General features: G+C 39.6%; 2 protein-coding genes across 3 annotated transcripts; one reads left to right on the forward strand and one right to left on the reverse strand.

Moving 5' to 3' along the window:
• Window positions 1-206: 206 nt before the first annotated feature.
• DCLRE1A (DNA cross-link repair 1A) lies at window positions 207-20,897 on the reverse strand. 2 transcript variants are annotated; one of them, XM_010983220.3, is made up of 10 exons: window positions 20,788-20,897; window positions 19,170-20,302; window positions 15,626-17,323; window positions 13,805-13,938; window positions 12,633-12,751; window positions 9,462-9,602; window positions 7,799-7,944; window positions 6,856-7,010; window positions 1,915-2,056; window positions 207-896 (listed from the first exon to the last, which is right to left on the reverse strand). In XM_010983220.3, exons 2-10 carry the CDS (start codon window positions 19,654-19,656, stop codon window positions 736-738), a joined length of 3,183 nt encoding a protein of 1,060 aa, XP_010981522.3. In that variant the 5' UTR covers window positions 19,657-20,302; window positions 20,788-20,897; the 3' UTR covers window positions 207-735. The 2 variants fall into 2 exon arrangements, with proteins under 2 accessions (XP_010981522.3, XP_064344519.1); XM_064488449.1 differs by lacking the exon at window positions 20,788-20,897 and adding an exon at window positions 20,614-20,645.
• A 176-nt stretch (window positions 20,898-21,073) lies between these two features.
• Window positions 21,074-69,964, forward strand: NHLRC2 (NHL repeat containing 2). The gene is made up of 11 exons (XM_010983219.3): window positions 21,074-21,465; window positions 24,340-24,492; window positions 37,400-37,855; window positions 40,431-40,552; window positions 48,108-48,237; window positions 56,610-56,709; window positions 60,095-60,326; window positions 60,887-61,009; window positions 61,964-62,173; window positions 63,188-63,407; window positions 68,072-69,964. Exons 1-11 carry the CDS (start codon window positions 21,288-21,290, stop codon window positions 68,326-68,328), a joined length of 2,181 nt encoding a protein of 726 aa, XP_010981521.1. The 5' UTR covers window positions 21,074-21,287; the 3' UTR covers window positions 68,329-69,964.
• Window positions 69,965-144,179: the final 74,215 nt, after the last annotated feature.

The raw sequence follows: 144,179 nt of genomic DNA on the forward strand, positions 1-144,179 counted from the left end.
ATTTTAACACGCATTTTTCCAAATTTTCATTTTGGACCAGCTACTTGATCTCTGTTGGAGAGATCAAGATTCATAAATAAACCATACGACTTCACTTAAAAAAAACTGCAGTCTAAACCTTTAGTTATCTGACATCTTGAGTAAACAGTTTTAGATAAACATTATTCATCCAATTTTTTTATTGGGTGATTATCCAGGCTCTTTGAATCATCTTCAGAGTCAAATGTTGAATTATTTTCACTGAAATTTTATAAAATTGTATAAACATCACAGTTATAAATCCTAAAAATCAAGTAACACTATAGCAGATTTAAGATTAATTTTTTTATTTAAGTATGCATATCATATAAAAGTTTTATCTCATAAAAATATGCTCTATATTAAATAATTTTAAAGATACATAAGTGCTTACATATAATACTTTCGATCTAGTTTATCCATTATCATGAATCCTTTGGTCCCCGAACCTGCCCATTTCCCCTCCTAAGGTTGGGTGCAGAATACAATGCCCCTACTGGGAGGGGCAAGAGCCAGAGGCGCTAGGCAGACCAGTCTCCGTTATCACTGATGATGCTGACGGGTGCCCTGCACCATGAACATGTTATTCAAGTGTAAACGAGAAAATAAGCTACATGAGCGACCTTCATAATGCATATTTCATAACACTGAAAAGATTTAACTACTAACAAGCTAGGCCTAAGTTACTTAACTACTTCTGAGTCCTCTAAGGTAACATCAATATCCAGCTTCCAATTTCCACTCTTTAAAATATTTCTCCATCGTGCTCCTAGATTTCGAAGTACCAACATTCACGGTAGGTATGATTTTCTGTGGCTTCAGCCACTGCACAAAACGTTTCATTTCTAGGTAGCTGCTGTGTTCACTATAAGGAATCCCTGTAACACAAAAGGTATTTATTGCCTACTAAAAATCAGATTTATAAAGAGAAATGAACAAACCCAAAATAAAATTAAAGAGAAGAAGAAAGCATTCCAGAGTATTTTTGTCAAAAACTCTTCGGTGCTTTTTTTCCTGGTAAGAAAACTAGCTACTATCTTTTACAATTAATAACGATTAAAATATTAAAATGACATAAAATTTTTGAACACTAAAAAAATCTATCACTTTTCTATGTAGATACTTCATATGCATTTCTATAGGTTCTTAATTATAGTTAGACTTGTAAAATTTATAATTAGGCTTGTCATTTTAAATAATTATTCCCTTTAAGCATTTTGCTCAGCTGTTGATTTAAGGAAAATTCTGGAAGAAATATGAGTAAAATTTGAAGAGTAACAAGCAGGAATTCTTGATTTCCAAAGCAAGTAAGTAGATTTCAGTCCCTAAGCTCTGCACACATAAAAAGGAAAAAACATTAAATCCTAAAGATTCCTTTATCTTCTTTACAGAGAAAGGGAGAAAGGGTCTTGTTTTGAGTAAACTAGGGTTCAAAAATGTTTCTATTAGCTATTATTCTAATAATCCAATTTCTGAGGACAATGGTAAATCTCCTCTGAGAGATGAAAAAATTAAAGTCAAGTCTGTAACTCCTGGTATCACCACATCCAATCCCCTGTCTTCCCGTTCTCACTGTTTCAGCATCACCTAAACTCCCAGGGCACAATGGCTCTAACCACCCCTCCCTTCAAGTAGCTCTACAATCTCCCCTCCATATCACTGGTCACACATATGAAATGATCTGTAGTAGTCAATGTCTATTTACTACAGGCATACTCCTTTATGAGTTTGCAAAGGACTAAAGATACAGGTTTAGAGTACATGGAGCGGTTTGAAATTGTTAAATTGCTAAAGATACTTTGGTGCCATTTTTCCTTGGATCTTAATTTTACAGCTTTTTTAAAAAAATATAAAGTAATTACAAACATTAAGAGTAAAAAAATTTAATAATTATACCATATATTGAAATGTTTCCTTTGGTCTGGGGAATAACATCTGCTACGCTAGTTAACTTATTAGAGTGCGTCCATCCTGTAGGTCGAAAAGCCAAAACTTGATTATATTTCCCACCACACGTCTTCAAATGATTCTGCAAACCCTGTAAAGTAAAAATAGGATATTTACTTAATGGTCAGTGAAGACAGGTGACTTGCAATAAAACAGAATGATTAAGATGTTACACTGGCACAGTCATGGGGAGTTCTCACTTGGTAAACATTAACTTGGAAAACCTAGTGCTGTGCTTCCAAAAAAATAAAATAAACTCACAGGAAAAAAATCTTTTCCCCTTTACTTAGCTAAGCAAGCTTAAGTACAGTCTGAAAAAAATAAGATGAAGCAACTTTAAAGATAAGTAATTATGTATTTTAAAATTACAATTCGGATAGCTGCCAAAAAAAGAAACAATACAAACACCTTTCCAAATCCTATTATTAGGATATTAGAGATACAAGTATCTATTAGTACCTTTATTAGAGATACTGTATTAACACTGGTACCATCAGTCCAAACATATGCCCATGCATCTATCACCAATAAAGGATTGACAGATGGATAGAAAGATGGAAATAATTATATAAGAATGGCATTATACTCAACACAGACAGACATTCTAAAATGCTCTGTAGCTCTCCTTCCAAGTGTTTACTCCTTTTCACCCTTTATACATGAACTGGAATAATTTCAAAACTTTTCATGTTGCTATGGAAGTAATATGTTAATAAATCTTGAATGGAATAAAACTTTCCAAACTAAGGTCATCAAAATGATGGCATTAAGTAAGATTCTTAGAAAATCAATGGTCAAAGTTCAGCCTTTAAAAGATAAGAGAAATCCAGATAAAGATAATAATGGCATGAGAGATACAAAAACAAAGTCTAATATTTTTGGTTTAAAGACTAAGCTTAGGGTGTCAAAGGCTTAGTGTAAATTTATTCTAAAATTTCTGCTTTTATTTAAAATAATAAAATTCCTAAACTGCTTAGGGCCACCTTAGATTTCCAAAAGCCCTCTTTTTCTTCTTTATCTATACATACTCTGAACTAATGAATTATTCTAAAAGATGCTGATATGAATTTCTGAAGGAATCACACAGACAAATTCACTCATCCACCCATTCATTCATTCATTCATTCAATAAATATCTGTTCCAGTATTAACGCTGAGTGTTGATGTTAGAGTGGTCAGTGAGACACAGCCTTTACCTTCTGGGAGCTTACAGTCTAAGAAGAAGACATCAGTATACACCACCTCTGGGTCTTCTTTTTTTTTTAAAATGGAAATCATCACCATCTGCCCTTTAACTTTTTAAAACTCTCATCATCTACTCCATCAGTACCTAGGAACCTTATAGCTTGATCTTTTCACAAAGGACTTATTTTTAGTATAAATTCCTAGAAATGGAATTTTTAAGGATTTACCCGTAATTTCTATTACTATTCAAGTGGATGAAGAGTGCCAATTTCTCTGAATCTCAGCATAGGACTGTTACCTTTTTTTAAAAGTAGGCCTATTTGATAGAACACAATACATAACTGCTGTTTTAATTTTTCTTTTTGACTACCTTCAGAGGCTGAACATTTTAGTGTGTTTATCAGGCATTAATATTTCACTGGTGAATTAATGATAACCCTTGGATTTCCCTTTTGTATCAAATAATCATCTTTTATTAATTTGTATTCCTTCCATTAAACAGTCATATGTCTTATCAACTACTGCCCCTCTAAAAAAATTTAAGTTATACATATATAACTAAGTTTTCATTACCATATCACTGGCTCTGCAAATTTTCAGGTTTTTGGCTTGCTTAGTCTAATGTAATATTACTCGCTTAATTACTAATCTTCCTCCCCTGTCCTCACAAAGAAAAGGAAGTTAAGTTTAGAGCAATTACACATGTAATATTACAAACTGAGAGTCCAACTTTCAATACAGGTTATCAAACTCATCCATTCCTATTTGTCTCAGTAAAAACACTTGGAATAATCCAATGAGAAGTAATTCCTGTTTTTCACGAGACAAATTAGTTACCACAAAAGCATCATCAACCTGTGCCACAAACAAAACACAGGATATTATCAATTAATATATCATATCATATAAGCCAAACATACAGAAAAGACTGCCAACAACTACTAGCCATTCATTAACCACAATTGCAGAAATACTACCATGAGGAATTTCATTATGATTTAGTCAACATGAAGTCCCTGATCCATGACTTGTCTCTCTGTTTACTGGTTATCAGTTTGTGATAAAAATGCTTTCAGTATATGCCACTAAATTATTTTTTCAGTGTGCAGATAATTATCTACAACATCGTTCTAATGTTTTACCACATCCGTCAATCAGGTTTAAATCAGAGGTGGTAGTCAACTACGTATTTACACATGTGAACTTGGGATGTTGAACCAGGAAGCACGAATGGTATTCCTTACAGAGCTTCTAAGTCCTTCCTTAGAAACCCTGACAGTTGTATCAGGTTTACATTTTCACTAAAAGTCATTAGCTCTGATGCCATAAAACTATTTTTGGCTGGTAAAAAGTTGGTTTGGAATACTAACTAAACTATAGCCTCATGGGAACCATCTGCTTCTATTCCAATCTGTGTTTTGAAGATAAGAAATCGTCAAAAATGTCATCAATATCTGGTCACTTTTACAGAGGCAGGGGAAGGGCTACTGAACACTACAAACAACACTTGACAAATAATGGAAATAATAAAGACTTAATGATTTCAGATACTTTTTTTTTTTTGTCTTTAAAGTAAGTAACAGCCAGTTTTTTTCAGAGTGTGCAGTTGAGTGGTTGTAGGCATGGTCACAAAGTTGTGTGGCCATCATTACTACCTAATTTTAGAACATTTTCATCAACCCCTCAACCAAAACCCCACCGTACCCATGAGCAGTCACTCCCCATTCCCTCTCCCCTGAGCCCTGGAAACCACCAAGCTCCTCACTCTCTCCACAGATTCACCTATTCTGGACATTTCATACAAGCAGCATCTCACAATAGGTAGCATTTTATGTTTGGCTTCTTTCACTTGGCGTGTTCTCCAGGCTCAGTCACCGAAGTAGCATGTAGTAGAAATTCAGTCCTTTTTACAGCTGAATAATATTTCTGTTTTATGGATACATCACCTTTTGTTTTTCTATCCATCGTTTGACGGACATTTGAGTTGTTCCCAGTTTTTGTGCTACCATGAATAATGCTGCTATGAACATTTGTGTAGAAGGTTTTACGTGGACATGTTTTCAGTTCTCTTGGGCACATCCCTAGGACTGGAATCGCAGATCATATAGTCATTCCATGTTTACCTTTTAAAGAAATGATCAAACTGCTTTCTAAAGCGGCTGCACCACTTAATACTCTCATTAGCAACGAACGGGGGTTCCAGGTTCTCCATATCCTCACCAACAGCTGGCACTGTCCGTCTCAGCCGGCCTAGCGAGTGTGAAGTGGCATCTCGCCGCGGCTGCGATTCACTCTTCCCTGACGGCTTCTCTTTTCATGTGCTTACTGGCCATTTGTACAGCTTCTCACTCATTTGCCTACTTGTATACCTTCTTGCTCATTCCTTCGCCCTCTGCTGCCTCCGGCTTCCTCCAACTTCACTTCACTGAATGGGTTCTTGTGCGGGCCACTGTTTCCTTGAATGCACTCTCTTGCAGCATACGACACTTCTAAACACTCTTTACGCCTGGAAAGGTCCAGTCCGTTCACTTCCACAATATTCTGACTCCCCACTCATACTGTCCCACTAAATGGATAATGTGTTCAAATCAAATTAAGTTAGTAGAAAAAAAGATTGTAAAATAAAAATAACAAAAATATGCTATACCCTCCTCAGGATATCATGTTCATTTGATGATCAGTCAACATTCTCATTAGCCTCCATGCAAACTGGAGCCTCTCGAATTTAAAATATGTTTGCGAAGCCGGCTTAAACACCAATGGTCGGCACTATGATTTGATTAGTCTTGAAAATTTTATGAGTTATATATCCATGAAAATAGGCCATAAAAATTTTACCATAATCTCGTGAACAAAGGAGTAGTTATACCAGTTAGCATTTCCTTACTCAAGGGAGAGAACAAAAATACTCATTTTCTTTACGCAACATAAGTGTTACTATTTATAAGGCATACACAGTAATCAACACCCCTAAGCTATTTCAAAAAGCTCCACAAAAGTTATTTCATAAACATTATAACAGAAGTAAAAATACATTTTTTTTGGTGTACACTATGTTCTGAATTGTTTTAAATACAGTTTTGATGTATTCCATTGCTAAGTGTCAAAATGTTAGTAAATGGAAGGAATCTTAGTATCTGAATAAATCTGACAAACGAGCCCCCACAAATCACAGGAGGGTCACATCATATGTATCTTAATTTATGCCTCAGAACTAACACTAGAACTTCCTCTTAAGATGTATTTCCACTATGTCATTTAATCCTCCCAACAAGTATATTTCCAACATATATCAGCGTTATACTAATATTAATACAGAACAGACCTCAAGAAAAGACATGAAAAAAAGAAAGAACTCTGTAGCATTCTCCACTCATTTCCCAGGAAGAACTAGAAAACAATCTTAATAACAGAAGGTTTGAATGACCAGAGAGCTGCGTACTTTTCTGTTTTTGTTTCTTCCTTTATGACTGTTCTCTAGTTCCTAAACTCCTGGTGGGCATATGAATTACTCTACACAGCTGCACACATACAAAAACTTAAAACATTTAAAATTCCATTTAAAAGATTTCCTACGGCAAAGTTTACCATAGGTGACTCCACTGTAACTGAATTCCTTTAAGTTAAATGTTAAATGAAAGTAAAATGAAAGTAAACTGGCTTTTCTAGTTCAGCCTGAAAAAGACGTATCTTTTGAATGCTTACCTTGAAATTAATTTGCATCATTGGGAGAAGGTGAACCAGTGAATTGCACATGTCTGTAGTGATAAGGGAATTCATTTCCGGTATATTGAGGCACTGTAATGTTTTATATTTTTCTTTGGACATTCCCACTTTTGAACCTAAAACATCAGCAATGGCTACAGACAAAGGAAAAGTTTAAAAATAGTAAAATTACAGCTTAGGAAAAAAAATAAAATTGTAACAATCAACTTTAAAATAAAAATCTATCAAATAATAAGAAATTCAAAACATTCATACTTCTGCCATAATTTCTCAAAAAGGCAGAATAATTTTCTTTGTTAACTACATGAAATAGATTGTGAGAAAGCCAAGAATTTATTTTTAAAGACCTAGTATTTAAAAATTGCAAAAGATGTATGGAAAGGGGTAAAGGGAGGGGGAAAAAACAAATTTAGAGGAGCTAAAACCTTGGCTTTATCATTTTAAATCTTAATGTTTGACATTATGGGACCACAGTTAAGAAAAAGTGGAAAGTATTTTATATAATAGTATGATACTGTCTAGATAAACTACAGTTACATATCCAAAAATCATTTAGGAACAAAAATTAAAACTGTTCTTTAAAATAATTGATGGTTATCATCAAAGAATGCAGTGACACAACTATGTACTAGTCATCTTTTAAAGTTTACTAAAACCCTAATGTAGCATGGACTTTTGCTCTACAATCATCCTGTAGATACAAAGGCTACCATAAACACATTTATCAAATGTTTCCATTAAGCTAAGCCTTTCAAAGTTTCAACAAGTCAAACTCTCAAATTTTTCTTCAACTTCAAAGGTAACATTGAACCATTTCAGGAAATAAATACCAAGTACAAGAACAGAGACTGAAAGGGCTTTATGCAAAAAGATTCTGATCTTTATAATATATTAATGTAAATTAGATACAGCTACCACCCACCTAGAAAGACTTTCTCTTTTCCAATAGAATACGTGCCACAGACAACAAGAGCACGTGGGTTTAGAGTTACAGTCTCAAAGGCAGTGTTGATGGCAAACTGGATAACCTCTTGCTGAGAAGGAAAGGTGTATTCTGGGCTGCAATATCTGTAAGAAATACGGTACTTACTAAAAGAACCACAAGAAAGCCATGGCACGAAGTTGGATGCTATTTTACAAAACAAGCTTTAGCAAAAGTACTTGCAACAGCCGTAAAGATACATGAACACACTACAGTTATCTCACCAGGGCCTGTGGTAAGACATCTGTCACCAGCTAGTGATTATTTATGATGGAATTACACATTTTCAATATACCTTCTTCACTGTATTTCTTTTATCTCCCTCCAGGAAACTGCCTTTTTTTTTCCCCCCTTCAGGAATACTTTCTGGCTAGCTGGCTGTTTTAGCTATGAATTACAAACTTTAAAATCTCTCTTTTTTTTTTTTTTTAACTTTCAATCCCTATCAAAGAAAATATTATGGATGGGGTGAACTTTAGACTCAAGAATTCTTATTTAGTAAAATATATATGTATTTCAAAAGAATGAAACTGAACATTAATTTAGTGAAGTAGTTTTAAATCAGTTAATGTTCACATGTTTGGTATCTTCTCTTAGGAGATACAGAAATATATACAGTATTACAGGAATATAGAAGATTCAGGTAGGTCTACCTCAATACAGTAACACCCAATGAAAAATTAACCCTAAGACTACTGTCACATATATTTGAGATGAAAATTAAGCACTTTTTTACCAAAAAAGTCATAAAGTACAAACATCAAAAAAATACCAATTTTCCCCAATTTTCAAAATTTTTTTTCTGGTCATAGGAAGAGAGGAAAAACTTAGTCCTTTCTCCTATAAAAACTCACCAGGAAATTCAGAATTGCATTTAGAATAGAATTAAATAACAAAAAAAATTTTTTTAAGTATTGTTTTCATAATTCACCTGATATTTTAAGGTACATGTAAAAGAATGGAAAATGAGCTACAGTGTTAGAAAAATGGATGTGAAAAGACATCTTTTACTAAAATATGCCCTCCAAACTCACTTCTTCTTGAAACAGTTTGAAATAGTTAACATAATTTCTGACAAGTTGATGAGGTATTTTAATACATAATAAAAAGAAAATGGCTCATGTGTATAGCACTTGGGAATTTAAAGTTGTCACTTACAGATTATCTTGCGGAGAAAGGAACAAAATAATTGTGAATATTCAGATCAAACACAGAATCTCATTCTGTTTTTTTTTCTTCACAATTATACTGCATAGCTACACAGATACTTTAAACAGATAACTTTAATGAGTATTTTCCTCAAGTTTGCTCCCCAATTTTTCTTTCTTGTTTTAGTAACAAGATTCTCACATACACTATATTTTCAGAAGGATATTACAAAAACATTGAGCTGGAGTCAGTTAAGACATGTAATCTCAAATCTGTTCCTAAGCGAGTATACATTTTTTCATACAGCATTCCTCTGACAAATAAACTTAAATGATAATTGATTGATAAGCCATCATTTTGATTGGTGGAAAGTACAAAAGCTCAAATTATTCATACCATACAGGCAAATGCTGCCAGTGGAAAAAAGGAAGCACACAAACAAAGCTTCTCTTACGTTGTGTCTAAGTACAGCGTGTGGACTCTATGGTCTGCAAGAAGAGAACGTTCCATGGTGGGGTCTGCTCTGAAGTCTCCGGTGTGTAATATGACGTGACCATTAGGCAGACGAAAAAGGACCATGACGGCACCTGGACAGCTGAACACAAACATTTCAAAGGAATATTCTTAATACAGGCAAAGCATCTGAAGGGAGAACACTCACTGCAATATCAACCAATTAACACACGTTACTAGCTGACCACGACAACATTTATGTCACAGACACAGAAAAATGGTGTGCACAAAAGGATTAATCAGCAGGCCAGGGCCGCTCACACTCCACATGCCCCCAGGAAAGGCCTGTCTTTAGGACTCTTCCTTGGCTGGCCCTTGGGAGGTGAGTTCTGAGTCCTTGAAATATTCTGCCTGCTAGGAGTGTTTTGTATGCCCAATGCATTGGGCCACGTGTTACTATTTTGATCAGATAGGTGATGCTAACAGTGTGATCCATGGAGAGTATCTGTTTTTGCTCTAGGGGACTGGAGTCCAAGTAGCCAAGGTCAGTCACATGGGTGCTGCATGTGTACTTGGCTGACCCTCAGTAAAGCCCTGAACACCAAGGCTCAGCTAGTTGGCCACACATCGAATGTGTTGTTACACACTGCTGCTGGGAGAATTAAGCACACTGTGCCATTTCAGTAGAGGAGGACACCTGGAAACTGGTGTCTGGTTTCTCCTAGATTCACTCCCACTAGCCTTTTCCCTTTGCTGCTTTTAATCTCTGTCTGTTCACTCTGATAAAATAAAATCACAAATATTGCAATTTCTCTGTGTCCTGTGAGTCATTCTAGTGAGTCATTGAGCCTCAAGGTGGTACTGGGAATCCCTGACACAACGGGGTTTGAAAATTACTGTCAAAACACAGAGAACTTTCGTTTGGAATTCTAGGAAGACATAAGAAATAATTACAATTGTAATAAAAAATTTCCCTTTACCCGCCTGTCCCCAAAGTTCAGACCCCAATGACTTCACTGGGGAATTCTATCAAACAGTTAGGGAAGAAATAATAACAATTACTGCATGACATCTTTCAGAAACTAGAGGAGGGGGTAATATTTGATGACATCATTGATATCAAAACCAGACAAAAGCATTATTTTAAAAAAAAACCCTATAGGTAAATATCCATTATGAAAAAGACACAAAATTCCTTAACCAAATATTAGCATATCAAATCCAGCTCGGGGTGGGGCGGAGGGTATAGCTCAGTGGTAGAGGGTCTTGGGTTCAATCCCCAGTACCTCTGGTAAATAAATAAGTAAACCTAATTACCCCCCACCAAAAAAAAATTCCTGAAAAAAATCTTTTTTAATCCAGCTACATATTTTTAAAAAGGGTAATATATGAAGACTAAGTGGAATTGACCCTAGTAATGCAAAGCTGGTTTAATATTCAATTAAGTCCATCATTGTCATTTACCACATTAATATCACAGAGAAGAATTGTTTTTTCACCTCGGTAGATGACAAAAAAAAATCTGACAAAATTCAGCATCCATTCATGATTATAAACTCCAAGCAGACTAGGAATAGAGGGGACTTTCCTCAACCTGATAAAAGGCATCTATGAAAAACCCACTAGCATTGTGCTTAACAGAGAAAGACTGAAAGCTTTTCCCTTAAGATCAAGAAAACAGAAGGGCTGGACATAGCTCAGTGGTGAGTGCGTGCCCAGCATGCACAAGGTCCTGGGTTCAACCTCAGTATCTCCATTAAATAAATAAATAAACAAACATAATTACTCCCCCCAAAAAAACAAAACAAAGAAAATGGCAATATGTTTCCAACTCAATTCAATCCTATTCAACATTGTACTGAAGTTCTGACCCAGGACAACACAGAAGAGAAAAAAATAGCATTCTGAATGGAAAGTAGGAAATAAAATGAAATTGTCTTTATTTGTGGATGACATGATTGTAAACGTAGAAAATTTTCAAGAACCTACAAAGCCAACCTACTACAACTAATGAACAAGTTTAGCAAGGTCTCAGGATACAAAGTCAATAAACAAAAACCAGTTGTTCATCAAGAAGTGAACGGATAAAATGACTGTACTGTCTGTTTACGATAGATACTACTCAGCGATGAAGAGGAACACACAACAGCATGGATGAATCTCAGAAGCATGATGCGGGACAGAAGCCAGACACAAAAGAGTGGATACTAATATGATTTCACGTAAATGAATCCTAGGAGAGACAAATCTAACCAGTAGTGACAGAAAACAAACCAGTAACTTCCTAGGTCAGAGTAGGGGTTGGGGACTAACTGGGAGGGGCACAAGGAAGCTTTCTGGGGTGGGGAAAAATTTCTTTATTTTTACTGTGGAAGGAATTGCATGGGTGTGAGCTTTTGTCAAAATTCAGCAAACACTTAAAATGGGTGCATTTTATTTATGCAAATGATACCTCAAATTGACTAAAAAAAAAAAAATCAGAACTTGAGTTGTCATAATTGGTCATTAAAAAAAGAAACAGCAGCAAAGTTAGCAGACAAAAACTTACAGACAACCTGAAGAAACAGCGCTGGCCTGGATTTTAGGAGACCTAGATTTAGTCTTAATTTTAATTCTCTAGGCATCTATGATCTCTAAGGTACATAAGGCTAACATTCTATGAAAAGTGGAAAGAAGCATAGGTGATGGTTACATTCTGGCATCGTGAATACTGACAATACTTTACATTAAAAAAAAATGTGAGGGAAAAAGAAACAATTTCCAAGGAAAAAAATCTTCCCAGTCTTTGGTATCAAACTTCTGAAGGCTTTCTTAAAAGGAAAAAAATAAAATAACCCCTCTAGTATCTGAATGGAGTACAAGCTGTTAATTTATATAAGTGATATTAAAGAAAACGGCACAATGGCAAAAAATAAGATGGGAGTCATATGTCAAGCCCAGTAATTTAAACTGCTTTACAAGTGAGTTAGATAACAAGAAAATCTCTCTACATTTAATCTTTGATTCTGCAATTGGGTACATTATTTTTTTCAAAAGAAGGATGTTTTACTCAATTTTTAAGAAATATGAAGCATAATAGTTTCAATTAAAAAGTTCTTAAATAACTAAGCCAATGTGTTTTCCTTTTGAATATTTAAAAATAGGCTATTAATAAGGGAACTTTAATACTCACTGATTGGCATCTAGCAAAACAATTTTGACACCATTCACTATACATTCAGTATCTATTGGCAATGGATGGATATACTGTTCTTGCACACGAAGTTTGCTCTTCACCAAATTGCCAGTTATCTGCAAAACAGGATGTGCTTATTATGGACACATTAAAACACTAAGTAAGTCTTTTATTTCATATCTAGTTTAGAGCACAAGCATCTTGGTGATCTCCCTGTTCGCCCACTTATATTCATATAAACACTCCAGAATGCCGGGGGGAACTTCTAAAATGTCTGTGTCACAACTCTGCTTAAACACTTGTCTCTGACTGTCACTCACTTGTGAGAAGTCCATCATCCCTGGCACAACACACAAAAGCCTTTGTGATCTGGCCCCTGCCCATTTCTGTGGTTTATCACCTGTTATTCCCTGTCTTGTGTGGAGCCACTCTGAATTACCTGGAGTCCCTGGAAAAGGCGTGCTTCCAAGGTGTGTGTGCTTTACACAAGCTCCTCTCTCAACCTGGAATGGTTCTGGAATCAGACTGACCTGCATTCAAATTCTGGCTCTGGGACTTGGGGCATACCACTCAACTTCTCCCAACTTCAGTTGCTTCATTAATAAAAAGAGGACAATAGAAGAAAGCTTGAGGGTTAAATCAAATTCCAGCCAAAGCCCTCAGTAGTAGGCATTAAAGTACTTACCTTTTAATAATTAATTCAAGGTTATCTCTTTCACCATGAAACTTTCTCTAACCTTAGCCTGGGACAGAGTAAAACCCCTTCTCTCTACTTCTAGGCATTCTGTTCACTTTTCTACTGATCCCATCAGGGTCCTATCTGTGAATGTGTCTCCTTACGGTTGTAAGCTCCTTAAAGTTAGGGATTTTGCCTTGAATAGCTTTTTTAGGCACTCAATAAATGTTTACTGAATGAAACTTAGGGGTTTTAGTACATCGTGATGTAGTTTATCTACTGTTTTCACATAATGAAGCAAACTTCAAAAAATCTGTTGTAACTATTGACAACAACTCATTTAACTTTAGGATCTCAATGTGGAATCAGTTTTGTTGTATCTTTTCTAGGAAGAGTGATGGGTCTGATGATTTTAATTATTCTTTTTATACCAGAATTGCTTAGATATTAGCTGCATTCTCCCAATTCAGAATTTTAGAATACTAAAACTTACCTCACTACAATAAACTGGAAACGTGAAGTTTTTAGACAATCCAGCATAATGGTCAGAATGAAAATGTGTGAGGAAATAGGCTGTGCAACCTTCAACGTGTCCATACTGAAAGGCATCGACTGTAAAGCCGGTTCCTGCAACGAACACATCAGCACAGCCGCTTGAGTGACAGCTGACGCAGTAAGAGCTTTCCAACTTGCTCATACAGCAAACCCTCCAACACCTTTACACCTCATTTCCAACTTAACTTTACAAACTGATTTTAAAATCTACACCACATTTGTAGATGCTGACAGGTTTATATAGAAGAGATAAACAAGTTTATACTGTTTCACAGGGAAATACATACAAGATCTCGTGGTAGCTCATGGTGAAAAAGAATGCGACAATGAATATATGTATGTTCGTGTATGACTGAAAAATTGTGCTCTACACTGGAATTTGACACAACATTGTAAGCTGACTATAACTCAGTAAAATAAAATTCAACAAACAATAAATAAAAATCAAAATCTACACCACATAAATTCAGCAGAAGGTGCTATTAGAGATGAAATCTTGTTAAGTTTCTACTAACTACCCCAGTATAGGCTTTTTTTTTTAAATAAATAACTGTACAAAAAAAAAATACTAAGCTACAAACCAATGACTTCTTTGTTTTGCTGAATATTTTCAAAATACTTATTGGGCACCTAAAATCCTTTACTTCTGCAAAGCAGCAAAAGGAAAATGGTGACTTTTTTTTTAAAAAACATGAATTCTTAATGGGGGCAACAGTGATTTGCTTCTAAGGGGGTAAAAATGGTTGAAGACCCAAGTAATCTTATTGGCCCTCCAAAGGGCCACAGTAGAATAATAATCTGTCGTATATGAATTTCATTGTGGGAGGTGGAGAGAAGGAAGGAAAAATGAAGGAAAAACAAAACATGCCTAAAAAGACTCCCTAGAGGAGCAATAATGAAAATAAAAAAGCTATTCTGAAATTTGTTCACAAGAAAAACACAAGTATGCAGACTGTGACACACAAGCACACCTCTACAGTCCTACTGAGGCTTATAACACATGGCCTACTAGTTTTGGGTTCACTTAAAATACAGAAAACTAATCGAAATAATTATTAAAAGACAGAACTGATGCTATAATGTACAAACAGGCTTTTCTTTACATAAATGTCTTGAACAAATTATAGATCTAGAATATCAAAAAAGCACTTTAAAAATTCTTTCTGAAACCAGTGTATTCTGGCAGTTTTATATTCTTTGCAGAAGAAGAATGACTGGTTTCTTCAATAACAAAATTTATTTTACTATACATGTCTCTACTAACTCATCTATGAAGGCATGAAATTACAAGGATATGAAAAAGTTGAGGAACTAAGTTATGCTATGATTTAAAATGTTTGGTATTTATTATGACTCGTACAACCTGTGCTTTCCTTCTTTGAAGCTATTTAGGACTTTGCGTTTCTCTTAGGTGCTTAGTGACTGCCTTTTATTATAGTTACTTACTGAGAGCCCTTCCTTTTTCCGTATTAAGCTGATCTTTTCCAATCTTTGTCAAATCTGTAATATCTACCCAGCTGGTATAGTATCTTGTACACAGAATGTTTAATAAAAGTTTGCTGAATTGAATGGAACACAAAGATTAAACAGGCAGAAAACAAACAAACAAACTAACAAACTACGTTACAGCTTAATAAAGTATAAAAAGCAGAAGAAAACACAAAAATTGCCTTTCACACACACACAATATGGGCAATGAACATGAAGTCAAAAAAGCTGTGTCTCTGTAGATATACTAAGCATTGATATTTCAACTTACCAGGGATTTTCTTATAGAACGGGCATGTCCTTTTTCTTAATTCTCCTGCATGAGATGATTCCGCGGTTTTCATCCTCTTTCTCTGCAGTCTGCCATGAGTCGATTTGAAGGCTTTGTCTTTACTTAAATTGACTTTTCCAGATTCTGTCTTGTTAATAAGGTGATCTGAGCTCTTCTGATGTACTGATTCCTGTGGTGAATCTGACTTTTTAAGTCTCTTTCTTTGATGCTGTGACTTCTTACTAGAAAGTTCCACAGACGGCCGACTCCCACTTAAATTATTTGCCTCTAATTCTAAATCACCTAAAGATTTTTCTGCTTTCCTCTTGCACTGCCGGGACCTCTTTTCATTAGGACTTACAACTGCATTTAAGTTCATCTCTTCTAATGCATTTTCCTCCAGTGACTTCTCTTCCTTTCTTTTGGGGGGTAGTCCAAAATACACACCTATATCCATTTGCTTCATTACCTTTGTAGAAGGGGGTGTCGCACTACACTTAGGACCAGATGGCAATACTTTCAAAGACTTAGCAGCAGTAGGTGTACTAGGCAATGTCTCTGTATTTAAAGCCGTATCTTTACTGTCTAGCAAACTATCAAATGCCTTCCTGCAGAAACATCCTGAGTTAGTATTGTTCTTGGCATTGAAATTCCTACTTGATAATTCTCTACGTTTACCTTGGGTTGGGTGGAGAGAATCACACCCTCCTCCCTGGCTTTCAAAAGGTTTTGACACTTTACTCTTAAGTAATGGAAGAGAAATCTGATTGCAAACAGCTGATGGCTCAGTTACCTGTTTCTTTTTACTTGACTGAGATGAGTGAAATGCTGACTCATCAGGTTTTGCTTTGGTGGCCTGATAACTAGGAGAGGTAAACACCCCTCCTAACGCAGGTGGAAACAACATAAAATCGTCATCAGTATATGCAGGATTATCACGTGAAAGAATACTCTTGTTTTGGAAAGTAAGTTGAGACGAATCATTCAGAGTATTGCATTTATACAATTCTTTATTGTATTTATCCTGAGTTAGGAAGCTATCCACTTCGGAGCAGTTGTCCTCCTGGTCCTTTAGGAAGGGATCATGGAGTTTTTTCAACAAAGTCGAGCTACTGTCATCTTCTTCTAAGCTGCCATCTTCAGAGCTTTCCATAAAAAATACTTGCTGTTGAGAATCATCCAGGTTTTCATCTATATCACAAGTTTCTTCATCGCTTTGAAGTGGAGAATAGGAGATTTCACAGTTGCTAAAGTCATTTTCTGGCAATGGCAAATTTATGTGTTCTGAGTTGTTCTGGCTGTCTAATTGCTCAGCAAGCGGGAAACCAACTCCTACCAGTTTGTCGTTATTAACAAGTTCTGTAAATTGCGGGGCTTGTTGGGAAGTTTGGATATTTGCTGAGGAGGAAATCTTTTTATCAGTTTCAGTTGGAGACTGAGATTTTCTTAGACACTGCGTCACCAACAAGGGATCAGATGAAACATTTTTTACGTCGTCCATTTGTTTCTGATACAGAGACCATTTTTCCTCAGGGCCACACAGAGAGACTGAATTAGTCTCACTGAAACGCCCACCTGACCCACGTGATGGACTGCTAAAAGGACTATTACTAGCCCTGCTTCGAGCTAGCAGGAGGTGAGTGTATCTCTTATAATGAGAAGGAATCGTTGAGGTACACAGATGACCATCAGGACACTCTGCAAATTTTAATAAAGAATAAAGCATTACAGGATCAAAGCACAGACTAAGCTGAGCACTATAAATTAACAGCATTAGCACTATAAATTAACACTTTAGTGGAAAGTCAGCAGTCCTACTTTGAGGCCACAGGACAATACCTATCTCTATACAATAACAGTAATCCAGTATGGTTTTGCAAGGTGCTAGTTAATATTTTTAAATCAAATACTCAATTTTCAGTTTCTTTTCAAATAATCTCCTCCCCAATTTTAAGACTAACACCCTCTTCTCGCCACTAACAACTTTCACAAATATGAGCTCCTCCAAAATGCAAGTCATGCTTATGCCAGGTGTTTCTCAAACAGGTGCTACAAATTGATACCATCAGTTTCACTAAGTCACTATTGCTCAGGCAATAAAGAGACGACTGGTATGTCTCTCACAGACTAAAGTTCTACCCCAATTTTTATCTTATCAGGCAACATAAATTTATGACAATTGTAGTATTGAATCAGGTTCCATTATTTAATATTCAACTGCAGGTAATAATCTTAATTAGCTACAGCTGCTAATACTCTAAGAAATGCAATTTGACAAGCTGGTTAATAATAAGGCTTTAATAATCTGGAACCATCCTGCCATTATGACTGAGAAAGTCTGCAAGCCACCTTGGCATACCCCCTTGCGTGTTAATTTCCAGGCTTATCAAAAAATGATTTCCTCCACCAATGTTACATTAAGTTGGAAGACTCCATTGCTTAAAACTTAAAACCACTTCATAACAGTATATGCTATAGAATAGAATTCAATTCAAGAAGAATCCACTTGAGATTTTACTCAAAGGAGTTTAATCGGTGAAAAAAAACAACAACAAAAGAAAAATCCCTTTGAAGTGGCTTCATCTATAAGACATTTCACTCTGAAGTTCTCACCATGGGACTCCAACTTCCACTTCTGATTTTTAAGGCACTTAAAAGCAAATTACTAGCATTTGATGAGGCTTCCACTTTTATAAGAAAGGCTAGTGCCAATTTTTTTAAGTTATTTTGCATCTTCATATAGTACTTCAAAATAACTAGAGGTTAATAATAAAATGTCCTCTGAATCATAGTTAACACGAAAGCCATACTTAGTATTATTTTTATTTTACTGAATTTCAATTCTTTGAGATTTAAAAATCTATGTATTGTGTATATAACTTTAAAATACACAAATCACCATAACAACCCATTCTCCACATACTTCAACTAGGATTTTCAACATGTTAAACATGACATGTATTACATATTTTAAAAGATGACAAAAACATAACATTATTTCAGTTATCATTTGGCATATTTTAATTTATTAGGATCATAATAACCTGACACTCATTCCCAGTTCTTTCTGTACATTAGCATGATGACTCCAGCATAACCATATTCAGAAGACTGAACTACATCCATAATTCTCTCAAAGTCTGTTTCATAAAAGATAATACAGTGGGCAAATTATTTAACTTTTAAGAACCCTCATCTATAAAATGCCAATACAACCTACCTTACACAGGTGAAAGTATCTAGCATAGTATGTGTTCAATTAACATTTATGAAAAATAACTGAGGTATCTAGGGACTTTTATAATGAATAAGAAAATGCATTGAAACTGTTTTCAGGTCTGCAACATTCTTTGCAATGAAACCATTTCACAAGAAAGGTAAAAATGCATTACCTTGTTTCCTTCTAGGGTAAGTCATTTATACTTACAGTGTCTCATCTCTCTTTTGGTTTACTGCTTACCGTTGCTTGTTTCACTAGATGCATGTCTGGTCTAATGCAGGTCTTGTCGACTATTGGCAGCCACTATCTTTTCTGTAATCTTACCTGTTTCAGAGACTGGTGGGGAATCCAAACACTCAAAAACATGCCATCGAGGTGTCTGACCCAGCAAAGCGGAGAAAGGCATCTGGCAGTTTGGACAGTATCCATCGTACACTGGCCGGATCTTTGGAGACACGTGTTTGTTTTTCTGAGTCCTGCTGTGCTTTCCTGGAGTGGTCTCCTGGTCTTGGCACTGCTGAACACCATCCCCACCATCAGAGTTCTGACTAGAAGTTAAAGAAGTCTGGCTGGCTGTTTCTCCAAGGCACATTTCAGGGGCTTTCGCCTTCTCGTTAGCTTCTACAGTTCTTTTTTTATTTCTGTTTCGTTTTGACTGGTGTTTTCCATCTGTTGCTTTTTCAACAGATTTTGGGATATTCTCGGAGCAATTATTTGAATGTACTGGTTTTGGTTTTCTTTTGGATTTGTACTCCCAGATGTCTTCTTCCAAAAAAATGTCTTCTAACATGGCAAAATGCTTTATAGTCATCAAAGAAACACTACTCTTAAGTAAATTGAGGGTCTATTTCTTGTTACAAAAATTTCAAATGGACTTATTTTGCTGAGAAAAAAAGTAACAAAAAACCCACTAACTTGACGGGAGTCCAAAGCTCTGGTAATGAATATACTGACAAACTACAAACTCTATACCTAAGAACACTTGCCGTTCCATTTATGCCACGATAACATTAAGACAACCAACCACAGGGGCAGCATCTGATGTTTCCCACTGTGTATACTTCATTCGGGTACCCTGGCTTCTTCAAGGACTTGATTCATAAAAATAAGACTCACTAATACTTAGAAAATTAAACATTAATGGGAACTACAGGTTTAACAATTTAATCTTAGAAGGAGATTTGTAAAATTGTTATAAAGCTCCTGTCAGTTCTCCTTCAACTGAACAATTGTCCAAATAATTCACAAATCCAACCACAGTCCCTGGGCAACTGGCTCAGCAGGTGCTCCAAACACTTAATGGCTACCTCCGTTTGCCAGTAACCCTAGTCATACCATAATCAAATGTGTGTGATTCACAAAAAACATAATTCTCCTTATCCGTGACTCGTGGATATTCAACAACTTCAGTTTTCCGGGTCAGTCCGGTATCTTCTTCTATCAGCAATGAACAAACACTGCACAATGAACAAACAAAATTCAAAGATGTTAAGCTGTGCATGCACTGAGGCCACCCACAATCCTCACTCCAGACCGCAGAGGTGTTCTGCCTGGGGGCGACCAGCCCTCTCTCCACCGCCCTCAAAGCCAAGGTTCACCTGCCTCATGCCTCCCACCGGCTCAACCTCCTCTTTGGACGTTGGAAGTTGCAGCGCCAATGAGGGGTCCCTGCCAGCACACCTCCCCAAAAGCCATCAGCGCCCTCCCCTTCTGAAGACAGAGGCCGGGTCCTCTGGGATCCCCGCCGCCGCCCACCTGCCACCCTCACCCCCCGGGACCAGCTCCAGCTGCTTCCGCTCCCCTCGCGCCCCCTCCTCCCGCTCGGCTGACAGTCTATTCGCGCCCGCACTTTCAGCACTGCGGGGTAACAAAATACTGTATTTCTGTATAAGCCAAAGCGTTTGGCTAATCTCCCCCAACTTAAAAAAGCTTACTCCTTTACCTTTCCTGTCGTGGCGGGAAACAACTTCCCGTTACCAGTGCTGTGTCGAATCGGCTGATCCTGGTCTAAAGGGGGACTTTTTAAAAAGAGGAAAAAACAGATCGTGCCTTTTTACGTCCTACCGATTTATTTTATTTTAGTTCAAAACCCCGCTGATTTCCAAAGTGAAGGTTAGGGGAATGGTTCTCTTAGCGCTTCTGGAACGCTGGCCCGGAGGCCTTTTTCCGTGTTGAATCTGGCGCTCTGAATGTCCAGGCTCGGCTGTGGCGATAGGATTTAGAAGGGCGGGGTGGTTTGGGACGGCGCTTGAATTACGTGCCTGGGAATTGCGTCGACTTGTACTTTAGCGCTTGAAAAAGTGCTGTTAACGTGGAGAGCGGGTGGTGGAGGGTGAGGCGAATGTGCCGTCTTGAAACCGAAGGACAGTAAGCGCTTCCTCTGTCCCTAAACGAGACGGTCCCGCGGCCTCGGCGGCCGCCCCTGGCCCGTCCGGGGGGAACATGGCGGCGCCCGGAGCCCGGAGCTGCAGCCTCTCGGGCCTGCTCCCGGCTCAGACCTCGCTGGAGTACGCCCTGCTCGACGCCGTCACCCAGGAGGAGAAGGACAGGCTGGTCTACCAGTATCTGCAGAAGGTGGACGGCTGGCAGCAGGACTTGTCAGTGCCCGAGTTTCCGGAAGGTGAGGGGCTGGCTTCGGGGTGGGGAGCCTCTCCCGGAACCACCCCCCCCCCTTCCTCGGGGTCGGCGCCGCGCCCTGAAGCGGTGGGCCAGGCGCTTCGCCCAGCCGAGCCTCTGTCCCGAAGCGGCGGCGGACTGCGGGCTTGTGGAGGGCGTGGGCCTGTATCTTCGTCTCGGTATCCTCTATCGGCCCGAGCCTTTTGTTAATTAGTAGACGTTCCCTGAACGTTTAGTGGCCCCGGCTAGCCATGATTCCGGTGTCTTTGCCACCCGGTCCTTTCAGTCTGGGTGCCCAGCATCGATCGTCATCTTAAGGCATCCTCCCAGCTAACATTATTCATCACTTCTTATGTGCCACACGCAGTCCTAAACACTTCAACGGTATTACCTTATTTGATCTTCTCTGAAGGCTATAGAGGTGCTCTTACTGGTCTTATTTTACAGTTGGGAAACTGAGGCACGGGGACAGGGAGTTTAAGTCATTTGACTAGGGCCTCACCGCTGCTAGAGTCGAATTTTACAGAACCCCCCCTAGATCGGCCACATTCCTCCGTTCAAAGTCGGGAAACTTGTCATTTAAAAAATCTGAATCAATTATGGCCTATCTGTAGGGTTTGTTTCCCAGCTCTGTGAATGCTTGGAGCCCGAGGGAACTGATATTGCCAGCAGTGCTATTTGTGAAGCACATCTTGCTATGATAAATGAGACCGAACTTAACCTTCTTTGGTTGGGACTGGCATTGTTTTGCCCGGTGGTGCTGGCGTGTCTCCTGGCATGACACTGAAACCACATGTATAGTTAATTGGTTGGATGTGGCAGGGCTCAGTATCTCATGGGAGGTATACTGGAACCTTGCCTCTGACGAAAGTCACGTGTCTTTCCAAGCCTTTTGCTCCCACCTTCAAAAGTGCTTTTTGTTGTTGTTATTAATTATATGCTGGATTTGAATTACTGTGAAATTCTGTCAAAAGAATTGGGTCCATGAATGCTTATCCCATCAAAGAAACTTTAGAAGTTTATATAAATGTGTGCATTTTTAAAAAAACTTTGTAAGAAGTTAGTTGCGTAGTAGACTCTCATAAATGAGCCGGCCACCAGCTAAGACTGGGGCCAGTGGTTTTATTTTCTTGTTTGTATTTACAGTGAGTGCATTTATTACCATGAGATTTGATCTTTGTGACATACATAATATAACAAAATATTCAGGCTTCACATTTGACACAGTCAAATTTTATGCTGGGCCTGATTAATGAGGACAGAATACTAGATACGAGTTTTTTCTTGGTTTCTTTATTAGTTACTGTAATCAAAAAGTCATAAACATAACTCTGTCTCAAAAACACTGTGCTTTGTTCATTTCTTAAAAGAAATATGTTTTATGGGAAACTGTGGTATAATGGGTGGATTCAGTGGTATAATGGGTGGATTCAGACAGACCTGGAATTAAATCCCAGTTATTTCATTTGTTAGTTGTGTGATTTTTTCAGCAAGTTACTTCTTCAAGCGTTACTTTTCTCTCACTTATTAAATGGAACCAGTATTTATTTACCTTTCAGGTTTGTTACACAGATAGAGGTAATATATCTAAAGTCCTTGCTTCATAGGCAAGCTCAGTAAATGTTAGCAGCTTTAAAAATTATATTCATTCTAATTATTGTTATTATAAGGTTCATTATTATGATTAAGTCTGAAAAGCACCTAGCACAATAACTGACATCTAATACTTTCCCCATCCCCAATCTGTCACGCTTGACTATTTACAGAAAATAAATTTAAAAGACAAATTCATAAATAATTTAAAATTAGGATATGTAATATACATTAAGTAATTTGAGGTTTTATATGGTCACTTGATCTGGCATACCATTAACACTTTATTAAAATGTATGATTAAGACCTAACTATACCCTAAAAGCTCACTCAGTTGGACTAATTTGCCAAAATACTAGTTTGAGGTGCAGATTTCTTTTTAAGTTTTGTTTTGAGTAACTCCAGTTACTGTTATTAGTTATTTGCCCTTATTACTCAGTTGTCCCACCCAACTTTGGCTTTCAGTTTCTGTAAAATATTTCCAAATACTTGCTTTAAGGTATAATTTACAATTTTAGTAGCTGCATTTATTTACTTATAAGCAACAAACTATTATATTTGTTTTCTTAAATTGGTTAAATAGACATGCTGTACTTTTAATCTACTTTTGTTAGTTTAACAAAACCTTTTTCATAGTGCATAGTTAAAATTGTAAATCATGGTAAAGTAATTATAAATTCTGATTTACAAAAGTACAGATTAATGAGATTCTATTTTTCTTTTCTTTGGAGGGAAGGGAACATGCTCTTCATCAATTTTAATGTTGCTTCCATGCAATCTATAATAGTAATAGTGTGTTTTGCTTAACTTTGTATTTAAAATATGTTGTATTTAAGGTCTCATTCAAATCCAGAGCATTTCAGCTCTTTTATTAAATTGGCTTACACATTTTATATGTTTATGCTTATATTTTAACACTGTTCCTTTTTGATATTTAGTTTATTCTTAAGGTTGACCTTCATTCTCAATAGCCCATTTGTACCAAATTGTGTACTTAGGTCCTTTTAATATTTGGTATTTCCACTCATTTTTACCTAAATATGTTGATCTTACTTCCTTTCACACACAGGCTATTGTACTATTTCTGAAAGAATTTAGTGGCTTTTTTTTCCCGCTGTATTTGCAGACTGCCTAATAATAGTAGCTTTTCCGTCTCTTACCTCCCCATCCCCTTCCTGCCCCTCCCTTCCTTAGAAATAATAATGGTTCACATTTTAGTGGTAAGATTTAGATATATTATCTTTATCTTTTCCTTTAATCATAATTTCTTTTGTGTAAATTTCAGGATTAGAATGGCTGAACACAGAAGAATCTATTTCTGTCTACAAGGACCTGTGTGGAAAAGTGGTCATTCTTGATTTCTTCACCTACTGCTGCATAAACTGTATTCACGTGTTACCTGATCTGCACGCATTAGAACACACATACTCTGATAAAGGTATGTGCCCTTTATTTGGTTTCTAACAGACTGTCCTGGCGTAGTCACTGGAAGAGTAGCTGACTCATTTGCTCATAGCATAAACATTTGGCTAGACTTCAGTGATTCTAAAAGTAATTTCTAATCTACGAATTAAGGACTCCATGTACCTTTTCATGAGGAGTTAACCTTAGCGAGAGGTGGTTGCTTTCCTAAAGAACCAGCATTTGGTATATGGTTTTTCTCTCAGGATAAGGACGTAATTTATTTTTTTCATGATCACGTATTTTTTAAAGGTCATTTTGGATAATCTGGACTTACCTAAATTTGTTCTATGAAAAAAAGGAATAATGAATTGTGTGACTAACTTTATACTCTTCTCGCTATGATAAAAAGGTTCAACGTTCTTGTTAGAAAATATGATTAGGCTTCCTTTCTTTTCGAATGACATAAACTACAGTGGAATGCAAAATATTATAACAGATACTTTTTCTTTGACCCTGCTTTATTTAAAAATTACTTGTAAAGGTTAATGTTTTCCAAAGCACACTAGGAATTCCTCTTTTATGGTATTACAAATTCAGAAAATGTAAGAGATTATACTTAGTTTTTTTTTTAGAATGTTGACTTTTTTTCAGATTTTTTTTTCTTGTTTACTTCTTTCTAAAAAGAGAGCATATGGGGTGAATGAAACTAAAAGTTCTACTTAATTATGTTTAAATTTATTGAAACTGTCCTCTTGGAATGACCAAAAAGGTGGGGGGTCACTGATCTTGTGAGAGTGAAGCTGAGAATGGAGTATACATGTACAAAAATGAAGGCTATCCTGAAACTTAGTTTAAAAAAAAAAGGAGTGCTGGAAAAAATCTTCAGTGCAAGTGAAGCTTTGGATGCTTTTAGATTGTAATGGACTTCATCCTGCAATTGCCTATCAATGAGATTTATCAAGAGCTCAAATATTCCCAGTAGCAAAGACATGTTTTCAAAAATTCACCTGTATTTAAGAACTATGAGTATTTCTTAAGCTCCTAGGTTTTGGATGCTTGTGTGTCTTGTTCAAGTCCATGTAAACAAGTATATTTTTTGAGTATATATTATGTGCAGCGTACTCTAACTGCTTAGGAAATACGTAACAAAATTGAATTAATGCATTATGGAACATGGGGAAAGGAGTAACTCATTTTGGCCTGGAAGCTTTGGAAAATATTTCTCAGAGAAGGAGACAGTTAAGCTGGAACTTGAAAAACTGAGCAGGAGTGCAGCTGGAAATGAAAATGGGGCTGGGGGGACACTCCTGGCTGAGGAAGTGACAGGTAAACAAGCAGGGAAGCACAGAAGAGGAGGTTTGGGGAAGGGTGAATAGTTCAGGGTGGCAGGACTGTAGGGACTCCCGGGAAAAGTGTAAGAAGGAGGTAGATGAGGTTCAGTCACGTTGTGAAGGGCTTTGTGTAACATTCTTATAGTGAGGTTAATGGACTTTTTCATGCATTGAGGATACAGAGATGTTTGAGGTTGTTTTTAATTTATTTGCTTAATAGGGTAACAATAAGATTTGTGTTTCAGAAAGGCACTTACAGACTGGGTTAAAAATCTCAAAGTTAATCATTTCCATACTTCAGATCACCCCTAGCAGACTGATTAACTTCATTGGTTAACACCATTACTATGTCATAGTTCTGAATGTGTCTGAAGCAATGCTGTTTACGTTCTTGAAGAGACATTCAGCAGTCTATTGTTTTAATTTATTTTTAATTTTTTAAGTTTTTTCAGCACCCTGTTTTAATTCCATGGAATATTCAGTTCATTTTATCAGTAAGCCAGAAATGCTCAGCTGAGGAAGTGCTTTTTAATTCAAAAACCATCTGAAAGAGGCCCAATTTAATCCTCAGACCTCCCTTGGTAAAACAGTTTTTAAAGTCAGGTTTGTAATGGTGACCAGTATCACGTTCAGAATAGCATAAGAGAAATTATGCCAAATGCCAAAGATCTAAAGCAAAAAGTAAAAAAGATACTTAATAGTAATGAATGGTTCTGATGTTCAGACATTTTTTAAGAATGTGGCTGGGCCCAAAGATGGTTATTAATTCATAATGATTTAACATATATTTGTATTAAACTGACAGATACCTCAATGTTTTTTTTTTTTTTCCTTTTCTACTTGAGGGCTTCTGATTTTAACCTCCTTATGCTGGATGCCTTAACGATGTATTATAGTATAATACCCAAATTTAGCACAACGACTGTTATCTAAGGAAAAGCACTCTTGTTTTATAAGAAAACTCTTACTAGGAAAACTTGACATATTTCTAAATGTGTTGATAGGTGAATGGCAATATATGATTAAATCAGAATTTAAAAAACCTAAATACCATAATACGACGAAGTAAACGCTGGTACTCTCATTGCCTAGTATATGCTATTTTTCTCTTTGAAATTTTATTAAATATTAGAAGAATACATGTCTAATTTTTATAGTGAAACTAAACATTTGAGTGAGTCAATACACGATTTCACTCTGTGTCAGGGTTCCCCAGACTACCCCCAGGTTGATGATTCTTTAGGAGGACTCATGGGATTCAGCATTTAGGTATACTCCTGGCTACAATTTATTACAACAAAATACCACAAAGCAGAATCAGCCAAGGGGAAAGATGCATGGGGCTGAATTGAGGGGAGACAGGAGCAAGCTTCCAGGGTCCTCTCAGTGGAGTCACACAAGTTGTGCTTAATTCCCCTAGCAAGGAGTTGTTTCCGCATGTTTGAGGTGTTACCCACCAGGGAACCTCATTAGAGACAGCACCCAAAGTTTTTATTGGGCGCCGGCCACGTGAGCAGCTTCTGCCTGGTGCCATGTACCGAAATTCCAGACTCCCAGAAGGAAAGCGAGTGTTCAGCATAAATCAGATTATTTGTGCAGACATTGAAGGTGTTGTGAGCTACTCTTCCCAGCCTGGGAACGATGAGAGGAACACCCCTGAAATCCAGGCAAGGCCAGCCCTGTAAGCAGGCCTTTGAAAGAACAGCAGCCAGGCCTTCTATGTTAAAATAACTCTTTTCTGTGCACACTTCGTATTTTCTTTTTACAGCAGTCCATATGTTTATTATTCTTTGTTCTTAAATTTGTTAAAGTAGAATGAAAATATTGGTCGATAAACAGCGTACTTTCAGAGTGTTTAACGTAGATGCAGGGTAATGTCAGTTCTTGAAATTTAAAAAAAAATCAAATTTGCTTTTAGTCTCTGCTTCGATTTCTTGTTCAATGATTTTGATTTTTTTCACTTCGTTTCCATTGCTTTTAGTATCAAACCTAGAGTCCTGTCCCTCCATGCCCTTCTCCGTGCGCTTCTCCTCTTCCAGCCTCCCTGCCTGCCGTCAGGTTCTCCTGTCACTGTTCCTCGTGCTTTAAGGCCCTGACATGTGTTCCCTCCACCAGCAATGAGCCCCGCATTCTTTCTTTCCCAGTAAAGTCCTGCTTGTTGTAGATCTCAGAATGTCTCAGTTTACTATTTTTGTACATCTAAAACTCCTTGGGTGTTTTTAATTATTTCATTGAACTAGGTTATCATACACTGGCTGTGATTGTCCTTCCTGCTCTAGACTGCAGCGTGGATGTGTTATGTATACAACTATGTACAGTTGTATCTGTGTGTGTATACGTCTCTGAAAAATGAGACCTTTGAAGTTTTTAAAATGATTTTTAAAAGTTATTTTATTACTCATATTTTTTATTACTAATATTACTAATATTTTAGAAGCTGTTACTCTTTTTATTTGGTTTCACCTTCCCTCATTCCCTTTCTTCTTCCCCCTTCTCTTTTCTTTCTTCCTTCTTCCTCTTTTCCTTCCATATTTTATTTTAAGTGCAGTAGTTTTGATCCGTGTGTTGGCAAAAGATCAGTAAAGGGAAGAATCTTTTACATCCTACTTTTTCTTGTGTATGATTAACAGAACAAGCGAAATATTTTAAGAAAAATCTCTGTATACTTACTTTAAGGCTGTTGACACTGAAAAAATGGAATGTGTAGTTACTTGGCAGTTGTCCTTGTATGTAGCTCAATATAGATATTCTATTTAGACAATATGATATGGTTTATATATTGTACAAATACATAACTTTCTTCAGTATCTATGTCCTGTTGATTCATTCATTTCATACTGTGTACTAGGCACTGTGCTGGTGAATAATAAAACATGTATGGTCCCTAAATAATTGATGGGAATTACAGTCTAATTGGGGAAACTTATAATCAAATAACCATACAAATATTTTTATAATTTCTGAAGGAAAATTACAGAGTGCTATGAAAACAAATAATGGGGTTTACTCTAATCTGGAAGAATTAAAGAAGGCTTTTTTAAGAGTGAAAATTGAGCTTGAGATCTAAAAGACAGGTCTGACTTTAGTACGTAAGAATATTCCAGGTGGAGAGACAGTATGTGTCAAGACTTTAAAGTAAGAGGAAGAATGACATTCTTGAGGAATTGAAGAAAGGCCTGGTTGCCACAACATCCTGGGTGGGGTGGTGGAGGAGGCAGGGAAGAAGGGTGTAGAAGATGCTGGAGAGACCAGATGTGGTTTTTGTATGTAGAACAATGGAAGGTCTGGGAAGGATTTTCTACCAGAGGGTGACATGATCAGATTTGTGTTTTTTAAAGATCAGTTCCTCTCCTAGGTGGGTAATTAATTAGCGGAGAAGAATGGATCTGTGACAAGGCTGTTGTGCTCCCTGTGAGACATCACAACAGCTTGAAGCTAGTTAGAGATGATAAGACCAATAGGTTGATCGTGGACTAACTGTGTGTGACAAGAGAGGGCTGGTTGGTTATTACAAAGATATGCTAGGTAGGTTTTTGGCTTGAAAAATTGGACCAATGATGGTGCCCTTCAGTGACAGGAAACACTGTAGGAAGAACAGGTTTGGAGGGGAAGTGTGCGAGTTTAGTTTGAAGTATCTTTGAGACTTCAACTTCATTCTCCATCTGACTTCCATTGCTTTTAAGGATAAAGAGCTCAGTCCTTATTATGACTTATGAGACTGACCCTATCTGTATGTTTATTATCATTTTGCCCAAGGCTCCCCTTTTTTCTCTGTGTTCAGTCACTTCTTCAGTCTCAGCCATGCCCCGCACCCCCCACCCCGGCCCCTTTGTCATGTGTTGTTTTCTCTCCCTGGAATCTCCTTCCTTGCTCTCTTCACCTAGTTAGCATCTTCTCATCGTTAAGATCTTGCCTCAGTTATCACTTTTTCAAATAAGTGTTGGGGTATATTGATCACAAGGAAAAAAATTATCTTTTGATGTAATATATGGTGATATCTGTATATATATGATGTGTACATATTACATATATAAAATATATTTGGACTTAACTCATGGATTTTTATTTAATTCGTTGTTATAAATTATCACTGTCATTTTTTATTTTGATTTTCAAATTGTCCCCATTTGACTAATGAGATCCCCCTTGAGCTATCACTTGTGTCCTTTTGACATGTCCTTCTCATTCTCTGACCAATTCTCGCCACTACAAAATGTTTCCAGGTCATCTTCTACTTTCCCAGCCCCATCCCTGAATCAGCCATTTCTCCAAGGAGCTCTGATTCCTTTCAGTATTGAATGTTGGGAATGGTTTTGCAGAACCAAGATCTGAGCAACAGATGTGCTGTTGCTACTGAGGGAGGAGGGTTGGGTCTTTGCTTCCAGTCCCTCTCAACTAATTTAAAAATTACATAAGCTAGTCCATCCCATCCCCCCATCAGGATATGTTATTCATATGAAGTGCAGCTAGATTCATTTGTTTCTGCTTGTATTTTTAGGGCCCCTTTCCCCATTTTTGTTTTATTTGTTTTCAAGTATGCAAAATTATAACATAGTCTGAGAGTCAAAACTATTCAGAAAGCATAGTTTCATCCACCTGTCTCTTCTGCCTCTTCCTACCTTCTCATTTTTTCTGTCCCATTCTTTCTTTTTCTTTTTAAAAAGTTTCTTCTTTTTTTTTTAATGTAAAAAGTGACATGCTATTGACATTTTTGTGTACTTTGCTTTTTTTATTTAACAGTTTTCCAGGCAGTCACTCCATATCAGTTTATAGAGAACTTCTAGATAATTTTAATAGCTGCATAATGCTTCGTGTGTGTGAGTGTGTGTGTACCTTAATTTATTCAGCCACTCTTCTATCCTATGTATTGGCCCTTACCTTGTTTCTGATATTTAGCAGTTACAGTGAATAATCTTGTGGATACATTTTTGTATTGCTGGTAATATATCTTAAGGGTAAATTCCTAGAAGTGGGATGGCTGGGTCAAAGTTAAATGCGTTTGTAATGTAACATGGATATTGCCATGTTACGTACGATTTTGCCTTCTTACTAGCAGTGCATGAGTGTCTCTTTCCCTGTTGCCACTCCAATAAAATGTGTTGACATGCTTTTAAATTTTTACTAATCTAGAATATGAGAAATGGTATCTTGGTGTAGTTTTAAATTGCATTTTAGTGTGGAGTTGAACAGCTCTTTTCATATGTTTATGGTTATTTATTGTAAAAGGGGTTTTGTCTACTATTATATCCTCCAGGTGGTTATTATGTAGGTATATAAAGGCTATTGATTTTGCTATATTGACTTTCTGTTCTACTAGTTCCTGAGTCTTTTATTATTTGGGTTTGTCTTATAATTGATTCTCTGGAGTTTCCCTAACATATTATCCTATTATCTGCAAAGAAAATTTCCAGTTCTTTTGTCTCTAACTGATTTCTCTTGGCTAATTTTGTTGTCTAATAACATCTTTACAACTCATTGCTAAATAGTGGAAACAGTGGGCATTTCTACCTTGTTCCTTATCTTACTGGAAAACTTCTAGTTTTCCTCCATTAAGTAAGAGGCTGGTTTTAAGACTTAGTTATATTTATTTAATCATTTAACAAATTATCAAAGTAAAAAATAAAATTATATCTCAATAAACCCGGTGTTAAAAATAAGAATCTACCTCTGCTACTTCTGGGTTTGGAGGACACTGGTGGCTACCTAATTCTGACTCTCCCAGTTTGTCTTCCCCTTCCCCCTCCCCAGGCATAAAAACAGCAGGGAGAGTAGATAAAACCACACCTGATGCTATGTTCAGCAACAGTAGGAGACAGAGAATATCATGGCCTTCAAATTACCTGTAAGTTGAGAAATAAACTTAACTCCATTAAAGATCCTGCTGCTACTAGCCTGCAGGCGCTGAGAACAGGAATGGGGGAGGCTTAAAGACTCCATGGAAAAAATAAAGTGGTTCAAAGGACTTGGGCAAAACGCAGAGTAACCCCCTTCCCTGCAGAAAGAGAAGCTCCAACACTAAGTGCAAAATACTGAACACATGTTTGGATATACTAGAACATAGTGCCAACTCTTAAAAAAGAGTGTGAGACTGGGAACAGAGGCCTCAGAGAAGCTGGAAACGAATGTGGTTTCCCTTGGAGATAGTCTACTGAAGGGAAAGAGGAAAATAAGATGGAAAGGTTAAGGATGCTGCAGAAACAAAAGAGAAAATACATGTTAACCCCTCCTTCCAACAGTGCTATCTGAAAATGAAACTGCACAGAAAAAGGGAACACTCAAACTAGGAGCTCTGTCCAAAGAATGATTAGGATTATTAAAAAACAGATCACATCTCTATAAAATTGTAAAAAACTGAAAATATGATTCAAAGTTGAAATGCTGGTGAAAATTCTCAGTCAGAAAGTTGAAAAAAAGAAAAAAACTAACACAGTCCTATGTATCGAATTACATATCCTCTAAAAGTATTTAGGAATAATGAAAAAACAGCTTGAATCATAAATTTAAAAACTAAGAACAGAAATGGACCGAGAAAAAAAATGTGTTGATTGAACTCAGAAAAGAAATAGAAGGAAAATGTCAGGATTATATTACAAATGAAGACTAAATTACAAGGTGCCCAAGGAATAATAATTTCACACAAAAATGTTATAAGGAGCATTGAACTAAAGCAGGCGTATAAAAACAGTCTTAGAAACTGAAAAGGAGCTAAAAAAAAAAAAAGTAAAAAGGGTTCGAGAGGAAATGATTGAATTGGAAGACAAGTAGAGGAGGTTCAACATAAGACTACTTGGAGACTAAAAAAGAAAATCAGAAGAACTGACCAGAACTCATACCTAAAATTAGAACCCAAGAAAACATTCCAGAAATAAAAGGAACCTTAAATCTACATATTGAAAGGGCCTACCAGATAAATTGACCCAGAACAGCCTAAGAAATATCCCAGTAAAACTATTACACTTTAAAGATGTTTTAAGAAAAAGTCCTCACGAAAAGATGACTTCCAAAGACACGTAAATTAGACTGGACAGACTTCTCCCACGTAACAGACAAAACAACAGTGGAGCAACATTTCCAAGATTCTTAAAGTACAAACCAAGGATTTTTATATCCAAGCAGCTGCCTTTCAAGAATCAATCAGGGTTATAGGAAGACAGTTTTGAATGTCCAGGAACTCAGAGAACGCTGTGCATGTGTGCCCTTCCTTTCTAGTGAACCTGCCTGAGGAAGATTCTAACCAGATGTGACTAAGGAGACTCCAGATGGATGAATGAAGACAATGAAGGCTTCATACATATATTTGTAGAGCCAAGTCCAACAAGGATGTGGAGTTTTGATGTATCAGTCAGAATTTGATGAGAGAAAAAAAGACCACTAGGAGTAATGAGAAATAATAAGGATTTGTTGAAGTCACTTGATTAATTGATGTTGACTAGTTGATGTAATTTTGGGAGCTGCTTAACTAGTCTATATATGGCTGTTGCTTCTGTGTCTAGTGCTCAACTTGCTGTCAGCAGGTCAGGCAGTTGAAAAGGAAAGATGGATATGAAATAGGGGAGAACATGGGCAAACTACAAGCTGCATGCATGAACTAAAACCATAAGGATGAACTGGAATCCATGTAAGCTTCCAGCTTAAATAATGAAGTGACCAGAAGAATAAGTTGGTTCCCTTCATCATGGAACTAAAACCTCGCTTGGCCCAGGAGTTGGAAAGCTGACAGTGGAGATCTGGCAGGAATTGGTACAGCTACGGGACCCAGCTGCTGCCCTACAACCAGCAAGGTGAGCCAGCAGACAAGCTGTAGGTGTGTGAACTGCTGTAGCAGGTAGGGCCCTGCACCAGCCTGCCCAGCAAGAGAGGACATGGCTGCTCCTTCCTTTTACACCTTCTAGTTCTCTCGCAGAGTAGCTCCTGGTCCAGGATAACCCAGAACTGGGCAGGGAATAGAATAATGGAAAACAGTTCCAACTTAGTTACATTGACAAAATACAAGTCCATCGCCCAAGGGTAAAAGAATAATACGAAGTCAGGTATTCTGACAAAATTAAAAAGAACGTAACTAAAGAGAGATGAAAAGAAAAAGGAGAGGGGAAATAGAAGACTATTGATTATTACATAGGCAATAAGTGGTAGTTAAAGGATACTATTTAAAAATGATAGACCAGATAGTAAAAGATTATGAAAAGATGAGATTAATACTATTATAATACGATAAAAAGTGACAGTCAAGCTGGAACCTGTCACTGCGCACCCCCAACCATGAGGAAACCAGGAGGTTCTCCCTCCACGTGCCCCAAAGATGGAGAGCTAGGTCCATCAGGAAGCAACCCACTGACCAGACAGACTGCCACCCACACCCTCATTTCCCAGGACCCTGCCAGGACCCGGACACCCCAGCACCCCAGAGCCGCCTGGGGTCAGGGCGGGGGTCTTCCTGACAGAGCTGCAAGGACACACAGGTGCAGGAGAGACAGCCCTGCACAGGACTCTGCCAGCACCAGACCCTGGGACCACGCATATGGAACCCACGCTGAGCATGCTGCCCACCAGCCTGGCAGGACTCGCATCTCCCCGGGAGTGTCTGCAGAAGGGCATCGGACTTTGGCAGCAGATGGTTACTGCTCTGACTGTGCATATGGAGGATGACAATTTCAGGCTAAGCACAAGATTCCTGTAATATTGACCTGTTACATCACCATCAACCAATCAAAAGAAGGTCACACACCCTGCAGCACTCCCCCAAATTTTGCCTTTGAAAACTTCTCCCCTAAAACCATGGGTGAGTTCAGGTTTTTCGAGCATAAGCCACCTGTTTTCCTTGCTCAGCCCTGCAATAAACCTTCTCTGCTCCCTCCAGCCAAAAAAGGGAAACTGGGCACCCCAAATAGAGAAACATAGTCAGTGTAATATAATATACACAGTAATTGCAGTATAGAATAATATGAAAGAATTGAGATCAGACATACCAGTTGCATCAATAAATGTGATTAAGCTTAACTTTCCTACTGAAAGAAAACATCCATCAATTCCTGTTTATCTTCTGTTTTCTTTATTTTTTTAAATCAAGAATAAATGTTTAATTTTGTGTTTGTTTTTTTTTATTTTGTACCTCATGAATTCCTGGCTTATCTTTATCATTCACTCTCTTGTGCTTTCTTTTGATTTAGTCTGTTCTTTTCCTAAAAATTTTTTAAGTGGGAAACTTATTCATGTATTTTAATTTTTATTGATAAAAATGTTTAAGGCTATGAATGAAGGATGTAAATTTTCTTCTGTCAATACATGAACTATATCCCATAAATTATGATACACAGTATTTTCATTTTTTTTTTAAGAAATTCTGTAATCTTGACTTTTGTTTCACCTTTTACTCAAGTTGATAAATAGAGGGTTTTTAAATTTTTAAGAAAGGAGGGAAGTAATAGAAAATACATACGTTTGGTCTCTGCCCTGGGTTTCTGGCACAGGACTCCTAAATCCCTTGTCATTTCTCAAGTGGTAAGAGCACTAGGAACATCTTTTGTCCTCATGTTTGGTTTCTGACCCCAGTTCCTGACAGAGTTCCTAGATTCCTCAGAATTTCCTGGGCGGTAGGATTGTCTTTTGTCCCAGAGTGATCCTTGGTGGGCTGCTGGATGGGGCTAGTCACCAGAAAGACCAAGCCGTGATTAGAAACTTGGAATGTTCATCCCTCCCCTCCACCCCCCATTCTCCAGAGAGGGGAAGGGGGTTGGAAATGGAGGTATCGGTCGATCACACCTCCTTGGTGAAGCCTCCATAAAAATCCCAGAGGTAGAGACTTCAAAGCACTTTTATGTTGGTGAGTACATGGAGGTGCTAGGATACTGTAAGGCTTTGAGAGGGCATGGAAGCACTGTTCCCCTTCCCACATACCTTGCCTTGTATTATCTCTACCATCTGGATGTTCATTTGTATATTTTATCATACTCTTACAATAAACTGGTAAACGTAACTGTTTCTCTTGAGTTCTGTGAGCTGTTCTAGCAAATAATCAAGTCCAAGGGAAGGGTCATGGGAATCTCTGATTTGTAGCCAAGGTGGACGGAAGTGTGGGTAGCTTGGGGAGACCTACTGCTTGGTATTGGTGTCTGAAGTGGGAGGGCAGTCTAGTGAGTGACTGCCCTTAACCAGTGACATCTGTGTTAACTGGCTAGTGTCAGAATTGTTGGACACCCACCTGGTGTCACTGTTGCTTAGTGTGGGGAAGAGAACCCACACGTATGGTGTCAGCAGTGTTGTGAGCGTGGTGTTAGTGTAAGAGTGTACACAGTCTTTCCCACTCCTCCCCACCGCCCTGTTACCTAATCTCCAAGTAACCACTCACCACTGTTGTCTTCTTTCTGCAGCTGCTTTCAAGATGTTTGTGGGTTTTTTTCTTTAATCTTTGGTTTTCAGGCCTTTTTGATGTGTGTAGATACGATTTTCTTTCAATTTATCTTACTTGGGGTGTGCTAACCTTCTTGAATTCTGTGGATTTATGTCTTTAACCAAATTTTGGAAGTTTGGGTTTTATTTAGATATTTTTTTCTGCCTCAGTCTGGCTCCTCTCCTTCTAGGACTCCAGTTCCATGTATAGTAGATCTTTTAAAACTGTTCCACTGGTTCCCTGGGCCCATCATCAGTGCAAAGCCATGAAAGAGGAAACAAAACAAAATAAAACTGGAAACTCGCCCTCATGTAATTTGCTTTTCCAAGTTTTGACCCCTGTCTAAAAATCTGCCTCCTTTTGTTTTCTTTTCTCAGTCCTCAGTCCTGTTTGTGTGTATATATGTGTTTTGGCTTAGAGTTAATAGTTGTAACGGAAGGATGGGGTGTAAGGTAATTGCACCTCCCAATTTGTGTGGTTTTATTTTTTCTTCATGCTGGTTTGTATCGTTTTTAATGGGTATGTTGGGAGATTCTGATTTACATAACTATTACTACCTCTGCTACCTTGGCAGTTGATAGTGAGTTTTTTCTCTGAATCTGGCTTAACACTTCTTACTTTTTTTCCTATATTATCTTCTCAACGTACTATATTGATTAACTAAAATAAATATGTTGTTTTTTGTTTTCAGCAGTTCTGCTATCTACAGTAAGATTTGTTCTAAGAACTATATAATAGGAATTTTAAGTAAATCAAAGAACTTATGGAAATATTTTGTTTATTTTCATTCTGTTAATCTGTAATGTAGTTAGGTCAGAAAAATTTAAGACGATAATGTGACAATAAGTAACCACAAAAAGCAGTCATAGTCACTGTGAATTTCAGAGGGGCTTACAACAGGTGGAAAAAAATTTACAAAATTTCAACATCTTTCTAAAAGCTTTATCTAGGTAAAGGGCACGGAGAGTTTTAACCTTGAAATAGCCACCTGATTTTGATCATATGTGTTTTATGCAGTTGTCAAGATTGAACTGAAATTTAAATGTTAGTGTTTTATACATGTGTTTGAATGCAGTTGAAAACATCAATTTAGTTCTATCTTTTCCCTTTTTTTTTTTATCTCTGACTGTTACATTTATTAGTGACCCAAAGCCTAATGTGTGGATGGTGATACTTAAACTTTAATCCTTCGTGGTGTTTAACTTGTAATTTTTTCCATTTAGATGGTCTTCTGATTGTTGGTGTTCACTCAGCTAAGTTTCCAAATGAAAAAGTCGTGGATAACATTAAGAGTGCTGTTCTTCGATACAACATCACCCACCCTGTGGTTAATGATGCAGATGCCAGCCTTTGGCAAGAACTAGAAGTCTCCTGCTGGCCAACTCTGATCATACTTGGACCTCGTGGAAACATGTTATTTTCTTTGATTGGAGAGGGACATAAAGATAAATTATTTTTATATACTTCAATAGCTTTAAAGTATTACAAAGACAGGGGACAGATCAGAGATAATAAAATTGGAATCAAACTCTATAAGGATTCTTTGCCACCTTCACCATTGCTGTTTCCTGGCAAAGTAACAGTAGACCATGTTTCCAATAGATTGGTAATAGCGGACACTGGACATCATAGAATTTTGGTCGTCTGGAAGAATGGACAAATACAGTACAGCATTGGAGGTAAAGTTTACATCTAATTATGATACATAATGTATTTTACAGTAAAAAAAAAAGTCAAGGAAATGAATTAAAATTGAAATTTGTAAGTAAGAACTAATTACAGAAAGGCACTATACATTGGCTTTTAACTTCATCAGAAATTTTGGTAATTAATGTATGGTGTCTGAATTAATCTCTTCTCACTCTCTCAAACACAAATACCCAAAGAGCTTCACTGAGGTCAAAAGGAGAAAATCTTTAGTTTAATTTTCAGTTATACTTATATATCCGATCTTGTTTTTCCAAAAAACTACCACACTTACTGTGTCTTATGGAAGTGTTATATACACTTTAGGTTTCAGGTGTTTTAAATGGAGGGTGTTGTATTTCACTTTCCATCAAATATAGCCATATCTTTTTAATGACTAGGATAATACCCTAGGAACTTGAGACTTAGGTTACAAAGTAAATAACCTAGGATTTCTACACCATTATGCTCTTTTCTCCTTCCACAAGAACCTACACATACTTCTGAATCCATTCCCTTTGATTGTAGCAAAATAAAAGTATCACACACGCATAGATCATTTTCTTCCATATCTCCTTGGTCTTAGATCTAAAAAGGGCTCTTATTGACATCTTACATAATTAATAAAATCTGTTAAGTACATTATTAATCTTGTTCATCCAGGCTGAACTTACATCTAACAACATATTAAAGAGAAAAGTAATTCATCTTCTTGCAGTCTTGTTTTAGTCACACATGCTGTGTTAGTACATGAAGTAGGGATATCTTCATTCCTGATGCAAATAAACTAATCTTATTCCTGAGCTCTGGGGCTATTCTTAACATACCAAGGGATTATTCCCTTCACTCTTGATTGTTTATATTTCATGTTTGTTGTTTTTGTTAGAGAGTATGCGTGTTTTTTTTTATTTTTATTTTTTACTTTGATGGGGAGGTAATTAGTTTTATTTATTTATCTTTTTAGAGGAGGTACTGGGGATTGAACCCAGGACCCCTCGTGCATGCTAAGCATGCACTCTGCCACTTGAGCTATACCCTCCCCCTGTGAGTATGTGTGTGTTTTATGCTGTTTATTTTGCTTTGGCAACTTGATATTTTGGTTTATAACAGGCAGTTGTGAGAATCGTTACTCAAAAAGCATCTGTTGTAGCAAGTTAAATTTAAATGGTAAAAAGAGTTTTTAATAGATCCTAAAATTTTCAGAGTAGTTTAGATGGATATTCTTTGTTGAACAGAGAAAAACCAGCAGCAAGCTACCTTTCTCAAACATGTTTCTAGGAATACTGTTGTGATAAATTAATAGTTATTCTACAATTTAAAAAAAGAATTCTGTGGTCAGATACACTCAGAAAATACTGGTCAGATGTGCTTTAACAGATTCTTGGTGATGGTGGTGTCGCTGTACTCAAATCTTTCACTCTGTTAATGTACCTCATGAAAATATGAGAAGGGTTATAGCATACAGTAGTAAAAAGTATTTTCCAATCTGAAGTGATCACAGTACTTTTTTTTTCCCCAGGGACCTCTCGCCAACAACAACAACAGTATTATTAATAATAGTAAAAATAGCAAACACACACACACATTTATATATTTGGCATTATTCAAGCATTTTACCTGTATTAATTTATTTAGTCCTCACAATGTTATGAGTTATGTTATATGATTAGTTCCATTTTACAGAAGAGGAACTGAGACCTAACAGAACTTGCCCAGATCATCAGCTAGAAATTGCTGGAAAGTCTGTTGTACTCTTGAATTCATGTTCCTGGCCACTACATTATGCTCCCTCTCTTACACCTGGGACGATGGAGTTCTGCAGAGCATCACGTAGGAATGCTAATCTAGAGGCTTTGACTGGCTTGTCCTCTGGTCTCAGAAGTAACAATTATATTTTATTATGCTTTGTACTCTCCACCTGTTAAACTCCACTTGTATTTAAAAGCTGAGAAGTAGGCTATTAAGCTAGAATAACTCTTTGTCTCTCTTAAAGTCTCCATGAGGTATTAGAGAACTTTGTGGCAAAGTGAAATAGGAAATATGAAGGATTTTTAACTTGGGATTCATGGCTATTAAGAAGTGCTTGAATGGTCCTCAGAATCTAGGAACCCACTGAAATTGCCGGTGACATTGTAGGGACATGTGTATTGAAGGGAAGAGTTATAATTGTCATTGTGTTATGGAAGGAGTCTACCTTCCAAAGTTGTTAAAAATCATCAGCCAGAAGCTAAACAATTAAATTATTTTTAATTCTTTTGAGTCTAGGTAATAGGTAATTTAGATGCTTTTTAAAGTAATTTCTTCTGATATAAACTACTAAAATGTACTAATAACCACTATCCAGTAAGCCCTGTCATTAGCAAAATTTACTCTTGAGAAAAACAGGTATCTTGGGAAACATTTTAGTTTTTAGGTGGAAGTATCATGTTAATTTATGTTAAAATCCCAGCTTTAAATACAGGTTTTTTGGGTTGGGTTTTGTTTGGTTGGTTGGTTGGTTGCTTGGTTTTGCTTTGAGATAACTTTTTAAGTGGAAATGTATTGTCTTACATCTCTCTTGTCTTTTAGGACCCAACCCTGGAAGAAAAGATGGAGTATTTTCAGAGTCAACTTTTAACTCACCACAGGGTGTAGCCATAATGAATAATATCATATATGTGGCAGATACTGAAAACCACCTTATAAGAAAGGTAATTTTCCATTTTAAGTAAAGTTTTAATACTTCTAATCAGAAATACTTTTATTTACTTGCTACATAAGTATTTGAAGTGAGAGGGTGTTGCTTAAATACTTCAGATCGTCCTCATTCAACTTCTTTCAGAGGTACTTACTTTATTTTCATTCTTAGGTGTCTTGTTCTGTGTGTTACCCTGTAGTTGTCACAGAAGACAAACCCATCAAGTCCCCTTTTTAATCCTTTATTTCAGAGTCATGTGCCTAATCACCCAAAAGCTCTTCATTTTGAGGTATTGTCCAAACCACTGTTTATGAAGTGATGTTTTGTCCTTTTTCAGTAAAATTTTCTCAAACCTAAAAAAAAAAAAACATACCACTCCTGCCTTCCTTCAGCTCTTATACTTTGCTTGGGAATACTTCTCCATCAGTTAGTCTTAAAATTTCTTTTGTCTCATTGTAAAAGTAATATGTGATCTTATTTTTTAAAAATGGATTAATACCTAAAGGTAAAAAGGTCCCCTAATAATCTATTTAGCTCCCTAATAATCTATTTAGCTCCCCAGGGGTAACAACCATTGTTAAATTAGTATCTTTTCAGAAATTTTCTACTCATATCCAAATAAATTTATATTGAAAAGACTGTCTCTAGAGAATCTTTTTTTTTAACAAATGGTATCATAATGTACATATAAAATTTCTGCATTCTCTTTTTAACTTATTTTTTCTGTATTAGTCATATGAATATGACTGCATAGTATTCCCTTGTAGACATACCTAGTTATTTTAAACATTCCTGACTGATTAATATTTTGGCTATAATCCATTTGTCTTTAAGTTGCCATCTATTTGGGAAATAAGTAAGTTCATCTAACCCATTCTGTCTAAACATGTTTTAGGTGCTTCTTTGCTTTTCTTGCCATTTTCTCTCTCAATATTTTTACCTATTTATATGACAGAATTATCAACTTATATAAATTTTACATATATATACATATAAAATAGGAAAAATATATATAGAACATAAAATGACCACTGTAATGTAAATCTCCACAAGGACACAAAATTTGTTTTTTTTCCTATTGTAATCCTAAGCACCTAGAACAGCACCTGGCCCACAGTGGGTGTTCAATAGATTATTTGTTGACTGAATTTATGAGCAAATAATATCTGTTGAATGAAACATTTTCTAAAGCATTTGTTCCTCTTAACATGAAAAGATGTTACATGAAAAAAGGGTTTTGTGGATGTATAAATTAAAGCACGTTTATTTTTTGAAAGTCTTGGACACTTTTCTTCTTAGAGACTTTAACAGGCTAATATATTTTGAATACGTAAGTGAGGGGATGTGTGTGCAGTATTTCTAAACTTATTGGACCAAAGAGCCCTTTTTAGTAAGAACTTTTCATAGGACTAATGAGTTAATGGTGTATACTTTGGGAAAAAGTGGTTTTATGTTACTAACTACTTAAAGGTCCATATTTTCTTTATCATTATCTTTTTCTGGGTTCTGTGCTTCTAAAATTCATAATAGTGTCTCAGATTTCTAACAGGATATTGAAGTAGTAAGATGTTTAACCCACAACATACAGGGAGTACTTGTTCTTCTTTCATTGTACATTATTTCTCTTGCTTTAGGACTTAGTGAGTTTTGGTCTATTGACTGCATTTCAGATATTTTTTAAGTAGCATAATTATCATAACAAACAGGTTACTTGAAATCATTTTTATATTTTATGACAGTGTCTGCAAAAATAGAAATGAGATAGAATTACTATTTGTTCCCCTCTTTAAAAAATAGAAAAATATTTATTGTATTTTACGTTTGTTTAAGACCTCATCTGCAGAAGATTGATCGTACGCCTACGCTTACAGCTCACGAGCATCAGTGTTCCATGCCGACCTGTCTTGTTAGAATAATTTATTTATTAATTTGTAAATTCCTCTTCATCTCTATTCCCATCTCCCCTGCCATTCCCTGTACATAAATACACCTATAGGTAGCCTTCCTCATATGTTTAATTCACTCTTCTTATTTGTATGTGACCTTATAAAACATGTAGTATTTTGTGTGTGTGTTTTAACAACTTTATTGTGATATATTTTACACAGTGTAAAGTTCACCCATTTCAAGTATATAATTCACGAATTTTAAATTTAACAAGTTGTGCAACCATAACCATAAGTCATTTTTAGAACATTTTTATCCTAGTAAGAACCCCCATGCCCAATTATAGTTAACCCCCATTCCCACCCTTAGTCCTAATCTACTCTATAAATTTGCATTTTTTGAATGTGTCATATAAATAGAATCACACAATATGTGGTCTTCTGTGTCTGGCTTCTTTCATTCTGTGTAATGTTTTTGCGGTTCATCAGTGATGTAACATGTTGGTAGTTTATTCCTTCTGTATCACTGAATAGCATTCCATTGCATGAATAAGCCACATTTTCTCTATCCATTTACCAGTTGATGGACATTTAGGGTGTTTCCAATTTAGGGCTACTATGAATAATTCACATATTTTTGTGTGGACATGTTTTCATTTCTCTTCGGTAGGTGTGTAAGTCCTGGAATTGTTGATTCATATGTTTTATATTTTATGTTTAACGTTTTGAGAACCTGCTAGACTGCTAAATCACAGCCTTTGCACTGTTTTACATTTCTACATGCAGTATATGTGGATTCCAGTTTCTCCATATCTTCACCATTACTTATCAGTTTCCATTTTTAAAATTCTAGGCATTCTACTAGGTGTGAAGTGGCCTATCATTGTGGTTGTGATAGGTATTTCCTTAATGAGGAATGATGTCAAGCATCTTTTCCTATGCATATGGACCACTTGTTTATTTTCCTTTGAAAAGTGTCTAGTCGGATTCTTTGCCAGTTTTTTAGTTGGGTTATTTGTGGTTTTTTATTATTGAGTTATAAGAGCTTTTTATATATTCTATATATGAATTCCTTATCAGATATGTGATTTTCAAATACTTTCTCACATTCTGTGAGTCATCTTTTCACTTTTTTAATCATGTCTTTTGATGCACAAAAGTTTTAAATTTTGACGATTCCCAATTTATCTGTTTCTTTCACTACTTATATTTCTGATGTCATATAAGAATCCATTGCCAAATCCGAAGTCACGAAGGTTAACGCCTATGTTTTCTTCTAAGAGTTTTATATTTATGGCTCTCACAGTTAGGTCTTAGATCCATTTTTAGATGATGTTTATATGGTATGAGGTAAGGTCCAACTTCATTCTTTTGCATATGGATATTCAGTTATCCCAGAACCATTTACAGAAGAGACGATTCTTTCTCCGTTGAGTAGTCTTGGCAGCCTTTAGAAAATCAATTACTCATACATGCATGGGTTTATTTCTGGACTTTCAAGTCTCTTCCATAGATCTATGTATCTGTCCTTATGCCAGTACCACACTGTTGTGATTGCCATAACTTTTAATAAGTTGTGAAATCAGAAAGTATGAGCCCTCCCACTTCTTTCTCAATACTGTTTTGACTGTTCTGAATCCCTTGTAATTCCATATGAATTTTAGGATCAACTTATTCATCTCTGCGAAAACTTTTGTTTGTTTCTCACATAGGTAATTATATTGTCTGAAGAAAACAAATGGCAGTTTTATCTTTTCCCTTTTTTTTATACTTCTTACTTCCTTTTATTATATTGCTTTCAAGCCTTACAGTGATAGTGGGTGTCTTGTCATGATCATAATCTTAAATGGAATGCATATAAACTTTCTCCACACGTTTGGTATTTTCTATAGCTTTGGAAAATAAAATGCTTATGAAGTTAAGAAACTTCTTTTTATTCCTAGCTACTAAGAATTATTATGTGATTTTTTAAATGTGTTTTCTATATTTATCAAAGTAATTATATAGTTTTTCGCCCTTAGCATGCTGATGTGATGAATTGTGTATTAATAGATATTTTTGATGTTGAACCATCTTTTTATTCCTGGGATAAACCTTACCTAATCATGAATTTTTTAAAAAGTCAAATTGGATTTGATTATCCAAAATTACATTTAGTATTTTAAAATTCATGTTCATAAATTAAATGGCTCTATATTTTCTTGTACTGTTCTCACCTGATTTTGGAATCAAGGTCGCACTAACCTCATCAAAGGAGTTAGTTTTCATTCTTTTTCTGTTTTTTGGAATAACTTGTCTCATACAGGAATCAGCGATTTTTGAACATTTATTGAATCTCCCCTGTAACGTCACCTGGGCCCAGGCTTTTTCCAAGAGGAATTTTTTTATTATCCCATCAGTTTCTGTGATGCATTTCTTAAATCAAGATCTGTTTCAAAGGCCCATCCCTAGCTGCCTATTGTATTTTTGGAGATTGTATTTTGCAGGTTTTGAGTTTAGTGAAAATATAGATAAAGTTACATTGATGGATATTCTTTACAATTTCAGGAGATTATAGAGCAGCTACTAAAAATGATGCAAGAGGACATCACCAAAATAAGTCAATGTAATTCACCATAGTAACAGAATAAAAGATAATAACCACATGATTGCTTGACTAGATTCAGAAGAACAGTGGAAAACATTCAATACCTAATCATGATAAAATTAGTAAACTTGAAATGGAAATGAACACCCTTACTATGGTAAAGGGCATCTACAAAAAGCTTACAGCCACACTTAATGCAAAGTATTGAATGCATTTCCTTCAAGATTGGGAACAAGGCAAGGATCCCCACTCACTATGCCTATTAAACATGGTACTGGAAGTACTGGCCATTGTAATAAGACATTAAAGGGATGTAAAAGGCTAATAGGCTGAAAAGGAAGAAAATTACTGTCTTTATTTGCCAGTGACAAGTCAAGTACACCAAAACTTTTTAGAAATCTATACAGTTACTTGAACTAATAAGTGAATTTAGGAAGGTTGCAAAATACAAAGTCAGTATAAAAAGATCAACTATATTTTTATATGTTATTAACAGTCAACTGGAAGTTGGAGTTTTTAAATTTTATTTACTTAGCAACCAGAACAAAATACTTAGAATAAATTTTAAGAAATACGTACAAGTCCTGAGTTCTTCAAATTATAAAACTATCATTTTGCTGAGGAAAAATTAATTCAATATTGGATTGCAAAACTCAAAATTAAGATTCAGTTCTCTGTAAATTGATCTATGGTTTCGGTTCAATTCCAATTAAAATACCATCAGTCTTTTTTTGTAGATATTGACAAATGGAGTCCAAAAATTTATGTGGAAGTGCAAACAAAGGATTATTATATCTAAATATTTGAAAAAGAACGAAGTTGAGACTTATACAACCTGATCTCAAGACTTACCACAATGCTATACCATATACTAATGCTATACTGTATACCAATCAAGACAGTGTTATACTTCCAAGGACAGATACATAGATCAGTAAAAAAGAAGACCAAGAAGTAACCCCACACCTGTGCAGTTGTTTGATTTTCTAAAAAGCATGAAAGTAATCGAGAGAAAGCAAAGTCATTTCTGCAAATTGTGCTTGAGCAATTAGATACCTACATGACCCCTACTTCACGCACCATATATGAACATCAATTCAAGATACATCATAGACCCAGAAGTAAATGCTAAAATCCTAAAGCTTTTAGAAGAAAACATATGAGAATATCTTTGTGACTTGCATGGAGGCAAAGGCTTCTCAAAGGCAGGACACAAACAATAATCACAAAAGAAAACTATAAATTCAAATTTATCTAAATTTGAAACTTCTACTTATTAAGGTTTACTGTTAAAGTGAAAAGACAAGCCACAGGCGGTCAGAAAATAGTCACAAAAATTCAGAAAAACATCTGTGAAGGGATTAATATCCATGAAATATAAAAGCTTCTGCAACTGAAAAATGAGAAGATAATGTAATAAAAATGAGTGAAAGATTTGAACATGTTTCAAAAGAAGATATAAGAATGACCAAAAGCACATGGAAAAGTGATCAACATCATGAGTTGAAAAGGAAATGTAAGTTCAAAGGACAATGAAATACCACTGTGTATCTACTATAATAGTTAAAATTAAAAAGACTGACAGTACCATAGGGTAGCAAGGATGTGGAGCAGTTTGAACTCTCATGCATTGTTGGTGCAAATAGAAAATGATGGACCACTGGAGAAAACCTTCTGGCAGTTTTCAGTCAAACCAATCACATACTTACCCTGTAACACAGCGATTACAGTCCTGTGTATGTACCCAAGAGAACTGAAAGCATGTCCACAAAAAGGCTTACACAAGAATATTAATAGCAACTCTATTTAAAGGCCCCAACCTGGAAACAGCCCAGGGTCTGTCAGTAACAAAATATATAAATGAACTGTGGTATACTCCATTGATGGAATACTACTCAGCAATAAAAATGAAGAAGCTACCAAAACATGAATAAATCTCAGAAACATTTTAAATGAAAGAAACCACACACAAAAGAGATAATTACTGTATGATTCCGTTTATCTGGAATCCTAGGAAAGTTACAAATAACGTATGATGGTTAAAAAAAAAATTTATACTGTTTGCCACTAGAGTCAGGAATGACTGGAAAGAAGTGTGAGGGAATTTTCTGGAATGAAGGTAACATTCTATGGCTTTAAATTGGGCTACACAGGTTTGTGCATTTCTGAGAATTCATCAAATGATACGCTCAAGATTTGCGTACTTTGTTGTAAGTTTTGCTTCAAGAAAGGAAAAAGCTCTGAAAAAATATGAAACTCTAGTTAATGGTAAACATACTGAAATATTTAGGGCCAGTGTACTGATGTTTATGATTTACTTTGAAATGCATCAAAAAATGTAAATGGATTGAGGGATTGATAATTGGATATGATATGTGATAAAGCAAGTCAGTGAACTGTTGATAGTAGGTGGTAGATATATGGATGTTTAGTGCCAGATTCTTTTAGATTTTCTCTGTGTTTGAAATTTTTCATGATAAAATGTTCGAAGAGTCTCAGGAGATGAAACCAGAGTATCCTTTTTCAGTAGAATGCATTAATTTCTTGGTTTATGAAGTTGAGGCAATATAGTGTAGTAGACCTAGCACTGATTCAAATCCAAGATCCTTGACTTACTAGCTGTGGGATCTTGGGATCTTACTTAATGATCTGTGCCTCAGTTACCTCTACAATAATCAAAATCACAGTCAGTTATTATGAGGATGGATGGATGATTCTTGGATCAGTGCCTAGCACATATTAAGCTCTATATGTGTCAGTTACTTGCCAAGCATAATTAAAATACATTTTAAGAAAAGTGTGTTTCTCAATTTTGCTTTAAATTTTCAAATTTCACCTTTTAAAATATTTTTTGGTTGAGATCAACACCAATTCTGTAGAGGCATGATGAGGGAGAGGGGTAAGAGGAAAGTTGGGGAGTGGATGGGTAGGGAAATGGAAAGGACTGAGCATTTCAATAACAAGGACACCTTGTACTTGATTAGCCTTTTTTTTTTTTAAAGCTTTTTCTCCTTAATGTTTTTGTGTTGCATATATTTTCTGTATGTTCTATTGGAAATAGATGCACTGCATAAAACAAATACTAATTTCTGTAGATTGACCTAGAAGCTGAGATGGTGAGCACTGTGGCTGGCATTGGAATTCAAGGTACAGATAAAGAAGGTGGAGCTCAAGGAGAAGAACAGCCCATTAGTTCCCCTTGGGATGTAGTTTCTGGAAAGTCAGGTATGTAAACTTTTGATACTAAATGTAAGTAAATTTTGTTAAGTAAAAGTCAGATTTTTAAAATATTATGGGAACATTCATTTGGATTATTTCTGTTGCTGTTTATTTTCTGTTTTTATAGCTATGACTTGGGATTTGTTAGTTGCATAACAACAAAGCCAGCAGTAATATATAGAAGATAGAGGATATATATCATTATATATAACATATAACATTACATACATATTATATTTTATACACAAGGTAGAGTATATATTACTCTATTGTTAAAGAATTTCACCTTAGTTGCCACTTTCAATTAAGGTAGTCTGAATATTTTTGAATTGGAAGGATTTATAGTTCCAGCATTTCAGAAGATTTTCACGAACTCTACCTTTCAACAATGTCCTTTTTATTTGCTGTGGTGTGAAAAACAAATCAAGAAATGGCAGCTTTTTTGGATTATTAAAAATTGTATTAAAGAATGATAGCTTCTTTTGAACAATTAAAAAAATTTTACATATGTACAATGAAATACTGCTCAGCCATAAAAAGGAATAAAATCTTGTCATTTGTGACAACATGGATGGACCTAGATGGTATTATGCTAACTGAAGTAAGTCAGAGAAAGACGAATATTGTATGATTTCACCTATATATGGAATATGAAAAACAAAACAAGTGAACAAATATAACAAGACAGAAACAGAGTCGTAGATACAGAGAAGAAACAGGTGGTTGCCAGAAGGAATGAGGCAGAGGGATGAGTGAAATAGGTGAGGGAGATTAAGAGGTACAGACATCCAGTTACAAAATAAATGAGTCACAGGAATGAAATGTGCAGCATGAGGAATATTGTTAATAATAATATAATATCTTTGGTGACAGGTGGTAACTAAACTTATCATGGTGATCATTTTGTAATGTATAGAGATACCGAATCACTATGTTGTGTACCAGGAACTAACATAGTGTTGTAGGTCAGTTATAATTAAAAAAACAAACTAACAAACTTACAGAAAAAGGCAAGAGGCAGGGGGACTGGGACAGGAATTGGATGAAGGTGGTCAAAAGGTACAAAATTCCAGTTATAAGATACATACGTAGGAGGGCTCTACTGTGCAATATAATTAATATAATGAACACTGCTGTATGTTATATGTGAAAGTTAAGGTGGTTAAGTCCTGAGAGTTCTCATAACAAGAAAAAAATTTGTTATTTCTTTTTATTTTGTATCTTGCCAAATACCGGGAGCGAAGCTATTTTAAGCTGTAAGTTAAATGCAGAGCCATGTGCTTTTAATGATCTGTTGAGCTTGCTGGGAGTTATATGCCCAAGGCATTCGTAGTTAGGCTTTGTGAAGTACTTATTATTTCCCAGGAATTCTATTTAAGGTTTGGGAAAATTGGTCAGATTCTTATCAGAGTTTCAAAGTAGTATATTATCCAAAAACACTTTAAGAGCTTCTGCTTTAAATCACTGTGAAATCTAATGCTGGATTAATGTGTATTGTCAGAGTGTGGGGAACTTGGATGATAGAATACATGCTCTCCTTACAGTTGTTTGTAGTCAACTATATTTTGTCATCACGTCGTCATTCACTGAAAAAATACATCATCACATATACATTCTATATTCACTTACATTCATATGTGTGTATGTTTCACATTATATATTTCATCAAAACACAGTTAACTGTTTTTCCTATAAGGCGTTGTTGCTAATTTCAGTTATTATCTTATAAATAACCTGATTATCTACTGGAGAATTTTTTTCCATGATCTCTGTGTTGTAGGTAATTATACTTTTTCCTAAGGATCAAGTTTGTTTGAATATCATAACTGATTGTGTTTACATTGCTATACTGATTGCTAGGAAACTTAGAGACAAATTTATCTTTAGCAGAGTTTAATGGAAACATGACAGTGATTTTTTTAGTATTAGTATGACTGAATCTTTCTTTTCTGCCCTATTTATCTATTGCTTCAACTTTCTTATTTTAAATTTATCTTACTAGGGTTTGTTTCTTTGTAAGCTACCTGAATACTTTGTGAAATAAAAATAGAAGTAAATAAATCCAGTAGAATATTTTACTGAAGTGGTTGGCTATGATAATTGATCAATATAGAAAAAAAATCTGTTAAATCTGGGAATCATAAAACTAAAAATGCTTTAAGAACTATAAATGTACATTTTTAACCAATCTTTTGAGTAGGACCAAAGTCTTTTCTTCTTGTGTCCCCTGACAGTCTTACACTACTCAAAATGTATTGTTTTGGTTTCCTTTAAAGTGTGATGAGAATTTTAAAACACCTGCAAAGAAATCTGAGGGCTGAAATTTTTAAACCTAGTCTTTCCAGTTGTCTTCCCACATCTAAATAATTTGACTTAGCTATTTGCCTTTATAAAGCCTTTCCAAAATATTCAACTTTGTGAGAGACAGTTTCCTTTTTGCATTCATATTGAATAGGTTCGTATATATTTAAATTATGTAATTGTACAACTGGTTTAAACAGATGTGTGATTAAATGCAACTTGAAGGGGACTGTGGTTGAGAAAAATTGTTCTTGTAAATGTTTACGTTTTTTACTACTTTAAGAATTACATAGGATATTTCTGAAATTCTACTCTAGTTAGGAATATGAGAGAAGATGGAGCTGTCAGGCAGAAAACATGAAAAATAGATTAGGTATTGTGGTATCATATAAGGCTGTTGTATAGTGCAAATAGTGGACCACAGCTACGCCTAGGAGCATGGACAAGTATCAGGAAATCTGTTGAGTGGATAAAGTAAGTTACAGAAGAGACCTATAATATGACTCCTTTAATAGAATGTTTAGTAACAAACAAGACCAATCATACATTAAGAGACCCATTCAGATATGATAAAATTTTAAAAATCAAAGAAGAAAGTGAAAAACACATTTTTAGACTGTTAGTTCCTTCTAGGAAGAGGGGAAGATATGCTCATAGAAGGGTGCTGGAGGTTTTCAAACAATGTTCCCTTTTTTCATCTAGGTTGTGTGTACATGGTTGTTTAGTCATTAAACTTTATATGGAACATTTATCCATTTAAATGCATGTTTAATTAAAAATTAAACCTTAAAAAATAAAGAAAACAGATCAGGTAAAGGGAGTGAAAAATAACAAAGACAAACCCTACCATGAGACTCAGTTCAACATACTTCAAGAAGATATTAGGGAAAGGGACTTGAAATACCTCTGTTTATTTTAAATATATATACCATGTAAATGTATGTATGTTTGTACTTTAAATAGTACCTGAATATTTAACCTGATTGTGCCATTACAGTGATAAAAGCATGAAAGTAATTGACATAAAGTGATTTTTACAAAAGTTATTTTCATCCTTGTTCATTTTTGATTATCAGTCTAAATATGGTCAGGACTTTATAATGCACTAAAAATAATCAAGAATAACTCCGATAAATTCATTTTTTCAGCAGAAACATTGCCATGTTTCTAAAATGCATATCAGGTCTGTGCTCACTCTGCTTTGTTCAAGAGGCCCCATTTAATTCTTTTCCTAGTTCCTTTGTGTAAAAAGTGTGTTTTTTCTCTGGATTCCTTCAAGATTTTCTCTTTGGTTTTCAGCAGTTTGACTGATAAGTTACCCTGTGTAGGATTCTTGAATCTGTGGTTTGATATCCTTCATTATTTGGGAAAATTCTCAACTGTGACCTTTTCAAATGTTTTTTTCCGCTCCTTCCTTTTTTCCCTGGGATTTCAGTTGCTCATATGTTAGACTCTGATATTATATCCAACAGCTCTTACATATGATGGTGTTGGTTTTTTTAGTTTCTCCTTCTTTTCTCTTTGTGTTTCAGTGTGTGTGATTTCTGTCAATTTTTCTTTAGGGTCATTGATTGTTTCCTCAGCTGTGTCTAGTCAATTGATAAGCCTATTGAAGGAATTTTCCATTTCTGATATTCTTTTTTTTAAATAGTATTTCCATTGTGCTGTTTCTTAGAGATTTTTATCTATCTGCTGAAATTCCTCATCTATTTAGGTATTTCAGCCACCTTTTTCTCTAGATTCTTTACCGTAGTAAGCACAGTAATTTCGAAGTCCGTATCAGATCCAAATTTCATGTCATCTCTAAGTCTGTTTCTGTTGATTGGTTTGTCTCTTAAAAATGGGGTATTTTTTGTTTTGTTTTGTTTTTCTGTTTGTTTTTGTTTTCCTTAGTTTTATGTGTGTCTTCTCATCTTTTGTTATGTCCCAGTCATCTTGTGTGGAACCATATATAGAGGAGGTTGAGACAATTTAGTTTGAAGCTGAGCTGGATTTGGATTTTATCATTGCTGTGAGTTCTGTCTGTTCTGTTTGAGATTTGAAAGTCCTCTCGCAGGTGGCCATTGCCTAAGCGTGGGGGCCTGGATGCTAGAGGGTTTTTCTCAGTGTTAGTCCTCCACCCTCAGCTTCAGTGACCCCCCACAGCTGAGCCACAGAGTGGTTCTCTCGAGGGATAGACTGCTGCCATCTTCTGTACTAGGCTGTGTCCGGGCTGAGCGAGTGTTCTTTCATTCTGGTCACCCTCATCTCAGGGAGGTCCCGTGTGCCTGGGCCTCCATGAAACAAGGTGGGGGAGATTTTTCATCCATCCTGTTCCTTCTCTCTGGCAGCTAAACTCTGCCTTGTATCTGTGAGTGGTTTTGAAGAGTTTCCTGCTTTCCCCCAGCAGTGGGAAATCTCTGCTTGGTATCACTGTGGGGTCTTTGGCCAGAGACAGTTCCTTGCCCCTCCCCCAGAGGGAGAGAGATTTTTTTCTTCTCTTTCTCCAGTCATAGTTGGGCTTTTCCTGTGCCGTGGCAGTGATAGACTTTGTTGCTTTATCCCAGTGGCTTAAGGCTTTGTTTCATAGGAAGTTTAGAAACTGTAGAAAAATCAGTTTACCCTAATAGACGATTTCACAGATGCCATAAAGAGGGTTCTAGTCAGTGGGATCTATTTCGATCATAGTTGCTTAAAATAACAGAAAATTTTTATAAGCAGGATTGCAGGTAATTTTCTTTTCATTTTCATTCTTCAGTTGCTGATATTATTCCTGTTTTCAGAAACTGTTTCACTAGTCCTTATGATAATTATGAAGGGTTTTGCCTTTAAAAATACTTACTTAACTCCCAAAGCCTTTTTATCTTATGACATTGTCCTTTTAGTTTGTGACTATCCAAAGTCCGTGATACTAACTGCACTCTTAATTTAAAGTTGTAAGCTCTATGATTGTTAAATACTTGTTAGAAGGAACAAAATACCCATACTTGGTGATACAGGTATATACTTTACATTTCAAAATCCAGGATGAACAGTGTAAATTATTAATATGACTCTTATCAGTTTGATAGATATTATAAATGCCATACCACACCCCCCGCTTTTTTTTAAACTCTCATTTTATTTCCAAGAACACTCTTTTCAGCCCTCAGTGAAATGATTAGGCAGGATAAAAACTTCTTAAGTGGCAGCATAGCATGGAACTGATGAGCCTGGACTCTGGGGCCAGACCACTTGGATTCTAATTATTTTCACATCTTAATAGTTGTGTGACTCTGTGGACAAGTTACTCGGTCTCTTAATGCCTCAATTTCCTCATCTAAATTGGATACTGAAAGTACCTACCTCAAAGACTTTCTATGAAATTATGAGAATTAATACATGGAAAGTACTCAGAATAGATCCTGGCACATAGAAAGTACTATGTAAGTGTTATTATCATTGTTTTTTTGTAAGGTTCTTGTGCTCAAGGTCACAAAGAGATGTTGATAAGCTGAACCAAACCAAAAATGGAAAGGCAAGGGACCGGGGCAAATACCTGTAAGAGAGTACTTGGCCATGGGTTGTGTGAGAGGCTGCAGGGAGGGAAGGGCAGGAGTGAACCTAGCCACACATCCTGGGGTCGGAAGCCGTGGTTATGTTTGACCAGATCCCTATTTCTGGTCACACATTAAAATGCACTTGGGTACTTAAAGCCAAAGCGAAATCCATGGGGGCAGAGGCAGAAGGGAGGGAAAAGAGACCAGGCCAAGCAGAGTACTGGCCAGAAGAGCACAGGCTCACTTCTGCAGTTCCTTCACTCTGATCAGAACACTCATAATCTGGAATTTGACTCACTAATGGATTATTCCAGGTTTAGCTGTGTGAATACCAACAAATTATTTAACCCCTTTGAATTTCAATTTCTTTGTAAAGTGGAGATGATAATAATAGGACTTGGTAACATTAAATTAGAGGACATAATCCATATAAAGTGCTTATTAGCTCAGGGCCTTAAAGATAGGAAGTGCTCTGAATGGTTACCATTTTCACCACCACGCCCCCATCATCATCGTCCTCATCGATCCAGGTATAGAATCCTAAACACCTGAATCCTGACCTGACACAGCCTCTGCTTTCGCACTTCTTCTCATACGTCCAGCTTTTAAGGAAATAGTACACAGAGACCAAGATCAAACAGATGCTCACGCTGTTATCACTACGAAGCGCTGGCCTTTGTGTAGGAGACCCTGGGTGAACTAGATGGCCTGTTGGAAGAAGTAGCTAATGGAGACCTGATTTGGTCTTTCACTCCTGTATATGCCAGTACAGCTCTCCTTGGGCAGAGCAGAGAGGCTTTAAACCCATGTCATCTTCTGATGATTACAGTTGTATTTCTAATCTTTATGCTTTTTGCTTCTTTTTCTTCCCTGTACAAATTAGGACCTTCATATGATGCTAAATAAGTGTTGATAGCAGATCTCCTTGTCTCATTTCTGTTCTCAGGGGGAATGTCTTAGCTCTGGCTGCCATAACAAAATGCCACAGACTGGGTGGCCTAAACAACAGAATTTTATTTTCTCACAGTTCTGGAGGCTAGAAGTCCAAGGTCAAGGTGCCAGCATGATTGGTTTCTGGTGAGAGCTCTCTTCTGGCTTATGGAAGGTCACCTTCAAGCTTTGTCTTTACATGGAAGGGGCAAAACAAAATAAAAGGCTATAATTATGAAGAGCTTTTGATCCAGCTTTAAAGAGGTTAAGCAGAGACTGAGTCCCCCAGAATATATGGATGCCGTTGTTACTTTTAATACAATTTATGTTTATAAAAATATTAGAACATGAAAAATTAAATTGAAGTAAGCTACTTTCCTTTAGATTTCACAATGACAGCAATTAACACAGAGAAAGAGGCAACATGAAAAACAGATTTTTCAAGGATGGGTGTAGCACAGTGGTAGAGTGCGTGCCTAGCATGCACAAGGTCCTGGGTTTAATCCCCAGTACCTCCAGTAAAAATAAATAAATAAACCTAAGTACCGCCCCCCCCCCAAAAGAAATAGATTTTTCTGCTGGACTGCCTGGATTCAGATTCCAGTTTCTTCATTTAGTAGCTCTGTGATCCTGGCAAGTTACCTCTGTAGCCTCAGTGTCCTTTGTAAAAAGGGCCTAGTAACAATACCTGTCTTCTGGGGCTTTTGAGAAAATTTAAGTGATAATCTCTGTAAAGTGCTTGGCACATGGCAACTATAATTTATTGACCATAGAGAATTATTTTTGTTGCTGTTAAATTGAAAGAGACTTGAAAGTAATACAAGTTAAGGAAGAAAAATTCCTATGGACACAACTATTTGAAGTTAATGAAAGTACAAATAAAATAGACTTACCAAGACATTCCTTTTAGCATAAGATATGTCTGTCTAAATTATTTTAGTTAAAATGTCTCAATTACATGTAAACCTCAGAATACAGCTTAAATTAAAAGAATTAAATATTTTAACAATAGAATTAATTTGAGAAATAGAGCCTTGTCACATTATAGTAGGTTGTGTATCAGTCTTTAAAAAAGAAAATTATTTATTAATTTTAGAAACAGAGCTGTATATTGTACTTTTAGTTTTATTGCATATCAACGGCATGTTGCTGAAAAAGTTTCACAATTAAGCAGTAGATTTTTTTAATACCACTAGTGATGTGAGTCTAAGTCTAAAAGCTAGTACTGTGGTGGAAATATACATTTCTTAAACTATTAAAAGATACAGTTCTTTCATGAGAAATTGTTCGAAGAACTGTTCCTAAAGCATGTAATTTAGGTACTTGACTGCCAGAGTTTCTTTGGAGAGTATGTGTCAACTCATTTCTTGTATCACATACAATAAGAAATCAAATATTTTAAAACATTGTGCCCAGAGATTAAGAATACTTTGGATTTCTGTGAATTTTCAGGTAAATTTGTTAAGTCTAAAGAAGTCCTTTCACAAGGAAAATGGAAAATTTTCAACAACAACTTAAAACATTGCAAATATTTTAATTTTCTTCTATCAATGATTTATAAACATACTACTGTCTTCCCTTAATTTAAATTTCTGAAATAATTGGGAGTGTTTGTTTATTTTTATAAAGGTCCTGAAATCCAAACCGATGACATTCTGTGGATAGCCATGGCAGGGACTCATCAGATATGGGCACTCCTGTTGGACTCTGGCAGACTACCAAAGAAAAAGTAAGTGATAACATCTCTCTTGGGGTAACCTTGGAGGTCACAGAATGCGCATTCCCAAATTCTCCATCCTCGTAACACCCATCTAGTTAGGACATGCTGGGCTGTGCTAACATAACAAGCAGCCCAGGTTCTCGGTCGCTCAAGACAGGTTTGTTTCTTGCTCACTCACAGAGGTCTGCTGGGGAGCAGTACTCTGCCACCCAGGCTGATGCAGCAGCCACCATTTGGATCTTGGCCAGTCATCCTGGCAGAGAGAGAGGTGGTGAGTCACTCACTGGCTCTTAAACTTCTCAGAAGTGACACATATCACTTCTACTCACATTTCATCAGCCCAAGTAAGTCTCATGACCACACCTAACATTGAGGAGCTTGGGAAGAGCAGTCCCACCGAGCATCTGGAAAGAGAACTGGAAATATCTTCTAACATGGATTTCAAATGTCCTTGATCATTAATTCAAATATTTGAAGACTGCATAGCAGAGTGGCTCAGGTTTTGCAGTCAGACCTGAGATGGGGCCCTGGCTCTGCTGTGCATTATCTGCATGAGCTTGGGAGAGCTGCTTTAACTTTCTAAGCCTCCGTTTCCTTGTTTATATCTGCCTCATAGGTTTGTTTTGAGAATTAATGTGTGTGAAGAGCTCAGCCTGGCCCAGCATGCACAGTAAATGTAGGCACCTTTGCTGCCACTGTTGAGGATATAAAGATGGGAAGGTCGTGTCTCTACAGGCTTTCTGGTGTTTTTTCTATAGAGCCTTCCCTCTTCTCCTAACACCCCAGGCACCACTGACCAAGCTCTCTTCTGTGAGACTCACACAGGTAGTTGTGTCATAGATAGTTGCATCACTGTACTGATAGGTTCGCTGTCTCCCCTCCCTCCCCCTTCCTTTCCTCTCCTTTCCTTTCTCTCCCCTCCTCCCCATATCCCCCCTCCCTGCCTCTCCCCTCTCCCCTTCCCTGTTTTTGGTTGCGCTTATTTGTTTATATAACTCTTTCCTCCTACTAGACTGCCTCTTTAAGGAAAGGACCCTTTCCATCCCCTTTTGTGTCCCCTGTCCCTAGCACAGTATCTGGTACATGATAGGATCTCAGGATCTGCAGAAGAAATAAATGAACGAAAGTCACAGACCATAAAGACTGTGAGATCACCCTAGAAAGTAAGTGCCAGTCACCTCAATTACCTTTATCAGTAGAAAGGAGCAGTTGTGTAGCTAATCCAAAACATCAGCTTCTCTAAGTTGTGTGTGTTGCTTTATTTATATATTTTACAACATTGAACCATTCATCTAACAAATAGTTATTAAACAAACTATATTTAAGCACTATGCTGGTCAATAGGGATAAAATGATGTGTTCACTATATTAAGAATAAAAATGAAAAGATGTGGTTACTGTCCTTGGTGGGCTTTCAGAGGAAGAATCAGATCAGCAAACAAAAAAACGGTTAGGAAGTATAGGTGCAATGTGTAAAAGGAGTCACTGCACTAGTGCTTAAACTGAAATTGTCCTTTACATACATAAGAGGAGCAGCCGGTATCAGTAAGACCTGAGGTGTCAAGGAAGGCTTCCTGGAAGAAGCTGCTAAACTAAAACCTGACAGAGGAATAGAAAGGAGTTAGGAAGAGTAAAAGTTTTCCAGGCAAAATGTCAGTAGAAGCCAGATCATGAAGTGCCTTGTGAGTCTTTTTAAGAGATTTCAACATTATTCTACATGCCTTTATAGAAAGTTTTAAGCTGGGAAGTGACATAAGATTTGTGTTTTTGAAAGAACACTGGCAGCATTAGGAGTGTGGCAGGACTAGAGACAGAGATACCAGTGAGGAGGCCATTGCTATTATCCAGGCAAGAGATGATAGTAGCCTGAACAGTAAGGTGGCCAATGACATTTAGGATGAGGCATAATTATAAACAGCAAAAAAGAAGTAGCAGAGATGACCAGAATATGCTCTTCTAAGTGATGGCTTTTTTGGACCTAGATGGTCAAGAGTGAAGTAAATGTTCAGTTAAGTAGAGTTGTCGCCTGTTCACAATAGGACAATGTCCAGTCGGATCACACTGACCTATATTACAATTTTAAGGATGCTTTATCGTTGTTACTCAGCTTCAAGTGGCAACAGCACCTAACCTTTTAGAAGTTACTGTCTCTCCCCACTCTTCCTACCTTTAATTAAGGGAACTTTCATAAATTGTTACAGCTCCTTGATTTCTTTGGCATATTCATTATTACATGTATTTCTCTGACTAGGTTATTTTTTATAAGTTCTTTGAATAAGTGGCCATATTTATACATCCTATGTCCCCTGTTCCCTACCTAAATTAGCATTGGGAACACATCAGCCAATATGTGATTGATGGTCATTTGAGACTCTTGCATGTTGTGTCCTATTAGAAAACGATGTGCATATAGTCTCATTATTCTGCATTTAAAGTCAGCTCCTTCCCTTCCCTCAACACAAGACACTGCCGTGTCTTCCTTACAGTTCCTCTGGCGTAAACTTAGGAACCAAGGTATAAAACTTCCTCTGCATTGCAAAAGGAATCACTACAATAGTCCCTTAAATAGAAATTTCCCCAGTGTATATAAGAAATTGATTTATACAATTGATTAGTTAAAGCAGTGTAATCATCTAATTATTTTCTTAAAATGAGTACCTGACAATCTCTCAAAAATGATTTTTCAAAATTATTTTTGCTAGTCTCCACTTATATAAAAGAAAATGAAACATTTTTAATGAAATTTAAAGCTTTAAACACTATCAAGAGCTGGGTAATCTTTTAAATTCCAATTCCCTTTCAGAACCTAATATTGCATGAAACTAAGAAGCAGTCAAGACCTAACTGGACATGACCCAGTGCTCATTGTAATATAATTGGCATTGTGGTTTAGCCCCCCTGCCATGGGTTCTTCTGTGTGCATCATGGGTAAGGACATGTACGAAAGGAGACAAATACGAATAAGCACTCCAGGGGCAAGAGCTGTCAATCAACCAACAGCCCATCTCTAAGTGAGGGTGTAAGACAGGGGACCAAACAAAGACGGAGGCTACTACCTGCCCTTGGATCCGCCCGCGCCCTGTTCTTGGAGGTGTGCTTTCCCTTTGCTCATCAATCCTTTAAAATCTTCCGCTACAAAAAAAAAAAGAGGTCAAGAAGTTAAGGTGGGATCTGGCCCGCTTTAGTAGAAAGGTCCCTACACAGTGGATAAATAAGTTAATGATTAGAAAAACTACAATGAAAGCTGATTTAACTAGGCTAAGGTCACTAGACTTTTTTTTATGTACATAATGAGTATCACCATTGATTTTATCATTTACATTCATTTGCTTAATAACTAACTTGGAAACAATATAACAATGTTGACTTCACCTATGAACTTATCTTTTTTTAGTGAGTTAAAAAAAGGAACCTGCCTTCGGTTTGCTGGAAGTGGAAATGAAGAGAATCGAAATAATGCATATCCTCACAAGGCAGGTTTTGCCCAACCTTCAGGTCTTTCTCTGGCCTCAGAAGATCCCTGGAACTGCCTGTTCATAGTAGATAGTGAGAGCAGTACAGTGAGAACCGTGTCGCTGAAAGATGGAGCCGTGAAGCACCTTGCGGGAGGAGAAAGAGATCCCATGGTAATGAGATGTATGGTATGCCCACGGACCGAGCTTGCGATTTTCTGAATTGTGAAGAGTTAATCAGATGTAGGAAGGGGAAAGTTCTTGACTTACCCATGTTAAAATGGAAGTCAAACCAAAGGAAATAGAATATAAAAAAAACACAAGTAACAAACCATCTAAATAAAGGAAACTGACTCTACTTGATTATATGTAAATGTCAAGGCCTCAGGGAGAAAGGAAGGATGAAATATTGATTACAGAGAGAAGGCGAAAGTGTAGATTAGATTTTTGGCAGTAGGGTGGAAGGAGAACCAGATCAGTAGACTTGACCAGTTCGTGATGTGTAATTTCTGTGAATGAAATTCCTGAACACCACAAATTAATTCATGTTCAGAATTCTATCATTTTTTTCTAGTTTGAATCAAATGCACAGCCCTACTTACATGAAATCAGCCTTTTTCCCCTTTAACTTAGGTAACAGATACAGCCATCTTAATTTTCACTTTGTACTCTAACAAAGCACTGTAAAAAATTTTTAATACGTGCTGTTTCTTTCTTTTTAAAAAAAATAAAAGAATTTATTTGCTTTTGGTGATGTTGATGGAGTAGGAATCAATGCAAAGCTTCAGCACCCACTTGGAGTAACTTGGGACAAGAAAAGGAATTTACTTTATGTGGCAGACTCTTACAATCACAAGGTGAGTCTTGACAGAATTATATAATACCCTGCTTTTCACTTGTGGTATTTAAAATGCTGAAAGATCTGTGAGCCTCCTACAACTGCCACTTTAAAATAGAGGCATAACAGCCTTTGACAACAGTACATAAGCCTTTCTGTTCTTTTCTTGGTCCTTTCTTTGCAAAGAGGATGTGATAGTACTCTGAGCTAGGGAAAGGACTAAGCAAATTCCCTATGGCTATAGCCAAAAATTGTGAATTATAACCCTTTAAAGCTACTTAGTAAACATGTTCAGTAAATAAGGAGAAGGCAGGTCACAAGGAAATTAATATGTCAAGTAACAAATGAACATTTTCTAGCTGTTCGCCTAGGTGCTGCAGCTGTTAGCAAATCACTCTGTCTTATTAGCATTTCCATTTTTTGGTCTCTGTTGCATTGACTATGTATTTTTCTTTTTTATAAAAATGAGTGGAAAATTGACAACAACATTTGTAAACTGACTATACTGCAATACAAAAAAAAATCAGTGGAAAATAAATGTTAATATTTTGTGATGAGACTATGATTTTAATATAATTGAAACAGTGGGGAATAATTCAGCTTAACATAAGTAGCAAATCCTCAGCCAGTGTTAGAGGCTCATGAGAAGAAAGTTCAGCTCTGTCCCATTGTAAGGAAAAAGAATAACATTTAAAAAATTTTTTAATTTTTTAAATTTATCAAGATTGCTTCAAGAAGACAAGATGTAACTGGGGATTTTACAGTGTTTACCTCTCAGAATGAAATCTCTCCCCTTAGACTGTAATTTGAATGTTTGACTTTTTGAGAAAATATGGAAATGACTCTTCTTTCTCTGAGATTTATTAAGAATACTAACGGTAATCAGGAATTCTCTGACTTGCTTAATATACTTCTCCAACTACAAACATGAAATTGAGCTTCTGATATATAAATTTTTGTTCTTTCTTTTTAGATTAAAGTTGTGGATCCAAAAACAAAAAACTGTACAACATTAGCAGGAACTGGAGATGCAAGTAATGTTCTTGGTTCCAGTTTTACTGAGTCAACTTTTAATGAACCAGGAGGCTTGTGTATTGGAGAGAATAGTCAGTTATTATATGTGGCAGACACCAATAACCATCAAATTAAAGTGATGGATTTAGAAACAAAAACAGTTTCTGTGGTAAGTAATCTTAAAGGATAAGTTCAAGGACATCATTTAAGAAAGATTCTGAGATCCTCAGCACTGACGGAGGCACTTTTGGTTAGGCCATCTCTGGTGGAGAGAGCGAAACACATAGGGGGGGTAGTAAGTGGGTGCCTAGTTCAAGGATATCCTATTATATTTAGAATTAAAATTCCATTTATGCCAAGAGTGTTTGAAAAAGATACTAGAAGTTGGAGAGAATCTGAAGAACTTTCAGGAAAGAGGGGAAAAAACCAGGACTCAGATCTATTTTTAAATGTGTGGACATAATGACATACTACACACACAAACTCTGTGGGTTGGGTTGTTTAATCTTGTTTGATTTTTTTTTTAATGATCCTTAGATTAACATGTAATTTTTGTTTCCTATGATGAATCCATTACCAAGTAACCATTACAAGAAGTTGTAGAAGCCACATTCCTCAAGACATAAATAAGCTCTAATCAACTTGTAAAGATATGGACATGGTCTCTAATAAGATTTCAGATTACCCCTTAATGTATCACATTTGCCTGGAAAAATGCAATCTTTTTTTTTTTTCTAAAATTCTAGGAATTTCCAAGATACTTAAAAACACAGATTGCCATCCTAAGTGTCATTTCTCTTTACATAAATCTCTTATATAAGATGAATGACATCTTCTTAGAGTTGGCAATGAAAATTACAGGAGGATGTATATTATATCCACTACATTTAACTTGATAAAGTTTTACTTTAATTTCCTGCTGTCTATAAACGTATTGGACAGTTAATTTAATTCAGTTTCATTTATAAATGTTGGCAGTCTTTTTGCCAAGATGAAATATTTTTCTGAACCTACAAAATAATCATGAGGAAATCTAAATGCATTCTAATTCAGATTAGAATGGCAATTACGTTTCGTTGACATAGAACCTTGCTTTCGTACTAAAGTCTAAAAACAAGCTCTGTCACTCCACCATTACTGTAAAGTACTTGTACTTTCATAAACAGATTTTCTTGTTTTCTAGCTCCCAGTCTTCAGAGCTGACAGTGCTGTGGTGGATGGCCCATTCTCAGTAGAAAAGCAGAAGACATTACCCAAACTGCCTAAATCTGCTCCAAGCATTAGACTTTCCCCAGTGGCTGCATCTCCAGGACAGACTCTTGAGTTCAAGCTAAAATTAGACCTCCCGTCAGGAACAAAGCTCACTGAAGGGGCACCCAGTTGCTGGTTCCTGTCAGCTGAAGGTATGACAGTAATCTTGCATATGTGAATAGTTCATAAGTTCTTGATATTTAATCTTGTAGTTTTTCTCATTTGTTATGTGATGCTTTATAGTTGGGCAGGATTTGAGGGAGGTCTTGTTATTAAAAAAAAAAAAAAGGTCCAGATCTAACCCCACTTTAGCAGTTTTCTTTAGTCTTTGAGATCCTTCTTTTATTAAATTAATTATAATTGCTCCCCTTTGCTACTAAGCAAATTTATCACATGAGGCAGACTGTTGTGGTCTCAGAATGATAATTCCTTGAACGTTAGAGATAAAAGGCACCAAAAGACACCATCTGTTCTAAGCCTCTCATTTTATATATGAGGAGACTAATGGCTCAAAGAGATCAAGTGATTCGCTCAAGGGCATATGTTGAATTAGGTCAAAAGATGGAATCTGAACCCACCTCTGCTGGTTCTTAGTTTAGTGTCTTCCATTATGCTCCTCCATCTCAAACTAGCTCTAGGGTTATTAGCCCTAAAAATGAAATTAATTTTTGTAGAGACATAAAATTCAAAGCCACCAATTACACACTTGGATGTTACAAGTTTCCAGACCTTACTCTCACTTTCTGTACTTAACTCATCATGGTTTGTGGACCAGCACCAGTCCACAGCCCATACTTCGGTGGCACCGTTCTAGAGCATTGCAGCATAAAGGGGTGAAGGAGAGGAGGGGGAACCCGCCAAGAAGATGAAGAGTGAGTAAGCGAGTGGAAGCAGAACCAAGAGAGTGTAGTCTCCCGGAGCCAGGTGCTTTAAGGAGGAGAGGGTGACCAGCTGTGTCGAGTGCTATTGCTAGAGCAGGTAAGGTAAGGACTAAGAATTGATCGCTGATTTAATGTTACAGTTAATTGATATCCTCAACCAGAGCCGACCAGAGCCATTTCAGAATGATGGAGGAGGTGCCTGATTAGAGCATGTTGAAAAAGGATAGGAGGGGAGGAACTGGAGGAAGCAAATTCAGACAACTCTTTGGGGAGTTTAGCTAAAAAGGAGAAATAGAGCAGTTGCTAGAAAGGGAAAACAGAGTTGAGAGAGCAGCATGTTTGCTATATTGTTGGCGAAGATCAATAGAGAAGAGAATTGCTGTGTGGTGGGGGTAGGCATCCTTTAGAGCATGGGAGGGCATGGGATCTAGTGCACAAGTAAGTGGAAGGCTGGCCTTTGCCAAGAGTGTGGACATTGCCACAGTAAGGCGAGAAGGCGGCCCAGCGTGTGACCCAGAGGTCTAGACGGGCACCTGTGGAGGCAGGTGCTTGCGGGAGCTCTTTTCTGAGTGCTCCTGCCTTCTTAGTACATTGGGAAGCACGGCCATCAGCTGAGTGGTGATAGGGGAGAAGGTTTTGGAAGCCTGAAGAAAGAAGAGGGTCAGGAGGGCGGAGGGTGACTGCACGAGGGAAACCCAGTGTGACCGCTCAGCAGTATGAAGGCCGCATTTGAGGCCAGCTGTCGTGAATCAGAAGTCAGGCTGGTCCACGTGGAGGCTGCTTTTCTCCAGCCCAGGTGGGAGCAGGGGAGCAGGAAGCAAATTGACCAAGTGGCTTACTCAGCAGGTCCCCAGAGCCCTGGTTCAGTGTTGATCCTGATTACCACTGTACCTTCCATAGCTGTGAGAGGAACCTCACCAGATTCTAAAGAATTGAATTGATTTTCCCTTGCAGTATGATGCTTTTAAAAACATATTCTTGCTTTTAACTGAAGTAACTTGACAGAGGCTCTTTCCAGTTCAGTTCTTTGGTGGTTTTATTATTATCTTCCACTTTTCCAGACAGAGGCTGCCCAGTGCTTTATAGAGTTTTCAGTTGCTGTTCATTTTATTTCAGTAGTATCATTAAGACTTGATTTACCAGTTATTAAGCCTGAAGCTGCATTTTCTACTCTAGAGATTCCAAAGGTAGAATTTGAGCCACATTAACTTGCTTACTCCAAAAAAAATGGATGCCAGAGGCATTGCTTAAAAGTACGCCATTCAAGTAGAAGAATAAAACACTGTTGGAGGAGGATGTGTAATCGAATACAGATGAATTACTATGATTAGAATCCAGGCAGAGCCTTTGTCCTCACTCACTAATTTGTGATCTTTTAATCTAAAAACACTTCCTGTTTCAGTCTATTCTCAAAGTATTCAGTTACTGTAAATAATGTAAAGATTTGGATGTGTATGTGTGAATCACAGTGTGAACTTATGTAATCAATTTGTAAGTGATAAGGATAATTGCTTGCCTTATAGCAGTGCTTTCCAGCATCTTTTAACAGAGTGGACAGCCGTTTTAGAGTGGAATACTAGTAGTCCAGAACTAAATTCTGATTTCTTGTCTTCCTCTGTCCCAGTCTCCCACGCTCTTTGACACGTTCTCAGTTTTCAGTTTCCTGCTCAGCTCCTCCTCCCTCATGCCTTCTCACACTTTCCTTTTGTACATTCCCCAGATCCAGGCTTTAGGCCTTCTTACCTTGGTACTTTCTCAGGGCAGCAGCTACTTTCCTGCAACTACCCATTTGGTATCCACACCAAGAGAACAGAGAGGTCTTGCTAGGCTGGCCAGAAGGAACTGCTGGGGTAGAGTTTGCTGGCTCTGGGCTGATTGAGCCTGTGGGGAAACCACCCCCTGCTGCTCCCCACAAAGGAGAGGGCTGAGCCATGCAGTGCTTGAGGATTTTGCAGCCAGCTTTGTGGACAGAAGCGCACTCAAACCCTGCCATTCGTTCCTCCATCCTCGGTAGGTTCAGAGCAGGTCCTCAACTGCCATTGGAACTGTCCATCAGCCTGAAGGTATTACATCAGGTGGAGATCTCACTGTTCATTTCTCTGCGTGAAATTAAAGAGCAGTGTGTTGTTTTTTAAAGTAGGATATTGACATATTAACATCTGTTATTTTAACTCTATTTTGTCAAACACAAGTTAATTAATATTGAGTAATTGGAATGTTAAAGGAAAGTGAAGTAATCTAGAGAGAAAAGTCTTAGCTGTTTTATCACTTGTCCAAGATACTGGCTCCAATTTTACTGTATAGGGACAAATGAGCTTTTGGGCAAGAATTCTAATAATTTAAGGTTTTTAAAAATTATTTTATAGGGTATATTCTAAACCTATGATTAAAAGACATTTTTTCATCTTGGATGGTTATTTAAAGGTAGAAACACTTGATTTTAAACTAAATTTTGGTCTCTATAGTCTTAAAACTGCCAGCATATACATGAAGGAAAGAAGCAAAAAAAAGAAAAAGGCAGTTATATAAAAGCACCACTAGCATATTACGGCTTCACAAATCCTACATGTGATGTTCCTAAGAAATATCTAAAGAAACAGTGTCTATGTTTTATTTCTAGAATTAGACATTAAAATAGCGTAATTTATTATTTTCCTGTTTTCATTGAAAATAGAAGTGCCCTCATTAATGTGCTGTTTAGCAGAATCAAACATTAAAATAAAACGTACTTCTTAGCCCAGAAATAAGCAAAGTAAGCCAGAGAATTTTAAAAGAATTATTTAAAAGCTCTGCACTTAAACTCTAAATGCTCACCTTTCACATTCTCCTTACTCTTCTTTGATATATTTTTCTCAAATTTAATTTTTCACTCAACAGAATATTAGAAGCAATAAACTACAGGAGGGATGGAAAGGACCAGTAGAGAGGCAGGTGCTCTAGTCTGTTGGGTCATCCTGAAGTCAAAAGAAAGGGAGAAAAGCTAAAAAGTTGACATAGAATTTCATCACTACTCATTAGATGGTCCAGTTTTTGTACAGATGACCCCAAGTCACTGATAAGTCATTATCGTATTACAGTATATTCTGTTGAAGATGGCAGGAAAGCGCAGCTTTGTTTCCCAAATGCTGACGCTTAATATCTAACCCCCTCGCGTGCTGAATGTTAGTGCAAGATTGTGCTTCCTCAGTATGACATACATGTTCCTTCTGAGAGAGGGGCTGGGTGAAATTAGAGACATTTTAAAAACTTTAATGCTAGAAGGCTTAAAGGTTTTTAGTGGTTTTTAGACTTGTGTTATATACATAATCTATGTGTTTAAGTCTCAGAAGAGTTTTATGTATTAAAATGAAGTAGATGAAATCTGTTAGTTTTTTACATTAGTCCATCAGGATAATGTATACAGTGTTGCTTTTTTTCAAAAAAAAAATCTGTTTTTATTATTATTATTTTGGGATATTTCAATAATTCATTACCATCTTAACTCGAAAGTCACTGCAGAGTTGTACGTGCCATTTGTATTCCATAGACTATTTTGTAGTTTGCACGTTATATTCCTAGATACTTTTATCTGGTAAAAATGATCTGTTTTCTCAAGTGTCATATTTATTTCTAGACCTTACTAATAGGTTTCATTTTTAACTCTATATCCACATTTTAAATCTATAATCATATTTGCAGTATTCATCTTGATTTCAGTAAAAATGAATTTATAATTTTACAGTGTTCAAAGGAAGAATTTTGATATCAAGACAATTAGACTGGGAACTTCTTATATCTTACGTTTATGTCCTTCACACAGTAAGAGTACAGTACCTGGCACATAGAGGCTTTCAGTAAATACCTGATGATTGAATGAATCTCCTCTTCATAAGGTTTGTCTAATTTCCTACTTGTCTTCTAATACAGTCTTAATAATTTAGTTTTTTATTTTCTAGGCAACGAATGGCTTCTTCGAGGACAGATACCATCTGGAGAGATAGAGAGCATTTCCAATCAGCCAACCATCTCACTGCAGATTCCCGGAGATTGCTTATCACTTGAAGCCATTCTGTCTATCAGCGTGTTTCTGTATTACTGTAGCACAGACAGCAGTGCCTGTATGATGAAGGGAATTTTGTTCACTCAGCCTTTACAAATAACCGACACACAGCAAGGCTGCACAGCTCCAGTAGAACTCAAGTATGTATTTTAGCAAGCTGGCTAGTGACCCAGTGCTGTCTCTTCTCCATCCCCACCATCACTGTAATTTATGAAAAGAAACTTTATTTCTGCCTCTGGAAACAAAGAAACTCATTGTTCAGTTCTAGCAACTGACATTAAAATAAAGCTATGCTCCTTATTTATTTATTATAAACAAATTCTTTCATTCTGGCTGTGTACCAGCTGAGTCACTGACCATGATTTGAACCATGATTCTGTAATTTTTGCTGCTATTTGGCACAAGACTTAAGACCACATTATAGGCTAGAATACTATCATGAGATAATGTGCAGCGAATACTGGTAACAATAATGATACCAAATATTTTAACTAACCTTTTTACCTTTATTAATATCAAGCAGCACATCTGAACGTGTACATTTCACAGTAACTTTAAACAGAACTTAAGATGCAGTCTGTGTGTTGGTTTAGGGACATCTGCCATTCAAGGCATTAGGTCTGTTTTAAGCCAAAAAATGGTCTTTCTATCATAGTAGAAGCTTAAAGACTACCTAGGTGATAAATATATTCTTTACTCTCTTCTGCGGTTTTCTCATTTGAGATATATTTAAAACAGAATTGTAATCTATTTTTTTTATAAATTATTTACTATTTTAATATCCCATTATTAATGGTATGTTAAATATTCTGTATGTTTCTATACAGAAAAGGTTAAAGTCTCTAAGGACATACAGACTCACTCCTTTATTTTTTCTAACTGAACACAGTCTTACCAGATAACGATGAGTCCACAGAAATACCATGCCTTTGAAGGAGAAAGGGACTAGGGACACATTACTGTCTGTGATACCACTTCATGATAAAGAACTGTGACAGCTGAGTTTGATATAAATGGGTATGTATGTTATCTTAGAAATGCACATTTCAGTTGAAGCAGTAAGTGCAGATTTGTGGGGTTTGGGGCTTTTTTTGGTCCCCATATTCAAAATTTAAATTATGATCATTTATTGTGATTTTTTTTTAAGAAGTTACTGTTAAGCATTCAAAGTGAAAATTTCAGTGTGAAGCACGTTCATGGTATTAATGTGTATAGTATATCTTAATATATTACTTTGAAATATCCAGTGATTTGAGGACACTGTTTTTGGTAGTTTTTTTAACCTTTAAAGAAGTAGTCAGCAGGAGATATTGAAAGGTTCTTTTATTATCATAATTTCTCTTTACAACTATTTTAAAAGCCTGTGCTTATTTTTACTAAAACTGATTCAACACGTTTGTGGTTTAATGAGCTTACAAGATTTTAAAAACAACAGGTGAATCATATTTATTCAGTAAATATTTATAGACAATATAGCATAATATGCCTTCCCCCTTCAAAAACAGTGCTCCATTTGACGGGTAATTTTTTAAGCATGATCATCTGCCCATTGCTTTATATTTTTTGGAAATATAATTTTGAACGTGCTATTCACTTCTTTTATTCAGGTTCCAAAATCTGAAGTAAGACAGTACATAGGTCATGACTTTCATTTAATTTGCAGCATGCTAACACTGTTTTTAAAGAGAAATGTAACGTTAAAAATAATTCTTTTTAAAATCATATGTAAGTACCTCAAACCTTTTCTCTCCATAAAAAAATATGTTCTATAATAAAAGGATGTATAACATTAATAGTCTCTTTTATGGAGAGCAAACCATAGTCATTTTTTAATCTCATCTGATTATTGTAGTTCTCATTTCCAGTTGGACAGGATGAGAATAGTTTGGCTTGATTTTTTTCCTATTAAGGACGTAAACAGTTCTACTCTCAGTAAGAAGTATATACAATTCTAACTTGCTAATTCAAGAATGCCTGGTAATTATTTATTCAGTATTATACACATACATACAGTATGTATTTCCATGTACATTAAAACCCAAAAATACTTCTTAGAGTCAATTAATGTTCCCTTTGTCTAGATAGAGCTTTAGGTTAGTATTATTAAGCTTATGCTTTTCTTGATTTTCAAAGTATAGTTTTATTGAACATTCTTATTCTTACCCAGCCACCAGTCTGCAGTGTTTTTTACATTCAGAATATTATTTGTATAAAGTGGTATGATTTTTTTTGTAAATCATACTAAGCAATATAAATAGGCTCCTAGAATTTATGACTAACTTAAACTTCTCACGTAAGAGGAAGTGCTAGAAAGTTTATTTTTAAAAACTTCTTGATTCCTGTCTGACTTCTGATTTCTATAAGAACTTCTGCATTTTTTAACTTTTTAACTTTCGCTCTTCTTCATACATCAATTACTATGGCCAGTGACAGTTTAAAAAAGAGTAAGATCTTGGTGTTAGTCACCGTTACCAAAGTGCCACTAACGTGGCATTATACACCCTTAGACATAATACCTGGAACCTTTGCCCTACGTTATTCTGCTGGTTTGTCATTTTTTTCCACCACTGTGTATGATATTTCACAAATGGCAGAATTTCCTTTTCTGAATTTATGCTCAGGATTGATACGATCTCTGAAAAGAACTTCGCTTATCTTGAATATGCTGTGTCAGCCAAATATTTAACCTATTCACAAGAGAAAATTTTACAGTTTAACCACTGGTACGTGTAACTTTGGCAAAGTTCAATGACTAAACAATTTTCTCTAACTATTCTAATAATATATTTAGCTATAGTGTTAATCAGGCCTGAAGAAAGCAATAAATCTTAACTCAGCCCCATAATATAAGCAGATGAGTGTATATATATGTGTGTATGTGTATATATACTTACACAGATACAAAGATCAACTCAATTTCTCACATGGCCAATGTACTTCGGAGCTAGTACCACTGAAATAAGTTACTCTGCTTGTTTTCCCATAGTTGAAAAGTCTGAGAAGATACTAAAAATACATATCTCTGTAATATAATAATTTTCTGCTTGCCCAACATTTAGTTTTTATCTGCCAATTAAAAAGACTTCAGTCTAGCCATTATATTTGGCATCATGTTGAAGAATAATCACCAAAAACGAAATTTCATAGCTCACAAATTGCATGAAAATATATACAGAGGGGCTGTGTCAATGGTGGACTGTGAATGATAAAATTGTGAATATTTTTATTTTCTATTTTTCTGTATTTTTTTTAAATTGAGCAGTGTGTTATTTTAAAAAAAAAATAGGGATGTGCTTTAAAGATTTAAAATGAACTGAATAGCCAGCACTTGTTACATAATACATTTTCTGGGGTCACTTTATTACCAAAGATCAGAACACAGTGTCAGAGCTCTGATCTGCCAGTTTTCTCTTTAGTGTGATTTGGTGGAGACAGAAATGATTATGGCTTCTTCTGCTGGAGTTTTATTCTGTGATGTAGTGTAGTGTTTATGAGCACAGACCTTGCAGTCACTTGGATTCTAACTGTATAAAATGGGGCTCCTATACCTGCCCTATGGGGTTGCTGTAAGGACTCAATGAAATGTTTGTATAGCAATTAGTAATTAATGAAACTGCTAGTTACTGGCTTAGTTATAATGATAATAATTTATGATCGTAAATACATGGCTTCACATTTTCTTTTTAACTGCATTTTCTAAAGGAAACTATTTCTCTACCAACTGTTTGCTATGTTAATATTGTCCATAGAATTGGGATTCAAGAAGAGAAATACAGTTCTATAATAGACATATTACTATTTTATAAATGATGTTATAAAGAAGCATACCTACAGTTTTATTTTTTAAAAGTTGAAGACCTAGAACCATGAAATAAATTTCCTTTGAGAGGGTCCAGACATACTCACCCTAAACCACATTCCTGGAACATACTCTCATGGTGCTTTACCAAATCTTCAAAGTGCCTTCATGCATTTTGTCTCATTTGAGCTTCAGAGTAACCTTATGAATCAGACAGGTAGATCTTATGTCCATCTTACAGATGAGGAAGCAGCGTTAGAACGCTGGCTACATACCTTAGAATCAGAGCTCCCCGGATAATGTCCTTGCTGGAGTGGTGCCTGGCAGAAGCAGTTGCTCGGCCCATTTTGTTGAATGACTAAAGGCTGGTGAGTAACAGATCTTTTATTTGAACGTAGATCTCCTAATTTCTAGCTCTATTCCTAGATGTAGAGTGAAAACAAACTATGGGATTAAGAGTACTTACTTTTGTGAACGCTTTCTTAAGCCTTTGCAGGATTTAAATAGAGGAGTAAGAATAATAGCTAAACTTACTCAGTGCTTACTGTGTGCCTGGCACTTTCCTAAGTGCTTTCTGTCTATTAACGAACTTAATCCTCACAATCAACTTATGGGGAAGGTCCTATTTATCCATATTTCCCTGATGAGGAAACAGACACAAAGAAGTTGTAAGCAGTTACACCAGCATAATTGAGATCACGCATTTAGGAATGGCCAAGCTTGGATACATCTGCTCAACTACCTGGCTATGTTGACTGTCTCTCAAAGTATTTTTTTTTAAAGCATAAATCTTCCATAGTTATATATAGTAACTAATCAACCCAAAGAACCCAAAAAGTCCTATGATGATTGTTTTTGAAATTTAAAGTAAATCCATTTAATTAAATTAACTTTTTGGACTTTTTATTATACATACTTAATCTTCAGGGTTTGGAACAGTCTGTATAATTGTTTCCCAGAAGATTTTATGTACCATTCTTTCTTAAATTCAGATATTATCCATAGTTTTTCTTGGCAGAGGGATGTATTAAAGAATTAAATGGCTTTTCAGTGTTAGTTCCAACAATGTTATTTTAATTGGTCATCAAAAGGTAATTATAAGACCTTGTCATAAGTGTAACTGAATTCTTAGCACAGGACTGTTTCAAACCCTAAAAGCTTATTCAAATTTAAGAAAATTTTAATAACCAAAGTGAGCTCTCAAAACATATTATTTGGCCAGTCTGTTAACACACACATATAAAGCTGTCTGCCTACTTGCTTCATAACTAACACTGCAGTATGTAGACCTGACACCACCCCATCCCACCCCCCGAGACTCAAATAGATGCAATTCTATTTTTTTACCAAGTCAACCTATTATTCCAGCTTTAGGTACTATTAAAAGGAATGAAGTCAAATGCTGTATACCACTGATTGCGATTCATAACCATCCAGATGCAAGAATGTAAACATCTTTACATTTAAGTAGTTTGCTAGTTTAAATAATTAGAGTTTGTTAATATAATCCTGTTACTGAAATCCATAAGGAAATTACATCGACTTAAAAAGGTAATGATACTGTCATAGTTTAGAAGTAGAATTCACTGTTAATCACCAAGGTTTCCTCCTTTTCCTCCTCCTCCTCCTCCTGTGGTACGTTATTTAAATGAAGGCTTCACACTAACCGTAAGTCACTCTTTTGTCCTGAATAATTAAAAGTTTGCTTTTTTCTGTTTCCTGGCAATAAGGTAATAGAGAGCATGGCATTAAAAATTAGACGCTGGACAAGTCTCCACTGTGTATTCCGTGACCAACAAACCATGGCCCTTTCACGTATGCGTAGACTGCAGCTCAGCTAGCCTGGCGGCCGGCCTGACACGGCCTGGGAGAGCAGAGCAGGAGGCAGCACAGCCAGCGTCTTGGATCACATCCCCTCCGCTCCTTAGTGTGCTGATTTGGTTTAACTTTTTTCAGAGGTTAGAGCTGCAAAGTGAAAACTCCAGATGACTTGTGGAATTGTTTGCCTAGCTATAGTTACTTGTCGTTTGGTGTGTCCTCTTCCTCACTGGCACGTGGCTCTCAGGTGGACCAAAGGATGTTTTGTTCTATTGAAACCCCCATGAGCAAAAGGAAAGAATTGCAGGTATTTCCAGCTCCACTTCCCAGCCTGTACCAACAACCGTATTCCAAAAAGTACAAAACAGTCACTACGGAGCGCTGAGCAACCACAGGCTGAAAGGTACTCGTGTAGCCGGCAGGGCATGGTGTGAATTCCTTCCTCTTGAAGCAGCAGTTCATAGACCTGGTGATTTTCAGTAATACAGAGTTAAGCAAAATGGTCAGATATTTAATAAGTTAGATGGACAAACAGCATTTATTACCTTTTGCTTTTAATATACTTGGTTACATATTTACATTTGAAATAAAGTAAAATGAGACTTCATAATACTGAGAGGAAAAAAAAATCAGCCCTCAGATTCGAATAGGACCAGTTTAAACAGTACTTTTGATTCTTTAGTGTGCTATGTGCTCATGCAAAGTTAAGGTCTACAAGGCAGAACAGCTGATAAATTGTAATGAAGGGTAAAAACAGGCGTTGGTCCTTTCTGAAAACGAAGCAGGGCTCCACCTTGGAATTATCTGCTATTTTTAGAATTTGTAGTCATTATCCTTAGCCCGGCCAGAAATATAATCATTCTGTGAGCATGTGCGGGAGGGTCTACCTGTTGTGTTCATTATGCTATTCAAAACACTAACAAGTGTGTGTATGTGTAGAGATGGAATGTATTGTTCCCACATGCCTCTGCCATTCATCATCCACATTTACCTGTAAAAATACACAGCCGCTTCCTCTCCACACGTTAGGCTTCCTTCTCTTTGAAACCAGCAGTGGTTTCTGTAGAAGTTTCAGGGAGGAACTACAGTTACACAAAGAACAGATACAATAACTGGTTTTGTTGTGGTCATTTTTTTTCCTAAAACCCCTAATTTGTCCGGTTCAAAAGGAGAACAGCACCCTATATGACTTTAAAAAATTTCTCCCTACTTGGAGGTATGTCGTTCGAATTATGTTACGTATAGGTTGATTATTTTTTAAAAGTTTGAAATTGTCAGTGTTAGGGCACACTGAGAGCCAGTTTAGAAGTGTTTTAATTGCTATTGTTACTTTACATGTGGATTATGGACAAATCGAAGTGTGCTGTGATACACACACACACGCATATACATAATCACTTTCAAATTATAACATTTGTCAAGTTTTAGAGACTCAGACTTTCCCCTTTGTGTGCATACAGTTGTGGTTTTATTTTTGAGAATAGAGTTGGTCTGCTGTGCAGACTTCGTCTCTGTCATTCCAGAGGCTTGGTTATATCTATTTTTTCCTCCAAAGATAAAAAATGCAACGAAAATCCAGTTTACAGGTTCATACATTGATGTTTCTAGACATGGTCAAGTTCTGAAAGCGTTTGTTTGGTCTGCATTTTTTATGCCTTTCATGTAGGGAGAGTAATGTATTTTTATACAACACTGTATTTCTACATTTACTTCAAGACTATTTTCAGTGACTTTATCAAGGGCATGTATTAACAGAAGATCATTTGGAATGGCTTTCATTACCAACTCAGAAGAGTGATACATGTCATTATAGAAAACAGGAATGTGTTTATACTGTACACTGAAACCTAATGTCTCTTTTCTAAAACTTTGTGATTTTTTTCATGAAATAGATTAAATATTTTCTCTTTAAAACCATGTTTCTGTCTTTAATGTGTTTTCTGTTTTAAGTATATCATGAAATCTTACTGCTTAGAAACCTGTAAGTCATGATTTATTATTTATTGAGGTAATGAGCATGCTTTAAAAAAAAACTGCATGATTTCATTTTGAATTATTTGCTTGCAATCATAATTACAACAGATTCTTAAAATACATTCAGAAAAAGTGATCTATTCAGTAAAAATGATACTGGGAACATTTGAAAAAAGATCTCTACTTGACACTATACACAGAACTTGAAAGGAATTAAGGACAACATAAAAATAAAAAATACAGCAATGCTGGAAGAAATAAGGGAGAATATCTAGTGTTGAGGATATGGATGGCATTCCTGAGAATGACCTAAAACCCAAAAGCAGGAATGGAAAAGATTGTTAGGTATTACTACGTAAAAACATCAAGCAGCTGCATAACAAATGAGAGAAAAGTTAAAGGAAAATGACAAATTGAAAATAATGGCAAAACATCAAATAGACATAGAATTAGGCCGTATTAAGTTATGAGGAGCTCCTATACACTAGTAAGAGACAGATATCCCAGCTGGAAGACAGGCAATGAATACAAGCCTACAATTCACAGAAGAGATAACAGTAATGAAAAGATAGTCAATCCCATTAAACCAAGAAATGCAAATCCATTCACTCTGCTATTAACTGAGCACGTCTTTTATGCTCTATTCTTGGTCCAGTGATGCCTGCTCTAGAGCTTGCATTGTCATTGGGCGGAGAGAGAAGAATGACTCAGTAGACGAAAGGGTAATTGTAGTAACAAGGTAAATAGGACAGTCGAGGTCTCACAAAGGAATCTGAACGATGAGAAGCCAGTCACACACTCATCCACAGGCAGTGCAGCGGCCACTGAGGCCACTGTTTTCTAAAGTGGTTCTACCAACGTACGCTTGTGGTAGAGTGCGTAGGCGCTGGAGCCACGTTCTCTCCAACACTGGGTTTGCAGACTCGGATATTTGCCATTCAAATGTCAGATGGCATCTCCTTGTGGCATGGATTTCCATCATCATGACCACTGGTGACATGGAACATTTTCACTGTTGGCTTTGTGTGTTTTCTCTTCTATAGGAAATATGCCTGTTCATGTCTTTTTCCCACTGTTTTGTTGTCTGCTTTTTGTTTGTCTCCCGACTCTTGTCCGTGTGCATACTCTTACTGACTTGTGAGCAGTCTCTCTGTTCACAGCAGCGAGTGATTGCAAATACTTTCTTCAAGTACAGGACGTACCTTTTCATTTTCTTTAGGGTGTCTTTTGTTGAAAAAAAAAAGTTCAGTAATTTAATATAGTCAATTTTTCTTTTATAAAAGTTAAAGTTTTTATGTCTCATTTAAAAAATATTTTTCCATTCCAAGCAATAAAATATATTCATTCGTTTTCTAAGAATTTTAAAGGTTTGAGGTTTTGTTGCAGAGGGTAGGGATTGGTTTTTTGCTATTTAAATTCTTAATTCATCTGGAGTTGATTTTTGTATATGTATGAGATAGGAGTCCAGCATTGTTGATTTCCACATAAACAAACATTTTCTGCCTTCATTTATTGGAAGGTACTTTGTCACCGAAATAACACACTACTATACTATATGCCAAAGTGCCATGTGTACATGGATCTCTTCTGGGTGTTAGGACCCAACAGTTCCATTCCTAGGTATAGACACAAGAATGTTGTATTCCAAAACCCAGGAACTGGGTGGCTCACAGCAGCCATGTTCATAATAGCAAAAACTTAGAAAAAATTAGATTAAGAATGTTGGTTAGTTTGGACAGGAGGAGGCAGGGAGATGAGATAAGGGTGACCATTGGATGTGAGTTATCAAAATCCTAGCTTGTATGTTGGACAGTGGTTCAGGAGTTTTGATTAAGAGTGTTGAAACCAAGGATTATGGATGATAAAATTTTGTGCACCTGCATTCCATTAAAAAACAAAAGGCAATGAGGCTGGCAAAAACTTGTTGCAGTGAATAGGGGGTCAGGAGGATGGAGTCAATGTCAGAGGGTAGGCAGCAGCCAAGGTTTTGAGCAATGTGAGTTCCAATTGTTCAAAGTTCAGCTAGAAGCCATTATGGAATTCTAAACAGGGAATCATGTGATCTACTTTATGTTTTAAAAGATCACTACAGCTGATATGTGAAAAAATGGATTATGAGGAATGGGGTCAGGAGAGGGGGAGCAGTGAGGAAGTTATTTTATTAGCCCAAGCAACAAAGAGTTAATTATGAATTCGGTTAGTATGGGAGATGTGGTTAGAGCTGACACACTGTGAGTAGGATTTGCTGATAGATTTGACTTTATGCCAGTGAAACTAGGAAGATTAAATAAGAAGTCTTGGTGAGGGTATATGGAAATGTGCACTTTTATAATGATTTAAAGGAATATAAATTACATATCTCTTTCAAGGCCTATTTGGCAATATTTATCAAAATTTTAAATGCATAAATGTTTTGACCCAGTAGTTTGTGCTTACAGAATCTGATTTGTTAGAATGCTTGCTTATGTGCACAGAAGTATGTCAGCATCGTAATAGTGAAAAGCTGGAAACAACCTAAATGTCCATCCGTAGAGGAATATTAATAATAATCCATCCAAATAATGGAGTATGATGCAGCCATTAAAATTAATTTCAGGCATCTATTGTACCCACGTTAGCCTGTTAGCCAAGAAATACAAGTTTCAAAATTAATGTAAATATACTATTTTATTTAACTATACATATTATCAAAAAGAAAAAATAGCAATGTTGGTAAGGCTGTGGAGAAAGGGAACGCTTGTGCACTATTGGTGGGAATGTAAATTGGTGAAGCCATTATGGAAAACAGTATGGAGTTTCCTCAAAAAATTAAAAATTGACCTACCATATGACCCAGTAATTCTACTTCTGGGTATTTATTGGCAAAAATGAAAACACCATCTTGAAAAGATACACACATCCCCATGTTCATTGCAAAATTACTTACAATAGCCAAGATATGGAAAAAAACTGTAAGTGCCCATTTATGGATGAGTGGATAAAGAGAATACCACACACACACACACACACACACACACACAGGAATATTCATTCATTCATTAAAAAGGAAGTCTTGCCATTTTCACCAACATGGATGGAACTTGAGGGCATTACGACAAGCAAAATAAGTCAGACTAATATCATATGATCTCACATGTTGGATCTAAGAACAAACAAAAACCCAAACAAACCAAAAAACAGCTCATAGATGCAGAGAACAGATTGGTAGATGGGAGGTGACAGCCAAAATGGTTGAAAGGGGTCAAAAGGTACAAAGTTCTAGTCAAAAAAAAAAACCTAGCTCCATACAAGTGTGTATTTGTTTACACACACACATAAAGTACATAGACAGTCTTTGCTTTGCACAGTAATGCAAAACAGTAAAAATGACCATGCAAGTTGAAACTATGCAAAGCAATCTTAATAATCACTGAGGGAACATACTATTGTAATGTGACCTTTAAAAATGTTTGTTAAAATATTAACTCTCAGCATTGATTGTAAATGTGTGGGAAAATGAAAAAACAAAGCTAATATTTATTTAGCACACTGCAATTTAAAATGCTACAAGTATTGAGGGTTAAAATTTTTATTTCTTTGTAAGAAAACTTACCAAGAGTATTTGAACAGTGTTTGCTTTCTTCTCATCATAACATTTATGAGACAGAGCAAATGTCTTTTCCCTGGCAAATTGTCACGCTCCTTTCTAAGTTTGGATCAGCTACCAACATTTTAATCTTTGTGCTTTCCACATTGTGCTCTATCTCCAAGAAGTCTTTTAATGTGAAGGTTTTTTTGCCAGTGTCATTTCCTCTGAGGCATGATCATCTTTTGCATCACAGCCACTTTCCTCATTTAATGTTAACAAGTTTACTCTCACTAAATTTCTCTGGCTGTGTACCTAGGGTCCCTCAGACATTCCCATGGTCAGCTATTTCCTCTGTAACTCTTAATTATATTCCACTTCAATTTCACTTCCAGTGTTTTCACTTTTCATTTCTTTGCTGTACTTTTTGTCTTTTGGGTCAATTCCCTCTTTTGATTATCCACTTTTGTAAAATGTCACGTGGCGCTGTCACTGGGAAACAAGAAGGCAACACGACACGATTTCCTGAGCATGAACTAACATGAACAGGGACCGGTCACCAGCAGCCTTTGAAAGAAGTGACATTATTAGCCACTGGTCATGGGATCCATCTGTTATTAGATAGTGATTTGTGGACTGAAGAGCCGACAGTGAAGTTTGTACACAGGTAATTACTCACGGTTAATACACTGTGACAACTGAAGTTCGAACTGTGTTGTTGGGGGACTGGGGTTATTGAAACTACAGTCACTGAAATTGTGCACATCAGAATTGTTCAAAGCAAGGACCGCCTGCATATACATAGAAAAAAATAAATAATTAGATGGAAGGGCACAAAAACTAATAACTATACAGAGTTAAATACAGCAGATCGGGACGGACTAGGATTTACTTACCCGATACATATTTCATTTTGTTTGAACTTTTGCAAATTAATATTTATCACTTTTCAGAGCAAACTAAAGTAGGAAAAAGATGACTTCTGTTTCTACAATGGCACTGCTTGCTTTGTGTGCCTCCTGGAAAAGGTAGCCAGAGGGTAGTGAGACGTAACATGAGAAAGTGTTGAAGAAGAAAATGTTTGCTGGGGGGTTGGGGTGGGGAAAGCCTACAGTGGTTATCTTAGAATATGTGAAGAGAATTCAAGGGAAATGAGAGTATATTTGCCACACCGTACAGTGTCGTGTCTAAAACACCAACTTTGCACCAGCTGACCCACCACTTAGTTACAGGATGGCCTTGAGCAAGTTACTTTCCCTTCAGTATTGTTTCCTCATCTGGGTATTAATATCTCACAGAATTATTTTATGATAATGCTACAAAAGCAGTTAGCCCAGTGACTAACAGCTAGTAAATTCCCCAAGCATTGAATCACTCATGCCACGGAGAGCTCTCAGTTCTCCATCCACGAACGTAAGGGAGTTGGATCAAGTATTTAGCACAACGGACGGGAAATGGAACCAGATGACCTCAAGTTCTAAGATTCTGTGATTTGGAATATATACAGGAAAAAATGGGTATTTTTCGTTTTACTTCAAAATAATACTAATTTGTTATTTATGCCTTAGGGCTTTGTAATATTTTGAAGAATGAAACACACCCTACAAACCAACTCAAATATTGATACATTTAAAGATGCACAGATTTTTTAATAGGACTCAGAAAATTATTTAAAACACTTACAGGTAACCAAATGCAACTGTGTTAATGTAAGTAATTTTCTGTAACTCCAATCCCTTGTTAATGCAATTGCATTTTTGAACTCCTAACTAGGTAAGAAACTTTTTACTAAGAAAAGGATCTTAGGGGGTGGAAATTGGCAATTTGTCCCCTCCCTTTTCTACTTTATGAATATGCCACCAAAATATTTTAAGTATCATTTATGTATATAAAACCTTACTTAGGAATTTTTAAACTCCATTAAAATGAAGGTTTATATGAAATCATGGGCTATCCAAATACAATAATTGTGCTATTTCACAGATTTATAACTTTGATCTTAACAGCTTTCCAAAGAATATATTGCTCTTTATTAAGTGATTTTTTTTTCACACCACATGAGTACATCTAGACATTGATGATATTTCGAGCTCAATTCTTATCTTGTCAGCTGTTAAGGAGCAGATATAATCAAGGAACTTGGACAACAGAAATGACAGGCAAATGTATTTTCAAACTCCCGCAATCTGAAATTTGCCTTTCGGTATGTGAAACACCCCTTTGTCAGCATCCACTGTCGTGTCAGCGCTGGCTGGTTATTTTCCAACGGGGCGATAAACCCCCCAAAATAAAATAACAAGATTACTTCAAATCAGCTTTAAAATCATGAGGATTTAACGAAACAAAAATGAGAATTCTTTTCACATTAATGAAAATTGTACTTCATTTTGCTGTTTATCAAAGCACTTTAAGTTGATGTTTAGTTCAGATAGGGTTTACCTTTTTAGCTTAAAGACACCTCTGTGAACTTGAAAGCATGTTTATGCCTTAAGACTTTATAATACTCAAAAATATACTAATAAATATATCAATCACTGTACATCTCTATCTATATACCTATATGACTATAATTGACATACATATATAATTAAGTTGGAATAATTTGTGTGTATTTGACCAGCTGTAGTTCCTAGTTTTCCCTTTTTTACCCAAAAGTCAAATTCTAGTCAAGCTCAGAGCACAACTTTAATAAGTAGCAACTTTAAGCATACCTTGGAAATTACCATTTAAATATACGTTCCGCATATTTTGTGTTGCTAGGAGAAGCTGACAGACAGTAAGTACCAGTGTATCTGTTGCCACCTCTTCCTCTTATTGAAGAAAATTCCTGAACTGCCATTGGAAGAGTGGGAGGATCCCAAAGAAAGGCCAAGCTCTATAATCTTGCCAACACATGAGAACATTCATTTCCCCTAATGGTTTTGATATTTTTAATTTGCAAAAAAGGCATCCCACTAAATAATATCTGTATCTTTACATTGAAATTGTTCTATATTTGGCATTTCATCTGAAATGACACCACAACCAAGCCCTGTACTAGAGTGAGCAAGATAAGGAGGATAAATATTTGAAGTATGGTTTACCACCCCATCCTGGAAAGGGAGAAACAATAGCTTACCCATGTTCAGGAAGCTGATGTGCCCCAAGAATCCAGGCATGGCCAGGGATCTGAATCTAATGAGGCTGTTTACCTTGTGCCCCAGTCTGGGCAGCAACACGCCTAAGTCAGCCTTGCTCGAAAGTCAAATAGGAAAGACAATTGCTTTTATTTAACTTTCTGGAGGAAGAACAAAATAATCATCCCAGAGCCTCATTTGGTAAAATTGCCCTTTGCTATTAAAAACTTGAAAATATTCGTGGCTGTTTTGCTCTGGCTCAGTGTTGTAGGCGAAAGGTACAACACTGATGTTATTTTAATAATTTGTGTTAATAAAGTGCCTCTGCCAAATTCTCCGATAATGAATGTGACAGTAGGGAGGCTGCATTTTAGTCACTCGGGAGATCAACCATCTAAAGATAAGGATCTAGCCTGTTTTTTAGTTAATTTATTTTTATTGGGGTATAGTTGATTTACAATGTTGTGTTAGTTTCTGGTGTACAGCATCGTGATTCAGTGTTCTCTCTCTCCCTCTCTCTCTCTCTCTCTATATATATATATGTTCCTTTTCATATTCTTTTTCATTGTAGGTTATTACAAGATATTGAATGTAATTCCCTGTGCTATACAGTAGGACCTTGTTGTTTATCTATGTTAGGATCTAGCCTGTTTTAAAGTGCTATTCTGCAACCTTTATGGGCAACACAGTCTATTATTTAACAACCTTGTAAAGAGAGTATTTCTTGTATCTCCTCTATGTTGTCTTGCTCTGCATTGTAAGCATTCCACTTGTTTGTTGTTCAACGAACATGTACTAAGCTCTTCATAACCTTAACCTTCTCTTTTCCAAGTTAATCATTTCATATTTTAATATTTTCTAATGCTGGAGATTAGGCATACTTCTGGAATGTCACATGAGGAATTCCGACAACCCTCTCTCCAGTGAACAACCATAACTGGTGAAAATTATCTATAAATGACCATCTCTATAAATTGTCCCAATTGCATACAGCAAATGAAGAAACATTCATTCGAGAAAATCTACTAAAACCTCAAGCATCTGTGGCACTAGAGCCATGACCCACTCCCTTGCTCCCTTTGCCCTCAATCAGTATGATGGAAGCTCCACTCTGGGTGAGTGTGGTCCGGAAGACTGAACTCCCTCTCCCAGGTTCCCAGTAAAGAGCTGCAGCAGTTCCCCAGGAGGGCAGGCTGCCGGCATTCTTATTCCCACCTCCACCCCCCTTGAAAAGGCTAAATTCCAGGTGAGTGCAGCCAAGAGGTCACAGGCTCCCTACGTTCACTAAGCTCCACTCATTCAGTGGAGGCTCTACCCTAGACATAGCAAGCCAAGAACACTGGGGCCCAGAACACCTCACCCACCTCACTCATAGGTCAGAGGTTCTACAGCATGACACACAAGCCAAGAAGGACAGAGGCTACCACCCCCTACCCAGTGCCATGCTCACAAAGCATAGATGTCACTCTCCAAATGCAGTGTATTCTCCCCACTGCTGTCTCCAGAACAGTGATACAAAGAAGCAGAAATGAAAGAGGGGTCATTACTACTGACCTTATAGAAATAAAAATGATTAATGTGAATAATTTAACCTAGATAAAATGGACACATTTCTATAAAGACAAAAATGATGGAAACTGACTCAAGAAGAAATAGAAAGTTCTTAAAAGATTTATAAAAAGAGATTGAATTATTCATTGCAAAACCTCCCACAAAAATATTCCCTAGAATATAAATGACTTCACTGGTAAATTCTACCAAATGTTGAAAGAGGAATTAACACCAATTCTTCACAAAACTCTTCCAAAAAATAGCAGAACACTTCCCAGTTCATTCTGTAAGCCTCAAACCAAAACAAGACAAAAACATCACAAGAAAGCTACAAACTAATATCTCTTATGAATATAGATGCAAAAATCCTCAATAAAAAAAAGACAAACAAACTGAATCTGGCAACATATAAAAAGAATGACACACCATGACTGTTGTATAATAAATTGTCTGGTCTTTGCCTAGGGTTCCTGGCATGGAGCTTCCAAAACCCTTGGAATTTTCTAAGTGATGAAGTGCCTTTATTATTTATGAGCCCCTTGGATTACACCTAAGTTTTTGCCAATGAGGTGACTCACGGTGAGCCCTTAGGTAGATTTAGGATGGGGACTAGTCATGCTGGAAAAGCCAACCGTGTGATTAGGAGGTTGACATTTTGAGCCACATGGTAGCAGCCTGACCTTCTGACCTCCAGGGAGGAGAGGGAAGGGAAGGGCTGGAGATAGAGATCAATCACATGGCCAGTGTTCAATAGATTACGCCTATGTAATGATATCCTGATAAAAACTCTGGGCATGATTGGCAGAGCTTCCTGGTTGGTGACCACACTGATGTGCCAGGAGGGTGACATACACTAATTCCCTGGGGAGAAGGCATGGAGGCTCTCTGTTTGGAGTCCTCCCAGACCTCACCGTACGTGTATCTTCATTCGGATATAAATATAGTGTTGTCCTGAGTTCTGATAAGTTATTAAACCCAAAGGGATCATGGGAACCCCCGCCTCCCCAGGACTGTAGTCAGTTGATCTACGATCAGTCTTGTTGTGGGCCATACCCTTCAACTTGTGGGGTCTGTACTAACTGGCTAACAGCTTTTGTCTCTGAGCACTTTAAATTTGTTATTGCACAGCCTCTGTCCTCAATTGTTTTGGCTGAGAAGTCAGTGGTTAATCTTACTGAGACGCCCTTGTATGTGACAAGTTATTTTTTTCTTGCTGCTTTCAATATTTTTCCCTTGTCTTTGACTTCCACCATTTCTTTTTAAACCATGATATATCTTTTTGTGAATCTCTTTGCATCTATCCTACTTGGAGTTCACTGAATTTCCTGAATGTGTAGGTTATTGTTTTTCAATAAATTTGACGTTTTTAATTTTTTTTCCCTGCTCCTTTCTCTCTCCCTGCTCCTTCTAGTACTTCTATTTTGTGTATATGGATGTGCTTGATGGTTTCCCCTGCTTCTCTGAGGGTCTGTTCATTTTTCTTCATTCTTTCTGCTCTCTGTTCTTCAACTGGCACACTTTCATTTATTTACCTTCAAGTTCACTAATTCTTTCTTCTGCTAGATCAGATTCACTGTTGAGCTTCTCTAGTGAATTTTTAATAGACTTTATTTTTTAGAGCAGTGTTAGGATCACAGCAAAATTTAGAAGAAAGTACAGAGAGTTCCCATATATCCCCCGTCTCAACAATGCACAGCCTCCCCTACTACCAACATCTGGCACCAGAGGGGTACATTTGTTGCAATTGATGAACCTACCTTGACACATCTTTACCATCCAAAGTCCATAATTTACACTAGGGTTCACTCTTGATATTGTACATTCTATGGGTTGGCAAATGTACAAGGATGTGTATCCACTATTACAGTATCATACCAAATAGTTTCCTGCCCTAAAAATCCTCTGTGCTCTTATTAATCCTTCCCTCCTACCTAACCCTGAGCAACTGCTGATCTCTTCATTGCCTCTGTGGTTTTCCCTTTTCCAGAATGTCATATGACTGAAATCATGCAATATGTAGCCTTTTCAGATTGGTTTATTTCATTAAGCAGTATGCATTGAAGAGTCCTCCATGTATTTTCAGGGCTTGATACCTTATTTATTTTAGTGCCAAATAATATTCCACTGTTTTGATGTATCACAACTTACTTATCCATTCACCTACTGAAGGACATCTTGGTTGCTTCCAAGTTTTGGAAATTCTGAGTAAAGTTGCTACAAACTTCTGTGTGCAAGTTTTTGTGTAGACGTAAGGTTTCAGCTTATTTGGGTAAATACCAAGGAATGCAACTGCTGGATTGTGTGGTAAGAGTATGTTTGTTTTGTAAGAAACTATCAAACTGTCTTCCAAAGTGGTTGTACCATTTTTGCATTCCCAGCAGCGGTGAGTGAAAATTCCTATTGCCATACAGCTTTACATCAACATATGGTCTTGGTGTTATAGATTTTGGCCATTCTCATAGGTGTGTAGTAATATCTCGTTGTTGTTTTCTTTTGCATTTCCCTGATGACGTGTACTGATAAGCATCTTTTCACATGCTTATTTGCCATCTGCATATTTGCTTTGGTGAGGTGCCTTTTCAGGCCTTTTGCCCTTTTTAAAATCAGGTTGCTCATTTTCTTACTGTTGAGTTTTTAAGTCCTTTATCAGGTATGTCTTTCGCAAATATTTTCTCCCAGTTTGTGGCTTGTCTTCTCATTCTCTTGATCTAGTGAATTTTTTATTTCAATTATTGTATTTTTAAACTCACCCATTTACATTTGCTGATTTTTTACAGTTTATATCTCCTCATTGATAGTCTCTATACAATGCAACATTGTCATCATACCTTCCTTTACTTCTTTAATGATGTTTTAATTCAATTCTATGAACATATTTAATATGGCTATTTTGAAGTCTTTTTCTGTTAAATTCAACATGTGGTTCTCTTACAGGCAATTTCTCTTGCCTTTTATCCCCCCTGGCGTATGGGTCATAGTTTCCTGTTCCATTGCATGCCTCATCTTTTTTTGTTGGAAATTGAACATATTAGATAACATATTGTAGTAACTCGATCCTGGCATCCCCTCGTTTAATTTCATGACTGGCTGGATTATTTCATTGTTGTCTCTCTGCCCCTCCGTCCTCAGTCCAATACATACACACATGAATAAGCCTCCGATGTTTCTCCTTAGGGAGGTGCAGCCTTGGATATGCCTACAGTGACCCAGAATGACTATGGTATTGATAAGGGTTTCTTCCTCTCATTCACCGACCACACCACACCCACTCTACTAATTTCCAGCTGATTGCTCTTTGTTTACAACAATGCCCTGGGGCATAAGTTGCTCTACAAATGAACCCGATCAAATTGTGGCTCCTCTGAAGGAATAGTTTCGGAGGCGTTCGGTATTTGTTCTGACCTCAGGAGGGCTCCTCCTTGGCTGCCTTATTCCTCAGTTCTCTCCTCCAGACTGGCCAGCCCACAGTCTAAGCTGCACCTTTTTAATCTAGGCTGTCCATTAAATCCATGAATCACCTCTAAATTGCCTTTTACCTCCACTGTTCTTGAGAGTGTCTCATATTTGAACTTTCTCACTCTCTGTTGTAAATAAAATCAGTTCCTTCAGGACCGGAGCTAACTATTTTACAGCCTGCTCTAAGGTACAGCCTCCAGCCCATGAGCGAGTTCTGGCCGGAAGCAGGGAGCCCCCACCTGCTCAGGACTACACCTCAGCCACAGGTAGCTGGGGGTCAGGAACACTCAAGTCCTGCTTTTCCCAGGGAGGAAGCTCCCCTCCGCCTTGGAGCTGGGGGCGAGGCAGCCCTGTGTTCTTGGCTACATCTGTCTGGAGTGGAGTCCACCTCACTGAGCAGGAGGGATGAGGGAGAGAGCAGTCTTGTTTCAAACACCACAGACTCAACTTTTTACCAGATTTTTGTAGATTTTTCTTGAATAGATATTTCTTCATTAACTGTTTGTCCTTAGGACCATTTCCAGTGGCATTCTTATAATTTTAACCAGTTTCACTGGGAAGGGAGTCAGCCGAGTTCTGTACACCGTCATCCCACAAAGGAAACCCATATCCTCTTGTTCTGTACTCCAGGCGAGGACCACCATTCCCTGCCTTGTACTCATGAGATTGTTCTTTCCTTTATGATTGTCAACGTAGCCACCTCCAAAGTCACCGTGAATCTTTTAAAGTTGTCAAAGAAGGAAGGCTTTTTTCCCAGTGCTAATGAAAATGTCAAGCAGCACTTGTGGAAATTCCAAGACAGCCCTCCTGACGCCAAAGGTCGTGTGGCATCCAGTGCAAGAAGGACTGTGACTTGAAGACAAGAATTCTACTGACTGTCTCAGTCTGTTCAGTCTGCTTGTAAAACAATATCAGAGACTGGGTAGCTTGTAAACAATATAAATTTCTCGCAGTTCTGGAGGCTGGAAGTCCAAGATGCCAACCTACTTGAGCTCCAGTGAAAGCCATCATCTGGGTGGCAGGCTGTCAGTTTCTCCTGTGTCGTCACATGGTGGAAGGAAAGAGCTCCCTCTCCGCGGCCTCTTTTATAAGGGCACTACTCCCATTCAGCAGGGCTCCACCACTGTGATCCAAGCACCTTTCAAAGGCCCCACCTCCTAATACTATCACCTTGGGGGCTAGGATTTCAACCCATGAATTGGGGGTGGTTGTGGGGGGAAGAACACAATCAGACCAGACACCTATAGCTCTAGTTTTATTATTTTTACTTGGCACAAAGGCCAAATTCTTACATTGATGTTCCCCAAGGAATGTCTTAGGAGATGCTAGTCTGACAAATTTACATGCAAAAAGATTCCTAGCTTAATAATCTTCATGTTACATAAAAATAATTCCAGAGGAGTTTTGGCTTCCCATCTTACTAGATCTCAGGAGTGAGACACAAAGAACAGATCTTCCTGGAGAACGATTAATAATGCATCCATTACACTAAAACCAAAGATGAACAAGCGACATGACTCCCATTACATGGATGGAGAAGCTGAGCCAGTGACATGGTAACTGTCAGAATGTGGCTTTCTTTGGGAATAGGGTCTTTGCTGATGCAGTTAGTTAAGATGAGGTTGTAACATATGAGGGTGGTCCTAACCCAAAGGCCTTATAGAAAGAGGGCAATTTGGACACAGACACACAAGAGAGGAGAAGGCCATGTGATGACACAGAGATCAGAGGCACACGGGGCTAAGGCTACGTAAAGACAGAAGCAGAGACTGGAGTGATGCACCTACGAACTGAAGGATGCCAGGAGCTGCCAGAGGCCATCAGAAGCTAGGGAGAGAGAATGAAACAGACGTTTCTCCGGAACCTCAGAGGGAGCATGGCCCTGCCAACACCTTGACTTTGGACATACAGCCTCCAGGACTGTCGTGAGAGAAAAAACTTCTGTTGTTTTAAGCCACCAAGGCTGGGGCACTTTGCTACAGCAGCCTTAGGAAACTAACACAGCAACTGTGTAAATTAACTTTATGCAAATTTTACTATAATTAAACAACAACAACATACTATTGAATTCTCACTGGGTAGTACTGGCTTACTGGTTTAAATTCTACCTGAGAAATACGGTTGATTGAGAGGTGTCCCTGTCCCACGGGCACAGTCATTACTATTACCAATGGACCATTAATTGTGTTCTCTAAAAGAACTGAGTACTCGTCTCTTCTGGGTTAAAAGCTCATGAATTTGGAGTAAAATCTATACTCCCTTTCCAGTTCAGCTTAAATGTTTAAAAACCTTATTAATAGAAGAAATTATTAAGCAGTTTTGCAGACACTTCTACAGTTGATAAGTTTATTTTCCCCCTCATTTTCTGGCATGTTGCCAATGCTCGTCCAGCTTGTCCTAAAAATAAGGTTTTTTAATTAACTAATCCTTCAGAAACAACATATGGTGACCAGATTAAAGATTAAAATGGGGCATAAAATTGGTCTTTGTCAAAGGACTATTAGCTAGCCTTTTCCTAGCCCCAAACTCTATTACAAATGAACGTAATTTCCTACCCTAAGCAGGCTGCTGGCCCACAAAAATAAGTGAGAAAAGTCTAGAAATTTCATGAACATTTATCCAACCTACCCCCTTTTAAAATGTTTCTTTGGAGATTGTGATTCTGTGGGAGGAAGGGGGTTGAGAAGCAAAGAAATCTTTTAAAGACAACTTTAGGATCCCAACAGAAAAATTTTTCTTTAAAAATGTGAATTATCCCAAAGGCATGAAAATATGTCTGCTGCTCTTGTTTTGGGTGGCAGTGGCACCCAAAACAAGCTTTTGGAAGGGAAACTCACCAATGGTCTTTGCTTAAGAAAAATCCTGATTTTATTTACTGTAGGGTAAGGGACAGGTGCAGACAGTGGTAAACATGGGTTGGGCCAAAGTAAATGTAGTCACTGGGTGAAAACTCCCTTTACCCTCACTTCAAAAGCACTCTGGGATTTTTCGTGTCTTTTACTACAGACACAACCTCCTTTCCTAAACCCTTATCTGAAAGACTTGCCTGCCTGTAAAGAATAAGGGCTAAATTCAATAGAAAATCATTTCCTTTTGTCTCCTGGGCACCTTAAGATTTGTAAAATATGCTGGATAATTTTTGATCTATTTTTTATACACTTGTCTCAGTCATGTCCGTCAAGCTCATGTTTTGGTAAAATGCACAGTGAGCTGTGTGGGTTTTCAAGACTCCAGAATGCCTGGGGGATGAGAGGGAGGCTGTAGGCAGTGGTAGAGTGCTTAGCATGCAAGAGATCCTGGCTTCAATCCCCAGGACCTTCATTACAAAGACAAAAAAATTTTAATAATTACTCCTCCCTGCAAACAACAACAACATAAAGGACTCCAGAATGATAGGTTGTGAGCTACCATAAGGTCTTGTATATATTTCCCTGTGCTATACAGTATAATCTTGTTTACCTATTCTGCAATTTTTGAAATCCCAATCTATCTCTTCCCACTCCCCACCCCCTTGGGAAACACAAGTTTGTATTCTATGTCTGTGAGTCTATTTCTGTTTTGTATTTATGCTTTGTTTGTGGTTTGTTTTTTTTTTTAGATTCCACATATGAGTGATCTCATATGGTATTTTTCTTCCTCTTTCTGGCTTACTTCACTCCGAATGGCGTTCTCCAGGAGCACCCATGTTGCTGCGAATGGCATTATGTTGTTGGTTTTTATGGCTGAGTAGTATTCCATTGTATAAATATACCACATCCATTCCAGAAACTCTGGACTCCAAGCTGACTCAGAAAGATAGGGAAGCGGGCTGAGCATCACTGCCGGGTGCAGTCACTGTCCCACCCCATCACCACCCCTCAGCCAGAGTTCTCCAGGATTCCAGACATGTGGAAGGTACATAATTGGCTCCCTGAAGATGTCCACATCTTAATTCTTAGAACCTCTGAATATGTCACCAAGGGATGCAGGCAGCTTCTGGAAGTTGGAAAAGGCAAGGAAACAGACTCTCTCCTAGAGCCTGCAGAAGGAATGCAGTCCTGATATCTTGATTTCAGCCCAGTGAGGCATTTTGGGCTTTCAGAACTGTTAGAGAGTAAGTTGGTGTTGTCTTAAGCCACTCCGTTTGTGATAATTTGTTACAGCAATATAGCAAACTAACACAAGTACGAAGTCCTGGTTTAAAGGGAAAAAAAGAAGAAGGAGAGAAGAGAGGCGGAAAGGGCAAGCAGTCCTCAGAGCCTCTCCCGTCTCAGCCCAGCAATGGGGTCGTCATCCTGAATCAACCTACTTTATAAAGTTGCTCTCCTTGTGCTCCAGGGACCAGCACCAGGCTGGGCAGAAGGCATCCACTGACTCGTGAATGTTTTGTCGTAGTTTCCCAAATCCATTGCTTCCCGTTTTTTTTTTTTTTAACCACATCCTATACTCATCCTCGCCCGGTATATTGATGTGCCCCTTATAACCACACATTCAAACTTAAGTCTCAGTACCAGCCTTTGCTTTTTAAAAAAATGACCAATTGAATAAGACCTTCTGTCTTTAAACTGGGGTCATTTATGTCAAGGATAAAAATAAGGAAGAGAACAGTAAGAGAGAGCATCGCTCACTTTGTGGAAAGCGAGCCCATCCTGGCAGCAAAGCCCTCTTCCCGTGGCATCCTTGCTACAGATGTCACGGTAGCTGGCAAGTTGACGGAGGTAAACAGCTTCCTCAGGGAGCGAATTATGGCAGATAAGGCATTCTTTGTATTAATTCTGCTTTTATTCTGCTCATGTAGCACCTGAAAACGATAGCTTGACAAATTATGAGCAACTAAACCAGACACACAACTGAACTGGTGCCCCATTTTCCAGCAGAAGGCTGCTTCCACATCTAAAAGCACCAGAGATGCGCATTTGATTTTCAAGTTCTTCTGGCTGGGGCGAGTGGACTCTGCTTTCAAATGGAACAAGTGTCAAGCAAACCCACGTTGTCGGGAAGAAACAGCAGCACGCACTCCCACTGAGAGACAGCTGGCCGGCTTGCAAAATGGAGACAAGGACGTGCAGTTTTTAACTAAATAAGGAAAGTTCTAAAACTCCCTGTAAAGCCCTTCCATCACGCTGATGGCGCACTGGGTAGGTGTTTCTGGCCATCTGGACAGGCACCACAGGCTTCTTTAAAGGTGTTTCTCCTCCACACGGAGAAGCCTGCCTTTAACCATAGCTCCAGCGACCTTCTCTTGGGTGGCGGCCCTAAAAGGAACGTGGCCAAATGCATCCCCTTGTGACACCCCAAAGCACAACTGGCGGGACTTTTCCCCTGGACACAAATGTCTGGAAGGAAGAACACATCTTGCCTTGAGCCTTTGTGTAAGGTTATGTTTTATTAGATGGGCCTGCTGCTTTCACAAAACACCTTTATTAACCCCCAAAGTGGGAGATGACAAGCTGTTAGCACCTGATTTGAGGACTCAGAAGTTCCCAGGACAGTGGGGACTGACCAGGCGAGCCATCACATTCTCCACAGAGTTGGTGACTTATCCACAGGCACACTGCCAGTGGCAGAACCAGGAAGAGAAGCGAGGCATTTAGGAAACCCCATCCAGGCCCCCGCCTTTGCACTTGGCACGATCGTGGTCTTATTTATGGTACCACGGGTGCCAGGAAGGCCGCTGAGATGCTCGTGCTGCCATTCTCTGGCTCTGCACATCAGGAAAACTGGGAAAACAACGGCCTTTCACCTACTGTTTACTTTGTCTAAAGATTGATAAAATGTTCCTGTCCCCATAACAAAATGCATTTGCTTCCCATGCAGATTAAATGGGTTATTTACTCGGGGCTCAGATCTGGGCACAGCTGGGTGTTCCTGCTGTCTGGTTTTGTTCTAGGAAGGGCAGCAGAGAGCAGAGACCTTTGCAGATGCAAGCGTTTGCCTGATGAATTGGAAACTCTCAGTGCCATTTTCCCCAGAAATACCTGGGTACCAACTAACATCCTTTACATCATGTGCCCAGCCCTGGTATACGTGGCTACGTGCATGACGTCCTCTTATCCTTCGCAGCGCCACCAGGTAGTGAGGATGTAATTATCTGATTATTCCCCACTTATCAACGAGGAAACGGAGCCTAGGAGCCACGCCCCCAAAGTCACCCAGACAGTGCTGCCAAGCCAGGGCTCACACCCAGGCCCATGCAACTCTGCAGCCACCGATGCTGCTTCAACGTGGGGGAAACAAAACCCTTTTCATTAAAATGTTGTCAGTTGAAGATAAACAACAAGGTTCTACTCTATAACACAAGGAACTATATTCAATACCTTGTAATGGCCTATAATGAAAAAGAATAAGAAAAGGAATGTGTGTATATATATATATATACATATATGAATCACTATGCTGTACACCAGAAATTAACACAACATTGTAAATCAACTATACCTCAATCAAAAAAATTGTCAGTTCAGAATCTGACACATTTTGGAGAGAGATAAAGTGAAAAAAGATCTTAGGAGGTAGTGATCATTAAAATCACACGAGAATAAATTCAAAAACACAAAGTCCATAAAGAAGACCAATGACATATTAATTTCAAATATTTTTTATTCGAAGTAGTACATTTATAGTGATTTTCCCATGTGACCAATTCCCCCAGAGACCTCCCCATCCCAAGTAATTTTCTATTTCCCTAGGTTGAAAGTAAGGAAGCTGTGTTTCCTTGATAAGAGCCTCATCCCAACTTTGTATGTATTCATCAGGTTGACCTTGACTTCTCCCTTGAAAGACTATCTTTCTTTACTAAAATTTGAGATAAAGTTGAAAGAGTAACAAAGAAGACAATCAATACATCCTTTGTGCCCAAAAGTAAGTGGGCTTCAGAAAGACTCACAGTAAAGTTAGAGGACTTAACAAAGCCACACCCAGCTCTCATGAAAGTCCCCAGTTGTCCCCACCTAAGAAACAAACATCAGGTTTCAGAAAAGCCAGATGTCTTCCATGTCTGTGCCCGGCATTCACTTCTGTCTGCCATCCAAATCCTCTCTTCCTTTGATGTTCCCTTCCTCTGCGTGTGCAGGTACTATATAACTTAATTTGAGGCACCATCAACCTGGCTTTTAAAACCACCTCCAATAATACTGCGATAGTCTACGATCAGGGTTAGGGCACTTGAAAGGGTCCTTAGAGTTCATTTGAAAATTGATGTCTGCGGCGCGTGTTCATAATCCTCATTACAAGGGCTCCTGGGAGATAAAGAGGGTGGGAGAGCTTTCTCACTTGGAGGAAAGGGTAAGCAGATTTTCATGATGCTCTTTCCGACAGGGCGTTTTAGTTGTGTCTGAATACAATCCCCTCATTTAGTCTGGCTGTGTGAAGAAGGAAGGGGAAGGAGAAGTGGACCAGAGAACTCCATAGAAATGTGCGATTGGGGCGGTTCAAGGGCCTGCAAATCTTCTTGCTGATGTACTTTGAATTCAGGGCTGGGTGTGGTCAAAGAAGTGGGCGGGTCTGAAAGTGGAAAGCACATTTGAAACCAGGCTGAGCTCCGACAGCTCATTTCTGCTGAGTCACTGGGAAATCACTAAAACGCTTGGGAGATTCAGCTTCTTCAGAAGTCAAGGAGGGAAGGATGCAAGGATGCCCACCAGGCAGAAGCCCAGCAGCCACGGAGGCTCCTTCACCAGGTCAGTCATGCGTCCTTCTTAAAACTGCTTCTCCAGATGCTGTGCAAGGTGGAGCTGTCTACACTGGCCCTTGAACCAACTGGATGTGTAGGCCAGACAGCAATCCATTCAGGGTTTGGAGGCCCAGGCACACATTTATAGAACCTCAAAGAAGTGGCCCCGAGAAATGAAGAAAATTAGAACACTCTCCACTGATCCCATCTACAGAACTCAGAAGGATCTGAATTCTCCTTCAAGTTGTGATACAAATCCAAATGGCTTTAAAAAGAAAATTTTACATCTTTTTAAAGAAACCCTTTAGAGCCCATCACCCTCCAGCACCATAGTGTGGAATGAAACAATCATCTGAGCCGGGCATCGCTTAAAGAAACCTGAGTGTGTATAGAGTGGCAGCCCCCTGTCCACTCCTCCGGCAGACCAGACCTCCGGTTTGCATCAGGATGAGTGAAAATTAACACTTTCTGTTCTGTCACCTCACCCGCTTCCTCACTGGGTTAAGAGAATAAAACCAAAGGGAATAAAAACCGCAGAGAATGGAGGTGTCTAGACCAATCACACGGGCAGCACAGAACTTCATTTTTCTCTCTTCCAGGAATCCTCTTCGTTATCATGAATCCAGGCAAAGCTCGCCACATCATAGCTATGCAAAACTGTCAGGAAATCATTTGGTCCTTGATTTGTTCCTCTTTGTTTCTTTTCAGTTTATTTAAAAAAAAATTTTTTTTTCCTCCTAACTTCGTCTCCCACTTCGGGAAAGATTTTGACAACCCCTCATAAGCCTGCATAGTTTGTGACAGATCTATGATTATATTTAAGCAGGCTTGTCAGGGGAAGCATGCGTAAGCTCTTTTTTTGTTGTTGTTTCCTGATATTCAAGAGTGCAGTGAACTCTTATGTTACTCTAATGAGAGCCTTCTGCACTTCAGAAAAGAGAGGGAAATGGGTGGGACTTTTAGAAGGTGACGATTATCATTAATACATAAAAGCAAAATAAACAAACATACTAAGCTATACTAAAGAGAATCTGTACGGACCTAACGCTTGCTGGAACCTGAGGTGAGGAGCGCTTAATGGTCAAGTTAGCAAAGGGACGGATGGGGGAAAAGCTCCCCCGGGACCCGGAAAGCTCTGGGTTTTGTTCTGGTAGCTCTGGAAGGCAGCTGTCAGTGGATGCAGCAGGAAAGCAGATTCTCTCTGATTACAGAGAAGGGCTAGACAACAATTAGACACGTCTGTAAATGGAACGGACAGAAAACAGTCATGTACTCCCCACTGCCGGAAGTGTTCAAGCAGAGGCTGGGTGAGCATCTGGCAGAGAGCACGTGGGCAGTGTTTCTCCACTGGGGCAGAGACGAAACTAGATCATAAAAAGCCAGAGGTGACTTCCACCTCTAAATACATGTGATTCCATGACTTTGGACAATCAATAGCCCACTCTGGGTCTTGATTTTCTTATCTGGAAAATGAGGGCTCATGACACTCAATACACAGCTAAAGTCCTTCCCATGCAGAGATGGTACGAATGTATCGCCCAGTAAACTGGCAGATGTTGGGGGCCATGCTCAAGCACCTTAACTCACTGTCCAACCTGGAGGAGGTCACTGAGCTTCTCTGGGCCTTGCTCCGAGGTCTTGCCTATAATCCACAGACAAGACCACAGCCTGGGAGGACACCAAGTGCTTGAGGCACCACTGCAGAAAGCAATGGGTCACATGACTGAAGTCAAACATTGAAGAGGTTTTCTGAACTTTGTTTCAGACAGTATCAATGGGGAGGAACATTAGGACAACGCCTTAGACCCCTTGGCGGGGGGTGTAAGGGAGCCCCGCCAGGAGGCTTTGTCGATGGTGTGGCTTATAGAGTAGATTTCAGATCTAAAGAGGAAATGGCCCCGCAGGGAGGAAGCACAACTCCTGCTTCATTTCCAGAAGGCTGGGACCCCATGCCTCAGGCCAGTGACTCTTGGTTTTTCAGCCCCATGAGCATTTGGTACACAGTTGGTGCTCAAAACATGTTTAGATTAAAAAAAATAAGTTTTCTTGAGGGAATATGGCCGTTTCTAACAAATCTGTTCTAAACTTGTACATCCACTTCAAATACGCATATCATAGAATATATTTTAAAATTACCTTGACAATTGGAGTTGAAACACCAGTAAGGTACAGTCTTTGGGAGGATAAGGACGTCTGTGACAGCGCAGGGGCGTGTCAGAGCTGCCAGGCTGGAGGGGGCTCTGATGCCTTGAGGCCCTTCCCTGGGATGCTCCCTAATTTCAGGTTAAATTTGTCCACGATTGAGTGAATTATTTGCCTTTCAGGGAGCCATTTGTCCCTATACAGAGAGAAAAGGTGTTTGCACAAACCTAAAAAGCAATGTTGACTTATTTTTCCCTCTCAGCCATTGGGGAAAGAGAGAGCAGAGCTCCTGTTTTCTAGAGAACTGAATTACAAAGACTTTAAAGACTCTTCCTTCTTATGGTTTGGTCCCCAGTCACCCAAGTGGTGAGCTCCTGTCCAGCAGAGCTGACACTGGATGAAGTGATGAAATGGTCAGAAGAATTTGATTCTCTTCCACTTCCCACAGTCTTCTCTCAGATTCTTCCCAGGCATCCCCAATACTTGTTCCAAGCCCCAGTGGTAATAGCCCCTAAGCATTCAGTTGGTACCTATTTCATGATAGTCATGAGATTCTATCCCCTATTTCGCTCAGTATCCCAGTGCTCCTGGATACACTTAAGCACCTTGGTATCACCTGTGCAGTACCCCATCCAAAACCCATCCAAAGCAGGGCTTCAGGTGATTGACAAAGATGTGCCTGATATATGGCTCAGGATGTTACCCTTTCAGGGACAGATCCATTGCAACAAGTCCAAAGAATGAATTTGTTTGAGGTGGAGAAGAAAGGTGGCAGAGAAAATAGATTGGGTACAGAAAACTCTGACTATGTGACATCCAGCTTTTCCTGACCAATAGTCAGGACACATGAACTGAAAAGATAATAGAATATTTTATATCAGAGCCATTTGGAAAAACTGAGGATGTGTGGTGGCCAAATATATGTTCCATTAATTTTTCAAAGTATACAGGTCAATAGATGGTACCTACCCGAAAGACCAACCACGTCCTCTAGTTAACGATTTTTTTCTCCAATTCTTTAAATGGTTTGTTAGACCTGGAGCCAGTCTGTACTCCACTGAAGGAGTCTTGGAGGTCTAGTTACTGGCATATCAGTTTTATCTCTCCGATTAAACTATAAGCTTGTTAACAGCAAGGATCTTGCCCTAATAATTTCTACATCCATGGCAGTTTGCTCTGATTATGTGACGTGTGGGTGAATGGATGGTTGGTTACCCCCAACTGGAGCCCACAACTTAAACTGTAGATGCTTTTTTTTTTTTGTACAGAGATTGTACAGGCAGATGTGGATTTAAAAAGAAGACCGCAGAGAGGCAAGCAGGAAGAGAAACAGACAGCAGAGCCCTTGGGCCATCTGCTGTGGGGGTGGCACGGGGAGGGTTCTGAGTAGACTGGAAAGGGTCTCTGCCTTTGCTTCTCTGTCTGCCAGATGAGTAGGTTTAGATCATGTCCAGGGTCCCTTGCAGCTTGAGACCCTTTGGGACCACAAAGTGTGAATTACTAGTCATTGACTGGGCCCTGGTGAACACACGCGGCACAGCTACGCGCACTAGGAGATGCGCTAGGGAGCAGCAGTCATTTCTGAGCACTATTTTAAGGATAATCCTTAACCTTAAACATAATTCACACGATGCTCTATTTCTCCTCCTACAGGAGGACACTCTTGCATTTCAAAAGCTCTGCAAACACGTGCACGCGCCCCTGGCCGTGGCACTGAATCTGAACAACATCCTCTTAGCCTCCCTCTCCTTTGGCACAATGCTGCTGATTCCTCCATGTGAACCTGCCAACTTGGATGCGCAGAACGACATGTCCCACAGCCATCCCCCGACACCCACCTCTATTCCAGCTGAACCCTGACCTCTGCTGCTTATTATAAACCAGCACAATTACGAGGCAGCTGAGACTGCCCAAAACTCTGCACAGGCGTACACAGAGCTGCTGTGAGCAAATTGCTCCAGGGGCATTTAAGTTCAAGAGCATGAGGGGGAGAAGGGCAGAGAGATTCTGATCTCTGGCCTATCACATGGAAGAAGAGAGAAGGTCTCACGTACCTATGCTTGTGTCCTGTAATGTTTACCGTCTGAGATCACAGGCAATGAATCTACTCACTGGTGCCTTCTCCTTAGGGCTGCTGGCTTGGAATTAAAGAAGAGAGGATGTGCTGGCCAGGAGAGGAACCGGGATGCTCAATTCTGGATGAAGCCTGTCGGGGGGCGGTAGATGGGGTCTAACCCGCAGTAGCCGGGCATCGTGACCCACTATCAGAAGCCCCTCCCACACATCGTAGACACTGGGGACATTTGGCAGGAGTCTTTTTCCAGGGAGGTAACACGTGTGTTGGTTTCTAGGGCTGCCGTAACGAGTGACCACAGGCTAGGTGGCTTAAAACAGTACAGATTTATTCCCTCATAGTCCTGGCGGCAAGAATTCCGAAATCAAGGTGCTGCCAGGTCCTTGCCCCCTCTGACGGCTCTCAGGAAGAGTCCTGCCTCACCTCTTCCCAACTCCCAGTGTGGCTGGCAGTCTGTGGCCTTCACTGACTTGTAGCTGCAGCCTCCAGCTTCTGCCTCCATTTTCACAAGGCCTCATTCCCTCTGTGTGCATCTCTGTGTCTTCACAGTGTCTTCTTCTAAGGACAGCAGCTGTCAGACTTAGGGCCCACCCTAATCCAGTGTGACTTCACCTTAACTCAATATATTTGCAAAGACCCTCATCCCAAATAAGGCCGTTTTCTGAGGTTCTGGACAGATATGGATTCTGCGGGGACAAACTCAACTCCATACAATATGGCAAAGGGCCAAAGGCACAGCCTTGAAGTCGGAAGACCTGAGTTCAAGGTCTGGCTCTCTCACTAATTTTGAGGAGTTCGACAAGTCATTTAAGTCTCGATGCTTTTGCCATAAAATGGGAATAATGACAACCATAACAGTCATCCCTCCATCTCAAGCGTGTTGGGAGACTAGTGGGAATGACCGTGGGCTCCGCGGTGTGGGAATTCCTGCGAGGCAGTGGCAGCCTCTGCGTCCGCTACCAGGCGGGCTAAGCCAGGAGTCACTGACCCGTATGCGGGAGGCAGCTTCTAAGACGGCCCCAGTGTTCCCCACCTCCTGCTATTCACACCCTTGTGTGATCCCCTCCTGTTGAGTATCAGCTGGACCCGGTGACTTACTCCTAGTGAATCTGGCAAAAGAGACGGGACGCAGGTCCTGAGATTAGGTTATGGAGAGACTCTGGCTCTGTCTTACTCACCCTCTTGTGCCTTCTCATCCCCTCACTGTGATGGAGGGCAGATGCCGTGTCGTGAGCTGCCCTGTGGAGAGGCCCAGGTAGCAAGAAACTGAGGGAGGGCCCTGGGCAACAGCCTGTGGGAAACTGGAGGCTCCTGCCAGTCCCACTGAAGGGGGCTTGGAACTAACCCTTCCCAGCCACCCTGAGAGGCTGCAGAGCCCCAGCCAACACCTCGATCACAGCCTGTGAGAGACCCCAAGCAGAGGACTGCATCCGGACCCCTGACCCACAGAAATTCTGAAATAATAAATCTTTACTGAAAGTCACTGATCTGGGGGTGATTTGTTACACAACAGTAGATAACTAATTGCTATGGGCTGAGTGCTTGTGTCTCCCCCAAAATTCGTATGTTGAAACCTAATCCCCCAAGTGATGGTATTTGGAAGTAGAGCTTCTGGGAGGTGATTCGGTCGTGAGGGTGGAGCCCTCATGAACGGGATGAGTGCCCTTACGGAGACCCCAAGGCTCCCTCACCCCTTCCACCATGCGAGGACACACCAGGAAGATGGTCAGCTATGAAGCAGGCTCTCACCAGACACTGACTCTGCCAGCACCTTGATCTTGTACTGCCCAGCCTCCAGAACTGTGAGAAATAAATTCCTGTTGTTTATAAGCCACCCAGTCTATGGTACTATGTTATAGCAGCCAGAACAGACTGAGCCATTAATACAGCTTATTAAAGCAATTTAAAAATTGAGGAACAAGAGGAAAGAGATGGAGTCACATCCAAGTGGAATGAAAGACCACATTGCCTGAGCTGTGGATTATGTAATATTCATGTATCCAGTCTCTCTCAGCACATCAGCCTTCCTCACTGATGCTTTGATTATGAGAACCAGAGCTGAGGTTTTGAGCAAAGGGACCCATAGACAAGGTACCTGGGCCAGTAACGCACACTTGCTCCAAGGGGAGATGCAGTGGCAAGTGCTCAGGGCCACAGCTGTATCTTCTTCTCAGTGAGCCTGTTGAACAGCTATGAATTTTATCTGGCAGGGGACATATGGAACCAGAATGTGTGGCCCTTTTACGACCTTATGAATACTGAGTGCCTCGTATGACTTGTGTATATTTAGTGTATCACAAATATTTGGTGCCTTGTATGCTTTATGTATATTATGAACATTTAATGCCTACTTGGTTTTTCCATCCCTTCTGGTTTTTTGTTTGTTTTGGGTTAAATAAGTACTTTCTTAACCTTAAAATATAGAAACAGGTTCTCATTATTTTTTCTCATGCCATCTGGCCACCCTTTGCTACAACTTCTACCTTGCCTAGAATAAACTTTGCCAAGATCATCAAACTCCTGTTCATCCTCCAAAGCCCAGCTTAAGTCTTACCTTCTCCAGAAAGCCTCCCCTGATACTCTGGCCAGTGGTGTGCTGGAGTTGGCTCATATCGAGTCAAAAGAGCCAACTTATAAGTTTTCAGGAATTTTGCAAGCTGGTTAGTGAACACAGGCATAATTAAAAACTAAATTATGTAAACTTACAATGAAATAAATTATGTTAAAAACAAAGGGGATGGGAAGGGATACATTTGGGAGTTCAAGATTTGCAAATATTAACTAGTATATATAAAAATAAATAAAAAACAAATTTCTGTATAGCATAGGGAACTATATTCAATATCTTGTAATAACCTTTAATGAAAAAGAGTATGAAAACGAATATATGTGTGTGTGTGTGTGTGTGTGTGTGTATATATATATATATATATGCATGACTGGGACATTGTGCTGTACACACCAAAAACTGACACATTGTAACTGACTACACTTCAGTTTTTTTTTTTAAAAAGGCCATAAATGATCAGAACTCATCATTTCTGAATTATAATACATTTGACTATACATCTTTTGCACCTTTGTGGTGGAGCTACTGTATCATGATGTGCTCTGTGCATCTCTTCCCAACTGAACATTCCATGGAGTCATCTTGGGGACTTGAAATTGACCATGCTGGAAGTATGGTATTTACACCATGGAAACTGGCAAATGCTACAAAGTAAAACTGTCCTTTTCTTCCCAGAGAGCCAGTTGTTAAACATTTACCAGCACCACCACTGGCCCCAACCCAAGTAATCTCTGAATTATAAACTCTCATCACATTTCCTGTCTTCTCTATTCACTGAATGGGCGTTTAGCCCGGGCTCCCTTAGTTACCAGGTGTACTTCCTGTGGGTGTGCCTGTGCGTGCACCTTCTCCTAACTTGGAGTGTTGCCCATTTTAGGGGCAGGGACAGTGTCTCCTTTAGCCTTCCTGAGCCCCCTTTCCTTAAATAACTGAGCAAAATGCATTCCCCCTTCCCAGCACCATCTTCAGACTTCCTGGACTCCAAGGGGCTGTATTCTCACCATCTCCCCCACTCCTGTTCAGCTCCTGGCCTCTCCCTGCTGCTGCTGTCCTGTTTCTGCCCCATATCAGCCTCTACTACTCCTCCTTTGTTCCCCCACAGCACCATGGACACAGCAATATATTGTTACCAGGGGTTTGGAGTGAATGGGCTGGAGAACAGCAAAGGAATCAGTAATAATTCAACATCAGACATCACTTCCCTGATACATCCATTCCCATCACTGGGGATCTCTCCTTGCCCTTCTTTCTCCATGGGCTGCTCTCTGCCAGGACCATTATCTCCACGTTTGGGGGCCCCCAAGCCCCAGTCTCCTTACCCACCAAGAGAAAACCAAAATTCATCTAATTTTATGATACCAAGAGATTTGCTCCGAATCCCTCCCCAGCTAAGACCCATCTTTGCACATTAATTTTCAAAAGTTACAATAAAAAAAATCTCAAAAAAGTGGTTATATAGGGACCATGCCTCAACACAATAAAGGCCAATATGACAAGCCCCCAGCTAACATCATACTCAATGATGAAAAGCTGAAAGCTTTTACTCTAAGTCAAGAACAAGACAAAGATGCCCATTCTTGCCCTTGTAATTCAACAGAGTATTAAAAGCCCTAGCCAGAGCAATTAGGCAAGAAAAAATATATATTAAAAGCATCCAACTGGAAAGGAAGAAGTGTAACTGCCTCTATTTTTAAGATGACATGATGTTATGTACAGAAAACCCTAAAGATTCCACACATACACACACAGACACACACAGACACACACACACAGTTAAACAAATTCACTAAAATTGCAGGTTACAAAATCATATTTTTTACAAAAATACAATCAATATACAAAAATCATATTTTTTACAAAAATACAATCAATCAATATACAAAAAGCATTTCTACAAACTTATAATGGACTATCAGAAAGAGAAATTAAGAAAACAATCCCATTTACAACTATGTCAAAAAATAATAAAATTCCTAGGATTAAATTTAACTAAGAAGGTGAAAACTACAAGATATTGGTGAAAGAAATTGAAGGAGACACATAAATAGAAAGACATTGCATGCTCATAGATTGTAAAAAAAATATTAAAATGTCCATACCACCCAAAGCAATCTACAGATTCAATGCAATCCCTACCAAAATTCCAACGGCATTTTTCACAGAAATAGAACAAACAATCTTAAAATTTGTGTAGAACCACAAAAGACCCCAAACAACCAAAGCAATCTTAGGAAAGAAGAACAAAGCTGTAAGTGTCATGTTTCCTGATTTCAAACTATATTACAAAGCTATAGCAACCAAAACAGTATGGTATCAGCATAAAAAGACACATAGACCAATGGAATGGAACAGAGAGCCCAGAAATAAACCCATATGTATATGATTAATTTATGACAAAGGAGCCAAGAATATACAACGGGAAAGAACAATTCCTTCAACAAAAAATGTTATGAAAACTGGACAGCCATGTGCAAAATAATGAAACTGGACCACTATCTTACACTCCACATAAAAATTAACTCAAAGTGGATTAAAGATTTGAATACAACACCTGAAACCATAAAACACCTAGAAGAAAACATAGGTGATAAACTCCTTGACATTGGTCTTGGCAATGATTTTTTGGATTTGACACCAAAAGCAAAGGCAACAAAAGCAAAAATAAACAAGTGGGACTACATCAAATTAAAGTTTCTCACAACAAAGAAAATTACCAACAAAATGAAAGGCAACCTACTGAGTGGGAGAAAACCTTTGCAAATCATGTAACTGATAAGAGATTAATATCAAAATATATAAAGAACTCATGCAACTTAATAGCAAAAAATAAAATAAAGAATCTGATTTAAAAAATAGAGGATCTGAGCAGACATTTTTCCAAAGAAAACGTACAGATATCCAACATGCACACGAAAAGATGTCCAGCATCACTAATCAACAGGGAAATGCAAATCAAAACTACAATGAGATATCACCTCACATCTGATAGAATATTATCAAAAAACAAGAAATAACAAATGTTAGCGAGAATGTGGAGAAAAGGGAACCCTCGTACACTGTTGGTGGGAATGTAAATTGATGCAGCCACTGTGGAAAACAGTATGAAGTTTCCTCAAAATGTTAAAAATAGAACTACAACATGAGCCAGCAATTTCACTTCTGGGTATTTATCCAAAAGAATTGAAAACAGGAGCTTGAAGAGAAGTTTGACATTGATATTCACTGTAGCATTATTTACAATAGCCAAGAGGTAGAAACAACCTAAATGTTCGTCAATAGATAAATGGATAAACAAAACGTGATATATATGTACAATGGAATATTATTCAGCCTTAAAAAGAAGGAAATCCTGTCTCAGGGTACAACATGGATGAGCCTTGAAGATAATACGTTAAATTAAATAAAGCAATCATAAGACAAATACTGCATGTTTCCATTTATATGAAGTATCTAAAGTAGTAAGACTCTTAGAGACAGGGAGCAGAATGGTGGTTTCCAGGGACTAGGGAGAGGGGGAAATGTGGAACTGTTCAATGGGTACAGAGTTTCAATTTTGCAAGATGAAAAAGTTCTAGAGATCTAGCATACAACAATGCATACTTAGTTAGCAACACTGTAATGTACACTTAAAAGGTTTTAGAAGGTAAATTTATGCTATATGTTTTTTAATCACATGTTTTTTAAAGGAACAAACTAATCTTCCCATTCTAAAAATGTGAGATTCCATAACAGGACTCAAGAAACGAGACAAGACAATCATACGTGTGCCTGATATAAATTATGTTTGGACTATCTGTAGTTTTGAAATAGCGAGGTAACCCTTCTCCGCCATCATCACGGATAAGTAAGAGGTATGTTTAATGAGGTGTCCGAGTGTTTTCAGTCCTGGGACATTCTGCACACTGTATAGCCTTTTTACAACTGGAGAAAAGTCTCCTCCCATGTCAGAAACGCATACGCACTCAGTAGACATGGTAAAGGGTTGGCCTGGCATAGGGAGTGTTGGAGAGCGTTGGTTCCCTGTTATCACCACCCGAGGCTGGTCTGGTGCCTGGTCCACTGCCAAACCTCCCTCTGTGCATCCAGAACCCAGACATCACCACTGGCCTCACCCCGGGAGATGGGCTTCCTTTCTGCCTGGGAGCAGCCTGAGGGGAAATCCCATCCTACTCAAGTGAATGTATGGTAAATCCTTTAGAGGAGTGAAAAATCCCCTTTACCCTTGACTATTTTGTGGATTAAATTTTTTGTGAACAGTGTTTTTGCTTCAAGCCAAGTTCCCTCTATAATCACACTGGATGGTTTGTCTAAAGCTCGCATAAAAGGGTGGCCCGCCCGTGGTCGTGGCTGCTTTGATATTCCCCGTAAGAAAAACTTTTTTCATTTGATCTCTATCCCCACCTTTTTCGTTGTTGTTGTTAAAGGAGAGCAACAGATGTCTGAAGTGGGATCAGATGCCAGAGACCAGCTTTTCCACAAGACAGTTCCCGTGTGGGAGACGCCCTGCTTCTCCCTCATGTCTTCCAGGCAGGGTCTCAGCTGGCCTGACTGTTCTGGACTGTGCCAGGATAATTCAAGGTCAGGAGCATCCTTTGGAGGAGTTTTAATGTTCTTAACAGACTATCTATTAAAATACTTGTGTCCTCATTTGGAGTTTCCAGCTCCATGTTTGCACTGAGCCCCGTCCAGCTAAAAAGAGAAAGAAAATACTTGATGTCTTCCTTACTGCAGGGCCCAGCCAGATACAGACCAACCTTTATTGTCAATGGCACCAGATTCTGTACCAGCCTGGAGACTCCAAATGGTTCCCCACAAACCTCGTGTAGGTTTGGGGTTTGGAAGAGGTCAGTTTGGATCTGACCACCTCCCATGCCTGAAAACATCCATCAGAATGATTTTAATTCCCAATTAATATCAGATGATTTTAGCCACATTGTCCCCATCTTTGTTATAAAAGCATGAGTTTTTAAAGCTAGGAAGCACCTTGGAGATTCTCTAGGTCTACACCCTCATCCTGCAACAGTGAGGTGAAGAGGGTCATCGGAGGACACCTGGTTGGTCACGGAGGCTGGGCCAGAACCCAGCCGGGCCTCCTGACTCCCCATGATTCCATCTTCCCACTCCAGCCCGGCAGAGTTTCCGGATAACCAAAACATTGACGAGACCTTACCAGATGCCCACCAATTTCAGTCAATATTTGCTATGACAGAATTCCAGCAGAATCTAGAGATTTTGAAATCTGTATTGATGTAGCTGGATGTGTTCAATTGGAAAAAGATGGTTTTGGGCTTTTCTATAAGCAATCTGTTTATCTAGTTCGGCCCAGTTAAGTGTTTTGTACTCTTCTACCAGAGTCTTGCCCAGCACATGTTCCTCAAACCCTTTGCTCCTGCTTCTGCACCCCTAGAAAGGACCCACGTGACAAATGCCTTCTGGTCCTCTGAGGCAGGCTGGTGGGAGTAATAGATTAGAACTAGGATGTTCTGGTATTTGGTTCTTGGGGCTTCAGTTAATGGAGCCTTTGAATGAGAAGTCAGGGGACCCGGGTTTGAGTGAGGACCTAGGTTTCAGTGAGGACCTGGTCAATCACTACCTGGGTTCCTTAGAAAGCCTCCATCCTGGTCTGGCTTGTAGAAGCCAGGAGGGAGTTCACCAGCTCTGCCCTTGGCTCTCAGCTTCAACTTGTGCCGGCTGCCCAGTACCTAGGTTGCTATCCATGCTTTGCTCTTCTGTGCCCAAGGGGTCGCCTCCATGGCATCGTCTACAAGGCTCCCTGCTTTGCTCCCCTCTGCACTCACTTCCTCATTCTCCCCTACAACCCTGCCTATGACAGATGTCCCTAGTGCTGGGTTCTGGATCCCCTGTCCCTGTGTCTTCCCCACCTCTTAGAACAGGGGACAATCTTGGCCCAGACCTCTCCAGAACCAAAGGCTCCCCTGGCTGGGCTAGAGTGAAGCCCCTGGTGGTTCTGATTCTGTATCTGTGCACATTCAGGTCCCTAAGTTAATGTCCCAACAGGCTGGGGACCACTAGGATCAACAGCTCTCTGGTTTCCCTCCCAGTCTCAGGTCTCAGCTAGGTTTGCCTGTCCCCCTCCACCCGTCCCATTCCTTCTTCAGCCCCTGGGTGGGTCCAGTTCTAGGTTAAGCCTATCCTGTTTAATGGAAGTCAAGGGGGCCAGGCTGGACACATCTGATTTGAAGAAGTGCTATCATACACAATATGAAGCACACGTGTTACTTCTCCAATTGTTGGTATATGAGAGGCATACCAGACAGGGTGGGAAGAATCTGGCCGTCAGAAAAACGAGATCGGATCTCCTAAGGTAAGTCTGATTATTTATTAATGCCTTTAAGTCGACCTGGGTTTATATGGGAGTTGAAATGTACCCACTAAATGAAGAATATGAAAACTCTGTGGATCCAAACATGGTGATAGGTCCGTCTTGTCCCCAGACTCACATGGATGTCACTGAAACTCATCAGCCATAGGAAAGATATCAAAACAAGACTTTGAATTTTGAAGATCTATTTTGAAAACATGCAGGTAGGTGTTCCTTGCTAAAAGTACTCAATCTGGTGATGTAATCAATGGCCTCTGTTTTTATTTAAGTTTTGTTGATCAAAAATCTGGGTTCATAATTTGCCTCCTTGACAATTTCTGAAAGTACCTGCCTTCCTTACACAGCTCTCAAAAGTGAGTCTATTCCAGATACTACTATATATAAAATAGATAAACAAGTTTCCACTGTATGGAATAGGGAACTATATTCAATATCTTGTAGTAACCTATACTGAAAAAATATGAAAAGGAATATGTGTATGTTACACGTAGGATTGAAACATTACGCTGTACACCAGGAACTGACACAACACTGTAAACTGACTATACGTCAATTCTTTTAAAAAGTGAATCTAGCTTGGGCCCTTATCCTCCTGTCAGGACTTTGCCTTTCTCCGGGAGCCCTGAGAAAGGTCACGCAGGGAGTGTCATGGGAACATGCTTTCCCCTGAGTGGAAAATGGTACAGGCTTAGCAGACAGAGCAGGGGTGGGGGTCCCCCGAGACCCAAGAAGATGAAAGCTTCTAGTTGATGGAAATGCACATGGAGGCCAACTGTGCTGAGTACATTATGGGACAATTAGCTTCAAGTCTCCTTTTGAACTCTTGTGCTGTCCTGACCCCAATAATTCAGAGATGGAAGATGTGTATAGTCAGTTCTGCGGTTATTTCAAACGGCAATTCCTTACATTATGTTTCACTTGCACATTTCCAAAATGCTTTTGTAACCTGTGCTCAGTCGGGATCCCCCAGAAGCAGGCTCAAGAAGATTCACGTGCAAGTGATCTACAGTGGAGATGCTCCCGGAGAAACTGGCGGGGGTGGGAGAAGCAGCTCCAGCAGCCCAGGGGCCATCCCCCAGAGGAAGCACAGCACTCAGAAACTGGGGCACAGGCACGCAGAACCAGGAAGAGGGCTCTAAGGACATCTGGGTGTACCACCAGTAGTGTCCGCTACACCTAGGCTAGCTCACTTGCTCCTTAAACAACTCAGGGAGACAGGACGGAATACATCCTCCATTTACAGAAGGCGGAAGCCAAGATAAAGAGAAGCTGTGCCCAAGGTCACACACTCAGTGTAAATAATAAGGCGAACAGAACTCACCTGGCCGTGCCCCGCGCTCCGGGATCTGCCCTCTCCACCACATAAATGCTGCTGTCCGCGCGGGTTTCCCACCCGGCCGAGGTGATGTGCGCCTGGGGGAAGCAACGTAATTAAGAAGTCAAATCAGCCGCATTCCAAACCAGCTGGAAACTACGTTTGGATTTGTTGATATTGATCATCCAGTTTCCTAGCCCCTAAAGCAGAACAGATCATCAGGATTTGGGGGCGGTTTTGTACTTATTAAACTCAACACCTCTGGGAAACAGACTTCAGAACAGCATTGTTTTTGGTAAACAAACTCAGCATTCTCCTAGTGAACCTGGCCTTGTCCCACCTCGTACCTTTGCTGTTCTCATCTGTGAGGTGCGCCAACCCCTCTTCTACTCAAGACCCCCACCTGAGCCTTTCCGGAATCCCCCACCAACCCAAGGGCCCTGACCTCCTTGGACTTTGGATGGGTAGCCTTTTGGTGGCATCTCGTCCTGCCTTCCTTTTTAACGGGTTTGCTTTCTTTCGGCCAAAGCGAAGATCTGTTTCTTTGAACTGGACTCACATCCAGGGCCACTGTGTATCCTCTGCACAGTCCAACAGGATGCTTCAGGCACAGATGTCTGAACCGCATCTAGTCGCTCAATTTTGGAGACAGAGCAATGGAAGCAGCAAGAGCAGCCTGCCCGGACGAATCACAAGGCACAGGCAACGCTCAGCTTGGAAATGCTGCCTCTCAAGTTTCCTTGTTGAAACTGAGAAGGACTTAAGAGACCTCTGGCCAAGACCATCCCTTTTAGGGCTGGCAAGAAAGGGGCGGGCTCCGGAGTGCACCTGCCTTCCTGAGTGATTGATTAACTGTGTGACCACAGGCAAACTTACTTTACTTTCCTCTGCCTCTGTTTTCTACTCTGTAAAATGGGATTAGTAATAACACCTGTCTCATAGGATAATGGGGATTAAATGAGTTTCATGCATATAAAGAACCTTGAAGAATACAGAGTAAGCACTCTAAATAGATGTATCTATTATTATTATTACTACTACATTACTATTGTTAGAAGAGCCCAGGACGGTAGGGAATTTGCCTAAACAGACTTCAGAATAGCGGACACTTGCTGAATCCTTTGAAGCTGGGATAGTTGCTTGGTGGGGTCTGTTGCTTGGTCTGTACGGGTAGTTTTTGGTTTGTTTGGTTTTTTTTTTTCCTTATTGCTGAGAATTTCCGCTTCCAATGGGATTCATTTTCCTTCAGCTAAAAGGGAAAAGAAAAAGCAAACAAAAGAAACCCTCCCTGAAAGAGGAGACTTTCTCTGACTGTGGGTCCCTGATAAGAAAAACCTTCTGCCAACTATGGCATCCTGTCCTAGCCCCGCCTTGTTAATCCTCCCCCTGGCGAGGCCTCTGGGGCTTCTCTGGGTGCGACTAATGGGGAGGGAGGGGGTGCTGGGTGGCCTTTGGGTAGTTGCTACAAGGCCAGCCGTCATGGACTCTTGGGACTGTGGGACAGGAATTCAAGCTGTCAGCCGAGTGTGCAAAACTGCCGGGCTGAGGCTGATGAACCTCTCTCTCTCTCAAGCGCCTTCTCAGTCTTTCTTGTGCCTCTTTGTCCCACACCCACTTTTAATAACAACTGATACACACGGCCCGCTAGACATTGTTACAAGATAAAAATGACCATATTATCTTTTCTATTCTAAGACACCTCTTTTACTTTGGTACCAAAACCCACAGTCCTGGACCCACCAGTGACTGAATTCTGCTGTACAGGGCTCTGCCGTCCAGTATGGAAGCACCTGCCACGTGGGGCTGACTGAGCACTGGAAGTGTGGTGAATCCAAACTAAGACAGGCTGGAAGTGTAAATATACACCAGGTTCCAAAGGCTTAATATGGCCAATATGTAAAATAGCTTGATAATAAGTTTTATATTGGTTACATGCTGATATGATAATATTTGGGATCTATTGGGTTAAATAAAATATATTACTGAAATTAATTTTTACTTTTTAAAAATGTGACTACTAGGAAATTCAAAATTATATGTATGGCTCACATAACTTTCTATTGGGTTGTGTTGATACAGAATTATTTCTTATTTTTTTAGAATTATTTCTAGTCTCCAAATTCAAACAAGGAAGACCATTTTGCCTTGCCCACCTTCCTTGGGTATTCGATCCATATTTCCCAGGCTGCAAGATGAACAAGAACAAGCCTCTATTTCTCCGTAGTAATTCACTCCAAATGTCCTAAGCAAGGGGGTGAGCACAGAGCTTTCATCAGTTAGTCAAGCTCCAGGAGGAATTAAGTTCCCATTTTCCTCTGCAGGGAAGCTATGGTAGTTTCCACAATGGGCGACCTTCATTTCCAACTGTACTTCTTACTTGGAAATACTCATTATTTCAGAATCCTCTTTGAAAAACCACTGTTCTCTTAATTAACCAATTAGTAGAAGGTGCTTGGAAAGCCACTGATGAGCAGCAGAGTTAGGGGTATCTCTGCTGAAAGTGTTTACAAATAAGTCATATCCTTATTTCTACAGGCTGCCTTAATTTGAATCTCATGAGAGCAATTTCTAAGATGAATACTTCAGAGACACGAATGCTGCTATCAGCTCTTTGACTAGTAACTGCATGACCTTAAGAAAAACCACTCTCCTGTCCTTCAATTTTGGCATCGATAAAGTTGGCAGGTGGCTTCTAAAATTCCTTCTACCTTTGGTACTAGATTTAAAATTCTAGACTTAAAAATAAAACACTCGACTTTTCAGTGTTGCATCTCGATTTTGACAAGCTTAATGATAATGTCATAATGGAGATGCAATAGCAAAAAAACTGAACTCTTTTGTAGTCAACATTTCAATATTTGCAGGTATTTTCTGATTATCTTATAATCGTTCCTCTTGTAAGTTTGGGGTTATCAAACTCAAGCAGCAGGACCTATAGCCATGTTCCTGATTATTTTATAGTAAAACCCACATCTGGTTTGTGTAATCACCCCAGGGTAGCAGCTTGGTAATATCTATCAAGAATAACAAAGCTCATCTCTTATGATCCTGCGGTTCCCTTCCTGGAATCATCATAGGAGGTTATCAGAAATTTGAAGAAAGATGTGTATGGCGAGTTAATAAGCCAGGCTACTTAACATATAATAATAGCAACAGGAAAGATCAGATGTCCAGTAACAGGTCAACAGTAAAATAAAGTAAACCTACACAGTAGGATATTGTTAAAGCATTAAAAATTGCTTTAAAAAGCTACTTCACAACATTGGGAAAGTATTCCTTCTATTTTTTAAATTGGAAGAAATTCTTCAATCTTAACAGTAATTCTCCCCAAGTAGTGGCACTTAGGAGTAATTTTTGTTTTTCATAGTCATACATTTCTATATATTATCCAAATCCTTTAATAATTCCAATTACCATGATAATCAGAAAAATAATGATTTTATTTTTAAAAAAATCATCATATTTCTAAGCCCTGCAGTGTTCTCAGCTTTGCTTCTGTGATAGGTTCATAGCTGAACTGGAGCACATACGTGCTTTAGAACAGGACACAGTAGTGCTCAGTAAAGATTTGGTTAATGATGGAAGGAAGAATTGGAGAGAAAATATAAATCATGAAGAATTAAATAAAATAAATTTTCAGGATTAACTTTCAAATGAATGGTACAGAAAATGATGAGTTGAAAGGCAGAATAATTACAACTGGAAAACAAGCCTGTATGGAGGACACATGCATTACTTTGCTGGGGCTGCCACACAAGATACCGCAGACGCGGTGGCTTAAACAACAGAAATGAATTTCTCACAGTTTTGAAAGTGAGATGTCCGCGGTCACAGTGTCAGCAGGTTTGGTTTCTCCAGAGGCCTCTTTCCTTGCACGTGGCTGCCATCTTACTGCGTCCTCACGTGGCCTTTCCTCTGTGTGTGTGTATCCCTCAGGTGTCTCCCTGCATCCAGGTCTCTTTTTTTTTTAATATTTTTATTGAAGAATAGTCAGTTTACAATGTTGTGTCAATTTCTGGTGAATAACAATGCTTCAGTCATATAGGAACATACATATATTCATTTTCATATTCTTTTTCACCCTAAGTTACTATAAGATATTGAGTTCAGCTCCCTGTGCTATACAGTATAAACTTGTTTATCTATTTTGTATATATTTATAGACTGGAATACTACCCAGCCATAAAAAATAATACAATAATGCCATTTGCAGCAACATAGATGGACCTGGAGATCATCATTCTAAGTGAAGTAAGCCAGAAAGAGAAAGAAAAATCCTATATGATATCACTTATGTATGGAATCTAAAAAAAGAAAAAAGAAAAAGACAAACAAACTTATTTGCAAAACAGAAACAGACTCACAGACATAGAAAACAAACCTACAGTTACCAGTGGGGGAAGGAGGTGGGAAGGGATAAACTGGGAGCTCGAGATTTGCAGATACTAATTATCTTCTTAAAAGGAACCCAGTCATGTTAAAATAGGACCCACCCTAACAGCTTCATGTCAACTTAATCATCTCTTTAAAGACCCTGTTTCCAAACACAGTCACATTTGAGGTACTGTGGGTAGGGCTTCAACATGTAAATTTCAGGGGAGGGGAGACACAATTCAGCGCATAACAGTACTGATCCCAAGTGATTCTGCGGACCTAAAACCTCCCAAGTGATGCTAATTGATCCTAGTGGTGGAGAGGGAGAGGCGTGAATTCTCTGGCACTTCCTGTCAACAAGCCCCCTCTGGCCCCCTCCCCAGAGGGGATATGTCAGCACCTGCATCTGAGACACCCATCAGAGACTTTTAAATGGAGCCAAAGTTCCCTTAGGGATGTTTTTTAGAGGAAAAATCAAGTATTATGTTAGAAGAGTCAGAATACATACAGCAAATCTTTTCATCCTTGGCTAAGGAATTGGACTTAACTCTGTAGATAACAGGGAATCGTTCGACAGTATTAATGAAACACTTGTGTCACTGAAGGAGGATTAATAAAATGGCTGCACTTAGGCTGACAGATTGCTTATTCTTATGCTTGCCCTTAAAACGGTCAACTGACCTGACTGACCGGTTGCTACTCACAGTTCCAGGCCCATTGTTGAAACTAAAGCTATTGATCTTACTGCTTCTGCTTTATTCCAGTCATTGAAAGTAATAATCATGTTTGGTCTCTGAGTCCTTCTCCAAGGGAAAGGTCACAGGACTGTAACCTTACAAAGTAGCCGGAATTACCAAGACCACACCTTGCGTGCTTACGAGATAAAGAGATCTAACAGCTGGCCTTTATAGAACTGGTCGCCTGGAGGCATCATGACACCATTCTGTCTTCTGATGAGAAAATGATTCTGTTGCTTGTTATCGATGCTTTATTGTTTGAGCTATGGCTGTACAACCACCCCACCCCATCCCCAAGGTGGGTTCACAGTTTTGAAGGCACCAGCCTGCTGTGAGTCCCCTTTGCCCAGCAAAGCAATAAAATTGCCTCTTTTCTTCTAAGCTCCAAGACCTTGTCTCTGAGTTACTTGGCTCGTCAGGGGCGGGGCTGATCTTTCGGCAACATCACCTCCCTGTTTTTTCTTTGTTTTGTTGTTTAATTCTGGAGGCCAACAATGACTGTTTTACATGAGACTGCAGAGGTGCTGCTTATTAACAGAGAGCATGTAAATAAAGATAATCTTGGCAAGCAAATCTTAAGGTTGAAAGAAAAGATAGCCTTTGTTTCATCAAATAAAAATATCACAAAATTGAACAAACACGACTGTGTTTCACTGTGCCTACACAGCCAGAGCAAAAAGTCAAGTCAATTATCCAGAGAATCCGGTTTTATTTATGAAGCTTTTAGCTCTAGTAGAGGATGCCCACCTAGTCCTACTCCCTTTTAGAAAATAATTAGATTCTGAACCATCTAAATGCTAGTGGTAAAACGGATGTTCCTTCCGGAATTTTCTTGAGTTCCTGTATTGTACAGGCTGTCCGATTCTTCCTTAACCTTTGACTTCCTCTGCTACCCTCGCGAGTTGCCAAGTTCTCCACCAAAAGATCCCTAGAGGAAGGCAGTTACAAGAAAACTGTCAACTGGCTGTGACGGAGCCCGATTTTCTTATTGAAATGGAGATTTAAGGTCAGGGAACCAAACAAAAACCAAAACAGAACAAACTCATCAAAATGCAGGCCCCTAAATTGAGACTAACAGTGTTTAACTCTTAGCTTAAAAGAGAAATGGACGAGAATGTCGCTGGCTTCCCGGACAACATGGCAGTGTGCCCTGCTGAAGCAAAATAGATTTCCTTTGCCTTCTATTTTAAGGCTTGACCCTGTATTTCATCCCTGCTCTGGCTGTCTTGTACTTTGTCTCTTTTACCAAGTTCTAATGTTTTTATCATTGCAAGCCACCTTAAACTGTTTTTAGAACCAGATACACATATAGACACAAATATCCTCATCCTAACAAATAATATTTGAAAGCCCTCATTGATCCTGCCACTGCTCAGGCTTTTTTCCCCTCTCCACTTGGTCCTCTGAAAGCCTGGAGTGTGAAAAAGGGAACAGCTCCGTCTTAACCGGCTGTACAAGTCATCCCTCCATAGTCACATGGGATGGGTCCAGGGTCCTCACCCCACCCCTCACCCTCCTCAGATGCCAAATGTGAGGATGCTCAAGTCCCTTGTGTAAAATGAGGTAGTATTTGTATATTAACTCCCATACATCCTCCCGCATACTTTAAACCATCTCTAGGTGAATGAATACATAATAATGTAAATGTTATGTAAACAGGTATAAATACAATGGAAATGCTATGTAAATACTTGCTGGTGCTTGGCAACATTTTGTTTTTCAGAAATGTCTGGAATTTTATTTTCCTGAATATTTTCAATCTGAGACTGGTTGAATTCACGAATGCGGAACCCATGAGTGTGGAACTCACAGATACAGAAGTGCAACTGTATTGTCAACTGGATGTTGGCACAAGTGGCATATAGAGAACATCCACAGAGGATCCGTTATCTGTGCCCCAGGATCATTACCTTGTACTATGGACTGAAAGTGTTCCCCTCAAAGTCATATGTTGAAGCCTTAACCTCTAATGTGAGGGTATTTGGAGGCGGGTCCTGCGAACTAAAGAATGTCCCCTTGCCATCTGGTTCTACAAGGATTAAGTCATTAGCCATGCAGTCACTAACCTTCAACACACCCTAAAAGGAATTCAGGGTGGAGATCAAGAATAAGGCCCTCTGGGAAATCTGGCAGACTAGACTTTCAGATGGTTAGATATTTTCAGGAGAAAATTTTATGAACCCAATTCTTGTATCTTCCCATACTTAGCAAAGCACTAAAACCGTTAAGATATCTGTTCCTTGTGACTAGCAGCAACCTTCTACGGAGATGTGTGCTTGCTGACAAGAACACTTTCTTCAAAATCACGTATATGTACTGACTTCCCCTACTACCTCTTCGGAGCAGTTCCTCAGAGCTACCTGAGAGGCTGCCTCCTGGGCTATAGTCCCCAGTAAGTTCCCCAAGAAAACTAAAACTCCAAGCTCTCACGTGGTGCACTTTTATTTCAGTCAATAGTCCTTTGGAAGGAAAACAGGTTTAGATGAGGTCTTGAGAGTGGAGTCCCCGAGATGGATCAGCGCTCTTATGCAGGAAGAGGAAGAGACATCAGAGAGTCCATTCTCCACCATGGGAAGACACATCAAGAAGCAGGTGGTCTGCAAGCCAGGAAGAGGGCCCTCATCAAGAACTGAGTCTGCTGGCACCTTGATCTTGGACTTCCCAGCCTCCAGAACCAAGAGAAATAAATGTGTGTCGCTTAAGCCACCCAGTCGGTGGTCTTTTGTTATAGCAGCTTGAGCACTGGCCAGACATTGAAGGTAAAGCAGCAAATCTCCCAGCAGCCTCGCCATCAAGCCACCTGGCAAGTCATGAGCGTGGACCGCAAACAGCTCTGATGGGTTTCCATTGGCTCATGCCGAGAGCAGCCTTTTTCAGCCCTGAGGATCCTAGAGCCTCATGTCATTTCTTTCTCTCTTAGAAAACTTGGAAGCACCAGTCCTTATACACCGGAATCTCACACCAGCATTTCTTACAGTCCTAGGAACTGGAGGAACTTCACAGGAAGTAAATTTTTCCTCTTACGTGTTCTTCAGAGCTGGCCTTTTCTCTGACTGCTAATGTTGCAGTTTCCATAAAGTTTCACCATGTGCCATCTCTCTAAATTTATGGCTAATTTACTTTTTTTTCTCTCCCATTCAGTGAAAACCAGTCACAATAAATTACACATTGCGTTTTTCCATCCAGGCAGACCGTCCAGTTGACAACAGTATGTTAATTATAGAAGCTCACACTGTTCATCTAAATGGAGACTGATCTGGCCTAAGTGCCTGAAATAGGGGTAGGGGCGATTCTAAAACCTGCTCCATTGCCAAAATCCCTGCTGTATATTAAGCAAGCAGATCGTGTTTCTCTGAAGCAGGTTTGCACAGAGCGCTGTAGGGAGCAGAGACCTCCCCCTCCGGCCCCTCCAATGCACTCAGCCCCCTCAGGCCTTCAGATTTCCCACAGCACTTAGACCCCAGCCCGTGGAGTCACAGGCCCGCCCCCTGGATCTCTCAACTACATGGACAGTCAAAGCTCTCAAGGGCTCCTCTGGAAGTCCCACTGGTTACACTTGGGTAAAGGATGGAGGTGGGGTGCTCACAGCAAAACCCCTCTGCCCCCTGAGCATTCATTCCACCTTATCTGATCCCCTCTTTTTTATTTGTGTTCTGGCTTTGGGGACTAAGAGTGGTGGGGCAGTTCCTAGGGTCACGTTCTTTGGAAAGTTACCTATGAGGAGGGATCTATATTCATTCTTGGGTCACGTGGTTCTCAGTCAGGCAACACCACCCCCTAGGAAGCACATGGAAGTTCATGAAGATCTATTTTTCTGAGGATTGCTGAAACAACAGTTTGGAAGATTCTCCTAGCATTTTAGTGCCTGGAACAGGGTTGCTAAGTGTTCTGAAATGCCTGGGACATCCCTACACCCTGCCCCAAATGTCAGTATCAACCCTCCTCCTGGAGAAACACTGATCATCCAAACCAAGAGCCTCATTCTAACAAACTGGTATATTCTAAAGCCCCCTTTCTGCTTAAGTGAGAGTTTCTGCAGAGCCTGTGTCCCCAGACCACGTGTGACTTCGGAAGAAGCCTCCGTTTACCTTCTGTGTCTTTCTGCCCACACTGCAAGCTCCTTGAGGGCAGGTGCTGTTTCTGATCCTTTGAGTGGCATCCTTTACCCAGTAGATTCCAATAAGGTTTGTTGAATTTGATGAACTGAATTACATTCCACCATTTCATGAGAATATGAACAAGGACCCAAACACATAAAGTCTGAGAAATAAAGGATAAAAACCCTGATTGAACAGGAAAAAAAAATACTGTACAGGAAACGTATTCACTGTCCCTTAGTGTTCACCATCCCCTCCCCAGTGGCTCCTATTTACACCCCATCCCTGTCCCCCTGGCCCGGCCAAGAAGAATACAGTAAATACCCCCAAACCTACCTCTAGATCTGATGCTGACCAAGTAAGGAATCAGAGCAATGAACAAAGGTGGCAATGAAAACAGACGTGCTTTGGAAAAGGGCAAGAGTTTACATCCTAGAAAGTAGGCTACCTTAGAAAGCGGATCCAAAAGGAAGGGAGGGACAGGAGAGACAGAATGTGGGCAGGGCTGTGGTGGGGAAGAGTTTGGAAGGGAGAAGAGAAGAGTTGGGAACAGCCTCAACATGGAGAATTTGGAAGCAGGCTCTGACTGTCTTCCAGCCCTTTACACTGTGTCTGTCTGTCTGTCTGTCTGTCTGCTTGTTTGTCTGTTTGTTGAGCTTTGCTCTTAGATTTGGGAGATCACAAAGTCAACAAATAATTGACTACTACATGAGGACCCACTATACGAAAAGCCCAAATTGTCTTTGAAGAGCATGTTTAATTGCGGCAAATATACAGAACATAAAATTACCATCATCACCATTTTTAAGTGTATAGTTCAGCAGGAGTAAGTAACTTCGCAGTGTTGTGCAACAGAGCTCCAGAATTTTTTTGTACTCGTTGAACAACTCCACATCTCCTCCTCTCTCCACCCTCTGGCAACCACTTCTCTGCCCTCTATTTCTATGAGTTTGACCTCATATAAGTGCAATCATACAGTATTTGTCTTTGTGTTGAAGAGCGTGCACTTTTAGAGCCCGCTATGTGTCCGTTACTCTGTGTGACTGTGAAAAATGGAAAGGGGGGGGGGAGTTTAAAGCTGGGGCTGTTGTCATCAGCACCAATACCATCAGCAAATCTGGGAAGAAACCAAACCTGGCTAAGCCCTCTCATGGCACCCAGGCCCATGGCAGACATGCCTTCATCCAAGCCTCTGTTCTGGTCCTGACTTCCTGCCTCCCCCATCCACATTGGACTCTGGAACAGACTCATTCACATAAAGCTGCTAACAGCTGACAACATAATAACACAATAAGTCACGATGTGTTTTCATATAAAGGACTGAATCTCTAAAAGTAAAATTTCAGATGACAGCCTGGTATAGACTGAATGTTTACGTGACCCCAGAATTCATATGTTGGAACTAATCCCGAGTATGGCTTTGGAGGTGGGCTTTGGGGAGGTAATTAGGTTATGAGGGTGGAGCCCCCATGATTAGTGCCCTTATGAAAGAGACCCCAGAGAGGGTCCCTTGCCTCTTCTACCATGGGAGGACACACAAGAGGATGACTCTCACCAGACACTTAATCTGTCAGGGCTTTGATCTTGAATTTCCCAGCCTCCAGAACTATGAGAAATAAGTTTCTGTTGTTTGTAAGCCATCCAAGCTATGGCATTCTATTTTAGCAGCCTAACAGAACTATGGCACAGTTGACGTCTGGGAAGGGAGACCCCATTCACAGCAGCCTTTTATACGTCTGCATAAAGCAACAGAGTTCATCTCTATCCGTCACCTTAAGCCTGTGGACTTCAGCTCTGAAACGCTTTGCCCATGGAGGCGTCTGAGAAAGAATTCATCTCCTGAAGCCAAGGTCAACTGGCAGGGTACTTTCCAGTGAGGTGACTGCTGTCTCCCAGTTCTGTGCTGGAGGGGAGCCACCATGAACAGCCTCCACCACCCAGGCCATGTTCTGAAGGGAGCTAGAGAAACCAGACTGGCCTAGGGGAGCCATCTGTGACACCAGGAGAGAGAACCTGGAATGCCAGGCTCTTCTTTCTTGGCCATTGACATAGAGACTCACTGGTTTAGTTCAGGTTCTAGAAACAGAGCCTGAGACAGGAATCTGAGGCATGTGATTCATGGAGGAAGAGCCTTTCAGGAAAGCTCTACAGGAGTGCAAGAAGGAAGGCAGGGCAAGGTTGGGTCCAGGTAAAGGTGAGCCGTGACCTGAGGCACTGGGGCCAGTGGAGCATTTCCACATGGCAATCACTCTGTCCTGTGATGCACGGGGGCTGGCCCTGTGGCCCCTGCAGTGGCGGGGTAGCCTCCCAGGCACTGCAGCTTGGTGATGAGGACCCTGGTCCGGTCAAAGGAGACAACTGGTTCTTTTGGAAGAATGTGACATCTGCGTAACCCACGTATGCAAACCATCCACACGCTAAGAATCTGAAGAAGTTGCCCCCTGGAAACAGAAACAAACTGTGGTCCAGTTGTGAAGTGATTTCCCAAGCTAAGACACAGCTTCGTAAAGAAATTTCCAGTGTGAGAGCTCAGGCCGTTGGGGTGAAGGTAACCAATGATTGACATAAAGGGACCGAAGCTATTACCTGCTGCATGGTAAAATATGGACACAGCGTTTTTTACAAGAAGGAAAAAATAACTCAGGACACAAGTTTACTGCTTGTAAAACCCAACATCATAAAGTTCCCTCTGATAAGAATCGGCACCAGGCAGGCATTTAAATAGTTAGCATCTTCTTCTGTGATGTAATTACTACTCTGCTTTGTACATCTGTGTTTGCTGCACCCTCCGGGTGGAACAGGATGCCATTTCACTGATTTGGCAGATTTATCCACCTGGTTTTTGAGCAGTTGGTCACTTGTCAGTCTGGCGGCAAATGCCTCCCTCCACCCATTTCAGTGTACAGGCCGGCGCCCACCACCCCAAGCTCCCGAATCCAAGGAAAAGTCAAGGAGAACTCAACACAGGGTGGTTAGTTCTTCCATTGGTTGCCTGCTTTCTGATCGTTCCAGAAAATGCAATGGCTAATCCAGTGTGACATCCAGGGGGGCGGGGGCAGCTCAGGAGCCCAGAAATGACATGTACTTAAATGACACACCCTGACGGGTAATATCTGCTCATTGACAAAGTGGGTGGGTCCCAGCGAGTTGTGGAAGGACAGAGCTGGGCTGGACCAGCTGGGAGGCCTTGGCACACACACTGGAGCCAGCTGGCAGGAAGGCAGAGCCCCTGCCACCCGAGGGAGCTTGAATCTGACCTTCTAACCCAATGAGTCATCCCATCTGGGTTTCCCCTGGTTTCATTCAGGATTTGTAATCATCAAAGTAGCACTGATTTCAAGGAAGAAATTTCTCTTTATGGCTGAGCAGTATGTCAACTAATGGTTTGCCCAGCTCAGAAATTTCAGAGCAGTAAGACTGTGTCCTTCAGGGGGCAGTGTGTCGGGGAGTGCACCCTTCCACCTCCTCCAGCCTGTGCACAGAAATGCCTTAGTCCCAAGGAATCAGCCTCAGTGGATGAGTTTCCAGTGCTGGGGGCAGCCAAGAAGAGTCTAGATCCCTTAATCACATGAAAAAACAAGCCTTCTCCTCTGCCAAAGTTTACTGCCAACTCTGTCCCAGGGTCTCAATAGTGCCTCCCCACACACACATACTACACCCTCTGGAGCAGGAAGGTGAGTCACAAATGTTAGGACTCACAAGGATGCAGACAACGTCCAGCTTAGGGGCTCCACGCTTGCTTTGCTTAGCGGTCATCAAACAAAAGTAAGCTATGTCAGTGCAGCCACTATGAAAACCAGTATGGAGGTTCCTTAAAAAAAAAACCTGAAAATCAAGTTCCCATATGATCCAGCAAACCCACTCCTGGGCGTATATCCAGAGGGAACTCCAATTTGAAAATATACATGCACCCCAATGTTCAAAGCAGCACTATATACAATAGCCAAGATGTGGAAGCAACCTAAATGTCCACTGATGGATGACTGGATAAAGATGTTGTGTTGTGGTAGATTATATATATATATACACACACACACACACACTCCCTACTTCTCAGCCATAAAAAAGAATGAAATAATGCTATACTAAGTGAAGTAAGTCAGACAAAGACAAATATATCATTTTTATGTGGAATCTAAAAAAAATGATACAAATGAACGTATTTACAAACCAGAAATAGACTCACAGACATGGAAAACAAACTATAGTTACCAAAGGGGAAGGGTGGGGGAGGGATAAATTGGGAGTTTGGGATTAGCAGATATAAAATGCTATATACAAAATAAATAAATAACAAGGTCCTACTATATGGCACAGGGAACTATATTCACTAGCTTGTAATAACCTATAATGAAATATATATGTATATTATATATATTATAATGTATATTATATATTTACATATCATATTTATTATATTATATATAAGATATTAAGAATATATATATGTATAACTGAATCACTATACTGTACACCAGAAACTAACACAACATTGTAAATCAACTATACTTCAATTTAAAAAAAGAAAAGAAAAAAAACAAAAGTAAACTATGAACATGGGGCAGCTCAGGTCAGAGCAGAAGGGAGACTGACCCCAGGTTCAATGGCCTACCCCCGTCCACAGGCCCTGGAATCCCCAGAGCTGTTTGGAACCCTCTGATCCAGCACAACTCCTTCTTATGTACATAGAGAAAACCCCGGCTATGATGGAATACTATGCAGCCATAAAAGAACAGAAATGAAATTTGGCCATTTGCAATAACATGGATGGACATGGAGGGCATTACGTTAGGTGAAATAAGTCAGACAGAGAAAGACAAATGCCTTATGTTAACACTTATATGCGGAATCTAAAAAAATAAAACAAACTAGTGACTATAACAAAACAGAAACAGACTTACAGATATAGGGAACTAACTAGCGGTTACCAGTGGGGAGAGGGAAGGGCAGAGGAGCAAGACAGGGGTAGAGGATTAGGAAGAACAAACTACTATGCATAAAATAAATAAGCCGTAAGGATTTATTATACAGCACAGGGAATATTGCCAATATTTTTTAATAACTTTAACTGGAGTATAATCTATAAAAATTTTGAATCACTGTTGTACACCTGAAACTAATATAATATTAGAAATCAATTACACTTCAATACTACTAATAATTAAAAGCTCCTAGAATTTTACACTTTGAAAAAAAGAAAGAAGAGCAAACTCCAGCCTAAAAAGGAAAGCTGTGCTTCCAAGTCACAGCAGGTCTGCGAAGGAGAAAGGCCGAGTCCCTCCTGTGTCCCACAGGCTTGAGAAGGCTCCTGCCGGGGCCGCATCCCTTCCCAGCTCAGCGGCCCCTCTTCCCTGCCACCGCTCCAAACCAAATGCAGGACTTGGTTTTTGTTGTTCTCAAACTCAGGCCCTGCCCCTTCAGCCCCACCATCCCAATCACCACCCCACCAACCCCCGCCCCACCCGTGTGTGTCCTGGGAGGGTGGGGCCACCATTTACCTTACTGAGGCAGAGGACAAGCGTGACTTTCTTTGTTTGATGTTGCTAAGTTATTAGAAAAAACTGATAATAAAACCACAGGCTCCACAGTGAGGTTCTAGGTGTGACTGGGCCGCACCTGCTCCCAGGGCCCTGGGGGCTGGAGTCCGGACTGAGGCCAGGTGACGCCAACCACTGGGACGTGGAGACTGCAGCAGTGTGATGAGGAGACAAAAGTGACAGGGGAACGACACTGTTCTTCAGAGAGCTTCTGCCTGCCCTCCTCTGCCTGCCCTCCCCCACCTCCCCTCCCCCACCTCCCCTCCCCCAAGGGCATTTCTTTACCCTGGAAATAATGCAGACCCGGCACCTCTGAATCTCTCCTTTTCTGTCTTGTGCTCGCTCTTCTTTTCCTGCTTTCCTGCCCTCCTGCCCCCCTCCTTGCTTCTTGCACTCTCCATTCTCCTTGTATCTGCTCCTATGCGTGCCCATTTCTTGTGGCTCTTTTCCTTCTTTGATTCCATCTCTCCATCTCTCTCTGTTTTTCCTTGAGTCACTTGCCTGAACACACACATACGTTCACACATAAACACACAAACACAACTCCCTGCAAGTTCACACTCACAGCTCACACAGCTCGTACACTCGCACATCCACAGAATCGCGCACACACCCACACTCCCCCATCCCTGCCTGGGCTAAGCTAAGTCAACTCAGAAGGCCAGCTGGGTACCTACTTGTTGACATCTCTTTGTATTAAGAGTGATTAGTAACCATAGGGGTGTCTTAGTTAATCAAATACTCTGAGGCTCAGGGCCAAAAAGCTGGGAGGCCTCGTATAGGAAACTTGTTCCAGCCACATCACCCCCTGGAAAGGAGCCTCCTGTGTCAGTCATTTGAGCTGGCGGTGACTCTAGCAGCTGCAGCCAGACTGCGGAGAACTGGAATGTCTCATATGCCTTTTGAAGATGGTTGTAGTTAGAGTCTGGAGGCTTGTGCTGGTTTCGATTTTCTGAACCTGGGTGTAGGAAGGAAGCATTATTCTGAGGAAGGAGATCGTAATCACACTGGCTGGTTTGATTGGCAGCTCTACTCTTCTTTAAAAAACACCTCAGGAGAGATGCAAGTTTTGCTCCTTAAGTCAAAAGCAGGATGGTCACTTTAGCAGGTCAAGGAATCGAGAGAGACCTAAGGGATTCTATGTTTTCACCATGACCTTGACACCGATCGGCTGCTTGACGCCACTGCCAGTGGACTTCCTGTGGCTTGGGTTCCTCTTCCCACCTTGCCAAGAGACCCACACAGATGATCCTACCTACTAAAACGTGCAGGAAATTATTTATCAGGGTTGAAAGGTAACAAACAGGAAACTGCAAAATATTTTTATTTCATTTTAATTTATTCAAGGCAAACACAGGATTTATGATTCTCTGTTGGATGGCAGTTTGGAGCCACTTATAAAGGCAAGTAGCCTCTCAGCGGTAGTGATCACTGCACCTGAGCTGAAAATTAGGAGGGTGATCCGAAAGGAATAAGACAAGTAGAACAGATACTTACAATTGGGATCATTCCAAAAATCTGCGACATATGGTAGTTTTCTAATACTCAGGGATCCTCAAGGGTGATGTTATAATATTGGGTAATGACTGATGCTCAAAATAAGAAATCTCCCCACACGATGTGAAAATGTTAAATAAAGTTTAATGTATTCTGTTTAAGTAAAAAGTAATACATATATATATGTATATATTCGTATATATGAAGGAATAAATATGATACATATGATATAGATGACTCATATAGATGACTCATAAAGGATTTAATCGCCCTAAAGATTAAAATGTTGAACTTGAAATGTTTAACTTAAAATGTTAAAAATTGAAACTTCATGAAAGCTAAAAATGTTCATCTTACAAAATGTTTAAAATAAAAAATGTTTCAGGTCTTAAATGAGTAAACCCTCAGCTGTTTTAGAAAGACTTAGTTATCACCATGACATATTTTACAAGAGACCCAGATAGCTGAGACTTCATATGTAATGTAGAAACCATTCTCAAGTGCCTAGAAGTTGTAAACAGTTGGTTGCTTCTATATTGCCCGGGGGCATGCCTGTTAGGACTCGGGCAGTGTATTAGATGTCTAATGTTGCTATAACACATTACAACAAACTTAGTCATTTAAAACCAGACACACTTATTATCATACAGTTCTGTAGGTCAGTAGTCCAAAATAGATCATAATGAGCTAAATTCAAGGTGTTGGCAGGACTGCGCTTTTTTTCCTGCAGACTCTAAGGGAGAAACTGTTTCCATGCCTCTTGCAGCTTCTAGAAGCCACCCACGCTCCTTGGCTCACGGCCCCTTCCTCAGGCTTCAAAGCCAGCAACACCAAGCTGTGTCCTTTTCACATTGCTTCAGTCTGACTCGTTCCTCCGCCAGTCACATCTCTCCATAGCCAGGAAAGGTTCTCTGTTTTTTTCAGGATTCGTGTGATTAGATTGGACTTGGATAATCCAGAAAAATCTCCCCATTTCAAAGTCCTTAACCTTAACCACATTAGAAAGTCCCTCTTGCCTAGTAACATGTTCACAGGTTCCAGGGATTCACAGGTAGAAATCCTTAGGGGGCAGATGGAGGCCAGGATTCTAAACTTGGAATTAACAGAGGTCTGTTCAAGCTTACGCAGTATCAGCAAACTATTGCAGGACTAGAGTGAGGCATTGCGCTGCAATTCTGCTTTCTTCTCTGGTCAAATAAGAAAAATAGGAGTTCTCTACCTCATGTGCCATTTCAGATAGCCATCTGAGGCCGTCACACTCCCAAAGCGTTATAAGCAATCCTGGGAAGAGGCTGCCCTCTGTGCCCCGGGGGCAGCAGACCACAGAGAGCACCCAGCGCATGTCAGAGCACATCGCGAACCACCAGCGTCTGATGAAATAGGGGCTGGCTCAGTCTGCTGGGTTTCAGGCAAGGTTGTCGAGTGTACTGGGAGACTTGGGCTCCCGTGTAATGTCAGTGAGGGAAAGCTGCTGGGGATTTAGGAGGAAACAAAGATGACTGAACCCCTTGTGTCCCCAAATTGAAGCTGTATATAATTCAGCAAAGGCATCAAGTACACGCGTAACTCGGACGCACGGCAGGACGAAATGGGGCTGCGACTTAGGTAGAAGGTGAGCCAGTGCTGGAACCTGTGGTCCATCCACACCATTTTGTGTCTCTGTTTGTTACGGACACAAAGAAACAGTTTTGTCAACAGTTCAGCCAAACCGAGAAGGCCAGGGACATTCTCTAAATTTTCTTAATTTCCTTCTAATGGTCCATGTTGGTTCTGTCTTGCTTTCATTTATTAAAATTATTTTTAAAACTCTGGTGCAGTTGTAGAGAACTTTCAGAGCCCTGAAAGGATGCAGAGTAGATACGGTGCTTTTTTTTTTTTTCTTTAAATAGCATAGAAGTTTGTGAAATGACTTTTGTTTTTGTTCTCACTTGGTATCGTGATGAACTTGCTGTCTCCCAGAGATAAAGAGGCAACAGTGAGGCCTGTTTCTTGAGCTTAGTGTTGGCAAACATGACTAACACCCGACTGTCCAGGTGTTTATAAAGCACCTACTGTGTTCTTAGCAGTGTGTGTGTTCAACTATGTTGGAATGGAACCTTCACCATGGAGTTGTTACAGGGTTTTGGGTTTTGTTGTGACGTGTTCAAACTGACATAACGATAGCAAAGTAAAGATGTGGTGCACAGTCTGAGGGGCAGAAAGTGAGTGGGAGGAGAAGTAAGGGGGAGGAGGGGACTACCAAAATCCCGCCTTACAGCAGAGAATCAAGAGGCCATAGGGATGGCTGAAGGCACAAACGGTGGCGGTCTGGGTGGAGGAACCGAGGGTAGAGTATATGGCGGGGGGAAGGGGAGGGAGGAGGCAGTGACGGGGGGTGTGGCACGTACAGTTCACGAGGATCATGCATGGGAGCCAAATCTGCACCTATCAGAACAGGAAGTCCCCAGACAGCGTCTAAAGCTGATAAAATAAGAAATAGTGGAATAAGCATTTTAGTTAAAGATAGGGAACTCACCCCTAGAAACACAAATGAGGAAATGCAGTTTGCTCTGGGGAGCAGGACTGGGGTTAGAGAGGGTTGAGCAGAGGTCAGTTTTTACTCACTCTCAGAGCCCTTCTACCCTAGCTGATTTTCTAAAAGACAATGTGTTATTTGTTGTGTGACGGGGAAAAATTGTTGAGCAAATTAATGTAATGAAGAGTCCCTTTTTTATCTTAACAATATTCTACTCTTTCAGAGACATTTAATTCTTTTTAGGAAAAATGTACCACATATGTGTCAGCTGCATCTGCATAGGAATCATATGCAGACTGCATGTATATAAATCTTAATTACTGTATTGATTTTTTTCACTCTTTGACAATATTATGAAAAATTTCAAGCAGATAAAAAAGTTGAGGAAATCTTTATAGTAAACACCCATATACCCACCACCTGTCCACAGTTAACATTTTATTATACCTGCTTTATTACCTGTCTGTCCATCTATCCATTCTTCCATCTGTCAATTTATCTTACCTTTATGAGGCATTTATTACATTGATTTTTTTTATTGTGCTAAAAAAAATCCAATTTATCATCTTAACCATTTTTAAGTGGACAGTTCAGTAGTGTTAAGTATATTTACATTGTTATAATATAGATCTCTAAGAACTGTTTCCACCTTGCAAAACTGGAACTCAAAATCCATTGATATAAAAACTCCTCCTTCCCTTCTCCCCCAGCCCCGCTAACCACCATTCTACTTTCTGACTTTGTGATTTCAACTACTCTAGGTATCTCCAATACATAGAATCTTACAGTATTTGTCTTTTTGGTGGCTGGTTTATTTCATTCAACATAACATCCTCAAGGTCCATGCATGTTGTAGCAGATAACAAGAGCTTCTTCCTTTTTAAGGCTGAATGATATTCGATTGCATGTGTAAACCACATTTTGTTTATTCACACATTCCCTAATGAATGGGTTGCTTCCCACCTCTTGGCTATTGTGAACAGTGCTGCTGTGAACATGGGGGTGCAAATATCTTTTTGAGACCCTGATTTCACTTCTTTGGGGTACATACCCAGAAGCAGAATTGCTGGGTCATATGGTGGTTCTATTTTGATTTTTTGAGCAAACTCCATACTAGTTTCCATAGCAGCTACACCAGTTTACAGTCCCACCAAGGGCTCCAGTATCTCCATATCCTCAAAGACTTCTTATTTTCTGGGGTTTTTGATAGCAGTCATCCTAATGGATGTGAAGTGGTTCCTACACTGAAAAATGAACCTTTTCTAGGTAACTGAGAAAACAGCATTCTCAGAAGAAATTACAATGCTAATCACTAGACAAAACTGATTCTTCTAAGTAAAAAACTTTCCTTAGAAGTGGATGGTTAAGTCAGGAAGTTCTCAGGGCAAATCTGGGGATGGAATTTCTCTTCCCAGTAGATTTCATTCTATTTGCTTTGTTAAGTCGGTGTCAGTTGGTTTAAAAGGCTACAGGTTTGTCACCATCAGAGGTACTAAGAGAACTGTAAATTCTACATATTAATAGTCAGATTACAGACCTAACTAAACCAAAATTCAGTTGTTTCATATTCTGAATTTTCTCATTGATTCTAAACCATTGGGCTATTTGCAGTGTCTGCACCAGATTAAGGCTTTGTTTTCTCTTGAAAACATATTTCAAACTGAAATCATATTGGCTTTTGAGTCAAAATCACCTTTGCAGGCTTCTGGAACTTTTGACTCCATCTTCCTTATAGGCAAATATTTGTCCCTTAGCTAGATAGACAATGTTCTCTTTCTGGGTTCCTTTGTGTGGGTAGCCTGGTGATCATCCTTTTAATTAGCTCCTGAAGAATGCAAGGACAGGAACGCAGTCCGGCCTCCTGTTTTCACCCTGGAGTTGCATTACAATCAACTGATCTAGGACCAAACGTTACCACAGGGTGTTTGTGAAGCTAGTAAGGAGAAGAGCAAACAAGAAACCTTAAGAACAATTAATCCGTTTCTACATAGCTACATGGCAGTTGCTCAGCACAACAACTCTGAAAATGGGTTCTTGGTCATTTCTAGCTCTGTGCTTGTATGGGTGGTGGATTAAAAGGCTGAAGATGAGGAAGTGTGGGGGAAAGTAGGTGACGGCTGCTCCCCAAATACTATGTGACACACAGTCAACCCTGACCCAGCAGCATCAAGTAATCTCACTGGTTGACCCTTGGCTAATCCTGTTTCTAGATCATGTTTTCTTGGCAGGACATCTCAGTCACCTAATTAGTATTTTTGAAGGTTATCCCACCCCTTGAATGGCCCCCTTTGGAATACCATATGCACTATGATGCTTGATCAATAAGAAAGGTGTACAGTTATGGTACTGTAAGTAGACAAGGTAGGGGGCTCCTCAGAGAAAGAGAACCAGGTGTGGCTCTCCTGACATAAGAGAAGCCATGTTTGGCTTAAGCCATTTGGTGATCTAAACCTTGCCACGATGCTTGTCCTTGAACAGGTCTCAGTAATAATGATCTTAAGAGAACAAAAGGACTAACTTATCAGGCAAGAGAAATAACAATAGCAGAGACATCAAGTCAGTTGTAAAGACTCCCAGTTCTACTTTGATGGTAAAAGACTAGCAGAAGGCACTGTCTTGAGCTGTTTTGTGGAACTGAAATCCCCCTCAGGTGCTCAACCACCAGGTCAGCTGGAGCTTAAGGGATGATGTCGACCTTTTCTCACCCTCATGACTTCAATCAACTAAAGCTTGGACTCTGCCGACCACCCAAGCCCCTTCATAAATGTATGTGCACTCTTAGCTTAAAACTTCCCTAATTTTGCTATTTGGGAAGCCAGACTGCTTCCCTGGTGTTCTCCACACTTGTTGCAAGTAGTAAATCCTTCCTTCTCCCGTGCTTTGGCTTGGTTGTGTCTTTTGGCTCGACACTCACCAAGAGGATAACCCCGTTTTCAGGTAACAGTACCCCTCTCCTCCTTGATTACTAAATAAATTAACTAATTAATATTAATTCAACAACAGAGCATTTGTCATGACGCTCAGCTCTATGTCAAGCATTTTAGCAGGCAGGACCTTATTTATTTTCACTGTCCTGTGACAGAGGCACTTATTAGTCCCGTGGACATAGGCAGTGTGGGCCTCAGAAAGGTTAAGGGACTTCCCTAAAGAGAACTGGGATTCGAACCAGGTCTGTTTGAGTCTGGAGCAGACCTCTGACCACCACCGGAATGTCCTTTCTTTGCACTCCTGCATTCCGAGAACTAGAGCTGTCCCCTCCAGTGAGCTAGTTCAGTGCTGTTTCTGTATTAGCTGGAGCCCCCAACCAGACAGTGAACTCTCCAGAAAAGGAGTCTGTCTCCTCTTCTTCCTGTGACCCATTCAGCATAGTTCTGGGGACTTCGTCACTGATGGGTAAATACCTGGTGATTGTGGTGGTTGATGAATGTGCTTCCATACGAACCCTGTGATACAGGAAAAAATGGAACAGGAGAGGATGGCTGTGTCCCAGGTCTCAGTTGAGTCCCTGGGATGCACCCCACCAAGTGAGGGTCCTTGGCTTCACACAGGAAAGAATTCAAGAGTGAGCCATAGTCAAGTAAAAGTAGATTTATTTAGAGAGATGTACACTCCATAGACAGAGTGCAGGCCATCTCAGAAGGCAAGAAAAAGAGAAAAAGAAAGCGAGGTGTGGTGTCACTAGATTTATATGCTAACAAGTGAGAGGATTATTCCAGCTACTTTGGCAAAGGGGCAGGGATTCCCAGGAATTGGGCCACTGCCCTCTTTTGACCTTTCATGGTCGGCCTTGGAACTGTCATGGCGCCTGTTGGCATATCATTCACCATGTTAGGACATTACAATGTGTATCATGAAGCCACTGGAGGTCAAATCTCCTGCCATCTTGGGCCTCAAGGCCTACTGGGAGTTGAATCTTCCACCATCTTGGTGCTAACTGCTGTGTCATTCTTTTAATGGTTGTGCCCTGCGCCCTTCCCTCCCATCTCACCTGCACTTAAACTTACTACACCAGCTTCACCAAACCCTCAGCTCAGGTGCACGCAGAACATTGAATATGGTAGGAAACCCGGGGTCCACTTACATCTCTGTCACCAAATAAGAATGGCCTTGGACAAGAGGCTCAGCCTCCTTGGGCCTCTTTTTCCTCTCTTGCAATTTGAGGATGTTAGCCATATGAGCGCTCTGGGGTTTCCTGCACTGCAGTGCTGCATTTGTAAATGTTGATATTACTTGGGACCCCAGGGCAGTAATGAGGGCCCAGAGATGAAAACAGGCTGCTACTGTAATACAAAATTTATATTTTATGGCAAGACAAGAAAAATTTAAACATAAAAAACTCTCCTGTGTGTTTGGACTCCTCTTCCAATGGTGCAGCAACCAAATGTCCCCCGAGGGCAAGATACCTGCTCAACCAGCATCAACAAGACAACTCCTTAACAGATAATATTCCTTCCTGGTCTTGAAAGGGGTCACATGACCCACCAGGATGATACTTAGATCTGGATTATGTAAACTGTCAATAATACATCATTTGATGTACATCTCTCTGTCTCAAAAAACTTATAAAACTGTGCTTTGATATCTAACCAGTGGAACAGTTCTGAGAGCTTTCTGAGATGCTCTTCCCAGATTATCATCCTCAAATTTGGCTCAGATAAAATTTTCCACTTCTTTCTCAGATGGACTGATTAATTTTTTGTTAATGCTCTTTATCTCATCCTCTGAAAAGAACCATCAGGCATGGGGTCAGGCGCCCCCTCCCGCACAAGAAATGGCAAACCTTCCTCCCTCCTCTTCGATCAGTCCACAAAGGGTGCAACGCCACTGTGTCCTTTGGTCTTTGGGAAGGCTTAGTGTTTGGGAAAGGTGATTGTCATCCCTCCAATCAGGGAGGACAGAAGAGTGCTTCTCTCTATTGTGGTCTATTCTAAGCCAGTTTGATGGCTCACAATTATAGGCATGTTTTCCATCTGTAGCTTTAAATAGTTTGCAATAAGGGAGCGCTGTCTCTCACTCCACAATCCAGAAGTTCTAGCCAAATTTTGACACACACACTAACTTTATAAACAAGCAGTCACAACCAAACAAAACAAAATATGGTCCTCCAACCTGCCTGTAAGCTTGATAAAGTCTCTAAAATCTGTCCTTGTGAGACAAGAGGGAAGGGGCAGGGCACAACCACATGACATAGCAACTGAGGATAGGGTAGCTGGTTAGAAGCAAGATGGCAGAAGATTTGACTTCCAGTAGACCTTGAGTCTCATGGCACACCCACAGGTGCCATGATAGTTCCTGGGCTGACTGTAAAAGGCTAAAAGGTGGGCAGGGCCCAATTCCTGGAAATCCCCACCCCTTCCCCAACATAGCTGGAATAATCCTCCCCCTCATTAGCATATGAAATCGCCTAACCCATAAAAACTAACCACCCCCACACTTCTTGGCCATTCTCCCTTCTGAGTGGGATGGGATGGCCTGCGCTCTGTCTCTGGAGTGTGCCTCTCCCTGAATAAGTCTACTTTCACCTGTGTCTCAGTAGGAAGGATACAGGAGTTCAGAAACCAGGGGGAAGACGCAGCAGTAGCCGCACTCACCCATCACTCCCAGTGACCCACTGGGGATCTTGTGCTTCCTATTCCTGCAACTCTGGACTCTTCCTGGTTGAAGATTCTGGTCTCCCAAAGGGGCCCACTCTTGGCAGAGGACAGGGCAAGTTTCCCGCTGAACTATAATTTATGGCTGTGTACTCTGAACTTGTGCCCAAGGATCAGCAGGTGAAGAGAGAAATTATTATACTGCCGGAGCTATTGACCTTGATAATCCAAAAAATGGATGCTTTTACAATTTGGGGGTGGAGGGCTGAAAAGGGCATGCTATCAAGTGTTCAGATCCACCTAGGAATGCAGGTTTGGGTCATACCACCAAGGATGCCACCAAGACCTGCCAAGGTCTTGAGGGTGAGAGGGATTTAGAATGGCAAGTGGAGAAGGGAGAGGAGGAGTACCAGTTGTGACTCTAAGGCCAACTACACTGAAGTGGCCATGAGAATGCATTAGCAGATCTCCATCGGCAAGGGCCAAGGGCCCCAGCTGTTGCTCCTGGAATCCATCGCTGGCCTTGCATGGAGGCCACATATCCCATCAACTGCTCCTGGCCAGTGAATGACAGTCGTCTGGATTCTAAGGCAGTCCCCCTCCTGGGAGACACCAGACTCCTCTTTCAGCCGACTCTGGTGGGGGTACCCCCACACACAGACACACAGCCTTGCTGACCCTTCCTTGGGCTACACAGAAGTCTAAGACGTTCTGCTCACCATTTCACTCAGATCAGACTTGCACCGTGGTCTTCCCCTGTTCCCTCCTCATTTTCCCACACCCAGGTGTTTCCTCTAATAAAATCCTGGCATCTGGAATCCTGTCTTGGAACCTGCTTTTTGGAGGACCAGACTAATGCAGTGACCACAAAGCCTTGCGGAAAACATTTCTCCTCTCCAGGTCTCCCTGCACCTACTGTGCAGTGAGGATGGATGCTTTCTAAAGTTCCATTCTGCTCTTAGTTTAGCTGGTCCAGAGGCTGGTCCAGACTGACTGTCCAGCTGAGGCTGGGCCCTGCCCTCTGGCCTAGCCTGCTTTCTCAGGCCTCATTCTGAAGATTCCAGACCTGATCTAGAGCAGAGTAAGTGTATAAAGGCCCTTTGTCTTGTTACAGGATCTGTGCAGAGATGGTGGCCCGGCTCTTTTCTACATTGCCAGCTTCAGTATTTCACATGTGACCACACATAATGCCACTGGACCACAAGTTAATTCAAGCTACCAAGGGTCATTGTGCATTCCTAGAAAACTCTAAGTAAAGCCTGCAGCTACCATCCCTGGAGATACCTTCACACTTACAAATGTACCTTCCAACTCAAGGTCTAACGTCCTCCCTGCCCCAAGATAAAGAACAAAAATAACTCTTGGGAAAATTGTGATTTTTGCTCATTTAGAGCCTTAAAAAAATTTTTTTTAACCCTGGGAAATATGGACTATCCCTTTCTGCTTCCAGAATGAAGGGTAACAAATTCTTTGGAGGAGAAAAGACTTATGTTCAGCTCTATATCAAAATGTCTCCTAATCTTGAGGTTGTATCTAGGACAGTCTATATTTTCAAGCTTTAGTTCAAGTTCATGTCCTTTGGTTGCCTCAAACCCAGCATCTGCCCCGCTTGCTGACGCAGGGAGAAACATGTGCTTTGCTCTCAAAAATAAAAATGGAAAAGAGAAGAAGAAAAAGAAAGTTCACATCTCAAGGCTTGGGTTTATTCTGGATTAGGTATTGAACTGAGAAATGCTTTACTTCAATTAACAGAGGCAATCTGGATTTTCATTCTCGCTGTCTCTCTCTGACTCTCCTTGTCTCTGACTCTCCCCTTAGCTCAATCAACTGATATACTTGCATTTTATCTGCTGCTCCTTCAGTGGCTTTCTGCCTCAGCAGAGTTCAGTCTCATACCCATGGAATCAATGAAACAATCAACTTTTGTTGAACTAAGGTATAACTCTGTCTTGGCTTGAGCACTTCCATTCCCAAAAGGGCTCTGAAGGAAGGGGCTGCATAGGTGGGCAGGTGGTAAGAAACTCACAGAGGCAGGGGATGGAGGAGCTTCCTAACTCAGAAAGAACCTCAAATACGGAAACAACAAATAAAAACAAATGACGGGGCCATGGTGGGATTTTCCCAAATTCTGCCCCTTCTGCTTCTACCCAAGCCTTGAGCAAAGCACTGGCTACCGAGACCCTGCAGGTGGGGATGTGCCAATGTGCGGGCAAAGAAAGGTCCCCAGTGTAGCTAGCATTCTTTTATTTTTATCCCTGGACTGCATTTCTGCCTGCTTTCTCCCTCACGATCTACTGCTGGCAGGCTCTCAGGAAATAAGAGGGCAAATTATAAACCAGTGAGCTTGCTGTTTTGCTGAGTAACAATCATACTGAACCCTGTATACAAATAAATGAGGCCGTCTTCAAAGTAGCCACCCTGGAAAGCCCCTCACCCTTTTTATAAACCATGCCTATGGTTGCTCCAAGAGTTTCGCAGGACAATAGGCCACAATCGCTTTCTTTCTCGGAGTAGTTTGTGAAGCACAGATCATCACAGCCCTGGAAGCCGGCGCGTTGCTTTCATTGCCATTTCATATAAGGAATCGCCCAGTCCTGATGTTACTGTCTATATTATCACGAGGCAGGTATATGTGAGCTGTCCTGGCCCATTTCTCATGATAGAGCAGATTGTCTTATGCAGCAATTGATAACAATTACACCCTGGGACCAAGAGCAAATTAGAAGTTTTAAACCCCGCCCACTCTTCCCCACCTCTCTGCGAGGAGACAATTCTCTGTGATTCTCTTCCATTTCTACACATCTTGTGAGCAGAAGCACTGACTGCCTTCATTCCGGATTATTTTTTCAAAGATGTTTGTATAATGAACAGCCTTAGAAGTATAGTTTCTCCCTCCACAGCAAACGATAAGCAGACTTACTCTCCTGTGTAATAATGTCTCCTTGTCATGCAAAAGGCAGGCATGTTTACTGACCAATATAAAACTTTCAGTTCCCTAAACTCAAAATTCCTTTCCTAAGACAAACTCACTGTGTCTTCACGTATGGGAATTGGGGTGCATGGAACTGACACAAATGCTGATACTCTGGCTACAGCTACTGCAGTGAGTAATACAATGTCCTTTGTCTCTGACCCAGGAATCTTGTATCTTCTGTCGACATCCATGAAATTGTGGCAGGCTATTTACAAGTAAAATACGCTTCACAACTTTTGACATTCTCTACCCCCAGAGGACAGCAAAGAATCTTGTGTAGGTGCTAAGCAGGGAAGGGAGGTGGGAAAAGTCCTAGAGAAGTTGTGATAACAGGTCAGTCCTTGTGTGGATCTGCAGCCTGAGTTGGTTTCCAACGGCTACTGTAGCAAACTGCTTAAAGCAACAGAAATTTGTTCTCTCACAGTTCTGAAGGCCAGAAGTCTGCAATCAAAGTGTTAGCAGGGCTGTCTTCCTTCCAGCCCCTGGTGGCTACTGGCATTCCCTAGTTTGTGACTGCATCACTCTCATCTCTGACTCCCCTACTCCTCTATCTCTTCTCCCGTGTGTCTCTCATAAGGATGCTTGTCATTGGATTTTAGGAACCACTTAGATAACCCAGGATGATCTCATCTCAAGATCCTTAGCTTAATTACATCTGCAAAAGAGCCTTTTTCAAAATAAGGTAACATTCATAGATTCTGGGGATTAGGAAGTGGGCATATCTTTTGGGGGGACCACCATTCAGCCCACTACTGGAGCCTGAATTCACTCCACCTGGATGGTCAAAGAAATCTTAAGCCATTCATATAATTGAAAGAGGTCCTGAACTGCTAAGTACCTGGCAGAAGCAAACACAAATCCTCTTTGATAAAATGCATCCCTAGCTTGGGCCTCAGAAAAGTCTTACAAATATAATTTCCCAAGGAAAATGAGCAGATCGTGGTAAAAAAAATAATAATAATAACCAAGCACACAAGAAAACAAGGTCAAAAATTGCCTGCTGCACTCATACTCCAGTCTTCAAGAAATTGCCTTTCCCACAGGCCCTGCTGCCTAGAAACTTATGTTTCAAACCAGTTGACACTAACCCCTGTCCTTCACCTCAGCTGACAACCAAAGTGGGCCTCAGTCTCAAGAACAGTCCATCTTCTGACTGGCTCCTGACCTATGGCTTGGTACAGGTGGATGACCTGGCTAATTGGTTTTCTCTCCCCGTCTTTCTCCCTCCTTCCCTCCCTCTCAAAAGTTTGGGCAAATAAATTAGGATAGAATTGGCCAGTTAGTGGTGGAAGCTAAAACCCAAAGGTTGTGATGGAGAAGACGTGGAGAAGATCATGATGGATCAGGGACAATCCAGAGTTATGGGAGAAGAAACTGGGTCTTCAGAGGAACCAGAGGAGCACATGGGAAGCAGACCCGATAGAAACAGACACACAGAGTTAGCTGGTCACTGACATGGTGGAGCACACGGTGAAGATTCATAAACTCATTGAACAAACATACAAGAGACACTTCCTTGTATGTCTTCACTCTGGGCTGGTCTTGGGGGGACATAGCTATGAATGATATGAATATCTTTCTTGCAGCCTAACAGGAGTTTAGAGCTGAAAACAAAAGCCAAAAGATCCCATACATTTCCAGTGAGTAGTATGAAAAGGAAGAAACCCACCACTGACACGCCTCGCATGAATATAGAGTCATCTCCCATCTCCATTCTCTGTAATGCCCAGTGCTCAGACAGCCCGACTCTTGAATCTCCACTAAATTGTACCGTAGGAATCTTTATATGAGCTCACTTGAGAAGGTCTCTGTTCTATGCAATGAAGAATCAAAGCAAAACCCAGTCTCCTCTTCCATCCCTTAGCTCAGGAAGAAGTCAGTAATTATTGAGTCTGGAATGATTTGAAGCAGTTCAAAGTAACTATAGTCAAAAGCCCCCGGCCTTGAAATTGTGGGAACAGGTGATCTGACTGAGATGAGAAGGGAAGAACTTTGAGTTGCATCTTCATGCTGCACCAGCGTCAGCCCTGATGCAAGAGTCTAAGACTGCAGCATCCTACCCATTCAGTACTCTTGGGTTATCACAAGCCCAAGGCTATTTTGTGGACTTTGGTCTTCCTATAATAAGCATTAGAAAGATGAGGATTTTCACTGGGATGTATGCCATGTGCTCAAAGTGGGGGAAAGATGAGTTAAGATGAAAGGAAAGCTCCCGAGTGGGAGATACCCCGTGACCACAGACAAGCAGTAGCATCCGAGGCTGTGGGGATGGAGGAGGCAGATGCTACTGTGTCCTTTGGGTTCTAAGGCAGAGGCTGTGGTGGCAGTCTCTTATTTCTACCCACATTGCTCCTCTTCCCTTTCTTCTAGAAGCAAAAACTGGGTGAAAGGAATGACTTCTTCCCAGCTAAGCACTTTCAACCCCCCTCCTTCCTGTCCTCTTTGTGTGATTAGAAAGGAATGTCAGTTTGGTTTCTGTCACTTGCTACCAGAAGAGTCAGGAAGGCCTTACTTAGTTCTGTCTCTGGCTTCAGGAATCACACACTCCAGGAACATAGCACAAAGGAAGCCCAGGGGCCCTGTAAGTGGAGGAGCCCATGGGGTCAATGGAGATTAACTTCCTTATGGAGAGATTCCTACCTGGACACCTATGCCCTTGGTGTGAGTGTGGGCCTAGGCAGGCTCTCCGGGCCATGTGTTGACGTAAGAGATTAAGATGCACTGGAATACTATTCTGATTTCAAGAACAAGGTAAAAATAATAATAATAATAATTCTAGCTCATTTCCTTCACTGAGTTATATCTTTTTACGAAGGCAACTTGAAAACAAGAATCTCCCCTTTGTGTGCAAATGGAAATGAGATATGAGACAAGAGCACTCACTATGGGTCACAGCTTCTGGCATTTCCCTGTTCGCTGCCTTTACTGCTCTCAAAAGAACAGAGTGCTTACATTTTTCGTTGTTGATGTCACAATTTTTTTTATCAGTGGTTTCCTTTCAAAAAAAAGAAAAGAAAAAGTTATTCGGTTTTCTTTATCTATTTTTAAAGACACCAGTCAAATTTCAAAACCGGCTTGCAAATTGGGTGACCACAAAGCCTGGCCCAAGCCTCGTCTTGGCTCCCCGGCATCTTTCTCTCCCTGGCCACAATGGGCCTCTTCACGTGGACAAAGAGTGAAGGGCTAGGCCCTCAGGAAGCCACACAAACATTCTGACACATTGTCTTGCAAAATCTCCTGGTGAGGCCACATGGAGTGAAAAGTCCAACCTTCATTCCAGCCTGCATGAAAGACCCCAGTGGTCAGGGACAGTGGCCCACCATGTCCTGGAGAGCCCTTCCGGTGACAGGTAAAGGCCCCCTACTGGAAGAACAGCAGGAGCAGCCAGGGAAAAGGCTCATTTGAACTCCCAGGTCACTCACAGACCCTTGTCCTGTGCCTGCCACCGGAAGTCCAAGAGGGAGTCGCTTCCAACTCTGGCCACCAGGCCACATGGGGCCTGCGAAATCGTTCCAAGGCTCCATGAAAGAACACAGAGCAGCCATTGTCATGTAAAATTAGCCTGGGCAAAGCCCCAGGGGACATACCATTGGATGCCATCCCACTCTCCCTGCACAAGGGCATGTGACAGATAAAAACGGTTCCAACCCCTGCACTGGTCAACAATGTCTTCCCAGTTCTCACTTCCCCTCTCCTACTTCTAATCTCCCTCCTGCCCTGGATCCATTGATCACTGAATTTCCTCCCAGAGGCTGTTCCGGAGAGGGAAGTCTCCTGGTGGCCATGGAGAGCAGGGAGAAGCCGAGGAATGAAGCCAGTGGCCTCGTATTTGCCAAGGCTCCACTGGAACCACATCTTTGCTCCGAGTTAGCCAGCTAATTTGGCTCCCCTTCCAGGCTTGGCTGTCTCCATCAAATGTCTGCTTTGCCCAAGATCACCCTCCAGCCTGATAATACAGAATAAGGCCACTGTCTGGTTGTTGCCGAGGCCTTTCATTCAAGGCCAAGTCTGCTGACATTCTGCTAATACCTTCCCCTGCATAATACCTTCGTCTACATAACGCCTGAAGCTTTCTCTCCCAGCCTCTGCAAAACACAGAGCTTGCTCACGGTGAATTGTTCTGACCCACAAGAGCCCGCTAGAGCCAAGACAACTTTTCCGTAGGCTTCTCAACGTCAATTACTTTTTATTTTCCACTCTGGACACTCCCCGTGGCACAAGGCTGGCAGCAGAACTGTGCTCAGAGGATATCCTGGCAGTGAAAACACCAGAGCGTTAAGTGAAAAAAAATCTCCAATCTCCCCACCAGCTTCTCCAACAAGTGGGCCTCACTGGCCACGGCAAGGATTAATTTGGACACTATCATTTCTTGGCATCTCAGGATAAATTTTCTAGGACACAAAGGCATGTTCCATCAACTTGATCATTTTTATGGCCGGTGGGGAGGTAGAAGAGAACAAATAATTGGATGCACCAAGCTATGGAACAGATGAAAACGATAAAATGCTCCCGGTCCAGTCCTGGGTCAAAGTGACTGGTTCTTAGATATGCAAGCAATTTGGCCTGCCTTAAAATAAGAAATGAGGATGGAGCCTCCAGCACTGGGTCTAAAAGTGTGTCTTCCACAGGCTTGAGGAAGCATTCTCATTACCATCCAACACTGAAGAGAAGGTGTCATGTAAGAATTTGATTTTGAGTTACAAACTTGAGGGGATAACAGGGCTAAATCAAAATATGCAGACTTGTTATGCTATGATGAGCGGATTACTGGGTATTTTTTCCTTTTCTCTATTTTCCTAACTTCCTGTATACCATAAAAAAAAGATACCCCTCCATCCCTTTTTGTAGCATGTCAGCAACCCAAACACCTAATTAAAAAATTTAGCGCTCATTCTTGATGCCTGTCTTTTCTTCTCCTTAAACATCTCAGTACATTCGTCCTCTCTTCTCTATCTCCACCTTCTGGTCTTTGGTGCGGACACGTGGTGCCGCTTCAGACCCTCCTCTGAGCACGGACATCCTCCCCTAAATGGCTTACCCGTTGCTGGTCTCGCTAATCGTCCAGTCCATCCTCCAACGGCAGCCAGGGTGACTTTCAAAAATAGAAACCCTGTCATGTCACATTCCTGCTCAACCTCTTCAATAGCTCCCCGTTGCCTCCAGGAGACAATTTAAATTCCTTTCCATAACACGCAGGACTCTTCAAAACCAAACCTGCCAAGCTCTTTAACTTCATCCCTCCTTCCCCCACTGCCCTCCGCACTCACAGGCCCCCAGGTCACTCATTCCAGCTACAGCCCTTTATTCAAGCCACTCCCTTTGCCTGCAATGCCCCCTCCTCCCACCAGCACAGCCTCCCAGCCTCCATGAAGCCCCAGCATCCTACACTTCCCGGCCCAAGGAGACGCCGCTGGCCACCACATGCTCTGTCCCGACACTGACCCTGTTCACCTCACAGCACTGTGCGCGCGGCTTTGGAGCTGTGATATGAACAGGGTCAGCCCTGTATTCGTCTCTCTCACTAGACTGTGGACTCCAGGGCAGGGCAGGGACCTGGTTTGATTCATTTCTGGATCCTCAGCACCTGGCTTCTGCAGTGTCCAGCGCAGGGGAGGTGTTCAGTAAGAAATTGTTGATCTCAGAAAAGGAGGCGTAAACCAAGGAATTAAAATGTGGCTTTCCACCATATTTGTCATATTATTTAGAACTGTATCATCTACTTTAAAAATAAAATTTACCATTGCCAAAGCATTACTGAAGAGAAAGAAAGAGGCTGGAGGAATAACTCTCCCAGACTTCAGACAATACTATAGAGCTACAGTCATCAAGACAGCATGGTATTGGTACCAAAACAGACATATAGACCAATGGAACAGAATAGAGAGCCCAGAAATGAACCCACAAACTTTTGGTCAACTCATCTTTGACAAAGGAGGCAAGAATATACATTGGAATAAAGACAGTCTCTTCAGCAAATGGTGTTGGGAAAACTGGACAGCAGCATGTAAAACAATGAAGCTAGAACACTCCCTTACACCATATACAAAAATCAACTCAAAATGGATTAAAGACTTAAACATAAGACAAGATAAAATAAACCTCCTAGAGGAAAACATAGGCAAAACATTATCTGACATACATTTAAAAAATTTTCTCCTAGAAGAAATAAAAGTGAGAATAAACAAATGGGACCTAATGAAACTTACAAGCTTCTGCACAGCAAAGGAAACCAGAAGTAAAACAAGAAGAAAACCTACGGAATGGGAGAAAATTTTTGCAAGTGAAACCGACAAAGGCTTGATCTCCAGAATATATAAGCAGCTCATACGATTCAATAAGAAAAAAATAAACAACCCAATCCAAAAATGGGCAGAAGACCTAAACAAGCAATTCTCCAAGGAAGACATACAAATGATCAAAAAGCACATGAAAAAATGCTCAATATCACTAATTATCAGAGAAATGCAAATCAAAACTACAATGAGGTATCACCTCACACCAGTCAGAATGGCCGTCATTCAAAAATCCACAAATGACAAATGCTGGAGAGGCTGTGGAGAAAGGGGAACCCTCCTACACTGCTGGTGGGAATGCAGTTTGGTGCAGCCACTATGGAAAACAGTGTGGAGATTCCTCAAAAGACTAGGAATAGACTTACCATATGACCCAGGAATCCCACTCCTGGGCTTGTATCCAGAAGGAAATCTACTTCAGGATGACACCTGCACCCCAATGTTCATAGCAGCACTATTTACAATAGCCAAAACATGGAAACAGCCTAAATGTCCATCAACAGGTGACTGGATAAAGAAGAAGTGGTATATTTATACAATGGAATACTACTCAGCCATAAAAACCGACAACATAATGCCATTTGCAGCAACATGGATGCTCCTGGAGAATGTCATTCCAAGTGAAGTAAGCCAGAAAGAGAAAGAAAAATACCATATGAGATCGCTCATATGTGGAATCTAAAAAACAAAAACAAAAACAAACAAACAAACAAAAACAAAGCATAAATAAAGGACAGAAATAGACTCACAGACAGAGAATACAGACTTGTGGTTACCAGGGGGGTGGAGGGTGGGAAGGGATAGACTGGGATTTCAAAATTGTAGAATAGACTACACTGTATAGCACAGGGAAATATACACAAAATGTTATGATAACTCACAGAGAAAAAAATGTGACAATGAGTGTGTATATGTCCATGAATAACTGAAAAATTGTGCTGAACACTGGAATTTGACACAACATTGTAAAATGATTATAAATCAATAAAAAATGTTAAAAAAATAAAATAAATAAA

Source organism: Camelus dromedarius, chromosome 8 (assembly GCF_036321535.1).
Source record: "Camelus dromedarius isolate mCamDro1 chromosome 8, mCamDro1.pat, whole genome shotgun sequence".
Classification (NCBI taxonomy): domain Eukaryota; kingdom Metazoa; phylum Chordata; class Mammalia; order Artiodactyla; family Camelidae; genus Camelus; species Camelus dromedarius.

Bases quoted from the DNA above. Each gene is read 5' to 3' on its own strand.
- DCLRE1A (XM_010983220.3), bottom strand. From the start codon at position 19,656: ATGACTATAAAGCATTTTGCCATGTTAGAAGACATTTTTTTGGAAGAA. The intron at 13,939-15,625 runs GTAAGTTGAAAT...TGTTCGTTGCAG, and splicing joins GTTCTATAAGAAAATCCCTG to GAACCGGCTTTACAGTCGAT. The intron at 7,011-7,798 runs GTGGGTGGTAGC...CTTTGTCTGTAG, and splicing joins AAAAGAGAAAGTCTTTCTAG to CCATTGCTGATGTTTTAGGT.
- NHLRC2 (XM_010983219.3), top strand. From the start codon at position 21,288: ATGGCGGCGCCCGGAGCCCGGAGCTGCAGCCTCTCGGGCCTGCTCCCG. The intron at 21,466-24,339 runs GTGAGGGGCTGG...TGTAAATTTCAG, and splicing joins AGTGCCCGAGTTTCCGGAAG to GATTAGAATGGCTGAACACA. The intron at 24,493-37,399 runs GTATGTGCCCTT...TTTTCCATTTAG, and splicing joins ACACACATACTCTGATAAAG to ATGGTCTTCTGATTGTTGGT.